General features: G+C 49.7%; 2 protein-coding genes across 3 annotated transcripts; one reads left to right on the top strand and one right to left on the bottom strand.

The window, feature by feature from the left end:
- The first annotated feature begins 16,641 nt into the window (after positions 1-16,641).
- KIAA0930 (KIAA0930 ortholog) lies at positions 16,642-61,943 on the top strand. The gene is made up of 10 exons (XM_036865791.1): positions 16,642-16,801; positions 44,604-44,755; positions 48,685-48,810; positions 48,911-48,988; positions 49,297-49,398; positions 50,650-50,790; positions 51,323-51,517; positions 54,261-54,423; positions 55,962-56,120; positions 56,477-61,943. Exons 1-10 carry the CDS (start codon positions 16,738-16,740, stop codon positions 56,515-56,517), a joined length of 1,221 nt encoding a protein of 406 aa, XP_036721686.1. The 5' UTR covers positions 16,642-16,737; the 3' UTR covers positions 56,518-61,943.
- A 2,071-nt stretch (positions 61,944-64,014) lies between these two features.
- NUP50 (nucleoporin 50) lies at positions 64,015-84,616 on the bottom strand. 2 transcript variants are annotated; one of them, XM_036865478.1, is made up of 8 exons: positions 83,314-84,615; positions 79,383-79,461; positions 77,565-77,648; positions 73,887-74,073; positions 72,199-72,864; positions 70,325-70,406; positions 68,562-68,680; positions 64,015-67,551 (listed from the first exon to the last, which is right to left on the bottom strand). In XM_036865478.1, exons 2-8 carry the CDS (start codon positions 79,449-79,451, stop codon positions 67,349-67,351), a joined length of 1,410 nt encoding a protein of 469 aa, XP_036721373.1. In that variant the 5' UTR covers positions 79,452-79,461; positions 83,314-84,615; the 3' UTR covers positions 64,015-67,348. The 2 variants fall into 2 exon arrangements, with proteins under 2 accessions (XP_036721373.1, XP_036721374.1); XM_036865479.1 differs by lacking the exon at positions 77,565-77,648 and having other exon boundaries at positions 83,314-84,616.
- Between the last annotated feature and the right edge of the window lie 53,639 nt (positions 84,617-138,255).

Here is a 138,255-nt window from a genome sequence, read left to right as displayed (position 1 = left end):
ACAGGGAGGGGGAAGCTGTCGTGCAGGGAGGAGCCCACAGGGGGCCGCGTCCAGGGGAGACCCTGGCGCTGGGGTCTCGGGGTCTCAGGGTCTGCTGTGGGGCCGTGGAGGGGGCGGGGCGATGAGCGTCGGATTCGAGAGCTCGCCCAGCGGGACGGCTCAGGGCAGCCTGCAGGCTAGGAGGGCGAGTCCCCTCCCCGCCTCCACAACCCCGATCTGGAAGAGGAATAATCAGTCCTCAGAAGTTACAGACAGAGGTGATGGGTCGGGGCTGGAGGCAAGGAGCCCAGTTACTGAGCATCTGTGCCCACCTAAGCATGCGTGGGGTGGGGGGCCAGGACCTCCACCACCGACCACCCAGGAAAGCTGCATGGGCCTCCCAGCTCCCAGATTTACTCACCTGAAAACGATTTCCCAAGTGGCCATACTGGGGTCATGCGTGACCCAGGCACATCCCTGCCTGAGGACTCACCATCCACTGTCTTGGGAGAAGGAAACAGTGACTGACAGTGTGGACAGGGCCCCAGGGCGCTTTGGGAACTCAAGGGAGGTGCCTGGCCCAGCCAGAGGCCCAGAGGACTTCCTGGAGGCGGTGGTACCTCAACTGGGTCTTATAGGGCGAAGAGGGGCCATGAGGTGCATGGAGTGGGTTTTTGGTGCAGCGGGGACTGTAGGGAACGGACCGGAGCCCCCAGAGTACCGCCCTGCCTGCGGAGCGCTGGCCCCTCCCTTGTCTCCTTCCCGCTGTCAGCGGGGCCGCACGCTGGTGTCGGGCGCCCCCTGGCGGCGCCCCGCGCGCGGGTCGGACAGGGACCGGGCGGGGTGGTGGCGTTGCTGGGAATGGGCCAGACCCCCCAGGCTGACTTACCCCGGTTCTATTCGAATCAGAAGGAAGAGAACGAGCTTTTGGAGGAGGAAAATATTTTAGCGTATATCTTTGATATATTTGTGTCTATACTAACGCAGTCGTAAAATAGTTTTAATTAATGATGAAGAAATGTTTACATACTGAGGTTTGGGGAAGTCATTCTGGCATATACAAGGCTTAACTTGAAATTCATGCTGCCTTGGCTCTCTCTGTCTCTCCTGGGATAACCGGATCAACTCCTTCCAGGCCCTCCTGCTTCTGCTGCTTCCTCCGTGTGGCAGCAGGAAGGACCCAACGTGGACATGTGTGTCCAGACACCCCACCTCATTCCTTAGGGCTCAAAAGGAAGCAGACCCAGGCGTAGATACGGGAGATCCTCCATCGTTCCTAAAGTCAAGGAGAAGTGCCTTGAGCTTCCTGGAGACCAAAGCACAGAGGGAAATAGGGTCCGTTTCTCTTATTGGTTCAGTGCTCAGGAATAGTGAGGAGTCAAAGGTGAAAGATTCCCCTGACTCCCCAAGATTCCTGGGGTCCCAAAGTTCCCCCAGAGTGGATTTGGTTGGACCACAAGAGCACAGAGCTTCGGGCAAATTCTGGGTCACAGGATGGACCTTCAAGGAGTCATGTTTCTGATCTCGGCAATTAGCAGCTCCGAGGAGGAAGCGGTGAAGAGGAGGTGCATCCTCAAGGAATCCTGGAATATCATGGCCCCTGGAAAGCATCAAGCCTTCCTCCCCCTTGGAGGTGGGGCAACCGAGGCAGGGAAGAGGGGAAGGGATGTGGCTGAAGCCATGCAGGCCAATACTGCAAATACCGACAACTGGACCAATCGAAGCACTGAGCGACAGGCCTGTGTAAGGCCAGTCCCCTGCGTCCCTCAGGAAGAGGGGAGAAGGCATGCGGGCAGAGCTTGTCTCACAGAGACTCCAGGCCAGCCTGGCTGCGGGCTTTGCATCACAGACCCAGAAATAATGACCAAAGGGGTTCCCACACAATCCCTGCCACCCTCCGCGCCTCACCCCATCCGACGGTCCCCCTCCTAGGATCTTCTGTGAAACAGGGTGATGATACTGCATTCTGGGGTGTGACGTCTGTCATGAATGAAGGGAGCTCTCACTGTTCTAGGGTGAAGTCCAAAGGCTGGCATTTAAGGCTCTCCTTAACCCCCCCTGGCAACCCTCAGCTGCAGCCAGACTGAGAGGGGCCTTGCTGGGCCACCTGACAAGGGCCTGGAGGAACAAATCTGTCCCCTGCTCAAAATCCACCCCCCGCTCCCTGGCGACTCCCCCCACCTCCAGCTCTGCCCAGGCCACAGACTCAGCGGCCGGGGAGCCGAGAAGTGGAGAGAAAACTGGCAGGTGGGGACCAAGGCCAGCTGGGGAGCCCGTGCCGGGTCCAGAGGGGCCCTGGGTCCTCTCTTCTGGCCGATGGGCAAGGCACATGCAGCCGGTCAGTCACGTTTTTCAAGTAAAATCAGAAATACGGATTTTTTAAAAATTGGAATCACCCTATTTTTAATCTACAGGTTTTTGAGGTATAACTGACATATAATAAAGTTCACATGTTTAAAATGTATGATCTGATGAGTTTTGACATATATATCAAGTTTGACATATCTATCTCTCTATCTATGTATATGTGTGTGTGTATATATATATATATATATATATATATTTGTGAAGCTACCACTACAATCAAGACGATGACCATTTCCATCACCCCCCAAAGTTCCCTCATGCCCCTTTGTAATCTATCCTCTTCGTCCCCCCGTCCCTTCTACCCCACCCCCAGCCAACCACAGGTCTGCTTCTGTCACTATGGATGCAATTGCATTTTTTAGATTTCATGTGAATGGAGTCATATGGATTGTTCTCTTTTTGTGCCTGGCTTCTTTCACTGAGTATAATTATTTTGAGCTTCAGCCATGTGGTTACACGTATCGAGTTCGTTCCTTTTTACTGCTGAACAGTATTCCATTGTAAGGATGGACAATTTGTTGATCTATTCACCTGTGGTGGACAATGGGTTGTTTTCCCTTTTGTTCTTTTAGCTGTTACACATAAAGCTCCCGTGAACACTCGTGTGCACCTCTTGTATGACCGTGTGCTTTCATTTCTCTTGGGTAAATCCTAGAATTGGAATGGCTGGGTCACGTGGAAGGCACGTGTTTAACTTCTTAAGGAACTGCCAAATTGTTTCCCAGAGTGGACGTACGTTTCCAGTCCCACCAGCCACATATGAGGGCTCTGGTTCCTCACATCCCCACGGACACCTGGAACGGTCAGTCTTTAATTTTGGCCATCCTGGTGTGCGTGCAGTGCTACCTCGTTATGAGAGCTCATTCCCTAATGACTGATGCTGTTGTACTTCTCTTCTTGTGCTCATTTGTCATCCCTGTATCTTCTCTGGTGAAAGGTTTATTCAAATCTTTTGCCTGTTGAATGAAAATTGGTTTGTCTGCCTTCTTACTGTCTAGTCATAGAGTTCTTTTTATATTCTAGATCGTACAGTTTCAACGGGGACGGTATTGCCCCCATGGGGGTGAAAATTGGTTCTGAGGGAGGGAGTGAAAAAAATCATGTCCTTTTTATGTAGAAAGCATGAATATGCATACAGTACAGAAGCAGTATCTGTGCTATTAAAATTTCATGGGGGTAATTAGGGAAAAAAAAAAAAGCCTAAAAAGGCTCCGTGAGGGAGGGAGGGGTGAAAAAAGACTGAGAAACGTCGTTGCAGATACAAGTCCTCTGTTGGATATTTGTTTTGCAGAGAGCAAAAATTTTAAATTTGGGTAAAGTCCAATTTATCAACTATTCCTTTCAAGGTCCAAATTGATCCAACACTATTTGTTGAAACACTTTTCTTTCCCCACTGAATTGCTTTGTTTTTTGACCTCTGTCAAAAATCAATTGACCAGGGCTTCCCTGGTAGTGCAGTGGTTAAGAATCTGCCTGCCAATGCAGGGGACACAGGTTCAAGCCCTGGTCCGGGAAGATCCCACACGCCGCGGAGCAACTAAGCCCGTGCGCTACAACTACTGAGCCCGCGAACCACAACCCCTGAAGCCCGTGCGCCTAGAGCCTGTGCTCTGCAACAAGACAAGAAACCACAATGAGAAGCCTGTGCACCGCAACGAAGAGCAGTCCCCGCTCGACACAACTAGAGAAAGCCTGTGCACAGCAACAAAGACCCAACGCAGCCAAAAATAAATAAATAAATAAATGAAATAAATTGACTGTATATGTGTGAGTCTATTTCTGGACTCTCAATTCTGTTCCAACTAACTCAAATATTTTTAGTATATGGTGCAGACCAAAGAGAAGCCCGTCTTTGATCCAACTGCTATGGGCCCTGCCTGTCCTCTGTCTCCCGTGCAGACCTCCTGGCCTGCCTTAGCCAGGCACTTCCTGCCTCAGGCCTGCAGCTGCACCTCCGTCCTGGCCCAGAACCCTCTGCCCCGAGATGATCTCCTGGTCAGTGTCTCCTCCTCTGAGAGGGAGGCCCCTCTGGCCCCTCTCTGTGGCATCACTCTGTTGGTTTGGTTCTAGGAGAGCTCGGCGAGGTCTGCAGGCACCAGATCACGCACAGGGCCGTGTAGACAGAGGTGGAGAATTGGGGTCTTATTCTATGTGAGAAGGAAGCAGGAGTGACAGGATCAGACTTCAGGTCTGGGGATGTCGCTCTGGCTGTCACACGGAGGTGGACTGGAGAGAACAGTGTGGAGACCCCGGCCGGCACACGGACCCCGCTGGCCACTCACGCTGCCTGCAATCCCGTCATCAGAGCCATCCCTCCTTTTGAGAGCAGCGCCCGCGAGAATGAAAGTAGCTCTGGTTGGCCTCGCTCTGGGGTCTCAGGTGGTGGGAATCAGGAGAAGCAGGGGCTGGGTGTCCTGAGGGGGTGCGGTGGGCCACTAGTGTCCCCTGCTGCCCGCCGGAGTAGCAGCACTCCTATGGCTCGCCCTGTCCCTCGGGGTCACGCCCTTCTGTCATCAACTCCCCTCTGGCCAGCGGGGCTTGCAAACTCCTCTGATGATGGCACAGTCCTCACCCTCACCCTGGTCCACTCACGCATCCACAGACTCAGTGCGTGTGTGTGTTTGTTTTTTTGTTTTTGTTTTTTGTTTTTTTGCCACAGCACACGGCTTGTGGGATCTTGGTTTCCCGACCAGGGATCGAATCCATGTCCCCTGCAGTGGAAGCACAGATTCTTAACCACTGGACCACCAGGGAATTCCCTCAGAATGTGTTTATTGAGCACCTACTATATGCCGGCTCTGGGCCAGGTGGTGGAGCTACACCACCACCTGACGGTAAGCAGACGTGTCCTTGCTCTCAGGGTCCCAGGCTGGTGGGGGAGTGAGAGAGTAATCAAGAAATCACACCCTGAGTGGGTCGTTGTGAATTGAGATGGGTGCTCCGAAGCACAGGACTGGGTCAGGGCAGAAACAGGGTTCCAAGAGATCAGATGAGACAGGAATTGGACCTGGTTCAGGGATTCTTGGGGGCTTCCCGGGGGCTTCCCTGGGGAAATGATGGCTGAACTGGATGGGAAGGATGGGAAGGTGCAAAGAAGTTCCAGGTGGAGGAAAAGGCAAACGTGTAAGTCCCGCAGCTGGAAGGACGATGGCTCACTGAGAAACAGAAAGAAAGCCAGTGAGCAGGAGGGCAGGGGTGAGGAGAGGGACCCAGGGGCCTGATGGGTCCTGCCGCCTTCAGGTCAGGACTTGGCACGTATCCCAGGGCCAGGGAGAGCACACAGTGCTAAGCAGGGAACTGACATATTCACATTTGGATGTTGGAAAGATCACCCTGATCCTGATTCTCAACACCCAGCTGGTAAGGAACATTCTTCTAAGAGAAATATAAATGTGACTGAGGTTTAGAAAGGATTAGAGGATTAATATTAATTTCATTAGGGGTGATGACGATGATATTGTGGTTATGGAGAAAAATATCCATTTTAAAAAATCAAGGCACATATTGAAGCATTTAGGATTGAACAATCACCATGTCTGAAACTGACTTTAAAATATTAAGGAAAAAGACAAATGAAGAAAAATGGCAAGATAATTAACAATTATTTAAATCTAGGTGATAGGTACAAGGAGTGTCCATTATACTAGTCACTCTACTTTTGGGTTTATTTGAAATATTTCATATTAAACAGAAAAAAAAAAGAATAGCAAAGAAAGAAGAAGGAAAGTCAAATAGATAGATCAATGATAGATAGATAGACGGGCAGACAGACAGACAGATAGAAAAGATAACCCTGGTTGTCCAGGCTGGGTTGGAGGGGCCAGGCCTCCCAGGCTGGGCAAGCCCATGAGGACGCTGTCCATTGCAGGTAAATTCTAAAATGACCACCAGTAGCCTTGTATAATCTTCTCCCTGTGAGTGTGAGTGAGACTTATAGATATGATGGGAGATCGCTCCCATAATTATGTTATGTTAGATGGCAAAAAGGAACTTTGCAGGTGTAATTAAGGTCCCTAATCAGTTGAGTTAATCAAAAGGGAGATTTTCCGAGGTGGGCCAGACCTAACCAGGTGGCTCTTCAAAGCAGGAGTTTTATTTTTTTATTTTTTAAATTTTATTTATTTATTTATTTACTTATGGCTGTGTTGGGTCTTCGTTTCTGTGCGAGGGCTTTCTCTAGTTGCGGCAAGTGGGGGCCACTCTTCATTGCGGTGCATGGGCCTCTCACTATCGCGGCCTCTCTTGTTGCAGAGCACAGGCTCCAGACGCGCAGGCTCAGTAATTGTGGCTCATGGGCCTAGTTGCTCCGCGGCATGTGGGATCTTCCCAGACCAGGGCTCGAACCCGTGTCCCCTGCATTGGCAGGCAGATTCTCAACCACTGCACCACCAGGAAAGCCCCAAGCAGGAGTTTTAAAGACAAGGAAGTCAGGAGGATGAGCTCCTGTAGCCTTGAAGGCACAGCTTCCATGAGTTCTACAGCTGCAAGGAAATGCATTCTGCTGACAACAACATGAACTTGGGAAAGGACCTGGAGCCTCAGATGAGACGACAGCCCCGGCTGACACCAGGATTTCAGCCTGTGAGACTGAGCAGAGAGCCCAGTTGTGCTGGGCCTGAACTTCCGACACACAACAATTGTGAGACAACAAGCCACTCAATTAGTGATGGTTCGTGACGCAGCAACAGGCAACAAATACACTGTTAAAGAGTTTAGGTGAAAGAATCAGAGGCTTGGATTAGGGTAGTGACAGTGGGGATGGTGTGAAGAGGGTGGGCTTGAGAGTGTTTAGAGGTTCAAATCGCCAGATGGATTAGATATGAGAGCGAGGCAGTGGGACGTCTGGAAAGACTCCTAGGTTTCTGGCTTGAGCAATTGAGAGGCGGGCCTGCAGGAGGACGAGACCAGAGGGACAGCCTAGGTGTCCCTTCAGGCATCTAAGAGAGCTTGCCGAGCAGGCTGCTGGGCCCGGGGAAGGTGAGGGCTGGAGATGAGGCAACGTGGGCAGTCGCTGGTGTGAGACAGAGGCTAGCGCCAGGGGAATGAGGAGATGGGCCCAGGATGGAGCCTTGGGGATTTGACTCTGAAAGTGCCTGGAAGGGCTGATGGTGGAGGCATGGGTGGTGTCCCGAAAGTTGGGGAAGGGAAACGCCTCAGGGTGAGGGTCAGGGGCTTAGGCTACACGTGACACGGGCCACCAAGGCCTGCCATCATGACCTTTTCATGACCTTTGCACTCTGTCTTCTCCCCTTCCCCGTTACCACTGGACAACTCCAGCCCAGGACTCCTGGCCCTCCCCCGACCTCCTTCATCAGCCTCATCCCCCTCACCGGCCTCCCTGACTCCAGTCCCTACCAATTCTCCGGGGTCCTTCTTATACACTCATGTCTGAGATCACGTCCCTGCTTGGGACTCCCTGGGCTCCCAGGGCAGCTCTGGGAGGGCAGGAACCAAGTCTGACTCACCTGCTACTGGGCCCTATGTGGGTGCTGGTGACAGCGTTGCAGATATTACTGTGGCTTTTGTGATATTTCTGTAGTCTGCAGCCTGCAACCATACTGAAAGGAAAGATCATTTAAGATAGAAGTTTGTGAGAGTGAAGATGTGATTTTTTCCCCACTCAAGTCCACAGACCTCCTGAATCCTAACTACCAACCCCAAGATGAAGGGTTGGAGCTCCATCCCTAACGAGGCATGAATTGGTGCATCGCCAAGAAGGAAGACAATGTCAGCAAGCAGTGGCAGCAGATTCAGCAGGGCCACTTTGAGTGCAGGAGGACAGATTGGGCTGAAGCAGGAAGACAAGTTCATTGACAGCCAGCCCGCCTGCAGGAAGAGTCAGCGTGGGAGGGCCTGGGCTGAGTTTGAGGGTCAGAGGGCACCCCATGAGGGACCCCAGGCAGGTCCCACCTCTCTGGGCCTTCGTCCCCCATCTGTGTGATGAACAGGTTGGTCCCCAGGCCTCTCAGGGCCAACAGTTCATCTCTGGTAAGGAGGGCCCTGACAACCAACGTGCCATCCAAATGCCCCCCTTGGTTAAGCAAGGGCTCATCGTGAACCTGCCCTCAGACCCACGGATAAGCAAGAACAGAAATGCCTCTCAACTGGCTCTGGTGGGAAGGGGAGGGTATTGGCTCCTCTACCTGGAAGGCTGGGCTTCCCTTTCCATCCCTCAGCCCTGCTCTCCTCTATATGGGCTCCGTTCTCCGCCCCTCCTGCTGCCCGGGTGGCTGTCAGAAGCTCTCCTCAGGCAGCCCCACTGCGAAGACAACCCAAGTCGTGGGATTGGCTCCGACTCCGATTGGACCAGCCCTGGACCAATCACTGCAGCCGGGGAGATGCTGTTTTCTGACAGGCAGGCCAGGTCAAGTGCTCACCCCACATGGACTGAAACGGGGGCTGAGTGGGCCCCAGAGGAAATTCTAGGACCGTGGTAAGAAGAGGATGGAATGGATAGATGCTTCACCTACAAAAGTAGCAAAAGCCACTGCAAGGGGTTGAACAGTGGCCCCTCAGTGCCCCCACCCCAAGTTATGTCCATCCAGAACCTGTGAATGTGAGTGACTTTATGGGAAAAAGTCTTTGCAGATGTAATGAAGTTAAGGCTCTTGAGATGAGAGCATCCTGGGTTTAGGGTGGGCCCTGAATCCAATGTCAAGTGCCCTTATAATAGGGAGGTAGAGAGAGATTTGAGCCACAGAGACGCAGAGGGGTGGAAGCCATGTGACAACGGAGGCAGAGACTAGAGTGACACAGCCCCAAGCCACGGACTCCCTGGAGCCACCAGGAGCTGGAGGAGGCAGGAGGGATTCCTCCCTTCAGAGGCAGCGCGACCCTGGTGACAGCTTGATTTCTGATTTCTGGCCTCTGGAACCATGAGGGAATACATTTCTGTTGTAAACCACCCAGTTTGCGGTCATTTGTGATGGCAGGCACAGGAAACTAACACACCCACCCCAGTCTCATCGTGAAGCACCTTGTAACCCCAAGGGTTGAGAGTCTACACGGGGGCTGGGCCTCAAACATGCCCAAACTTTCTCTCTGATCCAGCCCCTTACCTGTCGCTCTCAGGATGTACCACTGTCCCCAACACTCCCATCAGAAAAGGACAGCAGTGGATGTGAACAGCTGTTGGGCTCTAAACATTCTGCAATGAGCCTTCGCAAAGTAGGTGTTAGATAAATATATCAATATGACGAAGTGAGGAATTCCCTGGCAGTCCAGTGGTTAGGACTCGGCGCTTTCACTGCCAAGGGCTGGGGTTCGATCCCTGGTTGGGGAACTAAGACCCCACAAGCCACCCAGAGTGGCCAAAAACAAAAAAACAAACCAAAAAACCCCACTGAAGTGAGATCTAAGTATACAAATACAATCACTGCCTTCTCCTCAAGGCTCAGGGGCACAAATCCCAGCTGTGCTGCACCCTGGCCTTGTGAATAAGCCACTTGGCATCTATGAGCCTCAGTTTTCTCACCTGCAAAATGGGGATGATGAAATTGCAGTCCTGGGACTTCACTGGTCGTCCAGTGGTAAATAATCTGCCTTCCAATGCAGGGGACGCGTGTTCGATCCCTAGTCGGGGAACTAAGATCCTCCAGTGCTGCGGAGCAACTAAGCCCCCGCGCCACAACTACAGAGCCCATGCACCCTGAAGCCTGCTCGCCACAACTAGAGAGAGAAAACCCGCACGCCACAACTAGAGAGAAGCCCACACACTGCAACAAAGGGCCCACGCGCTGCAACAAAAAGATCCCGCATGCCACAGAGAAGCCCCAACACAGCAAAAAATAAAAATAAATAAATTAATTAAATACATTTTTTTTAAAAAGAAAGAAATTGCAATCCTGCAGTTAGAGTGGGGGTTAAATGAGCTGGATACAATGATCTCGGCCCATTGCTGGGTGTTTAAGAAGAGCTGTCAGGACTTCCCTGGTGGTGTAGTGGTTAAGAATCTGCCTGCCAATGCAGGGGACATGGGTTCGAGCCCTGGTCCGGGAAGATCCCACATGCCATGGAGCAACTAAGCCTGTGAGCCACAAGTACTGAGCCTGCGCTCTAGAGCCCACGAGCCACAACTACTGAGCCCACGTGCCACAACTACTGAAGCCCGTGCGGCTACAGCCTGTGCTCCGCAACCAGGAAAGCCATTACAATGAGAAGCCCGCACACCGCAACGAAGAGTAGCCCCTGCTCGCCCCAACTAGAGAAAGCCCGCGTGCAGCAGCGAAGACCCAATGCAGCCAAAAATTAAATAAATGAATAAATAAATAAATTTATTAAAAAAAAAAAAAAGAAGAGCTGTCTCCCTTCTCCTTCCCCCACCCCCGTTCCCGCCCCCGAGTGGACCACAACCCATGCTGGGGTATGGGAGGACAGCACCATTTTCAGGCATTTGTTGGCCTCAGTCACTCTTGCTTTTGGAGGCTCTGCTCACATCATCCCAAACATGAATGTACCCTTATAAAATGTAATTTTTTTTCCAAAATAGATTCTGAAAGGGTTTTTATAATTTTGCTCTTGAACTGACTTGGCTCCTTGACTCTGCCTTTGATGACCTTAGAGCAGATACCTAACCTCTCTGGGCCTTAGCTGGCTCATCTGTGCAAGAGCGATAATGATGTGTTCCTAAGTCACGGGGTCCAATGTCAACATTTGTAAAGTCATAAGACAGAGCCCGACACATAGCAAGTCCTGCAGGTACGTCTGCTAAATAAGATAAAATGCCAGTAACTCTTCATTTCTGATTTCTTATCAATGACCCCAAATTCTCAGAATTCTCACTACTTGAGAGTTCTCCACTGTGGTGAAACTTTCATAATTACCACATTGAAAATAATGATGACATAATGTCACATCCTGTAGGTATTTAGTGAAGCACCTTTTTAATTTCGTCATTTTATTTTTGCATTTTGCAGTAGTACACAATGTTGGTTGCTAATACAATTTCTATCGCCCCAAGGGGACAAAGGCTGTGTGTTCATGGGCAAGGAAAACAACTTCCAGCAGGAACTCTGAGAGCAGGAGGCTGGAAGAGCCGGGAAAAGGAGGGCAGGCTCTCCAGCTCTCTGCCGGGCTCACCCGACCTGTCCTCGCATCATGTCTGGGCTGGACAGGCCCGAGGGGACATACAGTTCAACCTCCTCATTGACAAATGTGAGGCCCGGGGCTCTGGAGCAGAAGGGACTTGCCCAGGTTCAAACTGTATGGTCCCAGGTCTCCCTCCGATCATTAAATTTCTTTCCCTATTTCAACCCCTCCCACATTTAGCACAGCACCCCCTCCTCCTTATCCCGGGGTATAATTGTTCTTCCCAGGAACAGCCTGCTGCCCTGCAGCTCCATGAAGAAGGGCTTCTCCTTTCAAAACTTGTCATCCCACGTCTGTTCTCCAATGGGCCTTCCCTCCTGAAACCAGAAAAAGGACGAGCTAATGCCAGATGGTGTGTGGGTGGCTGTCTCTTCCTTCCTGGCTCTGGGGTTCGAATCTGGCCTCCAGGTTTAACTTGCTGTGTGATTTTTGAGTGTGACTCAGCCTCTCTGGTTTTTGCTTGTCTCACCTAACACAGAAGACGACACCAGTTGCCTTCTGGGGCTCAGGATTATTCTTGTCCACATTCGTGAATCTTCTGGCATAAAGCAGTTCCTCAGGAAACGTTAGTTATGTATCTCCCCAGCCCCCAACCCCATCAGGCACTTCCTCTTTCAAAACCTCTGAATCCTTTCTTCTCCCCAGTGTGTCAGTGTCTAATAATAATTTTAAGGTTATCCCCTCTGGGGAAATTTTAGCAGAGATCTATTAAAAAATAAAGTAGAGGGCTAAAGGTAGAGTTTCTGCCAACAGCTGAGGATGAGAAGATATTTCGTGTGTCAGGCGGACGGTGGAAAGGGTCAGAGGAGGGGAGAATGAAGGCTGTTGAACCTTTCCAGGTGGCTCCTCGGCCTTGGTAGCACGTGAGAAGCACCCAGTGTTGGAGAAGCTGTTGCAGTCTTGAGTTGGGGGCGGTTGGATTTAATTTTCCAGATGAAAACGAAGGCTGAGGAACAGGGATTCCAAGAACCTGAGTCACAAGAAGGGGGTAAGTCAGGCTGGGAAGCTGCTGACGACACATTCACGTGACCGCAAAAAAATGTCAACAGATTATCGGGGTGGATGAGGAAGCCTTTGAACCTGCCCCTTGGACCTTCTGCTCATCCACCCCAGGTGAGGCTATTTACTCCTGACCTACTCCCAGAAATTGTCTTTTCTAAGGCCAGGTGGGTTCTCGGAGATCACCCAGCCCCACGTGCCATTCTGTGGACAGTAAACAATGCTCAGAGAAGAGGAGGTTGGCAGCCACGCACTCGTATCGGAACTGGCGGCTTCTCTGACCAGTCCCTGGGAGAAGAGCTCTCTGGCAGCATTTGTTTCTAACACTGACTGGCTCTTTGAATGAGATCAGCCCCGAAGCATGGTGTCCAGGTCTACAGGGCAAGGATGTCGGGGAATGAAGCAACAGACCTATTAAAGCAGATGGGTTGTGGTTGATTTTTCTTTTCGCTGAACTTTGCCTTATTGCTGCTGCTCTAGGGCTGTTTGCAAAATAAACCTTGGGGAAAGAATCGCTGGAGTGGAGAGCTTACATGATTCCCTTCATCTCAGGTTTGCCCATTGTCTTGGTTTTCTGTTGTTGCCAATAACAAACTAACGAAGTAAGCACCTTAAAACAACACAAATTTATTATCTTATAGTTCTACGGGTTAGAAATACAACTGGAGGAGGTGGGGGTGGGTGACACTCACCGGGTTAAAATCAAGGCGCAGGCAGGGCTGTGTTCCTTTCTGGAGGCTCTAGGAGGGAACCTGTTTCCTAGCCTTTTCCAGCTTCTAGAAGCTGCCTGCATCCCTTGACTTGTGGCCCCTTCCTTAACCTTTAAGACCAGCGGAGTTGCATTTATCTGATCATTCTCCTGCTGTCACGTCTCTTTGACTACGGCCAGGAAATCTCCAATTTTAAGAATGTATGTGATTACACTGGGCAAACATGGATAATTCAGGATACTGTCTCCATCTCAATATCTTTAATCTAATCACATCTGCGAAGGCTCTTTTACCATGTAAGGTAATATATATTCACAGATCCCAGGGATTGGGGTTGGACATCTTTGGGGGCCATTGTTCTGCCTACGTATTCTTTTCTTCCCCTCAGTGGTCTCTCTAAAAAAATACATTTCACTTCTTTGCAGAAAAGAACATTTTCACTGTCATGGGGAATATGGTTAAACCAGATTTTTTTCAAGGATTTTAAATCTTTTTATTTTTAATTCTATTTTACATTCTGCATATATATACAGAAAAGTGCATAACTCAAAAAGTTACAGTCTGATTTTTAGAAACTGACCACACCAATGTAAATCAGCACTCAGATCAAGAAACAGAACGTGCCCTGGGACCCCAGAAGCCCTGCTCATGCCCACTTCAAGTCCAAAATATTATTCAACATTTGTTGACATTAAAAAATTTCCTGGGACTTCCCTGGTGGTCCAGTGTTTAAAAATCCGCCTTCCAATGCAGGGGACGCGGGTTCGATCCCTGGTCGGGGAACTAAGATCCCAAATGCCGCAGGGCGACTAAGCCTGTGCGCCGCAACTACTGAGCCCACACGCTCTGGAGCCCTCGCACCATAACTGGAGAGCCTGCATGCCACAACGAAAGATCCCGAGTGCTGCAGCTAAGACCCGACACAGCCAAATAAATAAATAAATAAATAAATATTAAAAAAAATTTCCGATGTGGGCAATACTTGGAGTATGATTGAATAAAAAGGAAAGAGCCCAAGTGCTGTTCATTTATTCATTCAACGAATATTTTCTGGCACCTGTCCTGGGCTGGATGCCAGGGAAAATGGGATGAGCTGATTCGATGAGGGTCCTCTGGCACAGAATCTATGGAGGTAACTGTGTGTGTGTGTGTGTGTGTGTGTGTGTGTTGGGGGGTGTGGGGAGGGAGTTTGTGAAAGACATAAGAATACAAATGCATTGACCAGCCCTAACCAGAAGGCTTCCCAGGGAAAGTGGGTCCCGAAGATGAACACAGCTGAGGAGAAGAAAGGATTTCCAGCAAGGGGGAGAGCACAAGCAAAGGGGTGGCAGTGGGGCAGGCAGGGTCATGGTGCAGTTTGGGGAAACAAAGAGAGAGATGACCCCTGGACTTGCCAGCCTCTGGGCCCTTGCTCAGTCATTCCCATTTCCCATTTTACCAGCCCAAATCCCAGCGGTCCAGACTCAGAACCAGAGGCCAGAGCCCTCAGGCCAGTGTCTTCATTTCACAGATGCAGAAGCAGGCCCAGAGGAGAACATACATGCACGGCTGGTCATTGGCTTCATTACTTCTCTCACTCCACACTTCTCTACAGAGCCTCCCAACCCCTCCCCTCCCCTGTGCCTGGTGCTGGGGACACAGAGGTGTCAGGCTCCGACCCTGCCCTGAGGCACGCAAGGCCTGGTGGCACAAAACAAACCATGAGGCCTGAAGCACGTTCCAGACCACCCATTTCTTCCTCCAGGGCGGTTGCCATACCCCACGGTCCCTTACTGCCTATTCCACTTCCCTGCTTCCCTATCAGGCCTCTCATTCATTCTTCATTTGCACATCCCACATGTATTTATTGGGCATCTACTTCGTGCTGGGCAATGTTCCAGGCACCGGGACTACAGCTGTGCAGAAGACAGACCCCTTCCTCAGTGGGGAAGTCAGACAATGAACAGAACACATAGCTATATAATGGGATGTCAGCGGAGGTAAGTGCCGTGCTGTGAAGAAAAAGAAAGCACGGTAAAGGGCTAGAGGTGGTCAGGGCAGGCTCTTAGAGGAGGTGACTCTGGGACCCAAAGGAAATGAGGAAGCATGTGTTACAAGGATGGGGGAGGAGGGAAGGGGGTGGGGCCTGGAGGCAGGCCCCTCCTTGATGGGTCTGTGGACGGAGGCTAGCGTGACTGCAGGGGGATGTCCTTGGCCATTTAGCAAGTTGGGAAATCTCAGCACTCTCCCTCCATCTGCATCTCCAGGTCCTTAGAAATGGGCCACGGGGGCTGAGGTCTGGGAAGGGCCTCTAGCTGCCTCTCACCTAGATCTTCCTCTCTCAGTGGAGGCCAGAACGCGGACGGATGCCCACTGGACCTTGGCCTTCATCAGGAGCATGTGCCCAGCTGCCCTCATAGCTCTCCACCCCTCAACACCCTCATACCTAGTTAACACTCAGAGCGAGACCCCATCGTACAGCTGAGGAAACAGGCTCAGAGCCTTTCTCAACGCCCTGCACTGCGCCAGGTGGAGGAGTCTGGGGGCAGGAAGGGCTCTGCCACCGTCCCCCCATGAGACCTCTTTATGGGGGAGGGTGACCTCTTTCTGGGTTCCGAAGAGGAAGTTCCCAGGGGAAACCGGTCCTGACAACTTGACTGAGGAGAAAATGAGGGTGGCAATGGGGAGGGCAGGAGACAAAGTCAGTCTCTCGCGGGGCGAGGCAGGGCGGGGGGGAGGTGGGGCACGGCCCGGAAGGGGCGATGGGAGGGGCTCAGAGACGCCAAACTGCCCGAGGGGGTGCAGGGGCCGAGGTCGGTCTTGGGGTGGGCCTTGGGGGGAGGGTCTGGAGTAAGTGGGCGCAGGGGTGGAGGGGCCGGCGAAGGTCGAGGCGGAATCCCGAGAGCCGTTTGAGGAAGAGCTTGGCCGGAGTCGGAGGTCACCGGAGGCTAGACGCTTGGGGTGGGCGGGGCCGGACCGGACCGGGCGTTGGAGGGTGGGGAAGGGAGCCAGCCCGGTAGGTCCGGGGCCGGAGGTCAGAGGAGGGCGGCCCGGGGCGTGGCCTGGGGCGGGTATGGGGTGAGGCCTGGCGTGCCAGGGGCGGGGTCTGGCTGATCGGGGGCGGGGCCTGGAGCCGGTGGCGGGACCTGGATGGCTGGGGTGTGGCTTGAGGGCGGGCAGGGGCGGGGTGGGCAGCTACCGGGGGCGGGGTCCGGATGGCCTGGGGGCGGGGCCGGGCGAGGCCGGGCGGGGCAGGCGGCGGCCTGGAGGCGGGCGGGCGGTGTTGGCGACGCGGAGGTGCGCTCGCCTCACTGGACTCGGCAGGAGGCGGCGGCGGCGACGCGCACAAAGGCGGATTGTGGCTTCACTGGTGCTCGCGGCGGGCGGCGCCGGGGCGGGGGCGGCGGGGCGCGCCAGGGGCCCCCGCGGGCGCGGCGCGGGCGATGAGCCGGGGCCCGGCATGGCCTCCGCGCGGCCGCCGGGCCGGGCCTGCGCCTCGGCGCCCGCGCCTGCGGGGCTCCGGGCCGGGCCGCCCGCCCTCCCCTCCGCCGCCGCCGCCGCCGCCTCCCCGGAGCCTGCGGGCGGCGCGGAGGCCGAGGAGCGCTCGCTGCAGCACATGCTGCGCGCCATAGCCGAGGAGCGCGGCCGCCTCAGCCTGCGCCGCGAGGTCTGCGGCCTCGGTGAGTGGGGTCGGCCGGGGTCGAGGCCGGGGCCGCCGCGTCGTCGGGGTGTGCGCGCCTCTGGGTGTCTCTGCGTGTGTCTCTGTCTCTGCGTGTGTCTCTGGGGCTCCCTGCGTGTCGCATCCCCCTCACGCCCCCGGCTCCCCGCGGCCGGCTGTTTCCTGTGCCTCCGCGTCTCCGTCTCTGATTTTGGTCCCAAGAGCGGTCCGGCACGCTCGCGTCCCTGTTTGTCTGTCTCCCGGGTCACTCGGCGTCTCCCTCTGTCTGTCCATCCGGGCGTCTGCCCGTCTCCCTCCTTCCCCTCCGTGGCTCCGCCAGGCCTCTTCCTTCTCCAGGAAGCCCTCCCCGGGGCCTCAGTGCCGCTGCAGGGAGTGCGGGCGCTGGCTCTGGGGAGACCCGGAGCCCGACATGGCAGGGCCGGGGCCCCGTGGGCTCCGGGCAGACCTCCCTGCCAGCTGCCCCGGCCACCGTCCCAGCTCGCCGGGAGGGCAGGTCTCCGGCGTCCCAAAGCCTTTGTCTTCCCGCACCGTTCTCTTTGCACATTGGCTCTAACTGGGGACCTGTTGGACCGTCGCCCCCTGAACCCACCCGCTTGGCAGCGGGAGCGGGGCCGGCCGCCTCTCTGGGTGTGACGCTGGTCTACGGAGGCCCTAAGTCCTAGATGGGCCGGTGACGTGGGGTGGAGGTGCCCCGTGTGGTCTGCGAGAGCCTGGGGCTCCAGGTGTAGGTGGGGTCTCCCGGCGTGGCTGGGCGTGAAGTGATGGCTACTGACGGATCGTGTTCAGACTAAAGCCCGAGGAGGCCGTTTTCTCTGTGAAAAGACCCCTCCCTTCTTCCTGCGGGAATGACTTCATACCACGTTCTCAGCCACCCCCCATCCCCACCCTCATCCCCAGTCTGGGCTGGGGCTGTCTGAGGGGGCGACAGCATTTTGTGGAGAAGGGAATGTCAACGCTGGAGATTCTGCCAGACCCACTACCCTTCATTCACCATTGGGGAAACTGAGTCCCAAAGAGCCAGCGCATCCCCACCTAAGGTCACAAGGCATTCCAGGCCCCTCAGCAGGCCACACCCTGGAGGCTGGAAGACGAGAGGAAATAAATTTGCGTCCTCCTTTTTGCAGGAGGCAGACTTGGTACAAGACACTTCCCCTCAGCAGGTCTCAGCCCAGCCTGCCCTGGAACGAAGCTTTCCTCAAGCACGGGGGTGGGGGCGTCTGCAGGCCGGGATGGACGAGGACAGAGGTTCTCTGGTCTCTTCTGAAAAGGTGTCACTAATTAGTTTCGAGCAGAAATGGAAGGGTCCTCATTCGTTCATTCAGCACATGTTCATGCCCGCCTGGCAGGCCGCCTGTCACCTGGCACAGAGTGTCTGAGAGGGGAGGGGTCGGAGGGACCATTGCTCAGGCCCCTCAGCCCTGTTGGCTCAGCAGCTCCGGGCACCCCTCCTCACTCCCCTGTCAACACGGTCCTACTGTCCTCTGAGCATCTCTCTGCCCTGTTAGACAGTCCCTGCCCCCAGGAGCCTGCAGTGCCACCCCCTAAGAACAATAATTTGCTGTAGCACCTGGCATTTCCTGAGCACTCAGTACGTGCCAGGTGCTTTATGCAGGCTCTGTCAATTTGATACTGACCTTGCCAGATACAGGAACGTTATCTCCACTTCACCGATGAGGAGCCTGAAGTCAGAGGGGCAAGAGACTAGCCCAGGGACAGCCTGCGAGGAAGCTGTATAGCTGGGATTGACCCCTGGTCAGTGTGACCCCAGTGCCTGTCCCCCCGGATGTCCCAACCAGGCCTTGCTGCACCTACTGCGCTGCATCTGGGGAGGGGACCTGCCCATAGTAGGCCAAGGGCACAGCCTGGTGGTTGCACTATTGCTGTGTCTCCCCTCCTGCCTCTAGTTCCCCCTCACACACGAGCTCTTCCCATCTTACCACCCCCAGCCCCTCAGGACTCAGTCCCTGTAGTGCTCTGATGCGCTGCACTTTTGTTTCTGCTCTTTTCTGCGCCTGGAAAGCTACCTCCTACTTAACCTGCCCTGCAAACACGTGCAGGTCTCCCTTCAGGCCTCAGAGCTCATGCTGCCCCCCGGGGACCCTTCCTCCACACCCTGTCCTGCTGCCTGTGCTCTCTTTGTACTGTGTTCGCGTCCGGTGGATGAACGGACTACTGTGGCACTGATGGTCTGTGTGGCTGTCTCCCCAGTTAGCAGGTGACCCCCGCCCCCAGGGCATTGCCCAAGTCTGAGTCTCCTCAGTGCCCAGCACGGGGCCCATGCAGAGCAGAGCCCCAGGGCACACTCAGCAGATGAATGAGAGGATTACTTTCTGGCCTGGGGAAGGAAGGGTGTGGATGGGCAAGGAAGTTGGAAACCTAAAGTCTTAGAAGGGCTCACGTTGCCCGTCTCTCTCATTTTTCAGATGAGAAATGTGTTCAGAGAGGGGCAAGCTAAACAGTGACTTCACGCCCAAAGTAGAGTTAGGACAGAATGACTGGCCCGAGCGCCCAGGCGTGAACCCAGAACGCCCTCCCCAAAGCACTTGTACCCTGTTACCCGCTCATCTCCACTTTGCAGCTGGGACAACCTGTTACATTTATGAATTAACTTAAACCTCCCAGATTTTTGTTGTTGTTGTTTAATTAAAGCTTAGGTTGTTCAGAACTAACCTCAGGTTGTTTTGAAGGTATAAGGGAGCCTCTGGGGGAGACGCTTGACCCTGGACAATCTGTTGTCATTTCTTTTATTTATTTGGCTGTGCCGGGTCTTAGCTGCAGCATGTGGGATCTAGTTCCCTGACCAGGAATTGAACCCGGGCCCTCTGCATTGGGAGCACAGAGTCTTAGCCACTGGACCGCCAGGGAAGTCCCTCTTTATTTAAAAAATAAATTTATTTATTTATGTATTTATTTTTGGCTGCGTTGGGTCTTCGTTGCTGTGCGCGGGCTTTCTCTAGTTGCGGCGAGCGGGGGCTACTCTTGGTTGCAGTGCGCGGGCTTCTCACTGCGGTGGCTTCTCTTGTTGTGGAGCACGGGCTCTAGGCACGCGGGCTTCAGTAGTTGTGGCTTGCAGGCTCTAGAGCGCAGGCTCAGTAGTTGTGGCGCATGGGCTTAGTTGCTCCGTGGCATGTGGGATCTTCCCGGACCAGGGCTCGAGCCCGTGTCCCCTGCATTGGCAGGCAGATTCTTAACCACTGTGCCACCAGGGAAGTCCCTCTGTTATCATTTGAGTCACAGTGTCTGTCTATGAGATGGGAGAAAGCGACTACCTGCCTCTCCCTGCCCGCATTGTCTCTTGGTTGCATGATGAAAAGTACCTTGGAGATCCAGACCTGATTTTTGAATCTTGTCTACTGTGGCCTCTGCAGTAGAAGCATTTTTTTGAGGACTTGCTCCGTGCCAGGTGGGGGGATCAGCCTTGATCCGTGCTGCCTGGGGTGTGGGTGCCGTTGAGTGGGGAGAGAGAGCCAGATAAACAGGTGACTTGGCTGAAGTAAAAATCCTGCTGGAAGCAGCCAGGGCTGTGGCCACTCTGAGCAGGATTTTGGTGTTTTATCCACAGGAAACTGCCTGTGATTCCAGGTAACAGGTGAGCCAGGCTGATGGCTGAGGCGGCCTGTGCGGGGCTCCAGAATCTCTGAGTTGGGAAGAATCAGGTGGTCCAATGCCCAGATGTTGTGTGATGCAGACGTCTGGACCAAAGGTGGAGATAGCCTCACACTTCCTCCTGGGGCTCGGGCCTCCTAATGGGCCCTGGACGCCAGCGCACGCGTGCTGTGTGGGCAGGCTCCCTTCAACGGGCAGCACGCCCCTGGCGTTTGGTCAGGTCACGTGGACACGACCCGGGTCTGAGTGGCGGAGGGGCGCTGTGAGTGGAGGGACCTTCCCTCTGCTGCTTGTATTGGGCCCTGCCTAGGCTGAGCGTTTTATTTTATTTTATTTTTTCAATTTATTTTACTTTATTGTTTTTTCCGCTGGCCGCGGCTGGCTTGCAGGATCTTAGTTCCCCAACCAGGGGTTGAACCCGTGCCCTTGGCAGTGAAAGCGCAAAGTCCTAACCACTGGCCTGCCAGGGCAGTCCCCAAGGCTGAGCATTTTAGAGCTGTTTATTCTTGGGCTCTCGCCCCCGTTTAGGTGGCCTAGGGAATTTTCTCTCTCTTTGGAGTGCTGTGGGACAAAAGGAGTGTTTCACATTCACCATTTCCTTTTATCGTCAAAATAATCCTCTAAGGTAGGTATCATTAAACCGTTCTCTTTGTCCTGGTGAAGAAGCACAGGTTTAGAGGTGAAGTAGCATGCCCCCAGTCCCATGGCCAGTAAGTGGCAGAATCTGTTTGAGCTCTTAGCAGGGGTGAAGCCCTCACACCCGTCCTCGGGTGCGTGTGGCCTGGCCACCATAGGTGTGCTCAGCTGCCTGGCACGAGGTGGGCTGAGGAAGGGCCCAGGTCGAGGTGTGAGAGGGGGCTAGAGTGGGCAGGACTTGCCTGGAGGAGCGGGGAGGCTTGAAGCCTGGCTGTGGGAGTTGAGGCTGGAGCGGTGTTTGGGGCTCTGAATGCCCAGCTGGGACTTTGGTGTTCGCTTGGCCTGGCCTTTGGCAGCTTGGCGGGTGTTTGACTCATGGACCGGCCGGCACTGGAGAGGCCGTTAGCACGAGCGATGCTGCTCACGTGCCATGTGCCAGCCCCACTGGACCTGCAGCAGCACCTCCTATGGAGGCAGGTTCCGTTATCAGCCCATTTTGCAGATGAGGAAGCCAAGCTTCAGAGGGGAAAGTGACTCACCCAAGGTCATGTAGCTGGGAGGTAGCAGAACTGGGGTTCCTGGGGTTCCAGCCGAGGCATGTCAGGTGCCAGTAGCCATCCTGCAGAGAGTTCTGGAATGAGCCAGAGGAGTACGGGGGAGACTGCCTTCCTGTGAGCCTCGCCTCTGTGCTGAACACCTACACGTGCGAGGCACCTGACACCACCCTGTGAATCGGAAAGGGGACCTTGCATGCTCGGCCCAGCCCTCTGTCTTGCTCGGTGCAGTGTAGCTGGGCGCAGTGGTGGGCGGGGGATGTTCATGGGAGGTGTGGCTGGAAGGGAAGACCGGGGGCCTAAGCACGCCATGCCACCGTTTGGGGCTTCTGGGTCCTCATCTGTAAAGTGGAGACAGCAGAGTCTGTAGGGTCATGGAAATTGTCTGAGAAGTGACAGGCACAGCCTCATGCCGCCCCGTGAGGACTGCAGGAGACGCGGCAGGAACAGACCCAGCACAAGCCCTGGCACGGCGTTGACCCTCTATGCTGTTGTTGTTGTAAAGGACACAAACATCTGGCCCCGTGCCTGCACGTGGAATCAGGGCTGGATTCAAGCTCTGAAGTTCAGACTGCTTTGCAGTGGCTGGGGCCAGTTTCTCTGGGTTCCCCGGGGGCCCCGGGCCCTCTGTCCCCAAGGCAGGCAGAGCTAGTTCTGGGGCAGTGCAGCGGGGAGGAAGTGTGGCCGTTTAGAGTGGCAGTGGTGTCTCTTTCGGTTCCTGCGCCTATTTTTAAGGCCTGTGGGTTCCGGCCTCTATCCGTTTCTGGGGCTGGAGCAGCCCGGGCCGCTGCCGGTGTGGTCCTCTCCCAAGGCAGGGACTCTGCATCCTTCCAGAGAACGCTGAGGACTCTGGACCTCGCACTCTAAGGAGACTGAGGGTCATGGCTGCAGGGATTCTTGGCAAAGCGAGAGGGCCATCAGCTGTGTTGGCACCCTCGCCCCTCCCCTGGCCTGGGCGCCAGTGCCTGCTCTGCCCCTTCCCTGAGGCCTTGCACAAGCCGTGCCCCCTCCTTGCAGCGTTGGCTCCTTATTTACATCTGCCTCCTTCACTGGGCCGGGCGGCCTCAGGAATACCAGCCAGGCCATGAGACCACTGCAGAGAAGCCCCGAGCGGGACTCTTGTTAAAAAAACAGCGTCAAAGTTCCCAGACAAAATTTTTCCAATTAGAAAATGTTACATGTACAATACGGAAACTGGAAAATATAAGAGAATGGAAAAAAATTACTCATCGTTCCAATCATGCAGTCACACTATTAACTTTGCAACATCTTGCTTTCCAATCTTTTTAAAGCCCCTTTAAAGAATACTTGATATTCTATGCATAAAGTTTCTTAATCATGCTTTCTCACTTAAAATTCCTAAAACATTTTCCGTGTTGTTCAAACTCTAAACATTATTTAAATGATACAGGATAGTTGAGTGGATGTGCCATAATTTACTTAATTGGTTTTGTCTTGTGGGAAACTTAGCTTGGATCCTGTTTTTCACTCTTATAAATAGCTTGCAACAGGCCTCTTCATTTGTGCGAAGCTTTCTGCATTTGGATGACTTCTTTCGGCTGCCAACCTGGGAGGCCATTTCTTAGAGGCTGCTGTCTGACCCCCAAGGCAGGACTAGGGCCATAGGTGGATGTGGCGGGTGGCAGACAGATGTTTACCAAACTCATAGAGAACTTTGTTATTTATTTATTTATTTGTTTATTTATTTTAATTTTTGGCCATGTCGGGTCTTAGTTGCAACATGCAGGATCCTCCGCTGCAGCACATGGGCTTCTCTCTAGTTGCAGCGTGTGGCCTCAGTAGTTGTGGCGCGTGAGCTTAGTTGCCCCGCCCGCGGCCTGTGGGATCTTAGTTGCCTGACTGGGGATCGAACCTGCATCCCCTGCATTGGAAGGCAGATTCTTAACGACTGGACTATCATGGGAGTCCCATGGAAAACTTTCTGAATCATTGGCATTGGCACAAACAGGAAGAAAGGTGAGTGGTGGGTGACGGCTTCCTGGCACCCGGGTGTGCCAGCTGCTGAGAGAGGATCCAGCCTCAGATGGGGCTTGGGGCCGGGTGCCCGCTGGTCGGTGATTCTCCAGACCCGTCTTCTCCCTGGGATTCCAGGCTTGCCTGCTGAGCGGGGGAGGCAGGGGCCCTTTGTCCTGCAGCTGGGGACGGGGAGGCCTGGGAGCTGAGTGGACCCAGGCTGCTTCTCCCCTCCAAGACCCTCTCACTTCCAGCTCTGGGCGGCCCCTGCCCGCCCAGCCTCGGGGACAACAGACGGTGGCCCCCGGGTCAGCACGGGTGCCAGGCTGCCTGTGCCCAGGCCCTGTGGGTGCAGTGCAGGCCTTGGTCCTGGCTCTTACCCTCCGGGGGCTAGTGTGGGCGGGGAGACAGTGCTGGGTGTGACGGGCAGCCCTCCAGTCCGTCCTCTCGCGTGCTGCTGCGCGGCTTTGGGACAGGTGTTCTTCCGAGAGCGGACCTGACCTCCCTCTGCCTGACGTCGTGCCCTCCTGCCGTCGGGGCTGATCTGGCAGTTTGCTCCCCACCTCCTGGTTTTGGCTTGGGCAGCAGAACATCCTCAGGGTCACAGCCATCCTGGGGGAGCCGAGATGGACAAGAAAGATCCAGAATTCAACCAGCCTGTCGCTGTTGCTGTGCGGACAGGTGGGTGAAGCTCAGAGGGGGCCCTGGCAGACTGAGCACCAGAGCCAGAATGCCTGATGGGCCCTCCCGCCTGTTGTCTCGGTTCAGGTAAAGAGATCGAGGCCCACTGGGGGCAGGGCAGGGTGTCCTTATTTTCCGTGTGCAGTGACCGGGCTGGGGTGTGGAGGGAGAGAAGCACAAGGAGGCCCCTCAGGGCCCAGTTGGCTGCAGCAGGAGCTGAGAGGTTGTTGGTGAACCTGCAGACGAGGGGTCAGAGCGTCTGGGGGCCGAGGTAGGGACCGCCCAGCTGGGGGAGGACCCTCTGCACGGTCCAGGCCGTGCAGGATGAGCATCAGCTCACTTGGGAGGAACCACCTTTTTAATATTTACTTATTTATTTTTATTTATTTGGCTGCGCCGGGCCTCAGTTGCGGAATGTGGGATCTTTTTTAGTTGCGGCATGCGGGCTTCTTAGTTGCGGCATGCGGGATCTAGTTCCCTGACCAGGGATCGAACCCGGGTCCCCTGCATAGGGAGCGTGGAGTCTTAACCACTGGACCCCCAGGGAAGTCCCTAAAAAGGGAGTCTTGTGTCTGATGGGATACAAGACAAATACCCGGTTAGCCTGAGTCTTTTAAAGCAACGGTCCCCAACCTTTTTGGCACCAGGGACTGGTTTCATGGAAGACAGTTTTTCCATGGACCGGAGTGTGTGGGGGGGATGGTTTGGGGATGATTCAAGCACACTACATTTATTGTGCACTTTATTTCTATTATTATTACATTGTAATATATAATGAAATCATTATACAACTCACCATAATGCAGAATCAGTGGGAGCCCTGAGCTTGTTTTCACTTGCCACTCGCTGATAGGGTTTTGATATGAGTCTGCAAGCAATTGATTTATTACGGTCTCTGTGCAGTCAAACCTCCCTGCTGACGATAAGCCGTATTTGCAGCCACTCCCCGGCGCTAGCATCACTGCCTCACCTCCACCTCAGGTCACCAGGCATTAGATTCCCATAAGGAGCTCCCGACCTAGATCCCTCACATGCACAGTTCACAGTAGGGGTCGCGCTCCTACGAGAAGCTAATGCCGCCACTGATCTGACAGGAGGCAGAGCTCAGGCGATAACGCGAGCGATGGGGAGCGGCTGTAAATACAGATGGGGCTTCGCTCACTCACCTCCTGCTGTGCGGCCCGGTTCCTAACAGGCCACGGGCCTGTAGCAGTCCATGGCCCAGGGGTTGGGACCCCTGTTTTAAAGGATATGTTCTTTGCCTCCCTTGAATGACCAGTGGATACGTGAGAAGTGTCTCTTGGCAAAGTGAAAAGGAGAGGGGCTTAATTTTTAGTCCTGTAGTTGGAGGTGCTGTCGCTGTTTATCTGTAGTGTAAAAATCCTTTGGTTTGGGACGAGCTTTGAATCTTGACTGTTTACACTTGGGACAACGCTTACGACAGAACAAATGAGAAAAGCAGAGTACAAACTACCCTTTACGAGGAGCGGGTCTATCAAGATCATCAGGAAAAAGCCCGACTTTTACAAAGGGCTCTGCCGCGTCCTCACTGGTGCGCACAGCTGCTGAGCGGAATCGTGGGCGGCTCTTGTCCCTGTTTACAGAGGGGGATTGAGGCTCAGGGTGACGGGGACCTCGAGTGAGGCGGGCCTGGGCTTCTGCCTTCTCATTCTTTCTGGAACGTTGCTCACGGGCACCATTGCAGCCGCACCACCACCCAAGACCCAGTTGATTGCTCACCTTTTCTGTGCTCTCCACCCCTCTCTCGGTGTACATTTTTAGGTAACCATAGTCACTGTTGCCTCCCTCGTGCAGGCCGTAGTGACTGAGCACCCGGGGATGCAGAGCTGGACTGGGCTTGGCCCTGCGTCCTGGGGCTGAGAGCTTCCCCGGGAGATGGTAGTGGCAGGTGGGTAGAGGGTAACCGATCATGCTGCCCCCTGATCCCGCCCACACCCATCACGGACCAGCCCCCACTGCTGACTGCCCTCGGACACCCGTCTCCCCAGAGTGTGTCACCTCCAGCTCAGCCTGACCAAGACTGGGCAAGGGTCAGCCCTTCTTCACCCGCACCTCCAGGTGTGGCCGAGTTCTGTCTGCCCTGAGCCATCCCTCATCCCCACCTGGGTCACCTGTGGGCTGGACTACACCAGCCCCCGCGCCTGGTCCTCTGTCCCACCACGGCTGCCACTCCTGACTGTGTCATACTCTGCTGCTTACACCCCTAAAAACCTCTGAGGCCTACAAGTCAGAGTTCAAGATCCTCTGTGACCTGGCCCTGCTGACAGCTAAGCCCTAGCCATGCGAGTCTTCTCAGGGGGCTCCTCCACACTTTGCCACTCTGTCGCCCCGTCTCTCAGGGGAGCCTCACCTCTCAGTTCTCGGCTCAAGGGCCCGTCTGGCCCTTTCCTGACCCCTTGAGAGGATCAGCTGGGGCCCCCCCACCTTTGTTCTTGATGGCGCCTGTACCGATTTCTGCCATCAGTCCTGTGGCACTGCATAAACTCCTGTGTGTGACTTCCTCTCCCTCACCCCCTGGGGTCCCCTGCAGGGTCATTGGCACTGGCTCTGCATCCCTTGTGCCAGCTCAGGGGGGGACTGATGGTAGAGCGAGGCCCAGGGAAGGGGCTGTGAGGGGAGTGTGGGTGATGAATCGATGGGTTGGTATCTGTTGAGTGAAGAGGGTGGTCATTTCTTGGGGAGGTAGCCCTTGAGTGGGGCAGTCCTCACGGGGGGTCCTGCCTGGGCAGAGACAGAGCAGGGAAGAAGGCAGAGGAGGCTCAGAAATTAATTTTCCCTGAATGGTGTGTCACTTTGGGGAAGTCACTGCAGCTCTCTGGGCCTCCGTTCTCCTGGCAGAGTAGGACTGATTACTGCCCTGCGTCCACCTCGGGCAGAGGTCAGCCTCCAGACCTAGAGCATCAGAGAGTGTCACGGAGGCTGCCTGTGACAGGTGACGGCCCTGGGTCAAGTCCACGGGGCCTGTGGGAGTCGCTGTGGGCAGGGCCCTTCCCCCTTCCAGCTCTCAGTTTCCTCTTAGGTAAAATGGGGAGAGGAAGGTTGACATGGACCACTGTTCACAGCCCGTGGTTCTGGGATGTGTGGTCAGCAGTCCACAGGCATTACTGCCTAAAACCGAGCCACTTGAGAAAAGCAGGGCCAGTTACACTGCACCTCAGGGAGGTCAGTGCCGCTCTGTGCTCTGATTCAGGGACAAGGGAAATGAAATAGGAGGAAGCAGAAGTAGGAAGAATTGCATACGCCACCCTGCAGCCCAAAGATGGAAATAAGAACCGGTCGTCCCACCACCCAGAGCTACACCGTCACCCTCGGGGCTGTAGGTTTCATACCCGCCGAGCCCCCCGGCTCTGTCTGCAGGTCCATCCTAGCGATCCGCAGCATCTGGTGGCTGGTGCTGCCTCGGGTGGTCCCCAAGACTGCGCCCCCTGCCAGGAGGTGGGGGCCTAGCGTTCCAGCTTCCCCCGGACCCGGGGAGGAGGGAGCTGCCCCCCAGCGGGGCTCATCAGCTCTTGCTCAGCTCCTGGGAGCCCTTGTCCCGCCCCACTCCCTGTGGCAAACCCCAAGGAGTCCGCTTAGGCCGGAGCTGCTGAGCCGCGCAGGGAGCAGGGATGGGGTCATCTCAGGCCGGGCACGTGTCTGGGAGCCTCCCTGCAAGTCCGGCTGCCGCCCCGTTACTACAGGCCCAGCACTGGTCGTTCCCATAGCAGCCTGTGGTGAAGGGGGGTGTCACCCCTGCCGGCAGACGAAGAAGATGAGACTCAGAGAGGGGAAGGCCCTCGTTCAGCCTCCCAGGTAGTCAGTCTGGGTTCTGGGCCCAGCTCTCCTGGACTCGAGGCTGTGGCCTGTCCCTCTCACGCTTGGACATCCATCTCTCCAGGGAGAGGCATTTGGCGCCTTTTTATCCGTGTGGCTTCGCCCCGGTCTAGTGTATGAAGAAGAACCCCGCCCCCTGGTTGTCACAGAGAAGGAGGTCTTAGAAGAAGCGAGAATAAAGGAGGGAAATGACAGAGGAGGCAGGCTCGGGAGTGGGCCTTCCTGGGGAAGGAGCTGCGGCTGGGATTGAGCAAGGGAACCAAGACCCCAGGAGCGAGGAGAAATGAGACAAGCGGCCCCTGGGGGAGGGGTGGGATGTGTTTGGAGGGACTACGCTAGGTGACATTGAAGGGAGAACACCTGAGGGGCAGGTGTCCTTTGGGTCTGCCCAGGGGCCGGGGGGAGGGGGACTTGAATCCTAGCTTCACGCAGTGTGTCAGCAGCTTTGCATCCTGGCACATTGGAAGCGCTTGGTAAACGTCGGCCTGGAGCCCGAAGCCTGCAGGAGTAGGCGCTGGGGCACAGCGGTGAGCAAGACAGTCCCTTCCGCCTGGACTCACTGGGTGGGCTGGTCCAGCTGTGCCTGGTCCCCAGCTCTGAGCCTGGTCTGCGGGCCAGGATGGGTGCACCAACGCGGCCTGGGGTTGCTGGGTTTCAGCATCTGCTCTGGCGCAGCGGTGGGAGCGGGTGGGCTGTGAGCCTCTTGCGGTGCTGGCCAGGCTTCTGGGCTTCTGTCACGCGCCTCGTGCTGTGTGGCGCGGTGGGGTGGGGGCAGGAGGAGGTGGAACAGGGACCAGGGCAGTGATCAGGGCGGTGACCAGGTGATCGCAGCCCAGGAAGGTGGGGAGGGTGGGCGGGAGGCGGGAGCTGCGGTGGCTGGGTGGCGGCTCCTGTCGGGGCTGGGGCACCTGTGTGGGTGTCCACCGAAGATCCCTCCGGAGAACGGCACCTCGTCTTGGAGGCCTGTTTATGTGTCAGAGCAAAACAGTGAGTCAGGAGTTTGAATAAGGCCACGTCGGTGACGAGCTCCTAGGAGATGGGAATTTGAATGTGGAGCTCCTGTTTTGGCCTGATAACTGCTTAGGCAAGATCGAAGCCCTCTGGGAACAGTTGGTGGGGAGTGAAGTGGCCGCAGTCCTGTGACGGTGGCCGCAGGGCTGCAGGGGTTTGCAAGCATTGCTGTTCTGGAGAATGCAGAGGATTGCTTTTGGGAACTGTGGACCGTGGGAACTGAAGCCGCACCCTTGAAAGTGACCTTGAGGTCGGGGTCCGGGTTTGTTTCTCACTGCACCTGGGGCCTCAGGTGATGCCCGGCACAGAGCAGGCTCCGAGTGGGTGCTGAACCCGACTTGGATTCCAGTGCCAACTCCCATTGTGATCTTGCTAGGTAACCAGGACCGAGGGCCTCCTGGGGGTGACTTGAGGGCCATAAGGATTAAGGATTAAGGATTTCACAGCATGGCGCACATTGTGAGAAGGGACAGTGGCTTTGGGCTGCGTTTTAAAGCCGCTGTGGTGCTCTCTGAGTAAACTAGAAAACCGGAGTGTGTTACAGTCGCACGGTTATTTGTTCAACGTTCACTGACTCCCCGCTGTGGGCCCTGCCCTATGGTGGGTACGTGGTCACCCTGCCAGTGAGGTGCCTTGTCATGGTGGGAAGGGACACATTAGTGTGCTGGTGTGACAGGCTTAGAAGGCAGCTCAGGGCCGTGGTCTGGCTCTGCCACCTGCCAGCAGTGCGACATCAGACAAGTGAATCAAACCTTGAGCCTCGATTTCCTCATCAGTTAAATGAAGGTAGTAACGTTATCTCACAGGATCTCTGTGAAGATCAAATGAGGTAAAGTGGCTCAGGTGCGTCAGGGGAGGTGCGTGGGGCGGGTGGTGGGAACAGGCCCCAGGGACGTCATGGCCGAGCTGACTTGCACAGGCTGGGTTGGGACGGGCCTAGGGCCCCGTGGTGCGGTCCAGGAAGACTCCATGGTGAGGGGCGGGGTGGCCTGAGGATGTGCAGGGTGTTTGGTCAGGGATGAAGGGAGGGGCTGCAGCATGGGGGACCACAGTGCAGACTGGAGGGGCTGTCTGGAGGGCCTGGCTCATCTGGGGAAGGAGGCTCGACTTTTTCCTGGAGAAGAAGGGGGCCAGGCAGGTGCTGGGCTCTCCTGACCCGGCCACCTTGCGTCCTTGAGACCCCGTGCTTCCCTTAGGCTGGAGCGGAGGACCCGCCTGGCCTGTGGGATTGCTCACGTGGGGACCCGTCTGACCGGTACTTCTCCATCCAAGTGCCTCATCAGGGCAGCCCTGGGCCTCCCTGGGCAGCTTCTTTGTCTTTTGTGCCCTGAGGGAGGGTCTCCAGCCCACGAGGGGCACTGAGAGGCACGAGTTGATGAAAGGCCTATTGAGGGGCCACAGAAGCCTATTCACGCTGCCCTGGCTGCCGGGGGGCGGAAGCGGCCAAGGGCTGCCTTGGACTCTCCCCAAAGAGGCCAGTTGACCCCCAGCCTTTGGGAGGGGCCAGGCTGAGCCAGGCGGTTCTCAGGAGGTCCCTCTCGGGGCCCTTGGCCCAGGTGGCCCTTGGCCAGGCTGGGCATCGGGCATCTACAGGCCGCGGGCATCTACATACCTCTGCCCCTTCCTTCTCCCCACAGCAGAGAGACTCTGTCTCAAACCCTTCAGGGGTCCCCAGTCCTCTGAGGATAAACACAAAGCCCCCAACCCAGCCAGGAGGCCCTGTGAGGTCGCGTCCTCTCCAGCTCGGGCTCCCACGTGGCATCCTGGCTTCCGGACCCTTTCCCTATCTCGGCCTCACCGGGAGGACCTTGGATGCTGTTCCCACCCCCCCACCAGGAAACTCCCCTCCTCAGGGCACGCTCCCTGACGCCCCAGCGAGGCGCAGCGCCTGTCGTGCAGGCTCAGGGAACACAGCCTGCCCTCCCGAACCTCACGAGGCAGCCGTCCTGCTTGTCTGTGTGAGTTGTTGATAAATCCTCCTCCCCCTCAGCGCCAGGTAGGCGGGGTCCGTGCTCGATTCTGCTCCCCGTCCCACCCAGCACTGAGCACCCCGCCTTGAGTGGTGGCACTCGGGAAATGTTTGCTTCAGCTTAAGCAAGATGTGGATGGCTGGGTTCAAGTACCAGCTGCAGCCGAGGTGAGGATGGTAGGTGGTTAGCACGGTGCCTGGCACACGGTGAGCCCTCGGTGCTGTTTAGATGCACAGCATATTATTAATACACTACAAAATGTTTGAAAAACAGGAAAAAGTTGTAATTCCACCACTCTCAACACTAATCACTATGGGCGTTTGGGTTCAACTTCCTTTCAGTCTTTCTTCTTAGGCATTTTTTTAAAAAAGCAATTTCCTTCCTTCAAGCATTGTGTACAGTTTCTGTGGCCTGCTCTTCGTTTTTGCTGTTCTTTTTTTTTAGCTTTCTATCAGAAGCATTTTCCCAAGTAACTGCATTGTGATTAAAAATGTTTGTTACTCTTGGAATAGGTAAACATGGTCAGGGCACAAAATTCAGAAGGTCTGAGAAGAGTCATAGAGAAAAGGCCAAGACGCCTTTCTCCTCCCTGGCCTCTCTCCAGAGGCCGTGATAACACTGGCAATGATGTAAATAACACTTGCTGACCCTGGGCCCCTGCTCAGTGGCAGCCTGGTTGGGCTTCAAGGGTATCAACTAATTAAAAACTCCGAACAGCCCCGAGGGTTGGGTTCCATTATCCCAGTGCCCCAGCCTCTCACCCCACAAGCACTTAGGTCATTATGAATGATTCACTTTTATATGAAAAACCTCTAATATTGTTAGCTCCTCATATTTTCCCTTGCTTCGTTTACCCGAGATCTTTCCTTAGCAGCACAGATAGAGCTGCTTCAATTCATGTTTGAAAGCTACACGGTATCCCATTCTGTGAATGATCTCTCATTTATTTAGTTACTTTCCTGTTGATGGGACCATTCCAGTACTTTGTAAGCAGTGCTGTAGGAGTTACAGAATTTCACACGGGCGGGTGGAAGACTGTAGGAAAAACCCCTCAGGGGAGGAACTGCTGGGTCAAAGGGAGAAGCAGTTGTGGTTTTGTTGCCCAGCGGCTCTCCTTACAGATTTCATCAGTTTATTATCCTGCTGCCTGATATGAAGTCCCCATTTCTCCACACCCTCTTCAGCGTGGAATGTTGTCAGGTGTTTTGATTTTTTCACATCTGATAGGTGAAAAATAGAATTGTGTAGTTTTCATTTACATGTCTCTAATTGTGTGAAGCTGAGCATAGTTTCCTGTCTTAGAAGACATTTATATCTCCCTTTGCCTTTCCGTCCTGTTTCATTTTATTATGCAGTGTATGAAACTTATTTGTTAAGAAAATTAACCCTCATTTAAGAGTTCCAGTGATTTTCCCAGTGTGGTGTTTGTTTTTGCCTTTGTTTATGGTGTGTGGGGTTTTTTTTCCTATGGAAATTTTTTATGTTGTTTGATTTATCTATCATTCTTTTCGTTTTTCTTTTATTTTTTGTCTTTTCTTGGTTTTTTTTTGTTTTTTTTTTAATATCATTCTTTTCTTTGACAGCCTTTGTGTTCTACCCAGGAAGGCTTTCCCCTTTCTGAGAGAATAAAAAAATTCACTCAAGGTTTATTTGATTTTCTTATGATTTTACTTTTGGCATCAGAAGTTTTTCTTTTTTGGAATTGGTTTTGACATGACCAGGGGCCCAACCTTATTCTTTTTCCTCAGCTGGCCAGTTGTTCCAAGACCAACTGTTTAACTGTCTTCATCCTACAGATTGAAGGATGAATATTTATATAAACTAAATTACCATGTATTTTCATTCTGCTTTTGTACTTTCTATTCTGTTCTGTTGATCTAGTTGTGTACCAGTACCACCTTGCTTTCATTAATCACTCAGTTCATTTCATTCATTCACTTAATTAGCCAATATTTATTGTTTCCTATAGGCCAAATACTATTCTAGGAGCTAAGTGTACAGCAGTGAACAAAATAATCAAAGAGGGAAAATACTCTGTTAAAAGAGATCTGTTCTAGTAAGGCAGGTGCTGGCACACGATGGCCCCGGGCCACCTCCAGCCTGCTGCCTCTTTTTGTAAATAAACTTTTTTGGGGACATAGCCATGCCCATTTCTTCATGTATCGCTATGGGTGATTTTGTAGTTGAGACAGGACCGTGTGGTCTGCAGAGCCTAAACTATTTTCTATCTGGACCTTAACAGAAAAATTTGCTGGCTCCTGTACTCAGGAAAGACTGAGAGCAAAGAAGACAGGTAAAAAATATATGATGCTATACAGTGATAGGTGCTATGGAGAAAAATAAAGCAGGAAGTGGGGTAGGGACTGTTGGGGTGGATTTACAATTTTAAACAGGGTGGTTTGGGAAGGCCTCCCTGAGAAGGTAGGTGTTTGAGAAAGGAGCCAAGGGGAGGTGAGGACGGCAGCCTCGTGGAGGATTAAGAGCAGGGGCGTGGCAAGAGCTGATTCAAGCATGGGGGCCAGTTAGGGAGCTGGGCAGGAATAGAGGCAGGAGATGGTGGTGCTTGGCCCCGGTGCCAGAGTGGTTTGTGAGAAGTGGTTGGATTCCAGGTACATTTAAAGGTAGAATCAGTGAAACGATGCAGAGATGAAGTCAGAGAGTTCTGCAGGAAAGCAAAAAACAAAACCAAAAAACAATGGTAGAATTTAACAAATCTGTAAATTAACATATCTGTCCAAGTAAGAGAGGACTGAAAACTTTCCGCTGGAGACAGCTTCTGGTGAGACAGTAGCTAGAGGTGATGTGGGATTAAGGGAGGGTTTTTGATTTGTTTCCTTAAAGTTGGGTGACTCTTGAGTTCTTTCTTAGGGTTAGAAGTGAAGAAACTAATCCATGGTAGCTTAGACAAAAAGAAATTTATTAAAATAACCAACAAAGGGGCTTCCCTGGCGGTCCAGTGGTTAAGAATCCGCCTTCCAGTGCAGGGGACGCGGGTTCGATCCCTGGTCAGGGAACTAAGATCCCACAAGCCGCGGGGCAGCTAAGCCAACGCGCTGCAACTACTGAGCCCACGCACCTCAACTAGAGCCCATGTGCTGTAAACTACAGAGCCCACACGCTCTGGAACTCGCGCGCCACAACTACAGAGCCCACGCGCCCTGGAGCCTGCATACCACAACTAGAGAAGAGAAAACCCACACGCCACAACTAGTGAGAGGCCCGTGCACCACAACGAAGAGCCCGCATGCTGCAACGAAAGATCCCGCGTGACTCAACGAAGATCCTGCGTGCTTCAACTAAGACTCAACATAGCCGAAACTAAATAAGATAAATAATTTTTAAAATTTAAAAAATTTTAAAAAATTAAAAAACTAAAATAACCAACAAGGGCCTACTATATAGCACAGGGAACTATACTCAGTATTCGTAATAACCTATAAGGGAAAAGAATCTGAAAAAGAATATATACACACATATATGTACATGTATATATAACGGAATCACTTTGCTGTACACCTGAAACTATACTTCAATAAAAAAATTTGTAAATTTTTTACAAATTTGTAAAATCAACTATACTTCAATAAAAAAATTTAAAAAAATAAACAAAAATTTTGGCTAACAATCTGTAGAAGAGTTGAAAACTAAAGCCTCCAGAAGACTAGGAATGCCCAATACTAAGGACTTGAGTGGCCCCACTGTCTCCATCTCCTATCTCCGCTCTCTCTGGCCCTTTTCTGTCTTGCAAGTCGACCTCGTCCACGTGGCAGGACAGGCAGCCAACAGTCTGTGGGTTTTTTGTTTGCAACACGGAAGGGTTGTGTAGTTTGGGTTGATGGTGACATGAGGATTTAGCTTTCTGGTATGTTTTAATATCTGATAAGAATCATGATCCCACATCACTCTGAATTTTCCTGGCTGTTCTTATTTTAAAACATTCTCTTGGCATTTTCTATTGGGTCATGCTAAATTAATAGATCAAATTAGGTAGAATTGCTCCCTCTATGATTTGAATATTCTATTATTGTTATGCTTGCCATGGTGATCTGTGATCAGTGATCTTTGACGTCACTACTGTAAAAAGATTATGACTTACTGAAGACTCAGATGCATATGCCTACATCTGGGACCTTGGAAAGAATATGAGTGGCAGGGTTTGAGCCCCAGATGCTATCGAGCCACTGGATTGCCAAGCTTCAGTTGCCTTATTTTTAAACCAAAGACTGAGGTTTTAAACTAAACTGAGGTTATCCCCACCTCATCAAGTGGCCATGAAGAGGTAACAGGTGAAAGGGCTTTATAAACTGTAGAGTGCAGGGCAAACGTGAGCCGTCATCACTGTCAGTGCTGTTGAACTGTTGGCACGATTACATCCCCCATTCAGTGTCATGCAGAATGAGGTAGAGAATCTGTGGCCGGGTGGTTGTAGAGCCCGGAGCTGGGCGTGGGAGGCACGGGTCCTAGTCCTCACACAGCTGCGTGCCTTCTCCCACGCGTCCCCAGAGTCACTAGTCTATAAAGGGCTCTCCCAGTTCTGAAGTTCAAAGCCGGTAACTTGTGAAAGCAGGTCACTCACTGCAGGCAGGGGAGGCGGCTGGAGCCCCGTAGTCCCATTTGGAGCTGGCAGATACCAGTTTTTCTGATACAGCCCATCCTCATTATTCATGGATTCTGTATTACAGATTTACCTACTCACAGAAATTTATCCATAACCCCGAAGTCGTCAGTACCTTTGGTGCTTTTGTGGTTAATCGCAGACATGTGCAGAGTGGTGGGAAACTCTGAGTCACCCGAGGTAGGTGCACGGTCCCAGCTGAGGTTGAGCAAGGTGACGCCTCGCCTCCTTGTTTCAGCTCATCATTTTTGTGGTCTATTTAGTGCCATGTATTTGCATTTTTGTGCTTTTTGGTGGTGATTTTGCTGTTTAAAGTGGCCCCAAGCGTAAAGCTGAAGTGCTGTATAGTCCCAAGCAAGAGAAGGCTGTGATGGGCCTTATGGAGAATATGCATGTTAGATAAGCTTCGTTCAGGCACAAGTTATAGTGCTGGTGTCCTGGAGTTCAATGTTAATGACCCAACTGTATATTAAATAAGGTGTCTTTAAACAGAAACACACGTAAAACAAGGTTATATATATTGATCGGTCGACGAAAATGTAACCAGAGACTTGCAGGAACTCAACCCTGTATTTCCCTAGGAGCAGTGGTTCGTCATTTGCTAAGTCAGTGTCTGTGGCTACTTCATAGAACATAACTACGGTGGATTATGAGAACAGATTGTGAGGACCACAGCCCAGCAGGGAGCAGCCTGGGGGCATGGAGCTGTCCGTGGTGCTGCCCCAGTGAGTGGCTCAGCATCTGGGGCTGCATCTCTCCCATAAGTCTATCATCCACTGGATTCAGGGGTCCAGAAACTTGCTGCCCCTGCGGCCAGATGGCAGGGAGACAGGGACGGAGAGAGTCCTGGAGATTAGGGAGCTCTCTGCTGGACTGGCGGCTCCCAGGGTTTATGACCCAGGGGATTTCTTGCCGGACAGGTCTTGGGAAAAGCTGGTACTGATTTCACACGCCACACAAGGGTCCAATTACCCCTCATGTGTCTGTTCACACAGTTACTGCACTACGTGGTTTAGGGACACGGGCAGGTTTGGGATCCATGACCTCATCTGAGTGAGCCACACTGCCGACAGAGACACACAAAGCAGCAGTGCAGAGGGTCCCCACGAATGTACATGTGGACAGAACTTTACAGCTTACAAAGGACTTTCGTATTGGCCTCTCCCCCCGCCCCCCCGTCCTCACCGTTGGTTCTGGGAGGGTGGCAGGTTAGAGCCCTCTGACAGATGGCGTTCCTGGGATCCAGAGGGGTCCAGTGGACACCTGGTTGGGGAGGAGGAGAGTCAGGACCTGAACTCAGATATGCTTGGCTGTAGATCCGCACACTGTACTGTGCTTCCACGAGTCTGAACTCTCTCCCTGACCTTGACCCTTCCTAGCTTTTGGACTTGGACTGTCTCCTATCCCACCCTCCTCTCCTCCCTCTGAAGATGGGGAGTCCCTTCTCTATCCCCCTCCTCTCACTTTAATGAGCCTTATGACATTCATCAAAAGTCGTACATTCATGGGAAAAAGTGGTATCATCTTACTATTAAAAATATTAAAAGTAAAAAAAAAAAGAAGGACTTCCCTGGTGGCGCAGTGGTTAAGAATCCACCTGTCAATGCAGAGGACACGGGTTCGAGCCCTGGTCCGGGAAGATCCCACATGCCGCAGAGCAACTAAGCCCGCGTGCCACAACTACTGAGCCTGCGCTCTAGAGCCCACGAGCCACAACTACTGAGCCTGCATGCCACAACTACTGAGCCTGCGTGCCTAGAGCCTGTGCTCCGCAACAAGAGAATCCACTGCAATGAGAAGCCCGAGCACCACAATCAAGAGTAGCCCCTGCTCGCAGCAGCTAGAGAAAAGCCCGCGTACAGCAGTGAAGACCCAATGCAGCCAAAAATAAATAAATAAATAAATAAATATTAAAAAAAAAAAAGAAGTAAAAATAAAGAAAAAAGAAAACATATTTCCTGTGAGGTTCAGCAGCTCCTGCCTTTCGGGTGTGTGATGTATGTAGTTGTGGTCAGTGTGTGTACAGCTTGAGCTTCTGCTCTTTCACCAAACGTTGTATTACACGCATTTCCATGTACCTAATTGCCTTCATAGGCATCCTTTTAAAAGACTGATGGAGGGCTTCCCTGGCGGCACAGTGGTTGAGAGTCTGCCTGCCAATGCAGGGGACACGGGTTCGAGCCCTGGGCTGGGAAGATCCCACATGCCGTGGAGCAACTGGGCCCGTGAGCCACAGTTACTGAGCCTGCGCGCCTGGAGCTTGTGCTCCGCAACAAGAGAGGCCGCGATAGTGAGAGGCCCGTGCACCGCGATGAAGAGTGGCCCCCGCTCGCCGCAACCAGAGAAAGCCCTCGCACAGAAACGAAGACCCAACACAGCCAAAAATAAATTAAATAAATAAATAAAAGACTGATGGAGGGGCTTCCCTGGTGGTGCAGTGGTTGGGAGTCTGCCTGCTAATGCAGGGGACGCGGGTTCGAGCCCTGGTCTGGGAGGATCCCACGTGCCGCGGAGCAGCTGGGCCCGTGCGCCACGGCTGCTGAGCCTGCGCGTCTGGAGCCTGTGCTCCGCAACAAGAGAGACCGCGATGGTGGGAGGCCCGCGCACCGCGATGAAGAGTGGCCCCCGCTTGCCGCAACTGGGGAGAGCCCTCGCACAGAAACGAAGACCCAACATAGCCATAAATAAATAAATAAATAAATAAATTTATTAAAAAAAATTTAAATGTCAATAATTGCAGAATATTATTTTCTTTTTCTCCTTCCTTATTATGATTATTGTTGTTACATTATTTGCTCTCATTAATACAGAGGGAATGTCTTTGTGCATAAGGCATTTATTTACTTTACTCCTATTTTTTCTTTTCCATAAGATAGTCATAGAAGCAGGAAAATGCTCATTTGCTTTTCACAAAGGATATAGTGATTTTTGTTCTCTAGCCATATATGAGAGTTCCCAGTTCAATGTACTCTTGCCAGCTTTGGCTGTCATAACTTTTTATCAACTTTATTGGAGTATGATTTATGTAAAGTAAACTGTGTCCATGTAAAGTAAGTAATTGGATGAGTTTTGATGGTTGTGAAAGCACCACCAGAAACAGAACGTTTTGGGGCAACTACCAGTCTGCTTTCTGTCACTATAGTTTTGCCTTTTCTGAAACGTCATATGAATGTGGTCTTTCAGTGTGTAGCTTTTTTTATGCCTGACTCCTTTCACTCAGCATGATGATTTTGAGATTTATCCGTAGTGCAGTGTGGATCAGTAGTTTGTTCTTATTGCAGCCAGTAACATTGAGTGGCTATGTCACGTTTCACGTGTACCTTCTCCTGGTTTCCAGTTTGGGTTTACTAGGAACAAAGTGTCTGTGAACACTTGTATACCAGTGTCTGTGCCAGACACATGCTTTATTTCTCTTGGGCAAGTACCTGGTAATGGCTGAACCACTGGTAAATATGTGTTTAACTTTGTAGAATCTGCCAGTTTTCCTAAGTGGTATTTTTTTTTCTTTTTGCACTCTTCCTTTTTTAAAAATTATTTATTTATTTATTTATTGTTTTTGGCTGTGTTGTGTCTTCGTTGCTGCATGCGGGCTTTCTCTAGTAGCAGCGAGCGGGGGCTACTCTTCCTTGTGGTGTGTGGGCTTCTCATTGCGGTGGCTTCTCTTGTTGCAGAGCACGGGCTCTAGGCACGCGGGCTTCAATAGTTGTGGCACACGGGCTTCAGTAGTTGTGGCACATGGGCTCAGTAGTTGTGGCTTGCAGGCTCTAGAGCACAGGCTCAGTAGTTGTGGCACACGGGCTTAGTTGCTCTGCGGCATGTGGGATCTTCCCGGACCAGAGCTTGAACCCATATCCCCTGCATCGGCAGGCGGATTCTTAACCACTGCACCACCAGGGAAGTCCTAAGTGGTATTTTTTTTTTAATTAATTAATTAATTTATTTATTTTTGGCTGTGTTGGGTCTTCGTTTCTGTGCGAGGGCTTTCTTTAGTTGTGGCGAGCGGGGGCCACTCTTCATCGCGGTGCGCGGGCCTCTCACTGTCGCGGCCTCTCTTGTTGCGGAGCACAGGCTCCAGACGCGCAGGCTCAGTAGTTGTGGCTCACGGGCCCAGTTGCTCCGCGGCATGTGGGATCTTCCCAGCCCAGGGCTCGAACCCGTGTCCCCTGCATTGGCAGGCAGACTCTCAACCACTGCGCCACCAGGGAAGCCCCTAAGTGGTATTTTTAAAATACCAAATTTGCCTTCTTAAAGTGACAACTTGGGGAATTCCCTGGTGGTCCAGTGGTTAAGACTTCATGCTTTCACTGCCGAAGTCCTGGATTCAATCCCTGGTTGGGGAACAAAGATCCTGCAGGCTGCGGGGCGTGGCCAGAAAAACACAAACGACAACTTGTTCTTTCAATGTGAATTTTTAATTACTAGTGAGATTTATATTTTCCCACATTTTTGTTAAGTGGTTATGTTTCCTTTTTGGTAGTTACCTGTTTTGGTGTTTTACCCATTTATCTATTGGGGTCTTATGCATTTTCTTTCATAACTTGCTATGATGTGAATTCTTTATTTTTTTTATTTTTTTGGTTTGTTTGTTTATTTATTTAGGCTGCGTTGGGTCTTCATTGCTGTGCAGGCTTTTCTCTAGCTGCAGCAAGCGGGGGCTACTCTTCGTTGCGGTCCGCGGGCTTCTCATTGCAGTGGCTTCTCTTGTTGCGGAGCACGGGCTCTAGGCACACGGGCTTCAGTAGTTGTGGCACGTGGGCTCAGTAGTTGTGGCATGTGGGCTCTAGAGCGCAGGCTCAGTAGTTGTGGCACACAAGCTTCAGTAGTTGTGGCACGTGGGCTCAGTAGTTGTGGCATGTGGGCTCTAGAGCGCAGGCTCAGTAGTTGTGGCGTGTGGGCTTAGCTGGTCCGCGGCATGTGGGATCTTCCCAGACCAGGGCTCAAACCTGTGTCCCCTGCATTGGCAGGTGGATTCTTAACCACTGCACCACCAGGGAAGCCCCGTGAATTCTTTATTACATGGACATTAGTTATTTATTGTGAATTTCCCTCCCCTGGTTTTCATGTTCCTTTTGATTTCAGCCATGCTTCTCTTGGGAATAAGGGGAATTTTGAGTGTTCGGGGTCGGGAGCAGCTCTTGACCTTTGCGATTTCCCTTCTGGCTTTAAACTGGGTGTCCTGGGTGTGGCCGTGGTCTGCGTGTCTGTTCTGGCAGCATCTCTGGGTGTGGTGCCCATGGCTGGTCCTGGCGATGGTTCTGGCAGGCCTCTCCCCACCTCATGGGTGAGAGAGGCAGGTGCGTGGGGTTTCCCTGAGAGAGTAGAGTTTCTTCCTCCTGAGTTTGTCATTGGTACTGAAGTAGTTACGCTAATGATAACATCTGTGTGGTGTCCACAGCTGACAGCGAACGTCTAGCCCCCCATTCCTTTAGGAGCGTGTTGGCGCTGGGTCTCCCAACCCACACCTGCCGGGCGCGCAGGGGCTGCAGGTGCTCAGGAAGGCGGGGTCGGGGTGGGCCCTGTCCGGACGCCCAGGAGTCTTCTTAGCACACGTGACAGGCCCACCTGCCTGTGGAGCCATTGCTCTGAGCCCTGGACGAGCTAAGTGAGGGGGCTTCAGCCCTTGTGTCGTGTGGTGTTTGGGGCGTCTTCGGAAGCTCTTTCTAAGTCAGGGCCCTTGTGACTGAGATAAAGTGGCAAGTCCACGCCCTGTGTCCTGCGTGGGGCACCCAGGCCTCAGGTGGACCGCGGCTGGGCCACGTCCCTGCTGTGGTCACCTGGGCAAGTCACCCCCCTCACTGAACCTGCTTCCTGTTCACTTGGGACCACGCATTTATTCACACAGCATTTATTGAGTGCCTGCTGTGTGCCTGGCTCTGCTCTGGGCACTGAAATCTGACGGTCATCCACACAAGTCCCTCCTCCTGAGATGCTTTCATGCAGTGGGGGACAGACAGCAAACATATATGAAACACCAGTGGTGACGATAGCAGTAAAACAAGGTGATGTGACAGGGAAGCCCCTTGGGCCACATTTAATGTGGTGTCCAGAGAGGCTCTCTGAAGAGGTGAGAGCCGTCTAAGCTGCAGCTGGAATGACAGGAAGGAGACGCCTGTGCAAAGGCACGGGGGCAGAGAATCGGAGGGGGAGGGGCCAGCAGCAGCACGGGGAGGGGCTGTCATGGAGAGCTTTCTCAGAACTTTGGCTTTTATTCCGAATTCCTTGGGAGGGTTCTAAGGGGGGCGGGGAACGATCTTTAAATAAAGATCCTGTGGCTGTGGTGTGGAGGGCAGACTGTCGGGTGGGAGTGGAAGGGGCAACCAGTGCATTCTAGGGGTGATGGCACCAGCCCGGGTGGGAGGCTGGCAGTGAGGGGGACTTTCTGATGGCCATGTGGGCTGGAAGCGTACGGGGGGTGGGCTGGTCCCCTCTGAGAGGTTGTTTGGGAGTGGCCCGTCGAGGCGGGGGCAGCCGGCCCAGGGTGACCTTCGGGCTGGGCCCCAGCAGCCCCGGTGTGAGCTGAGCCTTCGCGTTAGGAGGAAGTACTGGCAGGCAGTCTGCTTCAGACTCTTGGGACCCGCAGACTCCCTCACTAACCAGGCTGGGTGAGCAGTGAAGAAAGTGATTTTTCAGCATTTAAAGCAGGGACATGGGAGCCCTCGTGTGGCCCCCGCTGGGCCAGGCCTGGCGGCACGTGGAATCCTAGAGAAGACAGTGGCATGTATTTTGTGCCACCTCCAGCACTCCACTCCTGCACGCAAACCCTGCATCTTCCCCCAGCCCCAGAGCCCCTCCCTCATCGCGCTCCCGGGGTTGCCAGCTGCCTGCTAAGCGCTTTGCATTCATTATCTGGGTCCAGCATTTTCCAAGAATCTCAACGTGGGGGTCTGACAGGTCTGAGGACTTGGCGGTTTCTAACTCTGTGATCTTGGGCTCCTTTTTAACCTCTTGAGAGTCAGCTGCTTCTGTGAAACGGGGCAGTGTAGTCATAACAGAATGCAGGCAGAGTTTAGTGAGATGATCTGCATAGCTCTACCTGGTGCTCACTCAACATGGCAAATGTGTAACAAATCGTAGCCATCTGGGTGCCCGAGGTACCATCAGGCTCCTTCTGCTTGCAGAATAAAAAGAGAGTGCCGCCCGAGGGGGGCAGTGCTTGACCCTGAGTGATGCTGATGGTGAACTTGTACTTCGCTGTGGCAGGTGGTGGGGATTGGAGACCTGACCCACTGCTTGTCACGACCAGAGCTGCTTCTGTATCCCCCGCGGGACCAGGAAGCAGTCGGCGTGGGCAGTCTTTGAGCATTTCGCCTGATAGGCCTTCTGCTGGGCTTTGGGCTCAGAGGGAGCTGAGAGTAAACAAAGTCACGGGAGAGTTCCTGTTTTGTTTGGAATAACACGGCCCCTTTGCTTAATTTTGTAGGGATCTGTAAGGGCGTGAATTGGGCGTTGCCTGTCGTAAAGGTGTGGCAGGAATGTCAGGGCGGTGATGCAGAAGGATGTGGACAGCCACATTCCACCTGGTGCCTGCCAGCTTGGGGATGCCGCTGTCAGTCCTAAGGCCTCTCCCAGCCTTTGCCCCCAAGGCTGACGGGTGGCCTTTGTCTTAATCAGGCTCGCTGACCTGGACGCCTGACTGATGAGGCCCCTTCTTTTTCCCTCGCATGGGAGCCAGGCAGGGCGTGGGAGCGGGTGGGCTGCAGACTGCCCGTGGCAGCCCGGCAGAGGGCAGAGGGCAGGAGCTGGTGTGGAGCCTGGGTCTCTGGTCATGGTGACGTAAGCAAAGGCTGGGGTTTTCTGCCTGCGGCTCAGTCTTCCAGAGCCTGATGGCAGACTCCCCGGAGGAGGGGGCATGGGCTGCAAGTCAGGGGGCCTGGCCAGTCCCTGCACCGCCTGTGAGGACAAGGGAGAGCCCCGCATCAGCGGCCCCCAGGTTCCCGCCTCCAAGGTTGGGTTAGGTCAGGTCCTTCCAGCACCCAAGTGCGAGGACTCAGTCACGGTGGTAAAGTAGTTTCCAGAGAAGAGAAAGAAACCAGGAGCAATTTAATATCTTGGGTTTCTAAGAAATAGCTCTGCAGCATATCTTGGAATTTTGTCGGATCTGTCTAGACACCTGCCTTTGTGGGTCCCACTCTGTGCCAGGCGCGGGCTCTCCACGCCCATGGTCTCAGTCTGTGTTCACCCCCAGAAACCTGGGGGTCAGAGAGGCTGCGATGCTTGCCCGCTGTCGCATGGCAAGCGCAGAGCTGGAGTGGAAACTCAGTCCTTCCTACCAGAGCCTGTGGGCTTTTTCTCCTTGTGTGGGAAAGAGTACCATAAAGATTTATCATAAAGAAATCCTGTTTGTAATAAAAAGAAGAGTCAGTCTGGCATGCCGAAAGGCTCCGTGGTGCCGGGGTGAGGGTAGGGGTGGACGTACTCCCTGCTTCCTGTCTGCAGCTGAGAGTGGTTGGCAAAGGGGCAGCTGTTCCTTTAAGTCGGATTCTCCATGGGAGCTGCCGCAGCCTGGGGTGGGGATGGGGGGAGGGAGGTGCCTGCCTGACAGATCTCCCCTCCTAAGCCCTTCCGGCTCCCAGCCAGACAGCCTGCCCATGACATTCCCTCTGATTCCGTCTTTCCTTCCCCACCGAAGCTGCTGATTCATCCACAGGCTGGAGTCCACTGTGCCGTGGGGGGGGGGGTCTCGGGCCACCGCTGGGTGGAGGAAGGGGGCCTCCCGGGAGGTGGCCTTGAGCCTCTTTGGGTGCCCCATGGTGGGGTGTGAGGGAAAAGGGGGCTCTGAACATCACAGAGCCCTGGCCGCTTTCTGACCAGAAACACAGGTCGGGGGCGGGGTGGGGGACAGGGCCTGGGCTTGGCCAAGGTCACGGGGCTGGGGCCAGGTTGACCCATCCTTCCTCACTCCTCTCTGGCCTCCCTGTGCAGGGTGCTTCAAGGATGACCGCATCGTCTTCTGGACTTGGATGTTCTCTACCTACTTCATGGAGAAGTGGGCTCCGCGGCAGGACGACATGCTCTTCTACGTGCGCCGGAAGCTGGCATACGTGGGCAGTGAGGGCGCCGTCGACGGGCGGAAGGTGAGTGGCCCCTCGGGGCCCGGCCAAGCCTCCCTGGAGGTCTGCTCTTGGTGTGAGAGAGGGGCCTCCCTGCAGTCCTTGTGCGAGTCAAGAGGGGAACATGGTGTTCATTTAGCACCTGCCAGGCGCCGGGAACTGTGCGGGGAGGGCCACACCCGCGTCCGGTGGCCGGATGCGCTGGGCTTGTGTCGATAGACATCATTATTAATCTTCACCACGACCCTGGAAAGCAGCGATTATTATCACTGTAGTACCTTGGAGGAAACACGGATGGAGGCTGGGTGATTTGGCCAGCATCTCATAATTAGTAAATAAATGGGGGAGCAAAGATTTTGACGCCAGCGGGCTGGGGCCCTCCCTGGCTGCGGGCAGTTGAGCCGGCTTGGTGATGATGCTGGTGCCTACCAGCCCCTGAGCCCTCACCACGCACCCGACACGGTGCTGAGCTCCCTGCCTCCCGGTCTCGTTGTGTCTTCCCAGCGACTCAGCAGGGCAGGGGTTATTATCCCCTTTTTACAGAAGAGGAAGCCGAGGGCTCACAGGTGAAATGAGTCGCCTCAGGTGTTTCATCCGCTAAGTTTGTGCAGAGCAGTTGATGGAACAGACTTTGAATGTTTTTCAGAAGCTTTATTTAGTATTTTGTAAAATGTTTAAGCAACCTGTATGCCAAACATGGAAACACATTGCTTCCCTTTAAATACACAGAAACGGGAGGGCCGTGGAGGCAGGTCTTTGCAGCGTGCCCACCGCAGGGCCTGCAACCCCGGGCCGGGGCTCGTTACCTGGGGCTTGTGCCTTCCCTGCCGTGTGCCTGCTCTTTGAGCTGACGTGTGATGGGTTTCCTGCAGATGGACAGGCCTGGTGCCCGCTGCAAAGGAGGCACGGTGGCTTGCATGCCGGCGGCCATATGGCTGGTCTGGCTGGGCTGCGTGTCGTGCAGGAAGGCCCAGGGGTGGGCCAGGGTCCTCTGGTGTCCATCTGGTGTCTGCAGCAGCTGGCTGTGTGGCCGTGTTGTCACTGGGGCCAGTGGGCACTGGAAGCCTGAAGTGCATCACGTGGAGCCAACACAGTGTGGCAACTCTAGTGACCAGAAGGGAGGGGCGTGGTCCACAGAGGCCACCTGGGTGAGGTGAGTCTGGAAGGGAAGAAAAAGGTGCTCCGCAGCAGAGGGGCCGGTGGCCAAGCTGTGGGCCTGAGCACGTAGCAGCCCCGTGTGTGCAGGTGGTTGCCAGTGGTCTGTGTGGCTGGGTGTAGAAAGGTGGAACCCGGCACGTCAGGTGGGTGGGGCCAGATCACGTGGGCACTGAGGGTCATGCCCAGGAATTTGGGTTTTATCCCCAGAGCCCTGGGAAACCACTGAGCCTGATAAACCGAGGAAGGGGACGTGGTCAGAGTTCCATTTAGCAGGCTCTCGGGCATAGGCGGAGGAAGGGCTGGAGGGGGTCAAAGTAGAAGTGAGGAGCTGCCGGTGGTGGGCCAAGCCGGGGGGAGGAGGGGTCAGCTCCGAGGAAGGTCCAGGAAGTGGGCTTAACTAGCAGGGCTTCAGGTGATTGAATGTGGGGCGGAGGGGAGACTCGGCCTGGCAGCCAGGTCTCTGGCTTGGGCCTGGGGTGAATCTGGAGAGGACACAGGAGGAGGGCAGGTGTTGGACGGGTTGAGTCGCAGGTGCCTGTGGGACATCCAGATGGCAGCGTCTTGCAGGCAGTGGGTTTCCTGTCTGAAACTGAGCAGAGAGGTCAGGGAGGAGCTACAGGTTTGGGACCATGGGCACCAAGATGGCATGGGAAGAGGAGGGAGCCTTGGGGGAGTAACAACGAGGCCTAGGACAGAGCCCTGAGCCAGCCTGGCATGGGAGGGACCAGCTGGAGACCTTGAGCGACTGGCTGGAGAGGTGGAGGGCTCCAGAAGTGGGCGGGCGTGGGGATGCAGGACGAGAAGGGGGACGGGCCATTGGACCTGGTGACCAGAGGCTGTGGCACAGGCCTCGCCTGCACGGCCTTGGTGCTGGGTGGGACCCGAGCCACACTCAGTGTGGGCCGGGGGAGCCCTGGGAGGGATGAAGGGGTGGCATTTGGGGGCAGGTATTGGTGGAGAGATCCTGAGTTGAGCACCTTCGGGAGCCTGGCCCAAGGTCCCCGGTCACCACACCCGCCCTTCCAGGCCAGCATCGTCTCTCCCGACTGGCCTTGTCACCTAGTCAAGTCAGCTCCTGTCTAGGGCTCAGCCTCTCCTGGAAAAGGGGGCCGGGTTAAGGCCGTCCCATCGCACACACCTGGGGGGCCAGAGGTGTGGGTGATGTGACCACACGAGTCCCCTGGCAGAGGGTGGTGAGAGGCTTGGGAGCCTCGGAGCCGGCGACTCCCGTGATGGGCACGCTCTCCTCTGTCCTCGGCGCGGCCCCGGGGGTGCAGGCACTGCTGCCTCCACGGTTCGCCAGCGAGGAGACTGGAGCCAGGGAGCATCCGCCTGAGGGCAAACAGCCGGGAGGCAGCAGGGCTGTGGCCTCCGACTTCTGTCCCCCACCTCTCCGCCTGTTGGCATCTGCTGGGGTTCAGATTGCAGATGATAGTTTTTTTTTTTTGCAAAATCTTGGTGTTTTCTCGAAGGCAGGGAGACCAGAGGCTCCAGTAAGGACTGGGCACATCTGAGGCTCTCAGCCGTGCCTTGGGTTTCGGTGCCTGGAGAGGCCCCGGCTCTAGTCAGGGAGGGTTTTCTTAGCCCGACTTGGCCTTGAATTCTCCAGGCGGGCAGGCGGGAACAGGGAGAGGTCAGGTCTGCGTGTTCCCAGAGCGGCCGGGCAGGGAGGCGAAAGGAATGGGCAGACGATGGCTCTTTCTCGTGGGGAAAGAACCCTGGACTCAGGACGGAGGAGTTTGGAGCAGGAGGCCCGGGGCCATGTGCGAGCTCTCCTGAAGGTTGGGGGGTGTTGAGGTCGGAGGGGAGCCTGAGTCCATGGGAGCGTGTGGCAGTCTAGCTGTTCATGTGCTGGAATGTTCCATCGAACACCTGCCGTGGGCTCTGTACAGATGCTTCTCTCCCAGCACTGGGAGTACAGAATGACTCAGACTTGGCCCGGCCCTCGGGGAGCCCGCAGTCTGTTGGGACTGACAGACAGCGTGGCCAGTGACACGTGGAGCCGTCGGTGCTGTGATGGTGGGAAGAGTGTGGGTGTCTGGGGACCCACAAAGAGGAGGAGGTGACATCTGGCAGGAATGTTGTAGGACAGCGAGAGGGGACGGCGGTGGACTGGGGACATTCGTGTGGAGGGACCGGCACACACAGGGCGGAAGGGGCGTGTCAGGCGCACACATGGCAGCGCCCTGCCGGGGTGGGCCGTGTCACGTCTGCCGGTAGTGTCTGGAAGGCAGCCGGCGGGCAGCGATGTGGGGAGACCCCACAGGCCTGGGGGCGCGAGGTGGGCAGGGAGGGGGAGTGGGGAGACCACACAGCCGTTCCCAGGCAGCTTCTCTGCCCGCACTGCTCAAAGGAACAGAAAGGCAAGCCCCTGGCAGGCGTGCTGCGGGCCCTACCGCAGCGCCTGCGCGCTGCGGGTTCTCTGCGGCAAGCCCGGGCTGCCTCCGGCCCCCTCCTCATCCTGCAGCCTGGCGGCGCCCGGTCACCATAGCAACCCCAGGGCTGCCTGCGCTCGGCCAGTGGTGGAGGGTGGCTGGGTGGACGGGCCGCCTGTAGGCGAGGTGAGGAGCAGCAGCGTGGGCGGCACAGGATGCTGGGACCCCCCCCACCCCACCCGCTGCAGGGCCTGAGGGACGACCTTGGAGGCTGAGTTCTCGGTGAACTCTGGGTCGCATCGCTAGAGGGCCCAGGAGTAAGGTTGGAGCCCACATCTGCGTTAACACCTGGCGGGTGCAGTGGTGAGGGAGAAGGTGCCCCCGTGGGGCTGGGACTCACTTCCGCCCTGGGCCTCCCAGCTGGCTGAGGCCGAGCCCGAGGTGGAGGTGGAGGTGTACCGGCGGGACTCCAAGAAGCTGCCAGGCCTCGGAGACCCTGACATCGACTGGGAGGAGAGCGTCTGCCTGAACCTCATCCTGCAGAAGGTACAGGGGTGCCGCGGGGCGGGGCTGCGGGAGGGGGGCTGTCAGAAGGCGCTGAGGGACAGCAGAGCCCTCCACAGCCCCGTGCTGCGCTCTCTTCCAGCTGGACTACATGGTGACGTGCGCTGTGTGCACACGGGCTGATGGGGGCGACATCCACATCCATAAGAAGAAATCCCAGGTGAGCCCTCTGGCCGCCCCGTGTTTATTCTGGGAGGCAAGTCCTCCTCCTCCCTTCCCTGCCGCGAGGTGAGCGTCTGGCTCCAGAAATCCATTCAGCCCCCGGGGGCCTATGTCCTGCTCAGGAGCACTGAACCAGTCATCCCAGACGGCTTCCTCCCGAGTGGCAACCTTGAGCGTGGCCTGGCCCTGGGCAGTGTGACCGCGGTGACCTGTGCCTTGGGCAGCACACCCCACCCCACTGAGTGGCTCCGGGTCTGGGTGCAGGGCCGGGGCCCCACTCAGTCCTTCGCATCTCCTTTCTTTCAGCAAGTGTTCGCATCCCCCAGTAAACATCCCATGGACAGCAAAGGGGAAGAATCCAAGATCAGCTACCCCAACATCTTCTTCATGATCGACAGCTTCGAGGAGGTGGGCTCTGTCTCCCTCTAGTTCCCCCTCATCAGGGAATGCGAGGGAATACGAGACGCTTTTCCCTCAGGTCTCACACGCCTTCAGAAAGGCGGTGGGCGCTGGGCTGGGCTCCCGCTCTTCCTGCTGTTTGACTCGGGGCAAGTGAGTTCACCTGGCTCAGAGCCTCGGTTTTCTCATCTGTAAAATGGGCACCAGGGTTGAAAGATCAAAGAGCTCATGAATAATGGGAGAATGCGTTGTAAACGCCTACAGAGAGTGCTTCCCAGGCAGGAGGAATCGTTGTTAATGGCCCTTAAACTCTGAATCAGGGCCTCCACACCTTGGAACCCTAGGATGTCCAAGATGGCTGGGGCTCTAGAAGTCATGTGGACCAAGCTTCTATTTTAAAGTTGGGAACACTGGGGCCCAAGGCAGGTGACTTGACTGGGAAGTGTGGGCTGCCAGGGACCCAGCTGTGTCCCACCTGCGACCCTGCCAGCCCCTGTCCAGCCACCCTCCTCTGTCGAGGCCCTGGCAGCGGTGCCGGTACCCACCGGAGGGGGTCGGGGCCGTGGGAGGACTCAGGAAGAAGGGGGCCTGTGTTTCAGGGCTCTTCTCGATTGGGTTGGTGTGTTGAGGCATCTCAGGCTCACACGGCTCGTCCGTGGCAGAGCTGAGATTTGAACCTCAGTCTGTATGACCTCAGAGCTCGGCCTGTACCCCGGCCCCCGGGAGCGGTGACTCGAGCAGGGGCGGGGTGTGGAGTCCCCCGCAGGCCACCCTGGCGGTCGGGCGGTCCGTCCATCGGGCTCCTGAGCTGGTGCCTGCACGCGAGCCGTGAAGCTCGGGGCGGGTGGGCCGAGCGCCCACAGCCGGGGTGGAGGAGATCCTAGAAAGCGGGCCAGACGGTCCCCGTGGACCGTTTAACTCCCTGGCGTGAGGAGGAGTGATGGAGGCAGTGTCCTCCCGGTGGCCATGGCGGGTGCGTCCTCTTCCGGTCCCAGAGTCACTGTTATCAACCCCACCCCCTTGTAGCTGCCCCCGCCCCGCGGTAGCCTGTCCGCCTTCCTGTGCTGGTCTTGGTGGAGCCGTGGGGGGCCTTGAGCAAATACCCTGAGGTCTGTGGCTCAGCGTTCCCACCTGCAAAGTGGGAGTTCCCGAGCAGTCCGCCCCGGGCCAGTGAGAGGGTGCTGGGCCGGGAGGCGGGCTGCGGCGGGTGGCGGCAGCTGGCAGGCGATGAACCTGTCTCGGCCGCGTGCCCCACCCCAGGTGTTCTGCGACATGACCGTGGGCGAAGGAGAGATGGTCTGTGTGGAGCTGGTGGCCAGTGACAAAACCAACACGTTCCAAGGGGTCATCTTTCAGGGCTCCATCCGCTACGAGGCGCTCAAGAAGGTGTACGACAACCGCGTGAGTGCAGGGCGGGCGCAGGGCCCAGGGGCGGGCACCCCCCAGGCCCCCTTCTGCCCTTGCCCGGCTCAGAGCTGCACCTGCCCCTCCTCGGAGCGCCCGCAGCCCCCCGGAGCCCCCTTAGGCGGTTGTGTTGTGCTCTCTACAGCACGCCTCGGCCCACTCCGGCCCACTCCGGCCCCCGAGGGAAGACCCTCCTGGGATTGGCCCCTGCTTGACTGAACTGAGGGGAGAGGAGTCCAGGTGGGCGGGCCGCTCGCCCGCAGCTGAGCACGGTCCCGAGGACGTCCTCTCTCCGGAGCCTGGGAGGAAGGGACGGGGGAGGTGGTCTCAGGTCCCCCTGGGCTGGGGCTCTCTTCCCGGCCTGTGCTGGCCCTGCGTGGGGCCTGGTCATCGGGCTGCGAGGGGCCTCAGCCAGGGATCCCTAGCGCCCCGGCACCGCCCTGCCTTGTGGGCGAGCCCGGGTCAGCCGGGGCTCGGTCCGCCTGGAGGTGGGCTGGCAGTGCTCAGGCCCCCTCCCACCCGTCCGCAGGTGAGTGTGGCGGCCCGCATGGCACAGAAGATGTCCTTTGGCTTCTACAAGTACAACAACATGGAGTTTGTGCGCATGAAGGGGCCACAGGGCAAGGGCCACGCTGAGATGGCGGTCAGCCGTGTGTCCACCGGTGACACGTCCCCCTGCGGGACCGAAGAGGACTCCAGCCCGGCTTCGCCCATGCACGAGCGGGTAAGGGCTGCGCAGCTCGGGGAGGCCCTCCCGCCCCTCAGATCTGCTTCCCACCGTCTCCCTGACCCTTACAGCCCCCGCTGAGGCGGGTGTCGTCACCCCCAGCCTTCTGGGGAGGAGGCCGAGGCTCAGAGAGGGCAGGTGACTTGCCCAGCGTCGCAAAGCAGGTTATTGCCTGGGCCCTGAGCTGCCGCTGCAGCGGGGCTCAGTCTCCAGGGTTCTGGCGCCTGCCTCAGTGGACCTGCTGGGCGAGTGTGGGCACGTGACCGGCCTTCCCGGAGGGTGAGACAGGGGTGATGAAGAGCGAGCCTCCCCTCCTGCTTCAGCAGGATCAGCCGGGGCGCAGAGGCCCTGGGGCCGCCCAGCTCTTCTCTCTGCCCCGGCCACTTGTTTACAAGGTGTTGTGCACCTGAACTGCTGGGAGGCCGCCAGCAGCCCGTGGGTGGGCCTGAGCTTTCCTGTCTGCAGGCCTGGGGACCCAGGCTTGCCCGATTTACTTGCCCTGTCCCAGGTCACATGGCTCTCGTGTGACAGCACCGAGCCTTTGAGCCCTGCTCTTTCTAGGCCACTGTCCTTCCCCAGGGGTGGGAAGCTGAGGTCAGTGGCAGCTTTATTCGTGGAGCCTCCAGGGGGCCCCAGGGCTCAGGCAGGGGAAAGTCTCCAGCCCACTGGCTGCTTTGCCCCAGTTGGGTCTTCAGAGGGGGCTGCTCGGAGCTGGGCATCTTGGATGAAGACAGGGCACTGGGGGCACCTCCAGGAGAGGGGCTGCTGGGGGTCTGGAATCCGGGTGCTGCTGCTTGCGTGACCTGGGACCGGTCTCTTCTCCTGAGCCTCAGTTTGCTCATCCAGAAACGGGGTGAAAACACCTGCCTCCTGAGGTGTTGGGGGCTCAGAGGAGCCGCTGAACATCAGATGGGGCCCTCAGGTCACAGCCGCTGTGGGGACGGCTGCTGATCTGCTTGGGAAAGTGGCTCCTGAGCGTGTAAGTCGCGCATCACTGCTGGCGCGCCCGAGACGGGGGAGCGCATACTTGCGATACCTTTAATTCTGTAAAATTACGTTCACCTTGCACATCTCCAGGTAGTCAGATGGCGGTTTTCCTTCTTTGTATGTCTTTTTTTGCTTTGAAGTTTCTGCAATGAATGTGTTTTATAAGCAGAACAGAAGCAATAAATGCCCTTTTTTGTGATGATGGGTGAGAATTCCAGGCAGGGGCCTCTGTTGTCTTGGGAATAGAGGTGGTTTACAGTTGAGATAAGGAGGCTTATTCTTCTCCTTGGTCCTAAATTGCCCACTGAGGCCCTAACGAATGTGTATGTGAAACCCCTTGTGAAGACGTGGCCTGGGCTTGGGCTGGACAAGCCTGGGTGCCAGTTCCAGCCACTTGTTTGCCGAGTGACCACAGACAGGTTACTAGACCTGCCCGGGCCTTGATTTTCCATCTGTCAAATGGGGGTGATGATCTTTCTCGCTCAGGGTGGCTGCGGGGGTGAAGGAGACGGTGCCTGGGAAAGTCCCTGGCCCATAGTAGCAGGGAGGCCTGGGGTCAAGGGGAGGGGCTTGCCAGGGTCACGCAGCTGTCAGTGGCAGGCCCTGACCTCCCAGGACTGCACGGGCCCCCTCCACCTCTGTGCTCACTGTCGCTTGTCCCCTCCCTTTTCCAGAGGGGTTGTTTGTAACCAGTGCATGACAAATGCAGACTCTGTGTGTATTGTGGTTTCTGGTGTTTGTTTTTTATCTTTTAAAAACCTTCCCTGGATTGTGGGAGGACCTTCTGGAGCCCAGCGGCCGCCGGGACTCTGGTGGATGTCGGAGCCGTGACGAGGAGGCTGATGGGGCTCCCGAAATCTCAGTCCCAGCTCGTCTTGTTCCTCAGATTCTTGTTTGCATGGGGAGGAGGGAGGAGATGGGCCACGTTCCCTCTGCCTGGAACGCCCTTCCCCCCCTTCTTCACCTAGCGAACTCCTACTCGTCCTTCAAGACCCAGCTCGAGCGGCATCTCCTCCAGGAAGCCTTTCCTGATTTCCCAGGCTGTTGATTCCTTTTGCCTCTGTGCTCCCCCGTATCCTGTGCTTCCCCTTTTCTGTCTCAACAACCAACATTCGGTCTGTGGTTGTCACTTTTGGGTCTCTTGCCCCCAGCAGACTGTGAGCTCCTTGAGGGCAGGGACCACTGTCACGTGCCTGTCTGTCCTTAGTGCTGCCCTGAGTGGGTGTGGAGAATGGTTGGTGAGTGGCAGTGTGGCTGGAAGAGAGGAGAGGAGGAGATGGAAGCATGGACCGCTTGGCCACTGCACGTCGATGAAAGGATGCTGGGAGAGAGGGGGGATGGGACATAGTAGCCAAAAGAAGAAATCAGGGTGAAGAGCATGGCCTTAGGGGCAGAAGACCTGAGTCGCAACCCGGTGTGGCCACCATCCTGCTGGGTGACCTCGGGCACGTCAGGGTCGCTGTCCCGCCTTAGTTTCTTCTTTGTCAGATGGGCTGATGCCGGTTCCCGTCGTGGGTGGTGGGGAAGGTTCGGTGCCGCGGCAGCAGCCAGGCTTGCTTTGGGCTCTGACAACCCTCTGACCAGCGTCTGAGGCCCGCAGGAGGGCAGCCCGGTCCCTCCCGGGGCGATGCTGGTGGCTAGTGCCCGCCGGGCCCCGGCAGGGCGGGTGTCCTCGTCATCCGAGGCGGGAGATGGGTGGGCGCTGGGACCCCGGGTCAGTGGGCCGCTCTGGTGACTCGCCCCTTGTTCCCAGGTGACCTCCTTCAGCACTCCCCCAACGCCCGAGCGCAACCACCGGCCCGCCTTCTTCTCCCCGTCCCTCAGGAGGAAGGTGCCCCGGAGCCGCATGGCGGAGATGAAGAAGTCTCACTCGGCCAACGACAGCGAGGAGCTCTTCCGGGAGGATGACGGGGGAGGTGACCCTGCCCCTCCCCGGGCTCCTTGCTCCCCTCCTCCGCAGTTAGAGAGCCGGCAGGTGCCGCGGGCCGGCCGTCCCGGGTGGGGGTGGAGCCGTGGACAGACAGACAGACAGAGGCCCACCGAGAGGAGCCCCCAGCCCGGCGCTCTCAGCGCTCAGAGTGTGAGGCACAGCTGGCGGTCTGCACTAATTTCAGGGGTGCAGAGCCTTCCCGACGTCACTGGTCTGACCGTTTGGCCGAGCGGGTGGGGGAAATGCCCTGGTCCGCGTGCACATGCTGTCACCTCCCTCCCTGGCTTTTCTTTTTTTATAAATTTATTTATTTATTTATTTATTTATTTTTGGTTGTGTTGGGTCTTCGTTGCTGCGCACGAGCTTTCTTTAATTGCGGCGAGCGGGGACTACTCTTCGTTGTGGTGCGCGGGCTTCTCATTGTCGTGGCTTCTCTTGCTGCGGAGCACAGGCTCTAGGCGTGCGGGCTTCAGTAGTTGTGGCACGTGGGCTCTGTAGTTGTGGCTTGCGGGCTCTAGAGCTCAGGCTCAGTAGCTGTGGCGCACGGGCTTAGTTGCTCCGCGGCATGTGGGATCGTTCCTGGACCAGGGCTCGAACCCGTGTCCCCTGCATTGGCAGGCGGATTCTCAACAACTGTGCCATCAGGGAAGCCCTTCCCTGGCTTTTCTTCTCTGGTCGCTCTGGAACCCCGGGGGCGGGGGCGGTCCCTCAGGGTCTCTCCTTGCTCCGTGTGGTGCCCTCAGGGCTCACCTGCCCTCCTCCCCGAGCCCGCGGGCCTGTCTGTCTGGCGGCCCGCTGGGCGTCTCGGCCTGGATGTCGCAGAGGCCCTGGTTCTCACCCACTCAGTCTGCAGTGTCTCCCGGCCGGCCTGCGCCTTCCCACTGCTCTCTCTGCGCACGTGGGCCCCGCCGTCAGCCAGCCGTGCGGCGGGGCGGCGGGTCCGTGTTCATCAGGAGAGCAGCGGGAAGCCGTCTGGAGGAGCTGGGCTGTGGCATTGAACGGTCCTGACCGGCAGGACCCAGAGGCAGAGGGCCTGCTGGACGAGACCCTGGCCAGGGCCAGGAGACGCCGGCACCGGCCTCGACCTGCTCTTGAGTGAGCTTGGGCGAGTGCCTTCCTCGCCTCGGCTCACTTCCAGACCAGCAGGAAAACACTCGTAGCCCCCAGCCTGCCTTCCTGGGCGACCCGTAGATTGGCTGACGGTGACAGGTCATCCCAGCCTCACCCCCATGGCCTCCCAGTGACAGACAGTACCAGAGGGGAGCAGCGAAGTGACACAGTGTGGCGATGGGCCAGACCCCACACAGGAGACTCTCCAGGACAGAGAAGGGGGTGTCAGGGAGAGCTCGGAGGGGTGGGCCCTGAGGGGTAGGATCGGGCTGGATAGGCAGGCAGGGGCACTGGGCGTCGCAGGCCGGGGTGATGGGGCGCCCAGCAGAGGGTCGAGCTGGGCCAGGGAGGAGCCACCTGGAATGGGAGGTGTTCTCCCCGCTGCCTGGGCCTGACCGGCCTTCTCCCCTCCAGCCGACCTGCACAACGCCACCAACCTGCGGTCTCGGTCCCTGTCCGGCACGGGGCGCTCCCTGGTCGGGTCCTGGCTGAAGCTGAACAGAACAGACGGGAATTTCCTTCTTTATGCACATTTAACCTACGTCACTTTGCCGCTGCACCGGATTTTAACAGGTAATTCTGACTTTGCGTGGGACCTCTGGGAAAACCATGGCCCCTGAAGGTGTCCCCTGGGGCCGTGCTCTGGCGCCCACCCCGTCAGTCGAGGGGGAGGCGGCGCTCTCGCTGGCGGGCCGCAGGCCGGTGCCGGGCAGTGGCTCCCGAGTCCCCGTGTGAGCCCCGTTCCCCGTGGCCTCGCCAGGCGGTGCAGCTGCTCCAAGCCCATCCGTTCCCCGTCTGCACGGAGGGTGGTCACAGCACCGCAGTTCCCCGAGGGTTGGAAGAGAAAACGCCCGCGAACGACGTGGCGCGCTTCCTTCATAAATGGAGCGCTGGAGGTGTGACCGCCCGCGTCTTCCCCGCCGCCCTAGACATCCTGGAAGTACGGCAGAAGCCCATCCTGATGACCTAGCCGTGAGCGGAGCCCACGCGGAGCCTCCAGCCCTGCCCAGGCCTGGGGGCGCTGCCAAGTGCCTACCTGTCCACCGCCACTGGGGTCTTCCGGGACCACCCAGCGCCGCAGCCGGAGCCAGGCGGGACCACTCGACTCCCGGGGCCGGGGCCAGCTCCACCAACACCAGCCCAAACTGAAGTGCCTCGTTCTCCTCCCCGCTGGCTCTGCTCCTGCCCCTGCGCCCACCCACCCGGCACCCTCCGCCCATCTCTGGAGAACCCTCTGCACCCAGAGAGGACCAGAGATGCCAAGAGGCGTAAGAGAGAGCCGAGGAGCAGCCAGCACCCAGCAGAGCCCAGCCCTACGGACCCGATGTGCGCATCCCGACAGACAGCAGGCAGAGACCACTGGCTGGGGGCACGCGGCGTGTCAGACTGTCAGCACTTAAGGAACAGCGGTTTCAGGTTTTGTGACACTGTACCGATGACCTTCCGCGTCCAAGTTAGTCCCGATCGTCTGTCCTCCCTCGTTTACTCCTGGTTGTAGATGGGTTTCCGCGGGGAGCGGGGAACACGGCTGTCTGATGGTGTTGCCCTGGGCTGGGAATACCTCGCCCCGTGCCCGGCCCCAGACAGGCCCCCACCTGCCAGCATGGCCTTTGCTTCCAGCCAAAGAGCATCATCACCAACACGCACCCCTCCAGCGCGGGGACAGCCTCCCTGTCCGCGCCTCAGCTGGCGTGGCCTGCACAGTTTGGATTCTGAGGGCAGGAGGGAGGGCTTGGTAGCCGGACAGGAGAAGGGTGGGGTCTCTGCCAAAGGGCGAGGAGGGGTCTGCGTTCTCCCAGGAAGGTTCCAGGCAGAACCTCCGTCCCCTGGGGCCGGGGGAGGGGACAGGGTGTTTCATCTTCCCTGGTTTCCTAGAGCTCGTTTCCTTTGACTGGGCGTGCTGGTCCCATTTCTCAGACCAGTCACTGAGGCAAAGGGGAACTGGCTTCCACGTGGCTTGTCAGACCTCGTTCCGGCTTGAAGCGTTTCCACCTACGGTGACACATTGTGCTGTTCTCAAAACCGCGAGCCTCCTCAAGAACAGAAGCGTTTCGCCTGCCCGCGGGAGTCAGCCGTCAGCTGGGTCTCTGCTGCTCTGTTTTGCTTGCGTCCTCAGGAGTGTTTGTTTGAAGGGTTCCTGGTGTACTAGGGTTAGAGATCCTCTGGGGCAGAAGAGGGAGAGGAGGAGGGGCTTGTTTTCCCGTCCGTTTCCATTCTGCGCGTTCTGAGGGTTTGCGCTGGGCTCCAGGAACCGGGGACTACTTTCGGGCTTCTCCAGATTTTGTATGCTGTTATTAAAAGCGAGCTACTGCATTTCATTCTGCCTCAGTTTGCCCACCTGTTGATGGGGCTGATACCACCTACCTCACCGCAGTCTCCAGGGTTCCGGTGCACGACCGGGTCAGGGCGAGATGGCCAGCTCTCCTGCATAGCTCATCTCAGGTCAGGTGGCAGACCATCGGGACGCTTACCCTACCCCACCCCCCGGTCACCCAGGCCAGGGAGGCGAGTGGTGGGGTCTGGGCGAACGTCCTTGCGTTCTCTGACAGCGCCTGGCTCATGCTCGGCTGCATCTCAGCTCCCCGCACAACTTCACGTTCCAAAACTGTGTCTTAGGGCAGCACAGAGTCAGGTCACGCCCCAAAGTGTTGGAGCAGAGCCTCAGGGAGCTGTGAGCCTGGCCCGGTGTCCCCAGATGCTGGGTGAGGGTTCTCTGGGGAGCCCAACGCTGCCGCCACGTCTGTGTCCGAGGCGGCGGAATTATAGCTTTTCCTTCAGGCTCCTTTTCTTCCTGGTCTTCTGGGGTCTGAAGACTCTGGCTCAGTTCTTGGGAGAAATGCAGCCCTAACGTATCTGCCGTGGAAGGATGAGGTAGTTCTGCACACACACAGTGCAGCTACCCTCCCTCTTCTCATCGGGGAGGAGCCCGAGAAGGGTCCTCCCACACCGGAGCCAGAAACCGGCTCCTCCTCAAACGTAAGTCTGCCTCGAAGGGTAACTGAGGGCCAGTTGCAAGGAACGCGTGAACGTGCTTTGCAGAGCTTAGACATGCGGGCCACGGTGGTATTGGAGATCACACCTCACTGGTAAAGCGCGTGAACGTAGGTAGCACCTAGCATGTGCAGGACTAGCATGTGCAGGACTAGCGTGTGCAGGACTAGCGTGTGCAGGACTAGCGTGTGCAGGACTAGCGTGTGCAGGACTAGCGTGTGCGGGCACCGTGCTAAACGTTTAGGTGCTGTCATCACCCGCTTCTTACAGATGAGGGAGCAGCCACACGCAGAGAGGTTGGGACAACAGGAGCCCAGCCCAGGCGTCTGGCCCCAGTCGACACTGAGCCTCGACACCGTGCTGCCCCGGGACTGATGCACAAACGCTCCGTGCAATCGACCTTTCTCAGTCTTAAATCCTCCAGAGGCTACTTCTGACACTGAATTTAAAACATGCTTAGAGGCACTTGGTAACTAGGCAGTAAGCTGTTACTCTGAGTTCTGCTTTTCTCAAAGTCACAAATGACATCAGTAGCAGAGTGACAAGTGATGGGGCCAGAACCGGGGCCCCGACATCCCGGGGCATCCTGGTGTTGACACATCGTACTTCCCGTAGGGCCATCTTTTGTTTTCTGGGAACATGCCTGTCTCTTGTATAACGAGGGGACAGCCAAAGCGCGTGAACATCTCTTAAACGGGAATTGGAATTAAAGTGCAGTTTTCCTTTGAAGAAACCTGTAACCTCTGAGCTTTTTAGGACATTAATAAGAAAGTTATCTTCGTTTTAGAGTCAGACCCGTGTCTTCTCTGTTTCCATCTCCTTCAGCACCTGAAGGTTCAGGCAGTGTTTAGTCTCCATTGCGATGTCTGATGGAAGGAACTTTCAGTTGTCTGTGAAAACGGCTGAGGCTTGTTATTTCAAAAGAAGGATATTATTTTTAAGTAACAGAGAAGTAGTCAAAGCGAAGAAAACGCAAAATATTCTAAAGCCAGTCAACTTGGAGATAGCGTGGGTTTTCTGGCGAGTCAGAGCCTTGCTAACGTTTGGGCTTTTCAAGGACTGTGAACAAATCATCGGAAATCAATTAGGTTTCTGTCAATGATAGTAACGACAGACAGGCATGTTCCTGATGTGATTTTTTTTTTTTTCAAAGAATCTAGCTAGAATCGAACCAGGATCTATTTTTGCTGTTTTAATCACAGATAAACTAGTCAGTAGAGATTTTTGAAGAATGATGTGAAAACTTTATTTCTTAAAAGACATTCATCAGAGGCAGTCTCTATGCAGTTGGTACATTCTAACGACTGACTTCTGAAAAACATTCGACATTATCATAATGCGGGGGTTTTAAATTGCTGGCCAAAATTCTTCAAAGATTTACCTATAAAACTGTCAACTTTCTAATGCGCCTTGGTGATAGGTTTCACTGTGATAATTCTGTTCAGTTTTCCAACGTAGCTGGAATTTAGTTACAAAAACCAAGTGTCTTTTGCCAGAACATTGATTATTCCTGTTCAGGCTTTCTCTCTTCTGTGTATGAGACAGCAGAATTACTTCCCTTCCAAAAGATAACCGCCCTAATAGGACAGACCGACAGGGATGTGATGCTGGCCGACATCGGGCCCTGGAGCTGGAGTGGAAGTAGCCTCTGGAGGCGTCAGCAGCCCTTCTGGCAGCGCTGCTCTGCGGCCAGGCGGCCAGAGTCCCACCCCGTCCCTCCGGGAGTCGGGTGACGGGTGCACCGGGGCTTCTTCCCTTTGTTCCTGTTCACTGACGGACGCGATTCTCAGCGGAAAAGGACTCCTGCAGCCCTTCGTCTGAGCCCCGGGAACAGACAGCCCTGGAGAACTCCTCGGGACACCGCACAGAAGCCAAATCACTTGAACACCGAGTGGCCTGGGGCTGGGTTCAGAGTCCACAGCGGGTAGAGCTTCAGAAGCAGAGGCAGCCGGCCGCGTGGAGGCGTTGGTGTTTGCAGTTTTCTACTCTTCCCAGGGCAGGCGGGCATCTTCGCGGCTGCGGTTCCAGCCCTGAGCTCAGTAGATGAAAACCAACAGCGACGCTCCAACTCTGCTGAGCGGCTGCCGGTGTCCAGTCTTTCGTCCCCCACTTGCTAGAAGGTTGGGCGATTTAGGTGTAAATAGCAATCTTTTATGGTCTCCAGACGAGTTCTGTGTGTGAGAATGTGTAAACCTGCAAAGAAAACCTGTTGAGATTTTTCACTACTTTGAGGCTTAACTAAAATTTCTACAAAATATATTTTAGCAGAAACACCAGGACGGCATACACTGACTATATTAGGATCTAACTGGCAGTGCTGTTTCCATAAGCGCTGTCAACAGCTTCTGGGTTACCCATCTTCCACGTACAACAGAAATAATTTCTAAGCAGTTGTTGGTGGTTGGCTGCTAGCTGTGCTTTATGATTTTGCATTTCTTTTGAAAGTTGATTTGCATGTTGGGTATTATTTATTTCTTCTCTGATGAATCTGTACCTATTTTTTTCTCCAGTGGGTGTTTCAGATTACAGGTATTACAGCAGTGTGCTAATTTACTGATTGAACCTTTATTTCCCCCCAGAGGTGTCTTAAACTTCTTGTGGAGCTTTCATACAAGTTACTTCATTGAATGACAGAAGCGACCCCATACCCTGGCTTTGGCAGGCCTGGGAGTCAGCAAGGGGCTCTGGAGGCCAGCAGCTGCAATTTGGTCAGATGCTGTTATTTGCAAAATGAAATCAGAGATGTGTTTCAGGGTCGGCTCTCTCAGCCCCTATGAAGTCAGTTACACTATAAAATTCCCAAGCCTTTGCCAGAGAACCTCTGCAAAGGCCCTGAGAGAAGTGGGAAAGTGACTAGAATAAAAGGAGTCCCAAGTTCACGTTCTGGCAGGCTTCGCGTGAGCTACTGGTCTTCTGGAAGGTGGTTTTGGAGCGTGGCTGGCTGTTGCCTCCCAGCCCCGGTTCATCGGGTTGACACTGAGAATGCTCACAGCCCCTCAGGCTGACTCTGCCAGAGCCTCCTACTCCGGTTCCTGCAGGTGGAAGCACTGCTCAGGCAGCGGGCTTTTTCTTTCCGTGGTCAGGTGCACTCTTATGTCATAGGGGGATGGGCACAAGTAAGGCCTAAGACACTGTAGAAGGTTATAGAAAATGACAACAAAAAGGGGGGCGGTCTGCGAGGAACACTTCCACAAATCTAGAAATAGAGTAAAGGTCACCACAGCACATGACATCTCTCAGAAACACCGGAGCCAGGATTCTCTGAACTGGCGTCACCAAGGGCAGCCTGTACTTCGGAAGGCGTACAGACGGTACCTAGAAAGGAGGCAGTTTAGTGGGTAAAAAAGGTGACTTCCTTCTCATTCAGATCAACCCCCTTGTTGTTAATAATTAGGAGGTCCTTTTAAGACAGTCACCTGATTAGTAGACATGTGGGGAGGTCTGTACCCTGGAAGCTACCTGCAGTAACTGCATTCCTGTTCACTGCCTACTCTTCAAGGCTATGCTGCTGTTTGCGTTCTTTTATTCTGACCTAGATGCACTTTTAGGAACTACTGTCATGCCCTGGCTTAGGAAAAAAATGTTGACTGGAAGGGAAAACCTTTGGGAATTTTATACCGGCAGAAGGGGTAAATGTAAAATAACTGAATCCAGACAATAACATGGTTCACTGTATATATACTTGTTGAATGTGTAAACATGCTGTACTTTGTGCTCGATTGTTAAAATGACAGAACAGCTGGAAAATTTATATGAGGAAGGAAAAATATTTGTTCTGGGGGATGATCAAACAAAAGATGTCTTTGCTTTTGCCCACAGCAACATTAAATTCCCTCCTGACTTGGCCTCCACGTAAGCCAACAGGCTTATTAACAAGATACTTCTTTCCTATTTGTGGGTTAAGGGCCTTTCATCGTGGAACCTGACTTTAATAAAACAATTAGACTGCTCAGTTTGAAATACCATGGTTTTTAGTAGACTTTAGTGATTATAATTTAAATAAACAATTTTGTTAAAAAGATTTTAGCCAATTTCCGAAACCAGTGAAGCTTAGTCCTTCAATGGGCACATACACACCTTCAGGTCACAGTGGAGGGAGCCCGCGTGGCTCTGTCCCCTCGACAAGCTGCATCTCCTTAGGGTTCTGTGAACTGTAAAGGAGAATCACCACCTACCTTCCCAGATGCAGTGAAGTTGGAGACACGTACAAAGGCTGACGTAGTTCCTGGCAACTGTGATAATCATTGTTTCCTCCTGAATAATGTGCCCAAAGGGTGTTTCATAGGTTATCTTTAAACAAGTCATAAGGGAGCACAGATGTTGCCCAGTGGTTCTCAAATTTGACTTGTGTCAGAAACACCTGTTAAAACCCAGACGGCTGGTGATGAAATTAGATAGTGGTGATGGTTGCGCAACTCTGAGAATATAGTAAAAACAGCTGAACTGTGCACGTTACAAGGGTGAGTTCTATAGTATGTGAATTATAGCTCAATAAAAACCAAAACAGATGCCTGGGCCCCTGCCCGAGGATCTGGCTGGGTGGGTGTAGGGTGGGGCCCCAGAGCTGGCATCTCTAACAGGTCCCTGGGTGTCGCTGCTGCCGCTCCCACGGACCACACTGCAGAGCCACTGCTCCAGCCCGGCCATTCAGCTGAGCACTAAACGAGGGCCGGCGCAGCGGAGATGCACTCCTCTTTACACAGTACCTACCCGCTTAGTGTCTTCAGCAGTTTCCATCAGATGTTGTCAGTTCAAGAAAAATATTTTGATGGTAACTCAGTCTTTATAATATTTTCTTTACCAGGAGACACCTCTTAAAAACCAGCTAAGTGCTGAATAACTCAGGAACGTTTTAAAGATACGAACCTTATTCTAAAACTTTCAAAATTATATTACAATGTAATCTGTTAATGCCTTAATAGTGATTTTCTAAATCACCAAAAACTTAAAGTAACATAAACTTAAAATACATTTCTTCTTTCATTTTGATCCTTAGTTTTAAAATGTCCTCCTGAAAATAAAATAAAATAAAATAAAATAAAATGTCCTCCTGGACACAGATTCCAACTCCACTTACTTGTAGAAGAAACCTCGCCTGCCTCAACTCCAGTTTCTTTGGAAAGCCCACCCAGGAGCCCCTGTCTGGAAGGTTTGCTGCAAGCACTAAACAAGAGAATATATAAAAAGCCCCTAGCGCAATGCTGTGCACATTATCCAACGAAAGATGTTATTCCCATTCTAATTTGTAAAAACGTGAATCCAACAGAAATTCCTGAACGGTCTGGAATTGGTCTCATCTGGCACAAGGGGTCTGATAATAAAAGGGTCCGGGTCTCTCCTCACCTCCCAGCGACCTTCCTGCTGCTGAGGAGGCTTCTGGGCACTGCTTCTGCATGGTGCTTCCCCCGCCGGCTGGCTTGCCTTGTACTAACGCCAGGCGCAGCACAGAGGAACACAAGAGTGTCAAACACTGTGATTCTGTTTACTTTCCATTTATTCACATTGCATGGATTGATACACTTCCTCAATGGGAATCATTCAAAAACTAATACAAACTGAGATTACATTGTCCGACGATTCAAGTATTTTAGTTTTAGAAAACGATTTCCGATTTAAAATAGAAAGCAAACAATTTATCCATTTGATTGCTGAGAAGTTTCCTGCCTCCGCCACAGCTGTGTCTGCATCAAACGGAGCGCCCTCAGCCTGGACCGTCATTGCCACTGGCCACCGACACACAAGAGGCCTTGTGCTCAGAACACCCAGTGGGAAGAAAAGTTCTGACAGGTTCCTCACGGTCACCTACTGGACAAATCAGTTTCTACTCAAAAGTCCTCACTTCCAGAATGAGAATGAATCCTAGGGGTTTGGGAGTAAGCCATTTCGCCTGGAAATCTGCAAAGCCTTCAAATGCACTGCGCTGACATTTGGATTGTTCTGAAATATAAGAGTATCTGACAAATGCTCAAAACAAGCAACTTGTTTACCCTTAAAACGAAACCAAAAAAGCTGTCTCAGTGAAAACTTGTTCTGAGCTCTAACAGTAAGGTAGAATATTCGTTTTTTTTGCTCTACCCCAGAACAGGTAGATATTTTTTGGCATGCAGCACATCAAAAATACAATTTAGAATTGAAACTGTAAAACAATCCTTTTAAGGAAAATCAGTCCATAAACAGACCTGTCCTTCCATGGAAAACACAACCTAAACTTTAAAAACGACACGCATTTTTAGCCTGTGATTCTAACAATGAAGACAACATAACATTCAATTTTTTGCTTAATGGGAATGCTCAGAAGGAGGAGATGAATGAACAGCGGTTTAAAAACAAAAAGGCCACTGGGATACTCAGTGTTTGTCAAGAGATAACACAATCTGATTTAGAATTAAAGATATATACACCCTTTAGGCCACATTTATGACACACTCTTTATAGATTCTCAAACTAAAGACAACAATTTTAGTCCACGTTAAACATTTTAAAGCCTAATTTCTAATAATTTGTTAAAAATAAATCTAAACCCACAGGGCAGAACTGAGGTGTTACACAGTGGGGATGAAAAGGCAAGCCCTCCAGGGGCCAAGGAGCCCCTCCCCCAGTAACAATACACGGACTTAAGAGTTTACAGTGAAATCCACATACGCTTATTAGGCTCTTCTACGCTAATACATAATTAAAGTGGAGACTGGCAAGTTCCTAAAGTGTAAGAGTGATTTTAAGAAAATATCACATTTTGACTTACGGTGGACACATTTCCCCCCGTAATCTTCACTTTAACAGTACAGTCTTAGCAAGAACTTGCTGGGAATGTTAGGAAAAAGAAAGCCACACATATCCAGTAATTTAACAAGACAAACTATCTTTACCCAGGGGTGGGGGGTGGATGGGGGTGTGAAGAGTTAATCCAATCATGACTTTCATGCCATTTTTGGTGAACATTCCACATCGCATGCAAAAGCAAGCAGAAGGATGCACGAAGAGTCCCCAAAGAGGTCTGAGCGCCTTACTTTCTGGCGGGACCCAGGAGCACGCGCGGCTAAGCTGTGACGTGCTGAGGTTTGTCCCCCTTATTTCCTCAGCCCGTTAGCAGCTGGATAACCCTAAGGTCAACAGGGCAGGGCCAGGGTTACCTTAACAGCATCCACCACCTGTTGACTAAACTCCTCATGAATACTCCCAGTTGTAAAAAGGAAGAGCAAGGTGACCGCCCCTCCCCCCAACCTCACACCACACCCGGTCGACGCCACCCCAGCCCCACAGAGCGAGCGCCTCCCTCTGCGAGTGGCGGGACGGACGAAGTCGCACGCTGGGCCGAATCCTCCCAATGGAGCCAGAAAGATGCGAGCCGCAGCGCAAGCGTCCTGAGACTCTGGCGCGACTACCTGACCTCAGGTGCTTAAGAGTGACACATCGCTACATGGATTCCCCGCCTCCTTTACATCTAAAAGTTAAAGCTTTTTTCCTTTTTAAATAAAAGCAGCTGTACTATCTACACTGATTTTGACTTTTTTTTAAAGTCAGAGACGGCATGTACTGAAGATCAGAATATACGAGTGTGAGCCCTCAGGCACGGACCCTGAGCCTTTAAACAAGATCATCTGGTTCCAGCATTAAGTGATTCATGAGGAATGAATGAAAGTGGACATTTAGAACATTAAACTTTACCTCTAGTTCATATGACCAGAGTCTTCAAGAACGCTAGTGTGAGTTACCTGACAGCTATGGGGAAGTGACGTGCGTATTCGTGTGTATGCCCATGGCTCCCTTCCAAATGGACACACTGAATATCTTACTTTTTAGAAAGTAAATGGAAATTTCAATATCAAATGCAGAATACACTGCTGTCTAAAAGTTAAAGGCAACATTTACACACATAATTTTCTCTTCCATTTCCTTATTGCATGTTTCCTGGTTAGTTCACATGGCTCCTGTGTAATAAAACTCCTATGATTTAATAAGTTTAGGTTTTAGATCCATAGGGTTCATCATGGTACAAATAACCAAGAGCATATTCTCTTCCTTTTGTTGTATGGTTTAACCCTTTCTTTTCTATAAGGGTCTACAAACTACAAATTTGTGCTTTTAAGTCTCATTCCTGGCAATCCCCCCCATCCCATTTGTCTCTAGGGGAATACAGAAGTAAGAGCACCTCATGAATAAACCTACAAAACCAAAGAACAAGCTACTCATTTCCTATTAAAATGAAACAGCAGTTCCAGAGTCACAGTAAAGCAGCCGATGGGGTTACAGGTCAGCGTCCACACAGAAAAAGCTGAAGGCAAACATCCAGTGCTCACATTTCAGCTGTAAAATAACACAATAAAGCAAAGCAGGAACACCTCCGCCACAGCAAGGCAGCACGGTTCACAGGGACACACATCAGCCAAGCCCGCCAGAAAGAAGACCGCTACAGGCAAGCTCCCTTCTGGACACACCGCCGCGAAAGGCCGCGCCGGTGGTGGCAGCTGATCCCTAACCCCTGGGTCGGAAAAGCCTTTGGGAAATCTAATCGATACCCTGATTTCAGTCCATTAAGAAATCACCTGTGGTTAGTTTAATAAATGAACATAAAAAATCTTCCAAAAATTTCCTTTCAAATGTATTTCACACATTAGACAGTTCTTAAGAAGGGAAGATAGTTTCTTGACACTTAACGTTAAAGGTTTTATTGGCCATATTAATCTTCCTCACAAAAGTTTTAAGTTATCTATAAGTCCTAGAATGTCAAAGCAGGAAGAGAAGAAAACTGACTAAGTTTCAGGGGCGGTGGGGGAGCAGCAATGGGCAACAACCGCTCCGCCGAAGTGCGCTCAGGCATCCTTTTTCTCCTGTAAAATCGTGTGCAGCTCATCCGCATCCTCGCTTGTTTTGACCCGAATCAACATGGTGACCGGGGTGGTGGCGTTCTTCTCATCAGTGGGTGGGTTTGGGACGCAGACAATAAGCACATTGTTTCTCCCGATGCGAGTACACGGCATGTTGGGAGGAATGAGAACGTTGAGCAGTATGTTGCCTGCATTTAAACAGAGGGAAAAAATGCATCAAAATATATAAACCATAGTTCCATGAAACTACAGCTCTAACAGGCGAAACATTAAACGCCAGAGCAACTTATACTTAATGGAGCCACCGGAATGTCCTAAGGACGGCCACAGTTCCCTGCCAGACGCCAGCACGGTGTCCCCGAGAGAGGACCGTGGGCCTCTGGCAGGACGCGGACTGGGCCTCCCTGAGGAGGACCCGCCGTCTGCACACCTGCCCCAAGTCTCCCACAACCACGGCAGCAGCCCGAAACCAGCAGCACTTTAGAACACGCCGTGCTTTCTTGCACTGCAGAAAAAACACGCCGGCACGACGTGGAGGCTTCACTATGTCATTCGAACAGAGAATGGTCAGCAGAGAAACGGCTCTGTCAGAGGCCAGCACCGCTCACAGGGTGGGAGTGAGGTTGCTATGATAGTATTACAAATTAGTCAAGTCCACAGGAAAGAAGCCTCACAGAAGTTTCTTTCCAGGACACAGTCTGGTGTAGTCTGCCACCACCGACCACTTCCCCTTAGACCCGCCCCGAGCCCAGCCACTACCTCTTCCTTTCAGAGGACTGTTTTAAGGATAAAGCTGGAGGGTGGGGTAAAGGGTGGACAGCAACGAGTTAATGAATATTTGCTACATAAAAAGGATTCATTTAAATGGTTAATTTCCCTTGAGTGTTTACTACACCATCCGATTTACCTGTAGCTTCTTAGTCACATACTAGCACGAAGGAAAATGAAAACCATTTCGGTTACTTCTTGGCAATAGCTTTCAATACATCCAGGTTTTCTTACACACTACTACCCTGGTACTCGACTAAATCTATAATCAGTAAGTACAGGATGAATGTGGCCTGAACAAACTCTATTTCGTTCCAAAGAACACATTAATATACTTGAAAATCTCAATGACTAAATCAGCAAAGCAAAGGGCTTTTACATACTATGTGATTATGATTATTTTGTACCACCTGAAAAAAAAGATACCCACCTAAATTGGTGTCTGCCCGCACTAAAAGCTGAGTCTTCTGATTAGCTGTAGGTTTTAAATGCAGAGTGCCTACACCCTTCTCTTTAAATTCATTGTCTTTCTTGTAAAATAGTTTACACCTACAGAGAAAAATAATAGGTACGATCAGACAATGACAAATCACGACAGTCACACAGTTTTCTAACAGCCCCTGTTCACACTTGTGTGGAAGTCTGTTATTAAATGACAGCAGAGGAAGCTTAGGAAGAGCCTTCTATTGACCCAGATCAGGTCTGGACACAGGCAGATAAGAGAATCTGGTGAGACAGGCTGGAGTCCCTCCATATTTTTTTCTATTATACAGTGGGCCCTACACAACTCTTTAACAACGCTTCTAAAACCATCTTTTCTCAAAAGTCAGTCAAAATCACAGCCCAGCTTCCCACACCTCCCTGATGTGCTCCTTCAGCCCTGAGCTCAAAAGAACTGACCTGGTCCTTAAAGAAGAGGAACAAATACAGAACAAACACTCTGCCACACCCACCCCCACCCCCCGCCCTTTTCCTATTTCTTATTTTTGAATTCTCTGCAGGACTCCTTCAATTTTTGATGTCCTAAGATGTTGAAATAAGTCTGGAAAACGTGCTTAAGCAAGGCCTAAAATAATGCTGTCAAATGTCTCCCCAGCCTCCTGTCACACATCTCCTTAGGTTATTAACAAATCAAAACTACTGCCTGTTCCTTTGATTTACTCTGATTAGAAAAAAATCTTGGGAATTCCCTGGCGGTCCAGTGGTTAGGACTTGGCGCTTTCACTGCTGTGGCCTGGGTTCAATCCCTGGTTGGGGAACTAAGAAACCACAAGCCGTGCGGTGTGGCCAAAAAAAAAGAAAAAAATCTTAAGTCAGGGTCATTCCTTTACATCATCTGTGTAATTAAATTTTAAAACAGGCAAAAGGAATTGCTGGTCTCTTTTAAAAGTTCTCAAAAATAAACAACATTTGGGAATCCCACAGGATTTGGTGATTCACACTATGAAAATTGCTGACTTAAGTCTGAAATGTTTGTATTACAAAAACACATCCAGGGAAGCTTCTAAAAGGGCACAAATGTTTTTCAGTAAGTATCTTTGTTAAAAAGCACTAATTTCATTGAGAGATAATTCAAAATTTCTCTTCAGCCCTCTTCTGAAATCAGCAGCTCTCATTAGACAAACAAACAAAAACCAAAAACCCCAAACCAGCTCTCATCGAGGGAAAGATAAAGTATTTACACATCCTTAACGGGAAGGAATGGCTGCTATGGAGAACTTTTTGGCCGTGAGAAAATCCATGAAGGTTAACGTGTCTCTAGGAAGGAATCCGAGATGCCACCTAATTTAAGAGCAGAGGTAAAACCAAACCTCAAATCAGTGACTAGGTGACTGTCTTTGTAGGGGAAGGAGGAGGGGAAGAGAAGAAAGGAGAAAAAGGGAGAGAATGATGAGAGGAGACTGGGGCAGGAAGATCAAAAAGAAAAGACTGTCTCTAAAGCACCTGAAAAGCAGAAAAGAGCTAAATTAACAGAAAAGAGTAGGATACGCCCAGCAGGAAATTTTTAGACTCAGATTATTTTTAAATAAACAGGCCAAGAATTCTTCCTTGTTCCAATTCAAACAATGGGCACAGCCTGACCCCAGGATGGGACGCCCAGTAAGTTCTGCAGGGATAATGTCACCTGCGCTCTCCAGCCAGAAGCCTCTTTCCACGTCTTTGAAAAGTGGAATTCCCGTGACTCTTACTTACTTTTTGGAGTAAAAAGCATCTTCTTCTTTTACTTCAGTAACTACTACTTTGGGTGGCTCATCATTCTCTTCTTCATCTCCACCTTTTATAAAAAACAACACTAATTCAGTAAGATTCAAATCAAGAGCTTGAAAATGTGACAAAAGAAGTTAGTTACCTACTCCCCCCGCCCAACCTAAAAATTCCATGTAAGCTGATACAGAAACTGAAACACAATCTAATCATGCTGGGGTGGGGATAAGGAGGCACTCACTGGATTTTTGCAGAAAGCCTTTGAATCAAAGTGTCGATGCTTGTATTCAGTGAACAGGCAAACTCACACAGGAAAACAATCAGTCAACACTCACATATACTCAGATTACCCACTGGGAAATAAAAATCTCAGATGGGCTTCCAACACTTTCATCCCCGAATGCTCCTGTGACTGTAGCTGCATCACACCAAGGAATAACCAATGAGAGCAATGACCAAAGACGATGGAGAAAATAACAACTTTACAGGACAAGTTGTCAGAGAAATTAGTCCAAAGCCAACTGTAAGCAACTTAAGCTCTGTCTGGGCCGCCACGCCCCTGGACATGCTGGCACCACGGGCACCCTCCCGGCTGAGTCCAACAGCACTTCCCTTCACTCCAGTGCCTCAACCTCAGGGGAGAGCTAAGTCACTGCTGGACACAAATTACAATCCCCTTAAGGAGAAAGCAACTGCATAAAACTCACTGACTAGCGACTAAGAAAAACAATTCTGGCGCTCAAACAATTCAGGTCACAAGCTCATTTCGATTTTAAGAAGGCACTCCTGAGTTAGGCCCTCCAGTGTGGGCCCCGGGCATCTGTTATTTTAACAAGCTCTCCAAGTCTTCCTGTGCATAAGACGTGATAAGGAATAAGGATAAGGAATAAGTGCTTTATGGAGGGCATCCTGCTGAGATGGAGACTTAATTCAAACTCGACATCACTTCCACAAGCAGCAGAGTCCCTGTGACTACGACAGACTCTCCCTCTGTCATATTTAGGGCAGAGAAGAAGGGGGGAACTCTTTATTCTATGCTTTGCCCTGGAGGGCCCTTGCCTGAGGATACAGGTGATGAGGGCAAGGCAACATAAGGAGAGTTATACATAATACATAATATTTAAAACATAGTATTTTGCCCACTGGCAAATTGCAGTTTTCCTTCTCAAGGATCAATATGCTGATGCCTGAGAGACGTACTTTTAACTGCTTATAAGTAAGAGCCTACATACACACAGTTTGTTCACAACCACCATGTGGTGAAGAGGGATTATGACACAACCCCTCTTTTCAGAGAGCTAAGAACCACACAGGGAGTGGAGGGGCTGGGATTAAGGCCTGGTTTGGGGCACTAACATGACACACCACAGAAACTTCTAGAAAGGTGGCTGCAATCCAGACCCATCTTGGGAAAACACTGTCAATTTGTTCCCCCACAGCTATGAAGTCTACCTTTTTTAGAGTATGGTTTTGCCGTGTGAATTTATTTATAAGCAAATCTCTTAAAAACAAACAATTCAGTGAACGTCCATCATGAATTTTTCAATAAAATACAATTTTTTTTAATGGAAAGCCAAGTATTTGATAATTTTCAAAGTCACTGTGCCAGATGTTTTTATATTATTATTTTTATATTCTTAATCCTTAAAATAACCCTACCAAATCGGTCTTACTCCATTTCACGAATAAGGAGACAGACTCAAAGGAGTTGATCAACTCTGTCCAGGATCACACTCACGCTGAGGCAATGATGGAGTTGTGCCGTGAGTCCAGATCCACCTCGTTCACAAGGCTACGCCTTTCCCACCAAACACAGAACCCCCACAGATCTAGAAGACTTCCAGGGCTGACTGTGTGTTTACCTTTGCAGTCGTTACCGCCACCTTCTGCTCGGCTCGCCAACGTTTTAGCGGAAAATGGTGAAGAAACTGGTTTACTCTGGGCAATATCTTTGCCAAATAAACTGGAGTTTCCAGAAGAAAATGAAAATCCAGTCAAGGGGCCAGAGTTTAAGGAGCCCAAAACAGAACTATCAATTTTCTTGCCGAAATTAAATGAGGCACTTGTTGCTCCTAGTGACGGGTCCTTGTTCTTTTCAGACACAGCCTCCACCTTCTCTTCAGATGTATCCTCAGTTTTGTTGCCATGAAACAAAAATGTTGACTCTTGCTGTAATTCTGTTGAACCAAACAGGGAAGGAGGCTGTGTTTCAACTGATATTTTGTTGGTTTCACCTTCAGAATTACTGCTGCCACTGTTCCCATGTTGCTGTTCGATGCTTGCTAAGTATTTCTCATAGTCTTTAAAGATAGGTGTCAGATCACAGAGCGGGTTTGTATTCACGTGCTTCACGATCCAATCCCGAACAGAGCAGTTTAAGGCCGCCAGCTGCTTATGATAGGCACTCCTGTGGCGGGCGGCACTGGAGGTAAGGCCAGAGGAGGCAGGCTGCTGACCGTCGCCATTAGTTTTGGGATTTGAAATCTTTTTATCGACCAAGGAGGTAGGGCCGTTTACAGCAACAGACCCTACAGGAAATTACAGTTTTAAGAATTTATTCAGAAGCTGATTTAATTAAGTCATCTTGATTTTCATACCACTCTGTCTTCGTATTTTGTGCATTTACTGTATCCTATTTTTGTGACAGCTCAAGAAGTATGTGCACATATAGTATTTGGAAACTAGTTATTACAAAAATCAAATCAAACATTATATATATGAATATATCTATTTTTTACATGCTTGCATTTAACCGCTATAATTTTAAAATAATCTTTTCCTTCAAAAGGATGGCTTTTTTACCTAAAACTGTCAAAATACTATGTTAGTATAGAACTTACTCCCCAAGGTTGTAAGGAGGAACATATATTAATGCAGTTAAAATCTTAATAGAAAGTACTTATCTTAATCACACTAAACTGCCAAATTTAAATGAAACAGTATATACTCTTAGAATAACTAGCTAAGTATAATCCAACGAGTCAGGATCATTTCTAAGAACCAAAGATTTTAACCCATGTTCCCATTCTCTGTTGTTAATCCCAAGACTTCTTGACCAATTCCCTCAAAACAGGATTAGGCAATCAACATGTCCTGGGCAAAATAAATCTAGACTGGGAACAGTAAGGTATGTGGCACACAGGAAATTCTTGGTACATGTATAATGAATGAGGGGGTGGGATGGGAGGCCTTTACAGAGGGTCTGCTAAGAGCTTCTTTTTCTCCTTTGACCCTTAGGTTGATTCTGAGGTCATTCTCATTTCGCAGTTGAAGATTTGGAGGCTCAAAGGTTAAGGAATTTCACCGAGGTCACACAGAGCTGGTAACTGGCAGAACTGAGAACAGAACCCAGGTCTATTTTGGCCTGTGGTCTACTCACTTACTCTGTAAAGAGCCAAAAGCTCCCTGATTTCCATCCCTTTCACCATTACCCTGTTTTTGCTCATATAGCCTCAGGACCCAGAAAAAGTACAAGAAAAACATCTTTGAAAGTTATTTTTCAAAGATCATCTTTACACAGATGTGACTCGGGGTAGAAGAACCTACTCACCGAAGGTGGCCTTGGTCTCGGTTGCTGTCCTTGCACTGGAGAAGGGCGGGGCACTAGTTATGCTGTTTCCGTTTGACAGTCCTTCCAAAGGCTTCCCTCCAGCACCATTACCAAATCCAGAAAACCCTCCTCCTCCAGAAGGTACAACCAAGCCTTTAAAATCTTTAAAGGCCCCTCCACTATCAGACTGAAATATAAAGAAAGAGCACACATTAGATAACTCTACTTTTTTGTCTCCAAATAAGCAAGTGAATGACAGCATTATCTTGGCTAAATAGTACCTAGAATCCTTATGCAACCAGCATTAAAGGAAACTGCCAGCACAAGCAGAAACAGAACATGGATTTTACTCATGACAGCTTTGCAATCCGAAGCTGCCTTCCTAAAACAGGAAGGATAGATGTCATTTACAGTGAAATAATTTTTAAAAATATATTTAGGATATAAAAGGTTAAAAAGACTAATTCAAATAAATTCATGGACTCACCACCGAGGCACAGAACTGTAACTAAAAACACATTCTCAACACAACTAAACCCCAAATGAAAGATTTTTCATATACTACTCAAAGACCCTTTGCCTAAGGAAATTGTAGAAACATCAAGTGAGGTTAACTAAAAGTACTTTACCCACTACTTATAATTTCCTAAGAACTTCTGTTGCTTTCAGCCTGCTTTCAGTATACAGAAACTTGCAAAGTTGACTGAGTCCCAATTCTAGATTTTCCGTTAGTTGAGAAATCCAGAGGCAACATTTTATTCCCAAGGTCTCCTCTGCTTTCTTTAGCAAGGTCTTTCTCGCAGACCCTTCCTGCTGTTGGTAGCTCGCTCCCACCTCTAACCCAAGACGCTCTGGAAATGTTTGGCGTGCCTTATGAAATTCTAAGGCTGCTCTCTGCCCCTGGGCTGTGGTCTACACTGTTGCCTCTTCACTGTCGCTTGTCCGCAGCTGGCCCGTCCCTCCTTGAGCCTGTCTCCCCTAGGCATCTCGTTCTTCATCATGAGCTCCCACTCTTAGGCCTCTTCTCATCGCCCCTGGCTTCAACCTCCTTGATGGGGAAATTTCTCAGAGCTGCACCCACCTCTCACGCCACTTCCTGTTCTGAGTGGCCGATCAGTACACCTAGTGGTCTCCTAGAGAACTCCACTTGGATGTACCACAGGCCCTTGAAATACATCTTTTTTTTTTTTTTTTAAGAGATGTGCATGGCAGCCCAGATGGCAGGAGAGTTTGGGGAAGAATGGATACATGGATATGGGGTGAGTCGCTTTGCAGTGCACCTGAAACTGTCACAATATTGTTAATTTGCTATACCCCAATATAAAATAAAAAGTTAAAAAAAAAAAGAGAGATGTACAATTTATTTTTTTGGCCACACCTGGAGGCGTGTGGGATCTTAGTTCCCCGACCAGGGCTCGAACCTGCACCCCCTGCATTGGGAGGCGGAGTCTTAACCAGCAGACTGTCAGGGAAGTCCCGAAATACATTTCTAAAACAAAATCGATCACCTCCTCCCTAATGAAGCTGTCCCTCCCCCCGGTATCTTCTTCATGACAGAGCCACCAAATATAACTTGGCTCAACACCTACATCCAGCCAGTCACCAGTCTTAAGAATGAAATCAGGCCAGAAAAGAACTTGGAATAAAGAAAAATTGAACAGAGCCACCACAGAACATGCAGTTCTGTAGGTTTATTCCAAGGATGCCACCCAAGATGTTCAAACCAGCCTCTCCTGCCTGACAACAGATGCCCAGGTCACCAAGACAGCACTCCCGGGTCTGGAATTTACTTGAGGGATGAGGACTGCACTGGGGAAGAGTTATTAAACATGGAGTGATGGCTGCGTACTGACCACATGGTTTCAGCTCACCAGTTATGACTCATCTTTTATCCTTTGGAACACAGGGATGAAACATTTTAATATGCCATATTACACTAGAAGGAAAAACAAAATGGGAAACGCTTCTATTATTCTCAAAGGTATCAGCCTACCCACGGCTCGATCCTAGGGAGCAGATAACACTTTGAGAATATCTTACATTTTCCTTTCTTACTTCCAACACCCACTTCCCTTGCTTTCCTATTGCTATACTCTTTTCCCTTTTCATACTGTCACTCAACTCAAATTTGTCTACATCTATATCTTATTTCTGCAATTGGATGAATTCCCTTTAAGGTACAGATCTCTTATTTACTTATTTATTTACTTATTTTTTTCTTCTTTAATATAAATTTATTTATTTTTGGCTGAGTTGGGTCTTTGTTGCTGCGCGTGGGCTTCCTTTAGTTGTGGTGAGCGGGGGCTACTCTTCGTTGCAGTGTGCGGGCTTCTCATTGTGGTGGCTTCTCTTGTTGTGGAGCACGGGCTCTAGGCGTGTGGGCTTCAGTAGTTGTGGCTCGCGGGCTCAGTGGTTGTGGCTTGCGGGCTCTAGAGCGCAGGCTCGGTAGTTGTGGTGCACGGGCTTAGCTGCTCTGTGGCATGTGGGATCTTCCCGGACCAGGGCTGGAACCCGTGTCTCCTGCACTGGCAGGTGGATTCTTAACCACTGAGCCACCAGGGAAGTCCCAGATCTCATATTTATTATCTTTTTCTATCTCCCATGTTCTACACCAAGGATTTTCACAAGTGCACTAGGCATTTTAAAAAGCATTTATTAATAACCCAATCAAAAAATGGGCATAAGATCTAAACAGACATTTCCCCAAAGAAGACATACAGATGGCCAACAGGCACATAAAAAAATGTTCAACACTGCTAATTATTAGAGAAATGCAAATCAAAACTATCAATACAATGAGGTATCACCTCACGCCAGTCAGAACAGCCACCATCAAAAAGTCTACAAGTAATAAATGCTGGAGAGTGTGGAGAAAAAGGAACCCTCCTACACTGTTGGCAGGAATGTAAATTTGTGCAGCCACTATGGCAAACAGTATGGAGGTTGCTTAAAAAAACTAAAAACTACCATACAATCCCACTCCTCGGCACATATCCAGACAAAACTATTGATATAATTCGAAAAGATACTTGTACCCTAATGTTCACTGCAGCACTATTTACAAGAGTCAAGACAGGGAAGCAACCTTAATGTCCACTGACAGATAACTGGATAAAGATGTAGTGTATATATATATATACACAATGGAATGTTACTCAGCCATAAAAAAGAATGAAATAATGCCATTTGCAGCAACATGGATGGACCTAGAGATTATCATAGTAAGTGAAGTGAGCCAGACAGAGAAAGACAAATATCATATCGCTTATATATGGAATCTAAAAAAATGATACAAATGAACTTCCTTACAAAACAGAAATATGACTCACAGACATAGAAAACAAACTTATGGTTACCAAAGGGGAAAGGTGGGGGGAGGGATAAATTACGAGTTTGGGATTAACATATATACAACACTACTATATATTAAATAGATAACCAACCAAGGAATTACTGTACAGCACAGGGAATTATACTCAATATCTTGTAATAATGAATTAACAATGAAAAACCATTATATGTATTTAAAAAAAAAGACATTCTTGATAGATTACATAAAAGACAATAATTTTTAAAAAAAAAGCATTTATTGATCTGACTGCTCCCAGAGGTGGAAATATTCTATAGCTCAGAAATCAAGTTAGTGTTTAACACCAGAAGCTGTAAGAAAACACTCACTTCAAATCCAACATTTCTACGCTTTGCTCTCTTTATGGCTCTATTCTTCAAGACTTCCTCACTGGCCACGGAGAATGTTCCCACCTGCAGGAGTGTACAAATTAAACAGCAACAAGATAAGGCCAAAAAGGTGATAAAATGCTGAACAAAAAAGCTAGACCAGACAAACTGATCAATATCTTCTGGTTTTTAAGTAACACAAATTATGGAGAGGGCACGTTAAGTTAAAGTTTACGTCTAGTATCTATCTTGTGAATTCCAATGCTAGTTAGGCGAATCAGAAACCTTCCAGAAACTACAAATCCAGACTTTATCACAATTCAGAGAGAAGAGTGCATACATCAAAGTTCTAAGAAGACTAAGACCATCAAAACTTTGGCGCAAAGCTGTTCATGATCAATTCTTTGAATATGTCAAACATATTCAAAGACATTACCCAGATGCCCAAATCTAATCTCTTACAACTATGGTTTTCAAAAATAAATGTTATGTTCATAATACACATTATTTTACAGAAGAGCTTTGCCCATTTGCCCATGATCCAGAAGACCACTGAGACTGGGGCTCTAAGTCACCTGCTGGAAACCTGCTGAAAATCTTTGGCTTTACTTCAACCCCTCTTTTTACCCTGGAGGAATGGCATAAAATATTTTCTGTAAAAAGTTCTCATCTATACTTATTTCAGATAATGCTAAACTTAAAGAGATCTCTACATCCATAGAAGGGACCATTTGGCTACACCTGACCCAAATTAAATGTAATGTCCTTCCACACTCATTTCATTAGAATCTGTCCAAATGGAAGTCCTTTCATTCCTGAAGTATTTTAATGTCAAAACAAATCATTATATGGTAGGCCCAGAATGTAACTGTGCCTAAAACCTGGAAAGAACTAAAGTTACCAAAGACTTGCTTAAAAAGTACCAAGTCAGTCAGAATTGTTAAAAGCTCTTTTAAAAGCCCATACTTGTGATTTTGGTTTCCCCAAACATACCAGTACACATATTTGTAAAGGAAAAAATATTAATATTAGAAAACAGATTGAGAAAGAAGGAAAACAGCAGTCTTAAGAATTATCTTGCAAACATTTTTGCAGACTCTTTATAATATACGTCTATTTTTTAACCTAGCACACTTCTACTAACTTGGTGCAGATTTCCTTAGTGAACTGGCCTGGGAGTATCCAACTGCTGATGAGGCACTTTAGAAATGCAGCTGTGTTCTATTCTTTGTAAGATAAAAATTAAAAGATTTCCTCAGGGAAGACCATTTTTATTTGGTTAGGAAAGAAACTAGGCCATCTAAATTCTATTCCTATTAACGCAGTTGTTGGGGGGTGGGGAGTGTCTTCAGAATATGAAATAAAATGAGCCTCCAAGAAGCATTACAGTAAGGGAGGTGACCTCAGTCTTCTAAAATCTAAAACTGTGAGCGTGGCAGACTAAGACAGTGGTGGTGAACCACTTTTCAAGTCTGAGTGCTGGCACCGTGCTCAGTTCATGACTAGATCATTCACTCACCCTTCAATCTGGACTAAAACCACGGGCTCAGAATGCGCCAATGAAATGCTACATGAAATTCAGGAGGAAGGTGCTTCTACAAAGGAGCAGAGTACTTAGGGAATAGTTGTTAATGGAAAAGCACACCCAAATGTAATCAATTTCTAGACTAAGTACAGATCATAAGAAACCATACTATTTCCAGTTCCAGATGTTCTTAAAAAGGCCTTTTAATTTTATCAGAATCTTCATGAGGAATCCCAAAATGAATTTAAATTTGGAAGTAGAAGGAAATCATTCTTAGGGAAATTATTTTTTACCTCTTCTGCTTCATCTTCTTGATCCCAATTCCTATCCGTCAATTCCTTCTCGGCAATTCTTTTGGCCATTTTTTCGAACCTAAAAGCAAAAAGGTTAGAAGTAATAAGTTTACTTTTCTAGAATATGATTTAACTCTTACAAAGAATTTAAAAAATTTACTCTAGCATGAAATGAGATAAAAACATTCCTGATACCAGTGGGCACTGCTTTAATGAGAACTCTGTAACACTGTGAGGCTCCTAGTGTCACGAATCCAATAAAGATTACTGGAGGAGGCATTCCATGCAACTTATACTTACACACAGTCTTGCTACAGGCAAGACATTTTTAATATTTAAAATTCTCTTAAGGATGATACAGTAAAGTACAACCTTAGTTAAGAATTTGAATAAGGTATTGGAAATACCTTCCCAACATGAGTACAAATGGTCCCTGACTTAAAATGGTTCGCCTTGCAAGTTTTCAAGTTTACAATGGTGTGAAAGCAATACGCATTGAGTAGAAACCTTCTTTCAGATTTTGATCTTTTCTCAGGCTAACAACAGGCGGTATGATATTCTCTTGTGATGCTGGCCAGCGGCAGCAAGCCACAGCTTCCAGTCAGCCAGCCACGCCATCACAATCGATGTACTTAACAACCATTCTGTACCCATACAGCCATTCTCTTTTTCATTTTCAGTACACTATTCAATAAATTACATGAGATATTCAACACTACTATAAAATAGTCTTTGTGTTAGATGATTTTGCCCAGCTGTAGGCTAATGTAAGTGTTCTAAGCACATTTAAGGTAGGCTGAGCTATGATGTTCGGTAGGGTAGGTATATTAAATGCATTTTCGACTTACAGTATTTTCATCTTATCATGGGTTTATTGTGACGTAACCCCAACATATGTTGAGGAAGATCTCTATTCATCTTTAGGCTACAGACAAGTTGATAGTAATCTATTTCCCAAGACTGAACATTTAATTACCCCAAATTGCATATTTCTAAGCTAGGACATCATTTAAAAGTTCAAAACATGATTAATATGGATGTGTTAACATTCCTAGAATTTTTAACTCTTCAAAAATAAGCCATCAGGGCTTCCCCGGTGGCGCAGTGGTTAAGAATCCACCTGCCAATGCAGGAGACACAGGTTCGAGCCCTGCTCCGGGAAGATCCCACATGCCGCGGAGCAACTAAGCCCGTGCGCCACAACTACTGAATCTGCGCTCTAGAGCCCGCAAGCCACAACTACCGAGTCCACGTGCCACAACTACTGAAGTCCACGCGCCTAGAGCCCGTGCTCCGCAACAAGAGGAGCCACCGCAATGAGAAGCTCGTGCACCGCAACGAAGAGTAGCCCCAGCTTGCCGCAACTAGAGAAAGCCTGCACGCAGCAAAAAAGACCCAACGCAGCCAAAAATAAAAATAAAACAAATTTATAAAACAAATAAAGCCATCAGCTCAACTCCTCAAAAACCATGGTGTTACGGGGAGGATTAAGAGTCAGGGATTGACAGTACTATCTCTACGAGCACTTATTCAAGGTGGGTACTTGTATCCATCCCTAAAAATTTCCGATTTATTTTGTGATCCTAAGATCATATATCCTTTGCTATTAAAAACAGAAACAATCAATGGAGAGCTCCACTGTGAGTGTTGTGCTGGATTCTTCCCTAACTTACCAGTTAAATGGACCAAAAACCTCCATTTCCTCTGCTACTTACCTTGCCCAGGAATTTATCGATTAGTTTGGAACACTAGCCAGGGTTCCTGAAAACCAGCCTAGCTTCCTTCCTATAGTCCTTCCCCAGTCTCATTTGCCCTCAACACCACAACCCACCAGAGTAAGTTTCTAGAACCTCCTGGTCATTAAGATACAAACTTACACATCACCCACTGCATGTTAGTATCTATAAAATAAAATTCAAATGCTGGCATTCCAAAGTCCTCCAAAATCTGACCCCCTGTAGGGTGATCACATAGGGCTTTTCAGCTTTTAATACTCTTCTAATAATCTCTCAATTTTTCTTTTACAAGTGCTTTTTTCTGATTACAGAATAAATGGTTTTAAAGTCCCAGATTCTAAAACATAAATGAGAATTTACGTAATTTTCATTCATTACCTACAAATCCTCTTTTTTAATGCCTCCCTCCCAAACACTTGGTCAAGTTTTGCTATTAATCTTTGTCGTCCAGAAAACAAACAAGGTACCCTTACACATAAATCCTTACTAAACTCGAACTGTTCAGAGGCCAGGTCTCTGCGTGGATTCTTTTGGGCCATTTTCCTACTCAGTAACTAGCACCTCCACCAGAGGGCAGAAGAGGGGAAAATCTGAAACAGTCATTTTTTGCTATCAACTATTAACTTAATAACAGGTATTAAGATTAACTGGCAAAAAGGGGTGGAGCTGAAAGTGCAAAACCTGTGATAAGCGTAAAATTGTAACACTAACACTAACTCATACCCACAACTGAAGAGACAACTGGCATACTGAAACAACCTAACTTAATGTAGCTGCTTCCTGTTCCACCATATTTATCCCATCAGTGACTAACCAGAGGGCGGGTATCTTTGTTTCACTCACTCATGTACCTCAAACCCACTCCCCCCCGGCCCCCCCAATGGCTGATGGTCCGGTTGTTGCAGAATCAGAGATCTGGGGCCTGAAGTATTTGAGAAAATACTACAAAATGCTAGAATCCAGTTTTGCCATTTTGTTGCTGGAGACCTTGGGCAAATTATTTAATTTTTGTGCCTCAGTTTCTTCATTTGTAGAACACGGAGATGTTGTGAAATTTAAATGAGATACACAAAAAGCTTAGTTTAGAACAATGCCTGGAACACAGGAAGGACTCAATAAATATTATTAAAGGAACAAGTTTCGTTAGAAGCAAAGGCTACAAAATACTACTTCTCCTCCCTAACTTAAAAGCTGTAGTGTGGAAAAAAAGAGAATTAACTTGAATTATGAGTCTGGCTTTAAAAAATACGTTACCAAATCCATATTTTATTTCAAAGCATGATACTTCAGACAATAATTTTCTTTTTATGCCAGAAGAGAAAAAGGAAAAAAAATCCCTGTAAAATACTTAGCACAAAGCCTGGCACCTAGAGTCTTCTGTGCTATTACTAAGAACTTAAAAAACATGTGGGCTTGTGGTTTAAAAGGCACCAAATTATAAAATGATTACTAGGTATGAAGCACACCTTGTGATAGCAACTCGAAACTTTTGGTAATTGGAGAAAACTTTATTTGTGCCCGACATAGTGAGGTATGCGATCTCTACCACCTGGTGCTGCCCTACCTTCAGTCCACATCAGTTTTAAGACGGAAACAGATTTGAACATACTCGATGGCGTGATGCCCGGAGGAAAAAGGGAACATGGGGCCGGAACCCGGAGACTGAAACGCTAGGGAAAAACGAAATCTCTAACACTGCTTCTTAATCGGACAGCCTAACGAGTGATCAGTGGCCTGAGACTGCAATAAGAAAATGAAACCAGACCAAGGAGGTGGTGGAAAGAACGAAAAGAAAGAGACGAGTACCGAGAGGACCGCTAGGAAATAAACCGAGGGGGCCTCGCCAGGACGGTCCCTGCCCGCTCCAGCTCCGGCCTCCGCCAGGGCCGCAGGGGCGCCGCGCCCGGGCGGGCCTTACCCAAGTCGGACACCGCAGCCCCGACAGGCCGGCCCCGAGCCCGGCTTCACAAACACGCCCGACTGCGTCGCTGCTGACACCGCGCCCCACCCCGGCTCGCCCATTACCCGCTCTCCAGCCGGGGCCCCGCACCCCGCTCCTTCCTCCCAGGGTCCCCATTCCAGGCCCGGGTCCCGCACCCGGAGCCCGGCTTCCTCCAACCAGACCCGGGCCCCGTACCCCGGCTTCTGCGCTCGGCCCCCGCCCCTACCGCGCCGCCCGCCCGCCCGCCTCTCACCTCGCCGGCGGCAGCCGCGGCCCTCGCTAGGTTGTGGGTGCGGCGAAGCCCGGGTGCGTAGAGGCGGGCAGGTGCGAGGTCGCGGCCGCGGCGCTCGGGTCTGAAGCGGCGCCCGGTCGCTTCCGGTGCGCTGAGAGACTCGAAGGATTCGGTGGTCGGCAAGCCCTGAGTCTCAAACACCATGTCCCTCGGGGACCTCGTCTCTCTGCGTTGGGCAGTGAGGGGGAGAATCGTCCGTTCAGGAGGAGACCTTTGGGAGAACGGCGGCCCACACGCGCCACGCCGCCATTTTGTAACTCGAATCTACCCCTCACGACCAATTCGAAAAAAAGGGAGGAAAGAAACGCCCGCGTCCAGCTACTACGCAAGTGCGCCGGAGCCTTGGTTTGCAGCTCCTCCTACGGCGGCAGCGGGGCGTCACGCGGCGCATGCGCCCAACTGCTTTGAAGCGGCCGCCGGAGCTCTCCCTGCTCACGCATGTGCACGCGCATGCGCGCACTCCACGCGCCGGCCTCTAGGGCAATCGGCGCCGGCAGCCCGGGGTTAGCGCGCGTTGGTCACGTGCCGGCGGCCGTAGGCGTTTGAGACGTCCGTGCGCCGGTCGCTGCTGGTGGTGGGCGCGGCTGGGAGTCGCGAGGCGCCCGGGAGAGCGGGGTCAGTCAGGCAGCGTGGCCGGGGCTCGTGGTGGCCGTGTATGGTGCTGGAGGGCTGAGGAGAGATAGGCCGTGACTCCCAGAGACGTGAGTGAATTCGGGTAGCGTCACGTCGGGACCTCGGCGCCGGGGGCCCGCGACGCGCCGGCTGCGGATGCTCGGAAGGCCTGGGATTGCGGAGCCGGGAGGGACGGCCGCGGGCGTGGATGAGAAAACCGGACCCGTCCGCCGTTCCACGGCCACCTTGTATTTGCTTTCCGCGGTGGGTCCCCTAGAGGCCAAGTAACTTGCCATTTGCACACCTAGTCAGGATCAACGAAGATGAAGTCTGCAAACATATTTTTAAACTGGGGGACTAATACACGTGTCCAGTGTCAGGATTTGTGTTCGTGTGCTTTTGAGTACTACAGTATAGCGTCTCAAATACCACGTACAGTAATAGATTAAGTTGTACAAAGCGGTTCAACTTTAACTCTCCTTGCCTAACGGTTAATAGGACACTGGGAATTTGACCCATTATTAACTCATCAGGAAAGTTGCTTCAGAAAAGGAACATTCTGGGACTTACCTGGTGGCGCAGTGGTTAAGAATCCGCCTGCCAGTGCAGGGGACACGGGGTCGAGCCCTGGTCGGGGAAGATCCCACATGCCGTGGAGCAACTAAGCCCGTGAGCCACAACTAGTGAGCCTGCGCTCTAGAGCCCTCGAGCCGCAACTACTGAGACCACGCGCCACAACTACCGAAACCCACGCACCTAGAGCCTGTGCTCCACTCGCCGCAACTAGAGAAAGCCTGCGCGCAGCAACAAAGACCCAACACAGACAAAAATAAAAATAAATAAATGAATACATAAATAAAAGGAACATTCTTAGAGCAGTGGTTATTAACCTTTTTTGGGGGGAAGGGTTTATGGATTACTTGAAAATGCAAAGAAAGTTTGTGCATACATTCATGTAGGAAACCAGTCTGCATATAATTTCAGGGTGTTTGTGAGTCCTCCCTAAAAGCCTATCCATGGACTGACTAGCGTGTTAAAGACTGCTTGTCTAGGTACTAGATTACACGTCAGAAGGGTTTAAAGAACAAAGGTGACCCCTATTTATTCCTTGCCATTATGTTTACTTCCCCTAGGATGAGACATTCAAAACAGTTGTTGCCAGATGTTTGTTGTTTTTCTGAAGATGTACGTGATTAATAGCCAGGGAACTGTACTGTTGTGTATCTTTCACACTGTCCTTGTAAACTGGATGGCATGCAAACTGTATGTATGACTCGTCAGAGAATGTTGACTGACAGTGTGTTACAGAAGGAGAGATCTCCAGAGGCGTGCTCTTAAGTGTTTTTTTTGTTTGTTTGTTTTTACGACAAAAAGAGACAATACCAACCCTTCAGGATGATACGTGACTTGGCAAAGCTATGCAGTTGGTTAGTGGCAGAGCTGGGGCCAGAGCCCAGGTCTCACTTCCAGCCCAGCGTTCATTTCAACAATCATGGAATGCCTACTGCTGGACACTCCACAGATGTTACAAGTGGCCACTCATCTCTTCCAACTGTCCCAGGTCAGCTTTCCCACACGTCACACTGGCTGTTCTAAGTCCTTACCACTTAAACCTCACTAGCCACATTTCTCCATATTCCACCTCCCAACTCCCAGCCTCACCTCCTGCCTAACCATCCTTAGTACATACTATGCATTCAACTAGTTACCAAATGAATGAACCCTTTTTATTTTTCTTCATTGAGAGAAACATTATCCCAGACATTTCTGGGTTCCCTTCTGACTAGTAGTTTGTGAATCTTCATGTTTGGTTCTGTCTGTGTGAAGCTCATTCATTCCAAACTTTCTAGTGCCTTAGAAACTGAATGGTAATTTTTGTTTTTCACAGGCAAGTATGATTACTAGACAACTTGCTATATAATATCTGGTCCTTACTACATAAAGGACCCAGCTTAGGTGGTGCTAGGCTTTCTTATAGTCAACATTGAAATGTGGCTAGTTAAAATCACAACTTTTATTCTTGCAGTAATCCATTATTTATCTTGTAAGGCTGAGCCAGTACATTTATTTCTTAATTACATATTGTAGTATGAGGTAATTGATGCCTTTCTAATGCAAATAAAGATTTATGCATAGAATAGCACAATAGCACTTTAGCTGATTTGCACAAAACCGTGGTGGATTTTAGTGCTTTACTAAAATGACAGCTTTAAACAGGCTATAACTCAGGAGAATGAAGGCAGTCTGTATGCAACCCCTACCTCCACTAAATTTGGCTTCCATTTGTCACTCATTTTATGAAATAGTCCTCCAAAAGCATTAGCTAGTTTTTTCTGAAATCTACCTTTCAAAAATCTCTTTGAATTTGCTTAGCCTCTGAGGATTTTTATGGTTGCCAGGTTAGGTCACTTTCATCTTTATGTTAAGTAAATAAGTAACCAGACACATCAGTTTACCTTCTTAACCTAATTCAGAATGAGTTCATGGCAATGTAATCTTGCATTCCTTTCTGCTGCTTGAGTTCCATGGCAGGAACCACCATTGTGTCAGCTTTGCCACTGTGATCAAGTCATAAATGTCTCAGATAATTCAAGCCTAGTTTACCCTAATGAAGAAAATTGGAAGATGATATTTGTTGAATTCCAGCTGTGTCCTGGCCTTTGTTTTAGATGGAGAACCTTGAGATTGGAATCATTCTCTGTTTGGACTTAACAGAAAACATCCAACAACAGGAAGCCTACAGGACCACACTGTGCTCCTAATATTAAGGAATTGAGAAAGGAAGTGTTTTTCTATCATCAGCCCAGCAGTGGGGCTGCTGTCGTGGAGTGGTCCTGCTGAAGATCCCAACTAATAGAAATTGGTACCTCTTTTGTGTTTGAAGTGACCTCTTTGAATCCAGAAATGCAATTGCACTTTTCTCTTTATTTTGGGTCATTTGTTGACCAATATCTGTGCCCTGTCCTAGAGTAGGTTTTACCTAAAGAATAGGAAAAAAAGGTTAGGACAGATGGGCAGATAGCATGCACTGCCTTAAAGAATGTCGTATACTGCTTTTCTCATCCTGTTATTGAGTTCTTCATGAGTTTGGTGTTGACTACTGATAAAACGACCTCCACAGTCAAGAGAAGGTAAGTACTAAAGGCAACGGAACGGAGAATTTGGGGTTAGCATTACCAGATCACAGAGCATGGAATTCTTAAATAGTTGTGCCACAGGAATTCACAGAGTTCTTGGAAGATTCGCATTTCCACAGACCTGGTCTGAGAGCCAGAAGTCTGGTGGGTGATGTGTGTATAACAGGCACCAAGACTCTTGTTTTCTTCCCAGACTCTTACTCGAGTTTGAACCTAGTGGAAAGTCCGCCTCCTTTAGTTCTTGGGCAGGCAAAGGTTATCCAACCGAGTGAGGGAAGGGAGATGAATAAAATAGGAAATATGGTGATTAAGAACAAGCTTTGGAGTTAATTGTCCTGAGTTTGATTCTTTTTTTTTTAATCAATTAATTTATTTACTTATTTATTTATTTTTGGCTGTGTTGGGTCTTCGTTGCTGTGCGCGGGCTTTCTCTAACTGCGGAGAGCGGGGACTACTCTTCATTGTGGTGCATGGGCTTCTCATTGTCGTGGCTTCTCTTGTTGCGGAGCACGGGCTCTAGGTGCGCAGGCTTCAGTAGCGTGGCACGTGGGCTTCAGTAGTTGTGGCTCGCGGGCTCTAGAGCGCAGGCTCAGTAGTCGTGGCACACGGGCTTAGTTGCTCCGCGGCATGTGGGATCTTTCCGGGCCAGGGCTCGAACCCGTGTCCCCTGCATTGGCAGGCGGATTCTTAACCACTGAGCCACCAGGAAAGCCCTGAGTTTGATTCTTAAACATGGCTCATACCAGTCGGGTGGCCTCAGACAAGCTATTGAACTCTGAGCTCAGTTTCCTCATCTGTAAGCTGAAGGTAATAGTGCCTTCATGGAGTTGTGAGTGTTAAAGGAGGACATTGATGTAAGGCACACAGCAAGGGCTCGGTATAAATGGATCATTGTTATTAAGACAATAGCCCCTGTTTTTAAGTTTCTTGGAGGTTTTCCCTCCTCAGACACTGAAAGGATTTTAATTATTTTTTTCGAATAGGATTCTTGTTCTAAAAGATTTTGTTTACTATCAAAGATTGTATTTGTGAAATGATAATTCAGTTTCCCTTTACTAATCAGAAATGCAACCAACATGCAGAGGTTTTTGCCTCCTTGCCAGAACTAATATAATCTCACCAGGTTCTTGTTATTCCAGCCAAAAGCAAAGAACTGTGATGTCATAGCTGGAGCAGTTTTATGATGAGCTAGACTTATGATTTCCGGTAGGCTCTTTGAAACGTTACTTATGGGTCAGAGAATCCCTGTTCCTTTTCATAGGTTCTAGACTACATTTTTCTCAATGTCAACACAGTTAGCTTCAAAATTAAAAATTAACGTTAACCTGGGATTCAGCTGGATTCTCCTGAGACTTTGCGCGATGCCTGACTTATTTTGTTCTGGAGGTTGCGGTCCATTGACTTGTATTTTCATATTTCAGGCTTCAGTGCAAAAGGAAAACTAATGGCTAAATTTTCTAGAGCTGTTATTTTTATCTTGAGGCTTTACAGTCAGTAAAAAAGCAGTAACAATATGTAGTATGTTAAAGAAAAAACTTGTTCCAATACTATGAATTCTATAAAGTAGAATATTGTATCTTTTTGGGGGGGAGCAAAATTAGCTAAGAATTAAATAATAAAACCATCGAGGGACATCGTGGGCCAGTGGTGACAGAGGCAAATATTGTTCCAAGTTGCAAGGAGCGAGAAATCACCACAAGCAGAAGTGATCAAGAAAATATCCACAGCACTGGGGCTAAATGCCCTCCAAGGATGAGTGGATTTTGTGTAGGTGGAGAGGAAGTGCGGCGTGGTGATGGAACAGTGTTAGCAGAGCACACAGAGCTGTAAAGTGATTAAGGTTACGGAGAAGAAGGTGTGGAAACTACACAAGGGCAGGTTTCCTGTGTCTTTGAAGAGATCCGGCTTGTTCTGTTCGCCTCTGTATTTAAAGCATGTGGAACACGACCCTCTTCTCCTTCTTGGTTGCTTGTACCTATGAGTGGTTAACAGTTTTCAAGGGCTACTGTCTGGGAGCACTTTTCTAGGTGATAGAATACCGTGACTGGACTGCCTTTAAGGACTCGTAGGAATAATGTAACGGGAACACGGGATTTGTACGATGTGTCCTAAGCGAGCCCACCGTCTTCCTGCACCTGGCTCTGTCCTTGCTGCTCCGTGCTGACGTGCTTGCTGCTTCACACTCTCGTCCCTCGCCTGCTTCCTCTCGTGTCCGGCCCTCTCTTATTCTCAGCCTTCTCTCTGCCTGTCCACCCCTTCCCCGCCTCCCTTACATACCTTGCCAAGTACTTTTTCTCCCGGTTTGTGACTTTAGTGGACCCTTTTGACAAGGAAGAGGAGGAGAATAGATGTGGGTATGCATTTAGCGATATCCAAGTGCCCAGGCATGACGTGACTGCCATATGGTCTTAGGTTGCATTAACTGGATATAATATTGAAAACAAGGGAGGTAGTCTCTTCCTACTCTGAGCAATTGAGGCCACAGTTGGAGTAGGTACAAGCGGGGGCAGCACAGAGGGTAGAAGTTAATGTGGGGCTGCTTGCATTTTACTTCCTAGCTTTGTGACCTTGAGCGAGATACTTAACTTCTGTTGTGTTGGGGGGGCTGTGGCTGGTAGATTAAGAATGTGCAGGGACTTCCCTGGCGGACCCGTGGTTAAGACTCTGTGCTTCCACTGCAGGGGACACAGGTTCAATCCCTGGTCGAGGAACTAAGATCCCGTGTGCCACGCGGCCAAAATAAATAAATAAATAAAGCCCCCTTAAAAAAAAATTTTTTTTTTAATTAAAAAAAGAAAAGAAAAAAGAAAAGAATGTGAAATGGTGCCCTGCTGAATGAGGAGACACAAGCCACCCGTATGGGGGTCAGCAGGGCGCTCCCTCAGCATCCCAGCTCCCTCTTTGGGAAGGTGAAAAGTGGGGGGTCGGGCTTCCCTGGTGGCGCAGTGGTTAAGACTCCGCCTGCCAATGCAGGGGACACGGGTTCGATCCCTGGTCCGGGAAGATCCCACATGCCACGGAGCAAACTCAGCCCTTGTGCCACAGCTACTGAAGCCCGCGTGCCTAGAGCCCATGGTCCACAACAAGAGAAGCCACCACTATGAGAAGCCCACGCACCGCAGCGAAGAGTAGCCCCCGCTCGCCACAGCTAGAGAAAGCCCAAACACAGCAGCAAAGACCCAAAAATAAATTAAAAAAAAAAAAGCGGGGGGGTCGTTTTGACTGAAGGTGCGGTTTCAATACACTCCCGCAAGGGAAGCAAAGTCATAAGATTTATTACTTACAGGTCCCAGAAATGAGGGTGGGGGAGCATAATGAGTGGGGGTAGGGCAGCCCCTGTCCCAGGTCATGGCGAGCAGGACACAGAGAACAGGATTTATAAGGTCCCTTATAACTTCGCAGGCTCAACTCTAAGTGGTTATTTTAAAAGGTGCCGCCGGGGAAAGCAAATCGGGAACTCCGGGCGGGAATCCTAAGCTAAGGTCCCTAATTAAGGACCCTGAGATGAGATACTCCTGGATTTTCCGGGTGGGCCTTACATGCCATGATAGGCTTTTTTATCGGAGGGAGGAAGAGAAGAGGGGCGTGTGAAGATGGAGGAAGAGAATGGAGTGATGTAGCCGCAAGCTAAGGACCACCTGGAGTCACCAGATGCTGGAGAGGCAAGGCAGGATTCTCCCCTAGAGTCTTTGGGGAGAGTGTGGCCTTTGCTAGAGTTTGGATCTCTGGCCTCCAGAACTGCAAGAGGATAAATTTCTCTTGTCTTAAGCCACGCTTTTTGTGGTACTTTGTTACATCAGCCTTAGGAAACTAATGACAGCCACTGGATAAAGTCTCCTTGATTAGGGAAAACTATTTGGCCTAATTGATGATAAAAATAAATTTAAGAAAATAATTCATCGAAAGAAGGTTTTGTTAGTGACGAAAACCAGATAAGCTGGGTTTGGAGAAGAAACTTTTGCCATGTGAATTCATCTCTGTCCAGGTGAAGAAGTGAGGAACCTGGAGGACAATCATTCTGGTTCCCACAGGAATGACCTGTTTAGTGGGGCAGGGATGCTTCACCGTGAGGCCGCTTCCTGGTCCAAGTGAGATTCCGCAAGGCTGTCCTTTCTTTGCTGCCCTTCAGCGTTTACCAACGAATGCCCTATGGACTTCCACTGCTGAGAAATGCTCTAAAGTATGAGAATTCTATGGTCCAATAAGTTTGGGATATGTTATCGCCACAATCTTGGAGCTTCACCAGCACATTATCAAATATGATTCCTTAATAAAAGGATCTGAGAAGTTGTGATATAAAGTTATTTAAAAGCATTTAACTCAGATTTTCATACATTTCCTTGAACACGGAGCCCTTATACAACAAGATAATCCACATCAGAAACATTAATAATTACATTTCCCAGGTGCCTCGATACTGGGAAAGAGAGGGCCCTAGCTAAAAAATTCAAGCCAAATTAATAAGAAAGTCAAAACAATTATAAAATAATAAATTGGTATTCTTTTATTACTTCACCCTTACAATAGTCTCCTAGGCTTGCAATAACAAATTCCCACTAGGGCTCTAGGGGGGAATCCAGTTCTTGCCTCTTACAGTTTCTGGTGGTTGTCCCAACATTCCTGAGCTTGTGGTTGCATCACTCCAATCTCTGCCTCTGTCTTCACATCACCTCCTCTGTGGGTCTGTGCTAACTTCCTTTTCTTCTCTCTTGTAAGGACACTTGCAATGGCTTTTAGGACCCACCCAGATAGTCCACCTGGATTATCTTCATCTCCAAATCCTTTATTTAGTCACATCTGCAAAGACCTCTTTTCTAGATAAAGTCACGTTAAAAAATTCCTGGGGATAAGACTTTGTATCTCTGGGTGGCCATTATTCACCTGGGCCTAGGAGACAGAATATATCCCCCTATTATGTTTTTGTTTGTTTTTCATTTATGCTTACATTTTCAAATGGATAAAACATGCCATGGATCAACATTTAAAGATATAAAAAGATACAGAGAACGATGTTCTATTTCTTGATCTGGAAGGGGGTTATGTAGATATATTAACTTTCTGATAATTCATCGAGTTGTACCCTTATGATCTGTAAACTTTTCTCTGTATATTAAACTTTAATTTTAAAAATTTAATTACTGAAAACCATAAAACATCTTTCAATCCCTGTATTTCCTCTTATTTCCTCCCCTGAATGCTTCTCGCCTCTTCCCTGCTTTTCCAAATTCTCCTTTATTCTTTCAAACCTCATCTCACCTTCTCTAGTAAGTCGTCCCTGAGGGCTCCAGCTTTTGCAGGGCCCGTCCTCAGAATCCCACAGCACTATCAATATCATGCTTCCTTGGCGTCTCCATCTGCATCGTCTTGGCATTTAACGTGAGAGTTTGTGTATGCGTATGAACATGAATGTGTGATCTTCCTGTGTACAAGTAAGATCCTGGAACGTTGGTTTCCAGCTCTGTGGCCCTCTGCTCTCTAGGGATCTTAGAGGTGTGGGAATGGGTTTAGTACAGTTTCACACAGTCAGGGGCATAGCTAGACATGTGAAAATAAATGAGACACGGTCCCTATTTACAGGGGATTCAGAAGCTGGAGGGAGATACTGGCACATAACCACAGGAATTTCAATACAGTATGAGAGTGCTATGATAGAGACACACACAGCGTGTCTGTGTACATAGGAAGATACACTTCAGCAAGTGTTACGCTTCAAAAAGTTTAACAGTAGTCACATATCTGCCCCACAATGAGTCTTCACAGCTTAATTAAGATGTCAAATTTTTCTCTTGGTTGAGATTTTATCAACTTAAGATGGTAGTTCTAGATGTTGCCTGCTGGTCAGAGTTGACTGACGTATTGTCTTTGATTTTTAAAAATGAGGAATTTATAAGTTGATACATGTAGTTTGGCAGATGAACTCTTTCAAAACCTGGGAATCCATTGGGGGTAGGAAATGAACCAATGGCATAAAAGGAATCACTTTTCTAGTGGCCAATGTCTTAAACTTCCTTGTATTGTACATATGATAGTTGTGTATTATGGGCCTAGTGGTGCCCCCCCCCCGCGCATTCAGATGTTAAAGTCCTGACTCAGAATGTGGCCATATTTGGAGACAGGGTCTTTAGGGAATTAATTAAGTTAAAATGAGGTCATTAGGGTGGGCCCTAATCCAATATGAATGACGTCTTTATAAGAGGAAATTTGGACACAGATACATGTACAGAGGGAAGACCGTGTGAGGATGGCCATCTATAAGCCAAGGAGAGAGGCCTCAGAAGAAACCAACCCTACCAACACCTTGATTTTGGATTTCTCGCCTCCAGAACTATAAGAAATTTCTGTTCTTTAAGCTAACCAGACTGTAGTGTTTTGTTACGGCAGCCCTAGTAAATGAATATATTGTTTCATAAATATTTTCTTATATTGAAATTTAAAGTCTTTGGTTTTGACACTCAGGGACCTTCACATCTTGCCCCAGTCTATCTTTTCAGCCTCTTCCAGCGTTCCCTGTCATGCCCTCTATACCCCCTAGCCTCTCAGTGTTCACCAAATACATCTGCCTTTTAAAGTCTCTCGGACCTTGCTGGGGGTTCTCTCTGACCTTGCTGGGGGTTCTCTCTGCCTGGATTGCTGTTTCTTCTCCTGGTCGGGCCTCTTTGAAAACCTGGCTCAAATGTGTGCTCTGTGGAGCCTTTCAGATCTCCCAGGCTGAGGTGGAAGCACTCTTCATGTTGTATTTTCATGAGATGTCTCTTCTTGGTAGACAGTGTGCTCCTAAAGCACAGGGCTTTGTCTGATTCATCGTCATCTCTCTAGAGCCAAATGTGGTGTATTAGTCGGCTCAGGCTGCCGTAACAAAATGAGCTGGGTGGCTTAAATTACAGACATGTATTTTCTCACAATTCTGGAGGTTGGAAATCCCAGATCAAGCTCTAGCAGGGTTCCAGTTGAGAAGTCTCTTGAGGCTTGTAGATGGCCGCCTTCTCACTAAGTCCTCACGTGGCATTTCCTTGGTGTGTGGTGTGCTGCAGAGGGAAAGAGAGCAAGAGAAAGAAGGAAAGAGGTCTCTCTCTGGTGTCTCTTTTTAAAAAAATTTATTTATTTTATTTATTTATTTTTGGCTGTGTTGGGTCTTCATTGCAGCACGTGGGCTTTCTCTAGTTGCGGCGAGCAGGGGCTACTCTGCGTTGTGGTGTGCAAGCTTCTCACTGCAGTGGCTTCTCTTGTTGCAGAGCATGGGCTCTAGGCGCGCAGGCTTCAGTAGTCGCGCCACGCGGGCTCAGTAGTTGTGGCTCACAGGCTGTAGAGCGCAGGCTCAGTAGTTGTGGTGCACGGGCTTAGTTGCTCAGCGGCATGTGGGATCTTCCCGGACCAGGGCTCGAACCCGTGTCCCCTGCATTGGCAGGCGAATTCTTAACCACTGCGCCACCAGGGAAGTCCAATTCCAAGACTTTTAAATGCTTTAATCCAAATACATACCCACTCCTGTCTTATATATCATTATTGTCCATCATTTTACTTACAGCTCATTTTTATATTCTTCAAATTATTTACTCTTGCTGTTGTTTTTAAACAGTCGGTGCTGATTTAGAGTTGCCACGTAGTTAGTTACCAATTACTTTGTTTACCATTTTTTCTTACATCTTTTTCAAATCTTTTCTTTCTGAAATAAATCCCATAGTATTTCTTTCAGTGAAAATCTTTATAGTGGTATTCTTTTAGGCTCTTCAGAAAAAAACAAATAACAAACCTCTTCTCTTCCTCATTGTTGTATCGACATTTAGCTGGGAAGGTAATTATAGGTGGACATTTATTTCTTTCAGCAGAAAAATTTACGTATATTTCTTTATAGAGAGATTATGCTGTGCCACAGCCAGTTAGCGGAGGAACGGAGGCTTGAATCCATGCCCACATGACACTAGAGCTGAAGTTCTCAGCCGAATCCTTTGTATTTGGATTCATCAAATAATATAACGTGAACAGTAACAGGTCCACAGTGTATCTACATCATGACAACACATAGGCAAATTTTAAAATACAATATTCAATCCAGTGCAGCAAGCATCTTTTGCAGACTTCCCAAATGCTAAGCAACATGGGGCATACAGAAAGATATTGTGCTTTGGCAGAGAGCAGCACAGTCTCCTTGGGGAGGTGGGAAGAACTGGCAGCATTTGTTCCAACACACTTCAGCATCCCAGCCAGGGTTCTAGGTCTTGTGATGCTGGGAAATAGCAAACACGTAAGGCTCTCTTTGAGCTATGAATGTGCTTGTATACTGATTACCCTCAGTAATACATATGCAAACATTGTATCCTGGCTGAGGAGCCCCCTGAAAGCAAGCCTGGACAGGGGCATGCACATACCTAATTGATTTGGGAAAGTGAGTGATTCCAGAGACTGGGGGAGTATAACAGGGAAAGAGGAAAACCAGTACAAGAGTGCATTCTCAAGCTGGTGCTGGGGCTCTGTCTTAACCAGGGTTCTCCAGAGAAGTAGAACCAAGAGATTTACTATAAGGAATTGGCTTGTGTGATTATGGAGGCTGGGAAGTCCAAAATCTGCAGTGTTGGCCGGCAGGCTCGAGACCCCGGAGAGTGGATGGTACAGACGAAGTCTGAAGGCGTCCTGCTGGAGAACTCCTTCTGCTTCAGGGAGTTCAGTCTCTGTTCCCTTCAAGGCTTCAACTGATTGGATGAGGCCCACCCATACTATGGAGGGCACTCTGCTTTACCCAAAGTCCACCATTTTAATGTTGATCTCATCCAAAAACACCCTCCAAATTGACATATAAAATTAACCGTCACAGGCTTGGTCCTCCGGTACCACCTAGCAGTGTGTAGAATGTGCCTCAGACAGTGCTACCTGGGACAGAGAGGGAGCAGCTGTCTGCTGGTGCTGTGCCCCATGGTCAAGGCTTTCTTGCCTGTGGATGCATGAATTTTGGGCAGTTTCCTGCAGGTTTGCTGCACTATAGTGTCAGGGCAACCCTGGGGCAGAACGCCAGAGATGCCTGGGTCAGAAGTGTGGCCAGGAGCATCAGAATACACCTTCATCAGGGTACACCTGCATCAGGGTACACACGCATCAGGGTACACACACATCAGGGTACACATGCATCAGGGTACAACCACATTGGGGTACACACACATCAGGGTACACATGCATCAGGGTACACACACATCAGGGTACACATGCATCAGGGTACACATGCATCAGGGTACACCTGCATCAGGGTACACACATATCAGGGTACACCTGCATCGGGGTACACATGCATCAGGGTACACACATATCAGGGTACACCTGCATCGGGGTACACATGCATCAGGGTACACCTGCATCAGGGTACAACTGCATCAGGGTACACGTGCATCAGGGTACACACACATCAGGGTACACCTGCATTGGGGTACACACACATCAGGGTACACCTGCATCAGGGTACACGTGCATCAGGGTACACACACATCAGGGTACACCTGCATTGGGGTACACACACATCAGGGTACACCTGCATCAGGGTACACACATATCAGGGTACATCTGCATCGGGGTACACACACATCAGGGTACACCTGCATTGGGGTACACACACATCAGGGTACACCTGCATCAGGGTACAACTGCATCAGGGTACACGTGCATCAGGGTACACACACATCAGGGTACACCTGCATTGGGGTACACACACATCAGGGTACACCTGCATCAGGGTACAACTGCATCAGGGTACACGTGCATCAGGGTACACACACATCAGGGTACACCTGCATCAGGGTACAACTGCATCAGGGTACACCTGCATCAGGGTACACCTGCATCAGGGTACACACACATCAGGGTACACCTGCATCAGGGTACAACTGCATCAGGGTACACCTGCATCAGGGTACACGTGCATCAGGGTACAACTGCATCAGGGTACACGTGCATCAGGGTACACACACATCAGGGTACACCTGCATCAGGGTACAACTGCATCAGGGTACACCTGCATCAGGGTACACCTGCATTGGGGTACACACACATCAGGGTACACCTGCATCAGGGTACACGTGCATCAGGGTACACACACATCAGGGTACACCTGCATTGGGGTACACACACATCAGGGTACACCTGCATCAGGGTACACGTGCATCAGGGTACACACATATCAGGGTACACCTGCATTGGGGTACACACGCATCAGGGTACACACACATCAGGGTACACCTGCATCAGGGTACACGTGCATCAGGGTACACACACATCAGGGTACACACATATCAGGGTACACCTGCATCAGGGTACACCTGCATCAGGGTACAACTGCATCAGGGTACAACTGCATCAGGGTACACCTGCATCAGGGTACACCTGCATTGGGGTACACACACATCAGGGTACACCTGCATCAGGGTACACGTGCATCAGGGTACACACACATCAGGGTACACCTGCATTGGGGTACACACACATCAGGGTACACCTGCATCAGGGTACACGTGCATCAGGGTACACACATATCAGGGTACACCTGCATCGGGGTACACATGCATCAGGGTACACACACATCAGGGTACACCTGCATTGGAGTACACACACATCAGGGTACACCTGCATTGGAGTACACACACATCAGGGTACACCTGCATCAGGGTACAACTGCATCAGGGTACACGTGCATCAGGGTACACACACATCAGGGTACACCTGCATCAGGGTACAACTGCATCAGGGTACACCTGCATCAGGGTACACCTGCATTGGGGTACACACACATCAGGGTACACCTGCATCAGGGTACACGTGCATCAGGGTACACACACATCAGGGTACACCTGCATCAGGGTACAACTGCATCAGGGTACACCTGCATCAGGATACAACTGCATCAGGGTACACGTGCATCAGGGTACACACACATCAGGGTACACCTGCATCAGGGTACAACTGCATCAGGGTACACCTGCATCAGGGTACACCTGCATTGGGGTACACACACATCAGGGTACACCTGCATCAGGGTACACGTGCATCAGGGTACACACACATCAGGGTACACCTGCATCAGGGTACAACTGCATCAGGGTACACCTGCATCAGGGTACACCTGCATCAGGGTACACCTGCATCAGGGTACACCTGCATTGGGGTACACACACATCAGGGTACACCTGCATCAGGGTACACGTGCATCAGGGTACACACACATCAGGGTACACCTGCATCAGGGTACAACTGCATCAGGGTACACCTGCATTGGGGTACACACACATCAGGGTACACTTGCATCAGGGTACAACTGCATCAGGGTACACGTGCATCGGGGTACACACACATCAGGGTACACCTGCATCAGGGTACAACTGCATCAGGGTACAACTGCATCAGGGTACACACACATCAGGGTACACCTGCATCAGGGTACAACTGCATCAGGGTACACGTGCATCAGGGTACACACACATCAGGGTACACATGCATCAGGGTACACATGCAGGATACACCAGCACTGGCTGGAATAAAAGGTAGGATGGGAGAATATAAGGCCAGGGCATAGGAGAGCCATAATTCCTTCTGAGTACCTTAGTTTTCCTCAGTGAACACCCTTCTTCTCCATTTTCTACTGGAGACTTTTAGAGTTACTGTTTTTCCCACTCATGGTAGGAAAATCATTTAGTTTTTGTTACTCTCCAGAAATCACCGATGTCTTCGCTATGTCCTAATGATCCTCTGTGTCCTTGGCTGTCACTGTCTGTCTTTCTGTCCTGCAGTCCTCATGGCCACGCGGTACAGAGAATACTGTTTCACTCTCCCAGCTGCCATGAAGCCTCTGAAGCCGCGGATCCCCCCTCTCCTCCTGTTTCTCAGTTCTGTGGTTCTTAGTAATTGCTGAGTAAATGTGGCTAAAACAAACGGAACAGGCTTTGCTTTTCGACTCTACCACACGGGTCCATTCTCATCGTGCTTTAAAAACTCCACGGTTAGACCTTACCCCAGTCCCTTAACCCTTTGGCCCCATCTTCTCATGCGTAACATGAGGTACATGTTACCTACTCAGCGGTTCATTGCTCGATTACACGAAGTGGTGGGTATGAAAGCACTAACAGCTGTGAAGCCGAGCACCGCTGCGGGCTGTGATTGTTACCGCGGCAGAGTTTGCTAGCTGGCCACCACGATCTGCTGCCCCGTCTTCCGCAGGAATGGACCGCCGTGGGGCTCAGCGAGAGATGGCGCTGCCCGTCTCCTTTGCTGCTGGTGTGGCCTTGTGCCCAAGTGCAGGGATGCACGCGGAGACGATGGTGCAGCTTCTAGGTCATCTCCCACATAGACAACGAGCCCCAGCCCAGAATGGAGCTCTTTTCCCTCCTCGCCAGCTGGAACGTGAACGTGCTCACCACCCAGCTTTGACCTCGGGAGGAAGACGGTGCCCGCGGCCAGCACAGCAACAAGCTGGAAAGGGCCTGGCTCACCATCTGGACCTTGGGACTGTTACGCGGTAAGGCAATCAGCTTTTCTTTAAGACACTGTCCTTTATGTTAGGGTCTCTCTGTTTCTGCAGCCTGGACTCTGTCCTGTATTATGAGTACAGTGTCAGCGTGAGTCTCATATAACGAAGTCCTCTTCCTTTGACACTAAACTCATGTTGGGCCAGAATCATTTGGCCTTAATTTTCTCTCGGTGAGGATGTTACGTTGGAAGGGGCAGGAGACACTGAGGACCGTTCTATACCAGATACGTGAAGGATGGACAGGCCTTGCCTTTCCTGCATTCCTGTAGAATAACTCTCGACGAAAGCGTTAAACTCATATTAAACCATCTTCTTTGTGAAGCCTTGGGCAGAGAAGGTGGAGCTGATATAACGACACACTTGCTTTTCTTTTCGTGGCCTTGGCCAGGGCTTTCTGTGACACACATTTATTAACTAGAGTCTGCCTGGAAATTGGGGCTGAGGAAATTTTCCTAGAGTGGGAAAAGCCCAATGCACTTGAAAACATCAGGCAGAGCTAAGCCCAAATTCCAACTTTATCACTTAACAGTGAAGTCACTTAATCTCCCCGAGTCCCTTTTTATTATTTTATCCAGCTCTTAAATGGGGCACCACTGTCTGCTTCCAAGAGTTGCTGGGGAGATCACATATCATTGAGACAAAGGGCTCCAGCATATTTCTGGGCATTTTGTACACTGTTCACAAATACTCATTTCTTCCCTCTTCTTTCCTCAGAAAAATTTGGGAGAATCCGTTATTAAAAAGTTTTGCTTGAGTTACTTTATATCCCACTCTCTCAGAAGGTATCTGAGGCTCCCTCTAAAAGGAATGTGATTTATAAAGAAAGTTTACAAAGGGCTTTCACACTCCTTTTAGGAGTGATTATTTAGGATTATTTTCTTCTTCCGATTTTGAGAGATGTGTGTGTGTGACGGGGTAGATTTAGTTCACTACGAAAGAGAAGGTGCGAAAAGACAGCAGTCCTTGGTTTATGACAGCATTGCTGACCTTGATGGGAGGGAGGAGAAGATGGGAGGTGCTGGGCGATTCTGACCCTCAAGGTTGAGGAAATGAAAGCTAGTTTGGGAAAGCCGTGGTCAATTTTGAGTGAGACCCGAGAAGCTCCTAAGGCCGGGGAGGTCTGCCATGATGAGGGTATTACGATCACAGTTTAAAGTCTTGGTGTCTAAAGCCATAAGGCAGGTGATTTCCAAGGCCCTGCAGGTTCCTGGGGATTCCAGGTGTGGGGTAGATACTTAGTGTTCCCTCTCTTCTCCTTCCCCTCCTTCCTGCCTCCCTTTTCTCCTCCGCCTGCTTCCCTGCAATCTCATGCACGCACGGACACTCATTTGTATTCAAAGCAAGGCTTAATCCATTCATTAAATATATACTGAGTAATAAATGTGTCAGATTCTAACCAACTGAGAAACAGATTCACAACGAGCCACTGAAAACCAAGGTACGTATCAGCTTTATTAATGGGCCACGCAAGTGCCCAATAGCCTGGGAGGAGCAGAGTTCCAGGTGCCGCTGAACTGGAGCTGGTGGACCCACCTCCCACCGTAACCCTAACTCACCCCCATCACAGGCAGAGGGGCAGCACCCAGAACAGCCTGGTCTGATTTGTTCGGCGCAGGGAGAGCGGCGGTCTGAGGGAGAAGGATTAACGTCATGTGGTAAATGAGGCCCAGTGTCCTCTGTCCTCTCGTTGCCGGTCCTGCCAATGAGAGAAGGGAGCAGTGAGTGACGGGCAGCATTCAGTACCCCCTCCTGGGGGAAGAGCAGAAGTCTACCCCTCTGGACCAGTGAGGGGAGGTCCGAGTGGGCGGGTGGGGGACATAAAGGCTCCTAGCAGGGAGCTTTGGGTCGTGTCTCCTCAAAGTTCATGTTGAAGTCCTAACCCCCAGGAACTCCGAATGGGGCCTTGTTTGGGAATAGGGTTGCCGCAGATGTAATTAGTTAAGATGCAGTCACGCTGGAGTAGGGTGAGCCCCTAATTCAACACGACTGGCGTCCATATAAAGAGAGGAAATTTGGACACAGGTACCCAGCGAGTAGGAAGGCCACGTGAAGATGGAGCAGAGATCGGGGTGATAAGTCTTCAAGCCAATGAACACCCCAGATGGCCAGCAAACCCCCAGAAGCCAGGGGAGAGGCCTGGAACTGTCTCCCTCGGAGCCCGCAGAAGGAACCTGCCCTGTGCACACCTTGATCTCGGATTCTGGCCTCCAGACTGTGAGAGAATAAGTGTCCATTGTGCAAACCCCCCAGCCTGTGGAGCTTTGTCCCTGCACCCCCAGGACACTATACAGAGGCCTTGAAAGGAGGAGCCCTAGAGGAGGACCCAGAACAGACAAGCGAGGGGGACCCCACTGGCCGGGTCCCCACAGGTGCTCCCCCTTCTCCTCCCAGCGCCGCCTCATCCCATCACCCCCCAGAGCTCTGGGGAAGACCCTGGACTCCCGGGGAAAGGGCAGCGATTTCTGCGTGTTCAGCCACCTTGTCCTCTGCCCCAGGTCCCCGTTCATGGGACTCCAGTCACAGTCTCACTAATTACCGACCCTGTGAGCCAGAGCCAAAAGCAAAGCGAGCCAGCAGCCTGCTTGCAAACCACCTTGGGTACCTGTGTGTGTGGAGGGCGGACCTGACCTGCACTCCTCCCTCACCTGATTCTACCTGCAAGAAATGCGCACGCGCCCTGCCGCAGGTGGACGGCACCAGCGAGCGTGATCCCTGACTGATGGAGCTCCCAGCGCCCTTGGGTTTTAAATGCGGTTGGTTTTTGCCCGGTTCACGGCCTCAGTGGCTCTCTCATCTCTTTAGAAGTCACTGTCGGGTCTTCCCTGGTGGTCCAGTGGGTAAGACTTCGCCTTCCAACACAGGGGATGCAGGTTTGATCCCTGGTTGGGGAGCTAAGATCCCACATGGCTCAGGGCCAAAAAACCAAAACATAAAACAGAAGCAATATTGTAACAAATTCAGTAAAGACTTTGAAAATGATCCACATCAAAAAAATCTTAAAAAAAAGAAGTCACTGTCCTATTCATTTGGGTGATGAGGCCCTTAAGCTTAAGCACACTCACTTTGTATCGATATAGTAGTTCTCTCTGCTACAGTAATAACCAAGCTGTCTTCTCCAAAATGTGCAAATTTAGGAGAACTGGGCTGGGGGAGGCCAGGGCCCCAGCGGCAGCTTCCCGGTCACCGTGAATGTCTCTCCTGAAGTCGCCTCCCTGCCTCCCCCCACTATCCCCGCTGTACCCCTAGCACACACTGGGGAGTAGGGCTCCCTCCTCTTCTGCTTTGCACGGTGCCTGGATGTGGCAGGCTGGCAACGGCAAAGGCCTGAGGACCACTGTGCGTGCGGACAGCTCTCACTCATTCAGCTTCTGCTGGAGTGGCCAAACGTGACTTAGGCGTCCTGTACCCCTTGCCCCAGCCAAGCCTCTTGCATGCGTTACTTGAACCCAGGGAATCCATTTCCTCAGCAACTGGCCGAGAGCCTGGCACCTAATGATCAATGAGCACTGGATTTATTTGAACCAGCTTTGTGTCCTGGGTCAACTCATTTTATGTCCCTGGGCTTCCTTCCATCACCTTTTCTGCCAGGAGAGGGACCTTGAACTGGATGCTCTCCGCAAGGTGCCTTCAGCTCCAAAGTTGTCATCTTCAACATGTGAAAGTCACTTCCTAATAGCTTCTAGTCACCAACTACTCCTTCCACCACCACCCCCCGCCCCACCCCAAAGACAACTATCAGCACAGTCCAGGTTTGGGATATGCATCTAGTCTTACAAGAAACAAAACAGCTCTCCCGTTTTCATTTCTTTCGCATCTAAGACTATAATCGTTGTTAGCATTTGATTATTTGTTGATGTGCAGGAGATCCCCAAGACTACTTTCAGGTTCAAAATTCTCTAGAAGGATCTGCCGACTCAGAAAAGCTCTTTTACGCATGGTCACAGTTTATTACCACAAAAGGACACAGAGTAGAATCAGCAGAGGTAAGAGGCACAGAGGGTGGAGTCCAAGGGAGACCTGGACTGGGGCTCCCAGCTCTCCTGTCACAGTGGAGCCGTGTGGTCAGTGCTTCATTCTCCCAGCAAGGACGACCGAGGGAAGAGGGTGAGTCTGAAGATGAGAATTGGCAACATGCGAGGATTGATAGAATTATAGGCGTCGCATGACAGGAAAGTCAAGGATGACCCCCACTTTCCTGCTTATGAGAGAGGGAATGTGAGAGGGGGTCTGGGTCTGGGGAGAAGTGGAGACAGTGAGTCCGGTTTTGAATATATTGGTCTGAGGTGCTTGTCATACTTCCACGTGGGCCTGAAGTTCAAACAAGAGGTTTGAACTGGGAATCATAAGTGTTGAAGGAGGTATCGAAGCCTTGTGAGTGGATGAAATTGACTAGGGGTGGAATTTAGAGTGGGAAGGCATGTTCTTTTTTTTTCCTATAGCTAATTGTTTACTTTTATTATTTATTTTTAAAAATTTTTATTGGAGTATAGTTGACTTACAATGTTGTGTTAGTTTCAGGTGTGCAGCAAAGTGAATCAGTTATACATATACATATATCCAGTCTTTTTTAGATTCTTTTCCCATATAGGCCATTACAGAGTACTGAGTAGAGTTCCCTGTGCTGTACAGTAGGTTCTTATTAGTTATCTATTTTATATATACTAGTGGGTATATGTTATCCCAGTCGTCTAATTTATCACGTCCCCCCATGTTTCCCCTTTGGTAACCATAAGTTTGATTGCAAGATCTGTGAGTCGGTTTCTGTTTTGTAAATAAGTTCATTTGTATCATTTTTATTAGATTCCACATATAACTGATATCATATGATACTTGTCTTTGTCTGATTTACTTCACTTAGTATGATAATCTCTAGGTCCATCCATGTTGCTGCAAATGGCATTATTTAGTTCTTTTTCTTTTTTTTTTAAGATTTAATTTTATATATTTTTGTCTGCGTTGGGTCTTTGATGCTGTGCGTGGGCTTTCTCTAGTTGGGGCGAGCAGGGGCTTCTCTTGTTGCGGAGCATGGGCTCTAGGTGCACGGGCTTCAGTAGTTGTGGCTTGTGGGCTCTAGAGCACAGGCTCAGCAGTTGTGGTGCACGGGCCTAGTTGCTCTGCAGCATGTGGGCTCTTCCCGGACCAGGGCTCAAACCCACGTCCCCTGAATTGGCAGGCGGATTCTTATCCACTGTGCCACCAGGGAAGTCCCTATTTCCTTCTTTTTTATGGCTGAGTGGTATTCCATTGTATATAGGAAGGCATGTTCTTGAGGAGTTCCATTGTATTAAAAATCGCTAGTTGGATGGTGAGCCAGCCTGGGAGGCTGAGGACGGTCAACTCGAAATATAGGAAGAAAACTAGGGGAAGATGTCTAATGTTTCAAGAGAGAGGGAATGGCTAGGGGTCTTGAATGTGCTGAAAGGTTAAGTAAGATGAAGATTGTACAATATCTACTGGATCTAGCAAAATCATTGGTCATTGGTGACCCTGCAGGAAGCCATTCTGGAGAAGGGAAGTTTGAGTAGAAGTCCTTTGCAATGGTTTGAGGAATGAGGAGCAGAGACACTGTACATTACTTTACAGAGGTTTGGCTGAGAAACTCAAAGATCAGGAAATAGCCAGAGAGGGCGGTGGGGTGGAGGGGTGATTTTTTTAAATGTCTTTAAAAGTAGAAGAGCCCCGAGCATGTTAAAATGCAGAGCGGAATGACCTAAGAAGAGGCTGAAAATAAAGAAGAGAGACGGATAATAGAATGCAGTTCTGGAGAAGGTGAGAGGGGCTGGGACCCAGGGCACACAGGGGTGCTTAACCCAGGAGAGCAGGAGGGAAGGAGAGGATGTTCGCGGGCACAGGTGAGTCCGGGTGGTGACAGTCCCGTCCTTAATGCCATGGGAGGTGCCACTTTTCTGTTCAGTTCAACTCCACAAATACTTGTTCCCAGACACTAGGCTATGAGCTGGTGAGGTAAGTGAGAGCGAATCTAAGGCTCTCGTGGAGTCAGAGAGAAGTGGGGGAGACAGGTAACCACGATCAGAGCTAATGTTCATGGAGCGCGGACTCCGGGCCACGCAGTCATAGCACTGAGTTGTCACAGCAGCCCAGGAAGTGAGCAGCCATGTGACTCTGATCTAACAGCTGAAGGAGCGGAGGTGCAGAGAAGTTAAATTACTCGTTCTAGGTTAAAAGAAATTGTGGGACTGAAATGAAAACCCAGAAAAGTCACTCTGGAGGCTGTGCTTTTCATGACAACATCACGTGCTGGCTCTTGTTCATAAATCACGTCTCAGGAAAGCAACTCGCCAAAATGCCAGGCGCCCGGCTATCACCAGTTTTCCAGGGCAATCCTGGTTTAATGTCATTCTCATCTTTTCAGCAAAGGCAATTCATTAACTTTCCTTCTGGCATCTCTTCCGCTGGCACGCACGTTCCTGTCAACCTTTATAATCCAGCCTGTTAACCCTCTGCTTCTTCTGTAAAGCTGGTCTCTCTATGTTTTAATCCTTCTTGGTTTTTAAATTATAGTTCCTTTCTGCATCCCAAACTGGGGCACAAAGGACTTGTTTTAATTTAGGAATCTCTGTGGGAAATCTTACAAAAGGCTCACAGAGATGATGATATGAGACTCTAATCTCCCGCCTGAACCTCTCCCCTGAACTCCAGCTCCATATATCCAGTTGCTTACACAGCATCTCTATCTGGATGTCAGATTTCAAAGCCTGAACCCCCAAAGCCTGATCTCCACCTTTGACTCTACCTCCTTGTCTGCTGCTCCCTGCAGTCTCCCCATCTCAGTTAATGGTATCTCCGTAACCCCAGGTACCTGGGAAGAAACCTCTCCTTCTTGATTTATTTTTTATTTTTAAAAAATGTTATTGAAGTTTAGTTGATTTACAGTGTTGTGTTAATTTCTGCTGTACAGTAAAGTGACTCAGTTATGCATATATATATTCTTTTCCATTATGGTTTTTCAAAGGCTATTGAATGTAGTTCCCTGTACTTGTTGTTTATCCATTCAGTATGTAATAGTTTGCATCTGCTAATCCCAAACTCCCAATCCTTCCCTCCCCCACCCTCTCCCCCTTGGCAACCACAAGTCTCTTCTCTATGTCTGTGAGTCTGTTTCTGTTTCTTAGATAGGTTCATTTGTGTTGTATTTCAGATTCTATATATAAATGATATCATGTGGTATTTGTCTTTCTCTTTCTGACTTACTTTGCTTGGTATGATCATCTCTAGGTCCATCCATGTTGCTGCCAATGGCATTATTTCATTCTCTTTTATGGCTAACAGTCCATTGTATATATATACTACATCATTTTTATCCATTCATCTGTCAGTGGACATTTACGTTGTTTCCAAGTCTTGGCTATTGTAAATAGTGCTGCTATGAACATTGGGGTGCATGTACCTTTTCGAATTATATTTTTGTCTGGGTGTGTGCCCAGGAGTGGGACTGCTGGATCATGTGGCAACTCTGTTTATAGAAAACCTGTCCTTCTCTCAGGCCCCACATATAATCAGCGGATGCATCCCATTGGCTCTCCAAATTATGCACATCCACCATCTGACCATGTGATGCTTAATGTGTCAGCTTGGCTAATGGTACCCAGGTATCTGGTCAAACACTAGTCTAGACGTTGCTGTGAAGGCCTTTTTTTTTTTTTTAAATTAATTAATTAATTAATTTATGGCTGTGTTGGGTCTTTGTTTCTGTGCGAGGGCTTTCTCTAGTTGTGGCAAGCGGGGCCCACTCTTCATCGCGGTGCGCGGGCCTCTCACTATCGCGGCCTCTCTTGTTGCGAAGCACAGGCTTCAGACGCGCAGGCTCAGTAATTGTGGCTCATGGGCCCAGCCGCTCCGTGGCATGTGGGATCTTCCCAGACCAGGGCTCGAACCCGTGTCCCCTGCATTGGCAGGCAGATTCTCAACCACTGCGCCACCAGGGAAGCCCTGAAGGCCTTTTTTTAGATGAGATTAACATTTAAATAAATTGATTTTGAATAAAGCAGATTACCCTTCTTAATGTGGGTGGGCCTCATCCAATCAGTTGAAGACCTTAAGAGAAAAGATTGACCTCCCCCAAGGAAGAGGGAATTCTGCCTGCAGGTGGCCCTTGGGCTTGAGTTGCAATACCAGCTCTTCCCTGGGTCTCCAGCCTGCAGGCCTACCCTGCAGATTTTGAACTTGCCAGGCTCCATAATTGTGTGAGCCATTTCCTTAGAGTAAACCCCTCTCTGGAGAAAGAAGAAATGCCCATGACAGTCACAGTACTCATTTCTGTAACTCTTCACCTGGCTGTCATTGGTATTTTTAAGTACCTTCTTCTACTACCCATTCTGTATTTCCTTTGCCCTCAGCAAGCACTTAGCTTGTTGCGGTTCTTTGCCTGGTGGGGGGACCCAAACTGTCATTCCTGAAGGGTCTGGGCCATTAGTAGTCCTGCTTGAATTGGATTGTTGTAGTTTTCCATCAGCTTTTATCACAGGGCGTGATAATACTAAGAGATGCCCTAAGTGACCTCCCGTATTCCAGACATACCGAATTTCCCCTTGGTGATCAGGGTCAATCACCCCAGCCAGCACAGCAACTCCCTTATTTGCCTGTTGATTCAGAGACTGGGTAGCAGTCTTAACTTCCATTCAGTGGAATCATTGTTGCATCTACTGGTGGAAGCATGTCCTCCCTTTGGAACTAAGACCTCAAAGCCAGATGAACATAGGTCACGGGTATAGGAAGCAAAAATCTCTGCTAGTAGGACCCTAGGGATAATAGTAAGTGATGCCATTTCCACCCCTTGACTCCTGGACTCGTGAACCCTGGCTACTAGACAACCAGAGAACTATACACATCTCCTTGGTTGTTTCTCTGGAGAGCTCGAACACAGGCCATTCCTCACCACCTCCTTGATTACCTTGGCCCAAGCCACCAACATTTCTACCCGGATTATTGCAAAAGCCTCCTAAGTCATGAATAAATTGATGAGGGAATATGTAGGCTGGACCTTGAAGGAGGCACAAGGACCTGGTAGGTGGGGAAGGGGCAGCAGAATGGCATTAGACAGAGGAAATTGCAAAAACAAAGGCATGGATAGTTCTGAAAGGGCAAGCTATGTCCATTTCTAAACATCAGTGAACTGGACCGGGAGGGGGAGGAAGAGCAGATTGGGACACATAGTGAAGTTCTTACATAGAAAAATTCAGCTTGATTACTAATTGAGAAAGCTTTGCCTGGAAGATTATTCAGAATCGACTGTTGTTTTATTTAGATAAAAGTATTTTGTGAAACTCAGTGTTATCTTATTTTCACTTTCCCCATCAACTTCTTCCCTTGTGTTAATTTGCATGGAATTAGCCAAGTGGAGTTTTGGAAATTTTTCTTTTGTACAATACATGTATTTAAGATGCAAACCAGTTTGCTAGTTGATACTACAACATTAGATTATAAAATTTTTAAAAATAAACTTTAAATTTTGCAATAATTTTAGATTTATAGAAAAGTTAAAAAGGTAATAGAGTTCACTCATCCCCTTTCCCCAGTTTCCCTAATCTTACGTCTTATATAACCATGACACACTTGTTACCACTAAGAGATTAACATTGGTACGTTACTGTTAACTATACTCTAGACTTTATGCCTATTACACCCATTTTCCCACTAGCATCCTTTTTCTGCTCCGGGAACCGATGAAGGATCCCATGTTGCATTGACTTGTCATGCGCTCTTGCTCTCCTCTGGTCTGTGATAGTTCTTGTTTGTCATTACTTAGTCAGTTAGGAGTACTGGTCATGTATTTTGTAGATACCCCTCAATTCGAATCTCTCTGATGTTTTCCTCATGTTTAGACTGGTGTTTGGGATTTTGGGGGTGAATACAAAACAGAGATGAAAAGCCCTCCTTTTCCCATGATATCAGGGGTACATGATTTCAACATGACAATACTGTGATGTTAACTTTGATCACTTGGTTAAGGTGGTGTCTGCCAGACATTTCCACTGTGAAGTTACTGTTTTCCTCTTCCAATGCTCTGTTCTTTGGGACAGAGTCATTAAGTTCATCCTCAAAGGAGTGGGGTTAGGAAATGAAGTGCCACCTCTTTATGGGGGGAGTATCTACATATATTATTTGGAATTCTTCTGAAAGGAAGATTTGTTTCTTCTTCCCCCTTTTTGTATTCAATCATTTATTTATATCAGTGTGCACTCATGTCTATTTATTTTATACTTTTGTTGTAATCCAACACCACATTCTTTCTTTTGTTCAACATGCCGCATTTTTTTTCTAACACTTCCTTTCTTTCTGGCACTACAAGATGCTCCAGGGTTATCTCCTATTTTCTCTGCCCAAGCCCTAGAGTCAACCATGTCTCCAAGGAGCTATTATAACATTTTATAAACACCTTAGCATAGTTTTTTTTTTAACTTAATAGTTTTGAACAAATAGAACATTAAGTTGAACTGTATTGAATGTGTAAGTATGAAGGAGTGGAGAGTAATATATAGATTTTGTTGATGGGTTTTTATCCTTATGAAAAAGAGAATTATCTATTTATATCAATATGTATTATTATTGCCTTATTTTAAATATAATATTTAAACAGCAGAAGCTGTTTCCTGCTTGTGTATGTGAAAGCATATTCCAGAGCATACTGTTCTGTATATGTCCCTTAGCTCAGGTTTGTTAATTTTGATTTTCAACTATAGAATCTCTTTACTGGATTTTTCCTTTGCTTATTCAATCATGGAAAAAGATATGTTAGAATCTCCCAAATGTGATGGTTGACTTGTGAATTTCTCCTTGTAATTATTTTAGTTTTTGCTTTGTATGTTTAGAAGCTATATTATTAGATGCACACAAATTTAGAATTGTTCCGTCTTTGTGTTTAACTTCCCAAATTAACTATCTTTATCTGTAGCAATTTTCTTTCTTTTTTCATAGCAGTTAAACATACATAACATAAAATTTACCATTTTTATCATTTTTGAGTATACAAGTCAGTGACATAAGTACATTGTTCTGCAACCATCACCACCATTTATCTCCAGAACTTTTTCATCTTGCAAAACTGAAACTCTGTCACCATTAAACAATAATTCCCCTTTTCTCCCTCCCTCTAGCCCCTGGGAACCACCATTCTACTTTCTGTCTCTGTGAATTTGACTGCTCTAGGTACCTCATGTAGTGGGATCATACAGTATTTGTCCTTTTGTGTCTGGCTTATTTCACCTAGCATAATATCTTCCAGGTTCATCCATCTTGTAGCATGTGTCAGAATTTCCTTCCTTTCTAAGGTGGAATAATATTCTATTATATGTATAGAGCACATTTTGTTTACCCATTAATTTGCTAATGGACACTTTGGTTGCTTCTATGTTTTGAGTATTGTCAGTAATGCTGCTATGAACATGGGTGTACAAATATCTGTTCAAATCCCTGCTTTCAGGTTTGTTTTTTTTTTTTGTATAGACCCAGAAGTGGAACTGCTGGATCATATGGTAATACCAATTAATTTTTTGAGTAACTGCCATACTGTTTTCCACAATGGCAGCACCATTTTATATTCTCACAAGCAATGTACTAAGGTTTCAATTTATCCACACCCTCACCAACACTTCTATTTTCTGGATTTTTTTTTTTTTTGATAGTAGGCGTTCTCATGAGTGTAAAGTGGCATCTCATGGGTTTTATAGTAATTTTTAAAATGAAAGTTCTATTTTTCTGACTAGCACACAGAGTTTTCTTTTGGTAAATATTTGTGTGGTACATATTTTTGTATTCTTTACTTTCAACTTTTCTGTGACCTAATGTTTTATGTGAGTTTCTTGGAAACAGCAAATTATTAATTTTTCTTTTCATATCTAATCTGACAATCCTTGTCTTTTAACTAGAATGCTTAGTCCACTTATATTTATTGTTGTAATTGGTATAGAGTTAAGTATGGCATGTTATTTTATGTTTTCTATTTGTCCTCCTTTTTAAATTAAAAAATTCTCTTTTCTTAAATCCTTGGGAATTAGTTTATTTTTTCATTCCATTATTTTCCTTCTGCTATTGTAAAGGGGTAAACTTTGTTTTTATTCTTTTAATACTTAGCCTTGAAATACTTTAACAGGCACATTTAACTTCCTGAAGTCTAAATTTAATAACTTTAGTTTCCTCCAAATAATATAAGGACCTTATAACATTTTATTATTATTATTTTTTAAAACTTTGGGTTTATTTATTTATTTATTTATTTATGGCTGTGTTGGGTCTTCGTTTCTGTGCAAGGGCTTTCTCTAGTTGCGGCAAGTGGGGGCCACTCTTCATTGCGGTGCGCGGGCCTCTCATTATATGCAGCCTCTCTTGTTGCGGAGCACAGGCTCCAGGCGCGCAGGCTCAGTAGTTGTGGCTCACGGTCCTAGTTGCTCCGTGGCATGTGGGATCTTCCCAGACCAGGGCTCGAACCTGTGTCCCCTGCATTGGCAGGCAGATTCTCAACCACTGCGCCACCAGGGAAGCCCAGAACCTTGTAACATTTTAACTCCAGGCATCTCCCTTTTAGCTTATGTGTTTTTGTTGTTGTTGAGTGTTTTAGCTTTACCCCTCTCTCTCTGACATTAGTCTTTATTGTAAGGTAGTATGGTTTATTCATTACTCCTTCTGTTTCCCTCTATGTGTACGGAGATTCAGTAGCATGACACTTCTAGCCTTTCTCTGCCTGACTTAAACTAATGGGTGAATTTGGAAGGGAAATTGGGCATGTGTAGCCTTGTCTTTTCTTGAGGGGGAGTTGTTTTCAGGAAGAACACATGTGATTCTTTTCCTCTAAGCTGTAAGTCTTACAGAGGCAGGTTCCCATGTACTTGGCAGAAGGGAGGGTGAGGGTGGAGACCTGGAACTGCCTGTGACTGGCTGGGTAAGTTGGCCTAATTCTAGGGTTCAATATTATGAGATGTATTTGCCTGCAGATATAAGCTACATCTCCCAACATTAGCTTTGTCGGTAATAAAAGCAAAATTTTGTCCTTCTCTCTGCCTTCTTGTACGTTCTTGTTTTACAATCCATTCATAATCCATATATGGAAAAGAAATGCTTTCTGTTGGGATCTCTAAAACCTTAACAAATTTCTGTTATTGTTATTTTTGTTATTATTTTATACAGTAATTTGTTAAGGTTTCCTCAATATTTGCCATATTCTTTGCTCACCTTTACCCCTTGTGTCTCAGACTTTGCTTCTGGGATAACTGTCCTTCTTCTTGAAGTTATCTTTTTTTTTTAAATTAATTAATTAATTTATTTATTTATTTTGGCTGTGCGCAGGTTTTCTCTAGTTGCGGCGAGCGGGGGCTACTCTTTGTTGTGGTGCGTGGCTTCCCATTGCAGTGGCTTCTCTTGTTGCATAGCATGGGCTCTAGGTGCATGGGCTTCAGTAGTTGCAGCACGTGGGCTCAGTAGTTGTGGCTCGCGGGCTCTAGAGCGCAGGCTCAGTAGTTGTGGTGCATGGGCTTAGTTGCTCCGTGGCATGTGGGATCCTCCCAGACGAGGGATCGAACCCATGTGCCCTGCATTGGCAGGCGGATTTTTAACCACTGCACTACCAGGGAAGTCCCTTGAAGTTATCTTTTATTTGTTCCTTTTGACAGGATATATTTCTGGTAAACTTTCTCAGTTTTGTTTGAATTAATTTTGTCCTTGTTCTTGAGAGATGGATTCATACTATGTACAACCCTGTTATTTATTTTTTCAGAGGATAGCATTCCACTGGCTTCTGTCTTTTATCAATATTATTGCTGTTCCGAAGTCAGCTGTCAATCTAATTATTGTCCCTTTACAAGCGATCTCTGTTTTCACACTTGGTGAAAAGACCTTTTTGTCTTCTGTATTCTGCAGTTTCACAGTGATATTTCAAAGTATGGCTTTAAAAAAAAAAAAAACCCAGATTAGAATTCACTGAGAATCCCAAATCTGAGAATTCATTTCTTTAATTAAATTAGGAAAATTATCAACTACTTTCTCTTCCCTATTCTTCTGTCATCTTCTGGAACCTCTTCCTTGTTTCTCAGCTTCTTATATTTTCCATCTTTATTTCTGTCTGTATTGTATTCTGTGTAATTTCTTTAGATGTATCATCCAGTTCACTAATTATTTCTCCACCTATGTCTAACCAGCCGTTTAACATATTGATAGAGTTTTTAATTTCAAGTTTTATGCTTTTTATTTCTGTAAGTTTTAATTGATTCTTTTTCAAATCTGCATGGTCTTTTTCTGTATAGTTTTTCATTTTTATTCATATTTTCAATTTTCTCTTTAACTATGTTAGATATACTTTTTTCTGTTTTGTATCTGATAATTTTCAAAATATGGAGCTTTTGCTAGTCTACTTTATGTTGTATCTGCTCACTCTCACTCATGGAGACTTATTTCTTTGTGTGTGTGTGTGTGTGTGTGTGTTTTGATCAAAAGTTCAAGATCCTTGAAACCTTGTCACTGGGAATTCTTTGAGGACTTGCTTGAGGGTGAAGATTTTAGTTTGATTCTGTCAGGCTCCTGAGTACACCACCAACCTGGGACCACTTTGGATGAAATTCTCAGTTTGACGTTTTTCTGGCCATGCAGGTAATGTTAACTGAAGCCACAAACCTGTGTGAGGACTGGTTTGCTGCTAAGATTTTTCAGGGCAGCCGTTCCCCCTCCACCCAGAGTTGAAGCTGAGACAGACTCATTTCCTCACTGACCCCTTTTCAGGGCAGATTCTTTCTAGCTCACCCTTTCAGTGATTTCTGATGGAAATGCCCACCTTGTGTGCACCTGAGACTAGTCTTCTAAAACTGAAGCTCTTCTTTCCCACAGTTGACACAGGATGCCTCAGGGCTGGTTCTCCTCCCCGCACCCCTGCTCCTGCTTTGTTTTTAGCATCTGAGAATTTCCTTTTCTTTTTCATAAGCCCAGTCATGCATTTAAGAGGACACTTTTTACATTTAAGCTAGAACTTTGGGATTTTTGGTGGGAGGGTGTCAGGACAACTTTTTGCTGGACTAGAAACCTCTTGCAGGGCTCCTGCATCCTCTTTGCTGCAAGAGGGCACACTTCTCTTTTCTCATACTTGAGCCTTCTTTTATAACCACACCCCTCACTCCAACAAACAGCTATTCCCTTTCATACAATTTCACATCAAGGAAGCAGAAGGGAAAAAAAAAGAAATGATGTTCTGTCCTCCCCTTTGCCAACTTAGAATATAAACACTCCAAGAGCGGGCACTTCTTTAGGAATGCTTTGTATAGTAAGTAACTGCTCTTAATCATGGACTTTCACTTGTTTCCACAGATCTGTGTGTTGAATTGGATGTTTACTACCTTTAGATGTACCTTAGATGGATTGTGGAGTTGAGCTGGCTATTTAAAGGCATCCCTGATTGACTCTTTGTATATTAAAAGACATGCTTTGGTTGAATATCATAAGAAATTTTGCTTAAAGTGGGATACTTTTGGCATTGTGCAGCCGTATGTGGACTTAACTAGCACAGGGTAACTTGGGGAAGCCCCTGGCGTTATTTTATTGGCCAGAACAATGCCTCTCTCATAATTTATGTATGTAACAGTCACCCGACGTCCATCACCCAAACAAAGGGATACGTAAAGCCATGTTTCTTGGCCTCTGAGAAGTTGCCTTTGCCTGCTGCCTTTCAGCCAGAATGGGCTGGGGACCACGTCAGGCTCACGAGCCAGACGGGAAGGTGCTTTTGCTGAAGTCCGGTCCAGCAGAAGGATGACAGAGTGGTTGATGTGCTTCATTATCCTAAGAGAACAGCTCTCATCACTCCTGTTATTTCCAGGAACAGCTACCTTCCCTTGTTTCTTTCAGCGGTAAGGGAGTGCTCCCAGAGTGGAAGGCAACCCAGCAGCTTTGTCTTTTTTTTTTTTTTTAAGATTTTTTTTGATGTGGCCCATTTTTTAAAGTCTTTATTGAATTTGTTACAATATTGCTCTGATTTTATGTTCCTGGTTTTCCGGCCGTGAGGCATGTGGGATCCTAGCTCCCCCACCAGGGATCGAACCCACACCCCCTTCATTGGAAGGCGAAGTCTTAACCACTGGACCGCCAGGGAAGTCCCAGCCCAGCAGCTTTGGACATTTATCTGCATCATCCTTCTGGAAAGCACCACCAGTATTTAGTTTGTTCCTCTCGTCCAAAGCAGGGATGCTCATTTCAAGAGAGCAAAGGAGTGTTTCCTCCCATGCCTTCCTTCCCTGTGCTGTGCCTAGTACATCCCGAAGACGATGGGGGAACCCAAGGGGTCCCGTGAGCAATAGGCCCCAGAATTATTTAGGGAATTAGGATTGGAAATGAGGTAAACGTTTCCAAAGCTTTGCAAATCATTCTCGCAAACCTACAGAGGACAGCTGCAGAGCTTCAAAATGAGAAAGTATAAAATAGTAAAGAACGAGATCAAACCAGATGGGAATAATCACCGCAGTGAATGATCACTTTTCATTTTTGGAATCCTTTAAAGCTGTGTATTGCCTTTGTCAGTACCAAAGATTCTAAGGAAAAGGTGCCCATTCATCAACTGTGCTAAGATTTTAAAAAAATGGATCCTATGCTTTGAGTTTAAAAAAATGTTGAGCAGACGTATGATCTTTATGTTATTTCTGAAAACGTAAGGCCATTTAGACCTCCTTGCAAGCATCACTATTCTCACAATAACCCATTCATCAGCGGAGCCAGCAGTCAGACAGTGGTTAGGCTGTTTGTTGCCTTCCGCTAATCCAAGCGATGGTCTTTCATAAAGCTGCTCCTCTGTGTGCCTCTCATCCCTAGCTGTCATTTCTTCCACTCCCCCTGAGCGTCTGCATGTCGAAAGCACCCTGGAGCTGCCTTTTCACTGTGCAAGCGCTTGCGGTCTTAATTAACGTGTCCACGTCTGTCAGGAAGCGCAGTGTCCTGTGGCATGTGGCAACATTGATATGGATCGCAGTCTAATTTCGAGCAGCTAAATGTCAGGAGAGCAGAGGCCACCCCGTTTTTGGACCTTGACTTTGAAGGCCAGTCTTGTTGCTAGGCTCCTCATCCCCTCTACCTGCTCCCACGGAGTCGAAGAGAAATTCCCCACAGCTGGAAGAAGACTTAGCACACCGTGGCAGCTTCCCTTCACTTCCTTGGACAATGGGAGAAAGTAGCTATTGTTGGCAGCTCCCGAGGCAGCCATTCTTCCTGGGTAGAAGTAAGAGGAGGTATCATTTCAACAGGATCTAGAAATATGGGTAAACATCATCAAATATGGAAAGGGGTGTTTTCAGGGGGTTCCACTTCTGGCTATGAAGGGTACTTATAACAGACCAACCTTCCTACCACGAGCAATCGTAAGAGCTGGATAAAATACCAGACACCTGTTTGAAGGCATTGGTGAGTAACCAAGGCAACCAGGATATGGTCTCTGCTTCTCCCTTCAGGGCATTGATGATTCGTGGCATGGAGCCCAGAGGCAGAAGTGCCGCCCAGAGCTTCCGGCAGTCTCAAGGTGCTGGGGACACACTGAAGTCCACTGCCACCCAAGCAGTGAGGATGTGATAGAAGATCGTGAATGGAGACGTGTTTTACAATCCCAGTTTGTCACTTAATCAACAATAAATGAGAAATAAAACTGGTCAGTAAGGTGCTTGCTCAGCAGCCCATATGCCTTCCCCTCCCTGGCCAGACAAATGTTCATCAGGAAGTTCTTGATGAGTGTGGAATCAGATTCTGGTGGGGGTAGAGTTGCATGTTTCCAGTCCAATGCGGTCAGCCTGACACAAGGGCTGGCTGCTCCATGATGGGTGGCTCGAGCCCTGGAACAGGCACCGTGTCCCTGGACGGGCACCATGTCCCTGGACGGGCACCGTGTCCCTGGAACAGGCACCGTGTCCCTGGACGGGCACCATGTCCCTGGACGGGCACCGTGTCCCTGGAACAGGCACCGTGTCCCTGGACGGGCACCATGTCCCTGGACGGGCACCGTGTCCCTGGAACAGGCACCGTGTCCCTGGACGGGCACCGCTGATTTGACTCTCTGGTCTCCCCTTTTCTCTCTTTTCTATGATCACCATTTTTTTTTTTTTTTTTAGAGAGGGGTTGTTTCTTCCTTTATTTATTTATTTATTTATTTATGGCTGTGCTGGGTCTTCGTTTCTGTGCGAGGGCTTTCTCTAGTTGTGGCAAGCGGGGGCCACTCTTCATCGCGGTGCGCGGGCCTCTCACTATCGCGGCTTCTCTTATTGCGGAGCACAGACTCCAGACGCGCAGGCTCAGTAATAGTGGCTCACGGGCCCAGCTGCTCCGCGGCATGTGGGATCTTCCCAGACCAGGGCTTGAACCCGTGTCCCCTGCATTGGCAGGCGGATTCTCAACCACTGCGCCACCAGGGAAGCCCATAGAATTTTGTTTGCCTCTTTTTTTTTTTTTTTTTTTTTTGCCATACCACATGGCATGTGGGACTTTCCCTGCCAGGGATCGAACACGTGCCCCCTGCAGTGAAAGGGCAGAGTCTTAACAACTGGACCACCAGGGAAGTCCCTTATGATCACCATTCTTTTAGTTTGCACAGAATTCCTTCAAACAGGGTAAAATATGATTAATTTGGTTTCTGCTCACTAACGTACACTCACATTCGAGTCCTGTCTCCCTGAGACTCCGGGGTGTGCTGAAGCCAGCTCGTACTGGCTTGCCAGAACTGACTGTGCGTGTCTCTTCCCAACTCTGCAGCCAATTATTTTGAGTTAGTAGCTTGAATTGGCCGTGGTGGAGCATTGACACCACGGAAGCTGTAAATATTACACATCAGGACTTCTTCCCAGAGAGCCCCTTGTTAAACATTTACCAGCACACCACTGCCCAGACGTCTTCATTGGAGTTTTGGGGGATAGTCCAAAATCTTGGGTCTCACATTTCTAGAAATTTCCCTGATTACTCCTGCAAATCGTTCAGTTATCATTGTCCAAGGGTTCAAGAGTACATCTTGGAGAGCAGCCTCATTTCTCTTATCTCTGGATTCCCGGGGGAACATTCTACTTTTGCCCCATGAACCAGCAAAGGCCAGGCTGTGAACAGCCTTGAAGAGCAGTATAAGACGAGTGACAAAGGAAGATGAGCTCGGAAGCTGCTCTACCATCTGGGGAACGGTGACAGAGGCCTGCATGGGACGCACACGCATCTACCGCCTGTATGGCCATTTCATTCGAGAGCAGCCCCATTCTACCACTTGAGGAAACATTCTCCCAGAATTACTGAGAATCTCGAGGATTCTCAGGATGCCACTATACATCAATCCATTGACACTTCTCTCTCCACACCTGTCTTCCAAATTAGTCAATGTTTTCAGGGCCCTTGAATCCCAGGAGATAGATATTTTTCAGAAACAGACCCTTGGGTTTGTTATGCAAAAACTAAGTCAAATCAACCATCCAGAGGACGGAAAATCTTTGGTCATGGAGTGACAACTGTCGATGAGAAGAATTCATGGTTTTTACTGTGTTTATTTCTACATGAGCATCTCAGATGACTATTCTTACTAATCTACATCAAAAGTCTATTTCTTGTAACCTGAGATTTTTCCCTGTTAAGCCCTGTAATGACGGTGTCCTGAGCAAGAAAGTTTTTTGTTTTGTCTTGTTTTGTTTTGTTTTGCCTCAGAGTGTAGCCTAAAGTACAGTTCTGATTGCCTTGTAAATAGGATGTTCCTTGAGTAATTATCTCAGCGACCACGGGTGGTTGTAGTTGATTCGGAAAAGTCTCCTTTTGGAGACAGAGTCTGTCCACGCTTCCCATTAAGTCATGAAGACCAAACCCAAGAGTGAGGTTGAATACTTATTCAATATTCACGCAGGGTGATTTGATGGCAGCAAAGAGGACTGAGAAAAATAAACAGCCGTCACCACAGAAGAACCTCATTAAATCAGCTGATGAGAGCTTGTAGCTTCTCATATTTACAGTAACATGACGGTGTATAAATCAGCATCCTCCTCGAAGGCCAGACCCTCCAAAGAAATGGGCTTTTAAAAAAGGAAGATGCAGAGCTAAAATATTCATATACTTTCTTTTCAAATAATACCTACCTGTGCAGTCCTCTGAGCTTTTCCAAAGATTCTTCACCTGCGTTTTTTGTTTTGTTTTGTTTTGTTTGTTTGTTTGTTTTTGGCTGCACCACACGGCATGTGGGATCTTAATTCCCTGACCAGGGATCAAACCCCCACCCCCTGCAGTGGAAGCCTGGAGTCATAACCACTGGACTGCCAAGGAAGTGCTAGCTACGTTATTTTATGAAATTCTTATAACAACACTATGAGGGGATGAGATGGGCAAACTATGTTGTATTTCTGTCTTCTCTCACCTGCAGGAGATGCTGAGGTTCCAAGAATGATGATGCTGGATCCAGGTGGCCCAGCAGTAGAACCACAGTAATTCAGGTTCAAGATTCTCGGCTTGGCATTTATCGTGCTGACTGCGAGGCTCACGGCAATTTATTTTTGTGAGTGAAACGTACTTAGCTATAGGTGGATGTTTACTTTTGATAAAGATGGTGATAGAAGTAGCAAAAAGAGGGGCCTGGTGTGGTTGGGTTTGGGGGACTAACATTGAGGCTGGTGTGGTGGCTTGTCCCAGCAATGCCTCCGACGGACACCACACCTGGAATTCACCCCCTGCCTGGGCCCCTCCCACTCTGGCCCTGTGACTCACTTTAACCGATACATCGGGGCCCAAGGATGCTGCACCAATTCTGGGTCTAAGCCTTAAAGATGTTTTTGCACTTTTGGGAGCCCTGAGCTGCCATGTAAAGAGCCCAGTTACCCGGAGAGACCACGTGAAGAAGCCACATTGAGAGGGAGAAGCCCTGAGGCTACAAGGGGAGAGAGGGAGAGAGAGACAGACAGACGGACTGACAGGAGAAGGAGGGAGCCCCAGATGAGCCCACCCAGCATTCCGGTTGTCCCAGCCATGGCACTGGACACATGAGCAAAGCCATAGCAGAGGTTTCAGCCCCTGCTGCCATCTGACAGCAGCTGCATCCATCAGAGACCCCAAGGGAGACTGGCAGAAAAACTGTTCAGCTGAGCTCTAGTTAATCCCAGATCATGAGAAACAAAGAAATAGTTATTGTTTTAAGCCAATAAGTTTTGGGGTGGTTGTTATGCAGCAAGAGATACACAAAACAGCTAAAGATTTCATGTATTCATTCATTCACTCATTGGTCGTTTACTAATCATCTACTATGCTCCCATCACTTTCCCTTCTTGTTGCTTCCATCTAGCAGCATTCCAATCATTTCCCTTCGTGCAGCTTTAGCACCCGGCTGTCTGTCTTCCTCTGCGCCAGCTGGAATTTTGATAGGGATTCCATTGACTCTGTAGATGGGGACTATTGCCATTCTAACAGTATTAAGTCTTCCAATCCGTGAGTACGGCTGTTTTTCCATTTATTTAGCTCTTCTCTAATTTCTTCCAACAATGTTACATAGTTTTAAGTGTTCAAGGCTTACACATCTTTTGTTAAATTTGTTCCTAAGGATTTTATTCTTATTGATGCTGTTGTAATTGCAATTGTCTTTGTCTCATTTTCAGATTTTTCATTGGTAGTGTATAGATATACAGTAGACTTTTGTACATTCATCTTGTATCCTGTAGCTTTGCTGAACTTGTTTATTAGTTCTAATAGTTTTTGTGGATTCCTTAGGATTTTCTACATATAAGATCGTGTTTGTGAATACAAATAGTGTTACCCTTTCATTTCATTTCTTTTTTTTTAAAAAAAAGATTTATTGGGCTTCCCTGGTGGTGTAGTGGTTAAGAATCCTGCTGCCAATGCAGGGGACACAGGTTCGAGCCCTGGTCCAGGAAGATCCCACATGCCGCGGAGCAACTAAGCCTGTGTACCACAACTACTGAGCCTGCGCTCTAGAGCCCACAAGCCACAACTACTGAGCTCATGTGCCACAACTGCTGAAGCTCACACTCCTAGAGCCCGTGCTCTGCAATAAGAGAAGCCACCACAATGAGAAGCCCTTGCACCGCAATGAAGTGTAGGCCCCGCTCGCCGCAACCAGAAAAAAGCCCACATGCTGCAATGAAGACCCAACGCAGCCAAAAATAAATCAAATAAATAGTAATTTATTTATTTAATAAATAAATAATCATTTTAAATTATTATTAATAATTATTATTTGATTTAATAAATTAAATAATTATTTATTTCTGGCTGTGTTGGGTCTTCGTTGCAGCATGCGGGATCTTCGTTGAAGCATGAGGGATCTTGAGTTGCAGCGCGCGGGCCCTTTGTTGTGGCGTGCCAGCTTCTCTCTAGTTGTGGTGCTCAGGCTCCAGGATGCATGGGCTCTGTAGTTGTGGCGCACGGGTTTCAGAGCGCGTGGGCTCTGTAGTTTGCGGAACATGGGCTCTCTAGTTGAGGCGATTGAGCTCAGTAGTTGTGGTGCACGGGCTTAGTTGCCCCCCGGCATGTGGGGTCTTAGTTTCCTGACCGGGGATTGAACCCACATCCCCTGCATTGTAAGGCGGATTCTTTACCACTGGACCACAAGGGAAGTCCCATACCCTTTCATTTCTAATCTGAATGGCTTTTATTTCTTTTTATTGCCTAATTTCCCTGCCTGGAACCTCTAGTAAAAATGTTAAAAGGAAGTAGCAAGGGAAATCATCCCAGTTTTGTTCCTGACCCTGGGGGAATCCTACGGGGATTCAGCCTTTCATCATTAAGTGTGATGTAACTGTGGGTTTTTCATTGATACTCTTTATCAAGTTGAGGAAGTTCCTTTCTATTCTCAGTTTGCCAAACATTTTTATAAAAAAGTGAATTTTGTCAAATGCCTTTTCTGTGTTTATTGAGATGATCGTGTGTTTTTTGTCCTTTATTCTGTTGATACGATATATTAATTGATTTTGAGATGTTAAAACAAACTTGCATTCCTGGGATAAGAATCCATTTGATTCTGGGATAAATCCCACTTTGGTCATGGTGCATAATCCATTTTATATGTTTCTGGATTCAATTTGCCAGTGTTTGTTGAGGACTGTTCCATAGTATTCAAAAGAGACATGGGTCTATAGTTTTCTATTCTCGGGATGTCTTTGACTGGTTTTGATATCATGGTGATCCTGGCCTCATGGAACGAGGTGGGTACTTCTCTTTCGTTTATTCACCACAACTCTCAAATGGGAACTCAAAACTGCCTGACAATCCTGCTACACTTCCCTAGTAAATTTACTTTCATACCATTAATAGCTTTTCATCTGTCCTCATATCTAACACTACTTAGTTGATGACTGCCTCATATTTTATGGAGAACAGAGATGTAATTAAATGAGAACTACCCTGTTTCCCACACCCAGAGTTACCAAGTCTCTCAGCATCCTTTGCCATGGTTGACTGCTCTCTCCTTGAAATACTTCCTTCTGGAGGCCACTGTGATACTGCACTTGTCTGGATCCCTTCCTGCCTCAGAGACTGCCCCTTCTCCACCAGATCTCTAAATGTTGGAGTTCCCTAGAACTCTGTCCTCTGCTCTTTCCTCTTTTTTTACCTACACTCTCCAGGTGATCTCATGTATCCCTTTAACTTTGACTCAAAAATGTATATGTCCTGCCCTGACCTTTCTCAGGAATTCTAGACTCATATCCAACTGCCTTCTCATTATTGCCATTTGGATGTCTAAAGGCTTCTCAAAGTTAATGCTGCCAAAACCCAACCGTTTCTCCCCTGCACCAGCCGCATCCTGCAGCTGCTTCTCTCCTAGCCTCCCCTGTCCCTGTAGACAGCACTGCCACCGGCGAGGGCATCTTTGATTCGTCCCTTTCTCTCAGATCCCTTTTTTAAACAGAAAAATTCTGGTTGACTCCACCACCGAAACATAACCTGCCGTATTCAACTACTTTTATCCATTTCCTCTGCTTAAAGATTCCCTGATTTGCTTCCTCTCACACCTATTACCTCTGAATGCAACTCTTGCTCTTTTTGGTGCACTGATGAACTTTCCTTCCTTCCTTCCTCCCTCCCTCCCTCCCTCCCTCTCTTCCTTCCTTTCTCTCTTCCTTTCTGAAACAAAAGTCAACTTGGGGTCTTGCCTTAAAGAAAAAAATATATGAATACAAGTACTACTATCTTTTTATCAGGAAATAGAATGTCTGGACAGGGATGGCATATACAGGTTGTGCACCTCACAAGTCCAAGGGTGCAAAATGGCATGGTGGTATTCAACAGCCCTGTACTTATGTATTCTTTTATGAATATATCTTTTTTATTATTTATTATTTTATTATTTATTTACTTATGGCTGCATTGGGTCTTCGTTGCTGCACGCAGGCTCTCTCTAGTTGCGGACAGCGGGGGCTACTCTTCGTTGCAGTGCGCGGGCTTCTCATTGAGGTGGCTTCTCTTTGTTGTGGAGCACAGGCTCTAGGCATGCCGGCTTCAGTAGTTGTGGCACATGGGCTCAGTAGTTGTGGCTCGCGGGCTCTAGAGTGCAGGCTCAGTAGTTGTGGTGCATGGGCTTAGTTGCTCCGTGGCATGTGGGATCTTCCTGGACCAGGGATCGAACCTGTGTCCCCTGCACTGGCAGGCGGATTCCTAACTACTGCGCCACCAGGGAAGTCCTGTATAATTTTAATTGATAACTTCTATTGTGGCAAAATATAACAAAAATTGATCATTTTAACCATTTTTAAGTGTACAATGCAGTGTCATTAAGTACATTCGCAGTATCGTACAACCTTACCACTATCCATTTCCAGAACTTTTTTTTTTTTAAATTTATTTATTTATTTATTTATTTATTTTTGGCTGTGTTGGGTCTTCGTTTCTGTGCGAGGGCTTTCTCCAGTCGCGGCGAGCGGGGACCACTCCTCATCGCGGCGCGCGGGTCCCCCACTATTGCGGCCTCTCTTGTTGCGGAGCACAGGCTCCAGACGCGCAGGCTCAGTAGTTGTGGCTCACGGGCCCAGTTGCTCCGCGGCATGTGGGATCCCCCCAGACCAGGGCTCGAACCCGTGTCCCCCGCATCGGCAGGCAGACCCTCAACCACTGCGCCACCAGGGAAGCCCCATTTCCAGAACTTTTAAATCTGCCCAAACAGAAACTCCCTCCCCATTAAACACTCACTCCCCATTCCCCCTCCCCCAGCCCCTGGCAACCTCTATTAAACTTTCTGTCTATGAATTCTCCGATTATAGGACCTATAGAAATGGAATCATACAATGTTTGTCCTTTTGTGTCTGCTTTATTTTTATGCATTCTTTTGTATTTTTCCATCCTTGAAGAGTTTCGTTTGAAAGTTAAAATTTCAAAGCTTTATTTAGCTAGCACACAGGTTAACATTCTACCTTTGAACAAATTTAGTTCAAGATATTTTTGAAACTAGTTTATCTTTTCTTTATAGTTTATCTTTTTAATTTATCTTGCCTTTTTTTGCAGATTACTTAGCTGTAAATTGTAGTTTGACTCATAGGGTCTCTTAATATTACGTTTTTTTGAAAAGAAGACATTTTACCATGATAAAGATTCTTTGTTTGGTCAAACTTTAGTCAGGCTCCTAAACCTCCTCCTAGGCCAATCTGGGGGTCCCTGTTAAATCTAGCTTTGGCAAGCACCCTGCTAAGTCGATTTAACCAGAACCCCTATCCTTGATACTTGATCACCCTCGATAATCTGATCTGGTTCCTCACCACCACCACCCCCCGCCCCCGGCCCCGCACCAGGTGATGCCTTAACAGCCTGGCCTGTCTTCAGCAAGAATCCTGTTAGGTTGGCTTCGCCAGAATCCCCCTTTCGCCTGATGTTTCCTCTTAGTCAGTTTCCATCCACTGACTCCTACTTCTCCTTGGCTCTAAATCCCCACCTGCCCACCCTGTATTCAGAGCAGAGCCCAATCTCTTTCCCCCGACTGCAGAATCCCATTGCAGTGGTCCCTGCACATATCATGATGGTCCTGAATAAAGTCTGCCTTACCGTCTTTAACAAGTGTCATTGAATAATTTTTTTTTTTAAGGATGCTTATACATAAGTCATGCATACCACTTTGTTCTTGGTTTGTAAATTAACTTTTATAAACTTTCTTTTTTATACATAAAACCAAGTTTTTTTGGTATTTATTTATTTATTATTTATTTTAGGCTGTGTTGGGTCTTCGTTTCTGTGCGAGGGCTTTCTCTAGTTGTGACAAGCAGGGGCTACTCTTCATTGCAGTGCGCGGGCCTTTCACTGTCGTGGCCTCTCTTGTTGCGGGGCACAAGCTCCAGACGCGCAGGCTCAGTAGTTGTGGCTCACGGGCCTAGTTGCTCCGCGGCATGTGGGATCTTCCCAGACCAGGGCTCGAACCCGTGTCCCCTGCACTGGCAGGCGGATTCTCAACCACTGCGCCACCAGGGAAGCCCCATTGAATAATTTTTTAAAAATCATTGCAAATTAAATTCATGGCAAAGTCTTTAATATAAAAAGAAATGTATGTGGGGGACTTCCCTGGTGGTGCAGTGGTTAAGAATCTGCCTGCCAATGCAGGGGACACGGGTTCGAGCCCTGGCCCAGAAAGATCCCACATGCCGCAGAGCAACTAAGCCCATGCGCCACAACTACTGAGCCAGCGCTCTAGAGCCTGTGGGCCACAACTGCTGAGCCCATGTGCCACAACTACGGAAGCCCTCACGCCTGGAGCCTGTGCTCCACAACAAGAGAAGACACCACAGTGAGAAGCCCGCGCACCGCAACGAAGAGTAGCCCCCGCTCGCCGCAACTAGAGAAAGCCCACGCACAGCAATGAAGACCCAATGCAGCCAAAAATTTTAAAAATAAATAAATTTATTTAAAAAAAGAAAGAAATGTATGTGACTTTCATCAACCATTTTTCTTTTCTTTGTGACCGTAGCAGGAGTTTCGATTTTATTTCAAAAATGTTTTTTCCCATTCACACCAAGACCAGATTCCACCCACCCCCCCACCCCACCCCCAACCCGTCACCAGCCTTTTTTCTTTTTCCACTGATTTCCAGTCTAAGCCAATCAGAGTTCATACTTCCTGCCAGAAAAATCCAATCAACTCTCCCTGCTTTGCAGCCAGACCCAGTCAGCTCTGCATTGGTGCCCAGGTTAGCCACAGGCCTCAGGAGAGAGAGGGTGGGAACAGAAGGTCCCTCATCATGGGCTTCACGCACTGCTCTCGAAGGGCACTGCCAAGTCTGTCCTGAACGTCCTTCCCCTGCCCCACACTGCTGCCCCCCCACCCTTTCTCCCAAGACTGAAGACAGCCAGTCTCCTGACTTTGCCATCTTTTGGAGAAAGGAAAGAACGGTCTCACATACCTCTTGTTCAGGATGATAGGTTTAAAGTCAGCTTGGATTGGCTGCTTCTGGACTTTTCTCCTCTTTACCTGCCTGCTAGTCTTTGTGCTAGGAGCTACCAGGACAGAGTCTGCCGCAGTCCTGACGATGGTGATGGTGATGATGGTGATGGTGGTGATGATGGTGATGGTGATGATGATGATGGTGATGATGATGGTGGTGGTGGTGATGATGATGGTGATGGTGATGATGATGATGGTGATGGTGATTATGATGGTGGTGATGGTGATGATGGTGATGATGGTGATGATGATGATGGTGATGATGATGGTGGTGATGGTGGTGATGCTGATGATGATGATGGTGATTATGATGGTGGTGATGGTGATGATGCTGATGCTGATGATGGTGATGATGATGGTGGTGGTGGTGATGGTGATGATGAGGATGATGCTGATGCTGATGGTGATGATGATGATGGTGGTGATGGTGATGGTGATGGTGATGCTGATGGTGATGATGATGATGGTGGTGATGGTGATGGTGATGGTGATGATGATGGTGATGATGGTGGTGAGACGATGATGATGGTGATGATGATGGTGATGGTGATGGTGATGATGATGATGGTGATGATGATGATAGTGATGATGATGATGATGGTGATGATGGTGATGGTGATGATGGTGATGATGGTGACGGTGATGATGATGGTGATGAGGATGATGCTGATGCTGATGGTGATGATGATGATAGTAACGAGCTAACATATGTGCAGCCCTCTCCACCTCTACATGTTGGCTCATGTAATCCTTATAACAATCTGAAAGGGTAAGGAAACTGAGGCATGAGAGATTGAGCTGATTGCCCTGGTCACAGTTGAGTATCTGAGGCCACGTCTGAGCTGCAGCTGGCTTCCAGAGCCTGCACTCTGAGCCACAGGAAACTCTCTGGGACCTGCTCCCAGTCTAGCACTGAATCTTCGTTTAGTGGATGCCTGAGCTAAGGTCCTTAAATATCACTCTTCCTTCTTAGAGAAGAACCACTGAGGCCATTTAAGCATTGGCACAGTTGCAACCACTTCAGGTAATTTTATTTGTCATGGAACATCAACTTTTACATGATGTGTCCACAATATCTACTCACCATGATCCTTAAATCAATAAATACAATGTGTTTAAATTGATAAATAGAATGTATCCAAATATAATATAAATAAACACAATGTATCCAGATACGTAGTAAACAAACACAGTGTATTTAAATCAATGAATGAAATGATTAAGGGACCCTAAATGGACACTTACCTGGTTCCAGAGGGTTCTCTAGTTTCAATACTTTCCACCTAGAAATTCTAAGAGAGAGGTAGTCTACACAATGTCGTATTTCAGTTACTTTCATATTTTCTCAGTGTTTCCAAGAACTTTCTCTGAACTTCTCAGGCCCCTTATCATTCCCTATAGAATTGTAGTTATTTTATTTATTTATTTATTTATTTGTTTATTTATGGCTGCGTTGTGTCTTTGTTGCTGTGCATTGAGCTTTCTCTAGTTGTGGCGAGCAGGGGCTACTCTTCGTTGCAGTGCGTGGGCTTCTCATTGCGGTGGCTTCTCTTGTTGCAGAGCACAGGCTCTAGGCACATGGGCTCAGTAGTTGTGGCACATGGGCTGTAGAGCGCAGGCTCAGTAGCTGAGGCACACGGGCTTAGTTGCATCGCGGCATGTGGGATCTTCCTGGACCAGGGCTCGAACCTGTGTCCCCTGCATAGGCAGGAGGGTTCTTAACCACTGCGCCACCAGGGAAGTCTAAGAATTGTAGTTATTTATGTGCCAATTTCATCTCTAAGTGTATCGAGGTCAGGCTTGATCTTTGAGTCATCTGTCTGTCCATCCTCCTTTCCACCCACTAGACCCACCCTTCCCCAGATGGTGTCTAGCACCATCCCTTGCCCATTGTTAGGACTCAGTACATATTTGATGTTTGAAAGAATGAACAGTCCACTAAGACATTGCCTGATGGAAAAGATCCAAGTACACACCCAAGCTTGTCTCCATGGCCCAAATCAGGATCACTCAGGATTTCTCTATTGATCTTTCACTGTATCCAAAAGGGCTAGACCATGAAGGCAAAGCAGTTACTTTCATTAGAGTCCAAATGAGACTAGTGAAGTTTTATGGATATTTGAAAAAAGACATTTAGTTCAAACAAGGAACGTCCAGCTCCCATTTCCATCACCACAATCACTCTCCGTGAGTCAGTGTTGGGTTTCGGCCTCCATGACCCTGAGATTGTTTCAGTGGTCCCTCCATCCCGGTGCACTGGTCAGTTGCTGTTCCACAGCCTCAGTTCTGAATCACCTGAAGCTCATGATATACAAGTTCCCATTCGATGGGCTAAGTGTCTTTTCTGCAGGAAGGTAAAACATCCCTCAATTACAGTTGTCATGATTTCTTAAGTAACGCTATTGATACCAGGACTCAGTTCTGGATACATAGGGAATGGCTGTGGTCTGTACCCTCGAATTTATATTTTCATTGGGAATATTTAAAAGTGACAGTAGAAGTTAAACGACAGTCTGAGTTTAGCAATGATAGAAGGCAAGAGCAAAAGCTGTATCCCGGAATGGGACAAGATGAACTCATCAATGGCAGGTCTCAGAATTCAGAGAACAGGAAAGTGACTCTGGGCTGAGCTTGTGTGGGAAGGCTTCACCCAGAAGAGGATGATCTTGTACTGCCCTGTCACCAGTGGTAGCAGCATGCCAGGCTCTCAGTGCAGGAACCCGGCCATTGGTCAGCAGGCTGACCTCCCTTAAGCTCAATAGCCAGACTGATACAATTATGGTGGGAATCGAGGTATAGAATGATTTATACTTTCCATTCCCCAAACCAATTTTTTTCCTATTTCTTATCATTACTTGCTGAATCTATGTGCTAATTAGTAGCTGTCACTTCATTTTCAGCAGCTTAACCTGCTGCTGAAAATTATGACAGAGTTAAAAATGAATGATTACCAAGATACACTAATTACATCTCAAGGGAAATGCCCAAGATATTTAGACTATCTTTTCTCCTCCTTTGTTGCCTTTCCCTAGTGAGTAAGTTTGCTCTAATCACTTTTGAAGGAAGCAAGTTACATCACAACTCTAGCACCTTGGGGTTTGTATGTGTAAGAGCTAAGAGGAGGATTAGATTCTGTTAGAGTGGCTGGCGGTCTTTGAAATGAGGTGTATCAAGGCCTGGCCCATTTTCTTCCCCACATGCTAGCTGCACATTGGCACGAGGGATAAAATAGGGCAGACTATTTTAGGGTAGGCTTGGTATGCACTTTCCAGCTCCTGATTCAGGGCATGGACTCTTACAACCCGAAAGGAAGGGATTAAGGTGGTAGAAACAGCTCATGTACCAACAAAAACTTGGAGCGCCATCTTTGGTACATGGTCACCCAGCTTCTGTACCAAGACCCCACCGCATCAGTATCTTTGGACTTCCCATCATACAAGTGGCCACATTTAACATCTGAGTTGACAGTTAAGGATTAAAGAACCTGGGTGGAACCTAAGTGGATCGGATTTCTCATATTTTTGTTCCGATTTTCACTAAATAGAATTAGGCTGAGTTTGTTGCTGCTGGCTCCCTGCCTTTCCCTCAGTCCTCGTCTCTACACACTGAGAGCTGCTGACCACAGGCCCCTGAGACTCAAGTCCTGAGGCCTTTTTCCCCTGGCTCTTAGACTGTACTGGACCTGGGCATTGGACAAGCCAAGCGGGAAGTGCAGGAGAGTTAATGCTCCAGAAGCAGCCCTCAGCTGATGTTGGATGGGGCGGAGGCGAAGCCTAGCTTCCGTGCTACCCAGCAGAGTAACTCCGAGGTGCTGTCTCAGGAGCCTACGTAAAAAGATATATATTTTTTTTCAGGAATTTGATAAAATGATAAGATTTCATCAACAGTCACCCAGTGTTCAGCAACTATTCATTAATGGTCTGCTGTGTGCCTGGCACCGCTCTGGGTGCTGTGAGTGTGGTGGGAACTGAGACATAGAGGGTTCCTGCCTTCATGGAGTTTACATTCTAGGCAGGGCAGAGCCACAGTCAACAAGTAAATAAATAAACAAGTAAATAAATAAATGAACACACTGTAATAAGTGCTATAAAGGTTACAAGACATGATCAGCTCTTGGTTATTTCATTCACTGGACAAATATTTATTGAGCTCTGTATGACTGTGTGCCAGGTACTGCATTGGGCCTTGGTGACATGGTGGAGACAGGACAGAACAGGTCCCTGAACTCATGGAGATGTTGTCTCTGGTTGGGAAAGATGCAGCAAATACATGAATAGATGTAACAACTGCAGATGACCAGCTGCTATGAAGGAAGGAAATGGGGTGATATCTTGGAACAACAGCAGAGGTGGCTTGTGAGGGGGTGGAGGGGTGGGGTGGGCAACTTAGAGTGCTTCTCACAGCAAGTGCAAAGGCCCTGAGGTGGGAAAGGGCTTGGCGTGTTTGGTGAGAAGAAAGGAGGCTGTGTGGCTGCCACCTGCTGAGCCAGGGAGGGGGGAAAGGAGCAGCTGGAAGCTGGGGAGGAGACAGGTCGCTCGGCCCCTGGTGGGCCACGGGGAGGGGCTTGTATTTTATCCTAGTAATTATCTGGAGAGCTCCTGGAGAACCGAAGGGAGGAAAATGACACAGTATGACTTATGTTTCTAAAAGCTTGCTCGCTGCTATGTGGGAAGCGGAGGGTTGTGAGGTGAGACAGGAAGCCGCCATGAGGTCAGGAGGTTATGACAGTGACCCAGGCAAGACCTTCACCGAGCGTGTTGTTTTTGAGGTTCATGCATGTTGTAGCAAATGTCAGTACTTCATTCCTTTGTACTGAGGAATGTCTGGGTACACTTACTGCATCTGGACTTTTGGGTTGTTTCCGCTTTGGGGCGATCATGAATATTATGCTGTTATGAACATTCATGTACAGGGTTCTGTGTGGACACGTTTCCAATTCTCTTGGGAGGATAATACTTTCGAACTACTAAGTGATTTCTTTTTTCTTCTCCTGTAATTCCCTTTGTTTGCCCTCCCCCCTACTCAAGCAGCTAGACAATTTGGTAAAACAATCACAGAAATGCTGCCTTATTTTTCTCACCGCATCCACGGGTGGCTCGTGATTTCAGTTGGCCCCATCCGTGATGTTTCCTTGACCATGTGATGCAGGTGGTGCCTGCCAGGCTTCTCTTTTATAATAAGAGTTATTCCTTTCCCTGGTTTTCTGCCATTTTTGTGGGGAGGTTCTTTGAAACTCTGCAAGGATCTCCATTCATCATTAACTCTTGATGTATTCATTTCACTTATTTATATCTGTATGGATTTACGCTTTCCCATTATAGTCAATGGATTTTAATTATTGGTACCATTATTTATTTTTATGCTCAAATCATCCTAGATTTGGCCAATGGCAGCCTTTTCAGAAGTAGATTCCATATTTGTTGATGTGTCTCTGTCATCCTGTAAGCACTTCCTCGCTCTCTGGCCTCTCTCCCCATGTGGTGTCTCATTCCAGCCCCATCTTCAAAGAGGACCAACCCCAATGCCAAGGCTTATCAAGCCTCTGCTTTTCTTACACGCTGGTGTCTCATTGGCTAAAGCAAGTCACATGGCCTGGCAGGTGTAAGCATGGGCGGGGCCACACAGGGGCACAGAGCCCAGGAGCGGGGATTCATTGGGGGCCGTCAGTCCTGCAGGCCAATTACAGATGCTAACTGACATCCAGCCACAGTGTTGGGGAGAAAATAAGGAGACATGGGAGCCGTTAGAGAATGAATGCCCCAACCAAAAGGGCAGCCCCTTTGCAGCTACAGGTAAATGTTGCCATGTAGGACATAAGCCCAGGGTTGCCAGGTCTTGTGATTTTTTTCAGAGACACCGAAAATCTAGAGTTACAGATAAAATCCAGATTCTAAAGTGTTGACTCACATTTTTAATCCCATGTGGGCCAACAAAACCCATCTGTGGGTGACCTTTGGCACCCGGGACACCTGTCGGCCACCCCAGCGGGTGCACCTTGTGTTTCTAAGCAGTGTCACCGCACCACAGCCCTGTAAGGCAGTGCCATCAGGAATCTTCCCATGGCAAGGGGGTAGAAATCCCACCCAGACTTGCTCAGGCCGGGAGGAAAGTTATTGGTTCAGTAAAAAGAACTCGCAAGGCTGGCTTTGGTCATGCCGACCTCGGGGCTCAAGTGACGTCCCCAAGACTCGGTCTCTGTCCCTCAGCTCTGTTTTCTCATTCGTTGGCTTCATTCTGAAGCGGGCTTTCTCTATGCAGCCGCACCATCGGCAGCTCCAGGCCTACGTGATCCTCAGCGCTTGAGTCCCCCAAAGAGAGAAATTCTCTTTCTCCCAGCGGCCAGCTCTGCCCAGCTGACAGGCCCTCCTGCCCCACCAGGGACCACATCTGTCTCCGGCCAGGCTGCCTCATGAGCCCCTGTGACTTGGAGAAGCAGGGACATCCAAGTGGAATTGCATGGAGTGGGTGACGGGGCCGGGCGGGGTGGGGGACAGTTACGTAGGCGGGGGGAGGAATCTGAGAGGGAAGAAGGAACAGGTGTCAATCGCAGGAGGGAACTCGTTATTATTTCTTGCTTGTTCATCGAAGAAAATTTTAGAAAATGCAGAGAATTAGGAAACGACTCACTCTGAGAGGTCACCCTGGCTGACAGGTGGGCGTATTTCTTTCTTTATACCCGGGTGAGCTTCATCCCTGCTGTATGTGTAACTTTGTACCTGCTTTTTGCTCTCAGAATTGTAAGTTCCTCAAGTCTCTGTCTTGAGGATCTTGAGTGGAGCCCGGCCTGGGGCTCCTTGAAGTGTCCCGTCTCGGGACAGGGTGACCAGCCCCTGGGGCCAGGTTGAGCTTTCCACTGAGGACCCAGGAGACTCTTCGGTGGGGAATGGAGAGACTGGGGCAAGGAGCCAGACAGGTCCTGAAACGCTTTCAGACAACCCAACCGTCGCAACCCCAATGCTCTTATTCAAGACCACAACCCTGTGTCCATGACGACAGCAGTGGAGCCCGGATGCTTTCTCGTCTGTGGTCTGACGATTGCTCTGGACTCACGGGCACAGTCTGTCAATGTGGGAAGGAGGGAGAAGCAAGGGGGCACATGCCTCCTTGGGCAGCTCCTCTGCTGTTTCATTTTTTTAATATTTTAATTTATTTATTTACTTATTTGGCTGCGCTGGGTCTTAGTTGTGGCATGGGAGATCTTCTTTGCGGCATGTGGGATCTTGTTCCCTGACCAGGGATTGAACCCGGGCCCCCTGCATTGGGAGCGTGGAGTGTTAACCACTGAACCACCAGGGAGGTCCCGCCTCTGCTTTTTTCTTTCACTGGCTGGTAGCAGATGAGCAGAGCATCAAGCCTGTTTGCTGGCTGGGTGTGTGATCGCTGGGGCCCCCGCCTCACCATGGAAGGCTTTTGGAAGACAGTCTCTGAGTGTTCAGTGGTCTCCCAGACTGATGGTGAGTCCTGAGTAATGGTTCTGGCACCTGCTTAGCCCATCTATGAAACACACACTATGTATTCCACAGCACTGAGTGGGTCCCAGGGGGCTAATTGCTTCATTGTGTAAATCCACACTTAGAGAAGTTTAGCACACACAGACTATGCACTCAGCCAGCTGAAATGATTCTCTGTTGCTGTTACAGTCAATGGTGAAAATCACATACACCACTTTGTAAAGTGAATGATTCTTTTCACCTGATAGATCATAATAGCTCTCCAGAGTGGTTAAGGCCTGAACAGTCGGTCCATTGAGAACCTGTGGAAGTGGGGGCAGGGGGCAGGGGTAGAAGAGCGAGGCTGGGGGTGAGAAGGGGTGTCCCATCATGTCACCCCTTCTAGAAAGCCGGCACGAGAAAAACTGGCAGGTGCTTCTACTGGAACGCCAATCCTTAACTCCGTCTATACTTCATGGGCTCGTAAACATCCCTGAATCCTTTTCTGTATTTCCATGCACAACTTTTTGTTTGGCTGGCACCCAATTCCCACTCTTTCTCAGTAAACCCTCTGTAATGTGTGTAAAGAACAGAGGAAGGGCCGTGTAAGTGTTAATGGTGTAGGCATGCAGCCAGGTCCCTCTGCCTTGAGGTCTAAGTCAAGACCCACCTCTGTGAAAGATCCCAGCCCGCTGATGCTCCCCTTGCCTCCGAATCCAAGGATGGTGACAGTGCCGACGATGACGACAGTGACGACGACGATACAATGAGGACAGCCGACACCCACTCTGTGAGGCCCTAGGGCCACCACGTTCTAAATCCTTTATCTGTGTTAGTCGACGTAATACAACAGTGCACCTGGCCACTTGATGTCTTTCCTGTTATTTGGATCAGGAAACTGAGGCAGGACAGGCTAAGTGACCTGCCCCAGCCGCACGGCTGGTCGGATGCAGAGTGAAGATCTGGACCCAGGCCACAGGCCTTAGGAGTCCAGCCCAGAACCCAATAGACAGGCTGCCTCTCCGAGGTCACAGCCACTGGTTTGGCCCTTGTACCCCTGCTGGAATTATTAGCTGACTGGCTCCGCTAACGTGCCTTCTTCACTTCTCAAAGCCAAACCACCTTAGTCTTTGTATTTCCAAAGTGTACACAGTAAGTGCTCACTTAGCATCGATCAGCTGGCAAAGACCCCGACGGGCAGATGGTGAAATGCTTTCATTTCACAGTAACAGGCCCTTGTCTGGCTCTCACATTCTAAGGGGGAACATTGTGGCCCCCTCCCAGGTCCCAGGGGTGTCAGAAATCCAGGGATGCCTGGTTGGGGGGACAGAGGAGGCACACCCCCAGGGGAGGAGGGACAAGAAGGGTCGTCCCTGGGAGGAGAGCTCTGGGGGGGCGGTGCAAAGGCGAGACCAGGTCTCCCAGCGCCCAGTGTGGGAGCTGCAGGGTTGGCAGGACCTCTGCGGAGTCCGGTCCCGGTCTGCTGACTGGGGCTGTTAGCCTGACTTGTCCTCAGGTGACAGCAGCCTGGAGGGCAAGAGAGACCCCGGGAACAGGAGGGCAGGGAGGCCGGCCCGAGGAGCCTGCCAGGGCACCCGCCCAGTGTTTGGAAGGAATATGTCGCGCCTAATGGGAAACCGGAGTGCTCTGGAGCTCCTGTCTTTGGGCAGAACACAGGCAGCTGTTCTGGCTCCCTCGGGGACTTCAGGAGGGGGAGGTGGGACCCTGGCCTGTGCCCTCCGATTGGCTGCGGGAAGCAGCTAAGCCACAGGCCCCGCACGAAGTAGGCGCTTGAGGCTTGTTGAATGAACGAAGGCGGGAATGAATAGATCTTCAGAGCAGTTATGGAGGGACAGAGCCCAAGTCACGTGCTTCTGCAGGAAGCAATTCCACGCTGTCATCCTAAGTGTGAGGACAGACAGTTTCCTAGGAAGGAAAGTGGGCCTAGGCATTGGCTCACATGACGGCCAATTGCCTACAGCAGACCAGAGGGTCTGCAAGGGTCTTTCTCAAAGGATGCCCTATGGGCTGACCGCATCTGAGTGTTGGGAGGGGCCCAGGAATCTGCATTAGCAAGCTCTGTAGGTGATCCTCATGTGGAAGATGGGGCCTGTGACTACTAAGAAGAGAGAAAACAAAAACGGAGAATAAAATGTTCCCATGAACTCAGAGCAAAACAACAGCTTCGGTCTAAGAGGGCTCTGAATAATTGTCTGGGTAATGCTACCCCCTCTTTTTTATTATGATAAAATATACATAGCATCAAATTTACCATTTTGACCATATTTGAGTGCACACTGCAGTGGCATTAAGTACATTCACATTGTTGTGCAACCATCACCCCTATCCGTTTCTGGAACTTTTTCCTGTTTCCAAAATGCCCCCTAAGGGGGCCGTATACAGGAAGAAACACAAACAAATGTGCACCTTAAAATTAAAATTAAAATTAAAAACAAATAACACCCAAATAGAACTCTGCAACTATTCCAGAAGCCCTGCCATGGGCCTGTCACAATCCCCGTCCCCGCCCTTCCCCCGCGAGGGTTGGGGTTCAGTTAGCCTGACTTTTACAGTAATCACTTCCTCATGTTTCTTGATAGCACTCAAGTATGTATCCCTGGACCCTACAGTTAACTTCTGCGTAGTTAAAATTTTTAATATGTGTTTCAATTCTTTTCATCTATGTTTCATCTCCATGCTTTTTAAAAGTATTTTTTCCCTTAACAGCGTATCTGCTGAGGATGGGGGCTGTTTGACCTGTAGCATTTCCTGCTTCTGGATCTTTCTAATTGCACCCTCATGGTGCAGTTTAGCTTGTTCCTCTGCTGTGATTCCTGCACGCTGGCACTGGAAGCCTGTGTTGCCTTCCTTTGGCAGGACTCTTTTTTTTTTTTTTTTTTTTTACTTTTTTGGGCTGTGTCACGTGGCACGTGGGAGCTTAGTTCCCGGACCAGGGATCGAACCCATACCCCCTGCAATGGAAGCACAGAGTCTTAACCCCTGGACCGCCAGGGAAGTCCCTGGCAGGACTCTTAATGCTGGTGCCTTTTTTTTTTTTAAATCAGAGGGGATCATAATGTCTGGTTGCCTCCCTTTTGGTGATGTCGGCAGTTGTTAATGCTGAGGGCCACCAGTACACGGGGTGTTGCAAAGCGGTGATATCGTCTCCCTGCGTTCTCTTATTGGCTGGAACATTTCTATGAAGAGATGCTTCCTCACCTCCTAGTTGCCCACCTGGTGATACTGCTCACATGGGAGGTCCTCGCTCTGCAGCGGTTTTCCTTAATCTCTTCTAGATTGCACGTGCATCTCTTCTTCCCCACAAGAATCCGGGTCCTCGAGGACACGGGGATGACAAAATTAGAACTTCCTACTCCAGTGCTCATTTGCCAAGGTCTAACTTGTCAAGGTCAGTGGCCGCCACGTTGCTGGATCCCATGGTCAGTTCTCAGCCCTCATCACCTTGACCCGTCAGCGGCATTTGACTCGGCTGACCGCGCTCAAAGCGAGCGCTCTCTCCTCCTGGAAGGGCTTTCTTCTTGCTGTCTAGGACACGCCGTTCTCCTTCTCAGGCCCCTCTGTGCAGTCCCCCCATCTGTCCCACCTCTGCACGCAGGGGCTCCTTCCTCTCCGTCTGCATCCACTCCCTGTGTGATCACATCATGGCTTCCAGCCCCCAGGCGCCCCGCTCGTGTCTCCCCCGCCTCTCCCCTTGGACTTCGCACAGCCGTCTCAGGCTGAGTATGCCCCAAAGTGTCGTTCGGATGCTTCTCTCCCCAAACCCGCACCTCTTCCCCGTCTCACTAAGTGGACAGCCCCGCCCTCCAGGCACTCGGGACAGAAGCCAAACCCTTTGGAGTCACCCTTCACTCCGCTC

Source organism: Balaenoptera musculus, chromosome 10 (genome assembly GCF_009873245.2).
Source record: "Balaenoptera musculus isolate JJ_BM4_2016_0621 chromosome 10, mBalMus1.pri.v3, whole genome shotgun sequence".
In the NCBI taxonomy this organism is placed as follows: Eukaryota; Metazoa; Chordata; class Mammalia; order Artiodactyla; family Balaenopteridae; genus Balaenoptera; species Balaenoptera musculus.
Note: the sequence above shows the minus strand (reverse complement) of the source record. Positions and strands in the feature narration are given on the sequence as shown.

Bases quoted from the DNA above. Each gene is read 5' to 3' on its own strand.
- KIAA0930 (XM_036865791.1), top strand. From the start codon at position 16,738: ATGCTGCGCGCCATAGCCGAGGAGCGCGGCCGCCTCAGCCTGCGCCGC. The intron at 50,791-51,322 runs GTGAGTGCAGGG...ACCCGTCCGCAG, and splicing joins AGAAGGTGTACGACAACCGC to GTGAGTGTGGCGGCCCGCAT. The intron at 54,424-55,961 runs GTGACCCTGCCC...TCTCCCCTCCAG, and splicing joins CCGGGAGGATGACGGGGGAG to CCGACCTGCACAACGCCACC.
- NUP50 (XM_036865478.1), bottom strand. From the start codon at position 79,451: ATGGCCAAAAGAATTGCCGAGAAGGAATTGACGGATAGGAATTGGGAT. The intron at 68,681-70,324 runs GTAAGTAAGAGT...TTTTCTCTGTAG, and splicing joins GATGCTTTTTACTCCAAAAA to GTGTAAACTATTTTACAAGA. The intron at 67,552-68,561 runs GTGGGTATCTTT...GTTTAAATGCAG, and splicing joins GCGGGCAGACACCAATTTAG to GCAACATACTGCTCAACGTT.